This window comes from Mya arenaria, chromosome 11 (assembly GCF_026914265.1).
Source record: "Mya arenaria isolate MELC-2E11 chromosome 11, ASM2691426v1".
Classification (NCBI taxonomy): domain Eukaryota; kingdom Metazoa; phylum Mollusca; class Bivalvia; order Myida; family Myidae; genus Mya; species Mya arenaria.
The window spans coordinates 54,079,391-54,223,569 of record NC_069132.1 but is presented as its reverse complement, the minus strand read 5'-3'; the positions used below and the strand labels follow the sequence as shown (position 1 = coordinate 54,223,569).

Below are 144,179 nucleotides of genomic sequence, written 5' to 3'. Positions count from 1 at the left end.
GGAATTAGCACTAGTGCGACAGCAAAACAAACTAGTATATTTTCTCTTGGGCTAGCGAAAATCCTCAAAGTACTAGCCCGAAGTGACAAAAATCCTTATTTCACTTTTGTACCAGCCAAACCATAATGTTAATGTACTGGTTAATACTTTCACTGTGGTTGACTTACAATCCGGCCTAAACCGCTTATATCAATGTGATGCTTCCCAATATCCAATGGTGATCGTTGTTTATAAATACTATTTGCGATTGAGATCACAATGCACAATTTATTTGATTCTTAAATTTCGGAGAAAAGTCATCCTTTTTTCAACAGGTGGATATGGTGATATTCATTTTGATGATATTAAATGCCAAGGAATTAATAAGTGCCACCTCAAAATTGCACCAAGATTTAAGGCTACGTCAAATAGACAAACGCATTGGAGCTGCAAGGTGTATTTCTCAAAAAAGGTTGAATTTGATCAAATGTTAATTGAATTTAAAAATGGCCACAACATTGCAAAGAAACACAAGCCCTTCTCTGCTATTGTTTACATTTTTCAATTACTTCAGTGACACATTGTGAACTCTCCAGTGACTTATCGTGACATTGTTTTAAATATGACTTTCATCTTTAATATTTTCTAAAACATATTTTGTACCTGTATATATATGTTACAGTTAGTTTTTTTTTAATGTGTTCTCTTGATGCATGTTTGGTTAATATATTAAGAAAAATATTTGGGCTTGTGAATTTTAGTTTAGGAAAGTTTAATTTTTGATTTATTGGCCCGACTAGCTGGTGACTACATACCTTTATTTCTATGACTGTAACATAACGGCATATCAAATGTTTACTTATGAGCTTACAGTGACTTTAAGTGTGCGTGGGGGTGGGGTCGGGTTGAAGCAACGATTTCCTATTGTATTTACATGTTAGGATTGTATTTATTGATAATCGACTAACATGGTTTTACCCAAAACATTTGACATTCACCAAGTTAAAAGTATGTTTGATAAGGTGTTTCAAATATTTGTTAATGATCTTAAGATGGTCAATCATATTTAAATGTTATCGTGAGGCGTGCTGACATTTAACATAGCTTGAGATGAGTTGGTTGTCGAATGCCATAGTCGAGTGTTAACATTGCCTCCTTTCACTTTCGGATACTTATAACTAAGTCATCTGTCATCTGTCATGACTCATATATTAAATATAAATTTCTATCACGAGTATTTTAGTAAATGTCGTTTTCGATTAAAATACTTCTAAAATACTAAAAAGATTAAATGTGTTTTAAAAGGCTTAATATAAGAAGTAGGTGTCAAAAAGCTTTAAGGAAACCTCTTTTGAATAAAATATATGTGCCTTCGTAGATAGACCCTTAAGTGATGGGTTCGAGAATTATATGTTCGAAACTTGTGAATCAAACTCACCAGCGGAACCACATCTACTACGAAAGACACGCATTGAGGCATATATCTGCCTTGAAAATAATATAGAACGAACACCAAATTAAACCATAGCATAACCTTATATACAAACTAACCTCATATCAAACCATAAGCTAGCACCATATCAAACCATAAGCTTTGCTCATATCAAACCATAAGCTTTGCTCATATCATGCTATAAGCTAACCTCATATCACACCATAAGCTTAGCTCATATCATGCTATAAGCTAACCTCATATCAAACCATAAGCTTTGCTCATATCAAACAATAAGCTTTGCTCATATCATGCTATAAGCTAACCTCATATCACACCATAAGGTATACTCATATCAAACCATGGTGTTATATCATATCAGACCATGAGGTAACCTCTTGTCAAACCATAAAGTTAACTCATATTTAAGTGTAAAGTAACCTCATATCAAAAATATATATCCTCATAGCAAACCATAAAGTACCCTAATACAAAACCATAAGGTAACCTTATAGCCAACCATGAAGTTACCGCAAAGCAAATCATAAGATAACTCATATCAAACCATAAGTTAACCTCATATCAAACAATAACTAACTCATATTAAACCATAAGGTAAACTTATAGCAAACCATATAGTAACTCATATCAAACCATCAGCTAACCTCATCTCAAACAATAAGGTAACCTCATATCAAACCGTAAGTTAACCTTATATCAAACCATAAAGTAACCTCATAACAAAGTCAATGTAACCTCATATCCAAAAACACGAGGTAACCTAAAATTAAACATAAGGTAACCTAATACCAAAACATAAGGATGCCTCAAAACAATAAGGTAACTCATGTCAAACCATAAGTTAGTCTTATACCAAACCATAAGGTAACACATACCAAACCATGAGCTAATCTCATATCAACCCATAAGATAACTCATATCAAACCTTATGGGAACCTTATACAAAACCTCAAGGTAACCGCATATCAAAACATGACGTTACCTAAATTTAAACCATAAGGTAACCTCATACAAAACCATTAAGTAACCTCATATCAAATCATAAGGTAACCTCATATCAAACCATTAGTAGACCTCATACAAAACAATAAGGTTATCTCATATCAAAACATGAAGTAACCTTAAACCAAACCATAAGGATGACTCAAGCGAAACCATAAGGAAACCATATACCAAACAATAAGGAAGCTCAAAAACTCATATCAAACCATAAGGTACCATGGTAATTTCATATCAAACCATTAGGATGCCTCAAACTAAACCAAAAGGTAACCTCATATCAAACCATGAGGCATTCTCATAAGCCATAAGGTAACCTCATATTAAACCTTATGGTAACCTTATATCAAAACATGAGGTAACCTAAAACCAAACCATAAGGTAGCCTCATACCAACCTCATAGGTTACCGCAAGACAACACCAATTTCAACCAGATACCTACATCAGCAACACAAGAGTTACAGACATTCATTGTAACCACTCGCGTTAAACATCACCATCCAGCCATCTCCTCCCAGTGCGGAACTCAGTTCATAAATGTTTTAACATTGGACATTGTGTAAATGTGTGTCGACATCCGGTTTTTGTCCTTGACGTTTTTCCTTTGGTAGTTATGCCTTTGGTAGTTGGCATTAAACTGATAATTTTACGTATTAAAAACTACATGTGTTGGAAGTGAAAGAATACCACTATGTAATATCAATAATTCAGAAATCTGGTCCGTCAATCTTTAAGCATATGCCTATTGTATCCAACTAACGGATTTAAAACTTTAAGCAATACATATTTTTATTTTAGAAACACGATCATCATAATCAAATAAGGAAACTTGGAACTCTCTTATATATTAAAAACAATTAAATAAGAATTATATCAAACTGTACGATTGTTAAAATCACCCTAGACTATTATCTTGCTACCATAACGCGAGGATGAGAGTGGTTCAGTTTATTGTATGCCAAATAATTGTTAATTAACCACGTCTGTAGATAAACTACCCTCTTTACATGATCCTGTATTATCATTATATCTATGTCCAGTGAGTGATGTCCAGTGTCGCGGAGCGCGTTGTGGAGTGAAGGGCGGGTCAAAAAAGACAAATGTGGTGGGTGGTGCCGGCGTAGGTGGTGTGGGCGGAGTTGGCGGTAACTTGTGGTACTGGTTCCTTGGGATAGTTGGTGTCCTGCTGGCATTGCTGGCGCTTGTTTACATCGGGGAGGGTTGCGGTTGGAAATTTTGTTTAACGTAGCTGAACATCAAAAATGTCATCGACATATTTGTTGATATTCAAAACCAGCTGGCGTTCTAATAGGCGGTTGTCCTTCGTCTGGGTATCTGGAGCAACATTTGACAGAACAATAGTTTATCAGCTTGTGCATAGATGCCGTGGTTGGGATAAGTTCCTAATCTGCTTGCTATCGACCTATTCATGCCATCAATAAACTACATTGAATTCGGATAGATATGTACTAAATTATATACTATTGTTTTAGTAAATATAGAATGATATACTCTGAAAATGTACATATTATATGTTTTTATAAATCATAATCGTTTATTTAGATGTATTTGTTTACCCATTTCGTCAATGGCCGCTACACATGTGTGGCTATACTGAACGAACACACACACACACTGAAAAGCAAATTTTTGCTAAAATGTTGTAGAACTACCGGGCCTGTTTAAATGATAAGAAAGTAAATTAAATAAATGCACAACACCTACCCAAACATACAATCGTTGACGCCCTTATAGCCTATACAACAGACTCGATCAACACATCTCTGGCATACCAGTTTAAATTGATGGGTTCAACATTTAAGTGTTCCACCGCGACCACGGGAAATGATATTTTTACACTAAAAACTATCATTTTTGCAAGACAGTGTCAAATTAGCAAAGCTCCATGCAAAACGACCAACAGTTTCTTCTCTTTCATTCAACTTTAATAAAATATTGATACTTGGACACTAGCACTTATTTTTCTGTATAAACATCCTGATCTCAACGGGAGAAGTGGCATATAAATGTGGTCTTGAGCCACCTTTTGACATGCTTATGGTTACAAAATGCATATTTTTTTTTCGAGGCGAACTTTTAGTGCATCGTATTTATCATTGAAATCATGACGAACATGTATTGCTGTACAGTTTGTTAAGAAATGCCGTGTTTTGAGTGAAAATAAAAAACAGGAACACTGATCTACCTATTGACATGCCCAGGACGAAAACGATTGGTTCGCCGCATTTTATTGAAATTCTTGCATATCATAACATGACCGGCATGAGATAGTGCCGTAACGTTTTGCAAAAAGTACCATGCTTCCAATGATAATTAACAAAAGGTACAACATTCGTCATGGTTGCATCCTTATGAATACAAAATGGTAAATATAATCTCTTCCGACGAAAGTTTGTTTCGCCTCATTCTTTATTGAAATTCGTGCAAACACATGACCAGGAAATAGTGCCATAAAGTCTGACAAAATTGCCATTTTTTTATGACAATCAAGAAAGAGGTACATTTTTCGGCAGATAAACATCCTTATAAATACAAAATGTTACAAATGATCATACCCTACAAACTATTGATTGGTTCGTCGCATTTTTCATTGACATTCGTGCATGCCGCAATATGACCAGGAGATGGTGTCGCTATGAACACAAAATGGTGCATACATTCGTTTCCAGGGGGATAAGAACAGGAAAACGTGCCGCAACGCTTCGCGAAAGATGCTTTGTTTCTAATGTCAGTTTTAAAACATTGCATCATTCTTCATATATACATCAGTATAAATACAAAATTGTAGAAATAACCGAAGTTTGGGTTCTCCGTACTTTTCATTAAAATTTGTATATGCCGCAATATGACCAGGAGATGGTGCCGTAACGTTTGACAAAAATTCCATGTTTTCTAAAACAAACAAAAAGGTAAGGCATTTTACATGTTGAAATTCTTATGAGTACAAATTTTTTCCACCAACAAATTCGCTGCATTTTCTCTGAAAATCGAGTGCCGCAATATGACCAGGAAATAGTGTTTTGTTTCTATAATGCTTCTGCTATGAAGAATGATGTTGAAAAGAATTAACTCTCCATATGAAAATTGTTTTTTAAGTCGGTTTTTCTCTCACTTATAAACCTTACATGTATATTGTTTCAGCAGCCCTTATTTTTCTGTACATTGGGTTGTACTTTACATTATTGTTCGTATTACTTATACCGTAATAACTAAAAAACATTGGCATTTCCCTATGATAATATGCAAGATATCTGGGCTGGTGATGAAACTTAGTTTAGATCTAGTTTTTGACTTTGGATCTATAAAGCAATATGCATCCTAAATGTGAAAGGTTTAGGCAACAAATTAAAACGATTTGAGAATTTGCATTGCCTTAAAATGAAAAAGTTTTATATATGCTTTTTACAAGAAACCCATCTGCGGTCAAAATAATCTAACAATTTGGAAATAGAATGGGGTGGTAAATGTTATTTTAGAGAAAATCAAGAAATTCAGTAGGAGTAGCAATATTAACAAATCCCAAGGTAACTACGTCCGTTTCTTCTCAGATAAAAGTAGTTGAAGTGTCTCTCATTGGTATAGAAAGAGTTATTGAATGTCAGGTTACCGCAGTCGTTAGCTCACTAGCTTTTCACCTAGGCGACCCGGGCTCGATTCCCGGCCTCGACGCATGTGAGTTTGCTATGTGGTCATCAAATCCATGATCCATGCCGGATACTCCACTCATACTAATTTCAAAATTTCCATCCAATCAATAATCATTTACTTCTTTACCTTAAACCTTTATTGATATCAGAGTCAGAAAAGGTGCATCATTTGTCATTTATATATTTTTATGAATAAAAAATAGTACAAATTATCGTTCTCAACGCTGGTTGGATCGCCGCATTTTTCACTTCTTTGAACATGGGCAATAAATCTTACTCAAATATGATTCACGTTATTCCCCTCATCAAGAATACTTTTATTCACTTTTTCAGTGGACATACTTACGAAGAAGTATTTAGTATATGCTTTTAAACTTTTAAAGGGACTTGACACCAGATGGTCCCAAAATCGGCAAATACAGTATTTCCTGTAAAAAAGCCCAAAATTTTCAATAATTGATAGTACATCAATTAAAATGATTAAACGAATAGTACTGCCTCAGCTGAATAAACCCGTTTAGAAAGCGCATATTGGTCTATATTTAGCTTGTCAAACTCACGTAAGTAGTACAGATACATATTCCTACGCCATTTTGAAAACTTCGATTGTATTGACATGGTAAACAATCCGAGTAATGTCGAATTATTGTAAAAATACGCAAAAACTGTGAAAGAAACATGTGCCATAAGCGAAATGATACACCAGTAAGTAAGATTCAATGCATTTTACACAACGATATCTATTTTATGTAAGTGTTTGCCACTTTCAAGTTTCTTGCATTTTTATCACATATACGTCAACATCATTCAGCACCCCCGCTGCCCTTTCGAGCTCATTTTGGCATAAGTGAAAATTAGCCAAGTCAGTCTTGATGAGACACCACCTGTATCAAGGGAACTTCCGAACAGAGAAATTAAATTTATATTTCCACAACCATTTTGTTTACAACATGATACCTCAATTGATGCCACTCGAAATATAGAGGAAATATATTTCAATGTGAGGTATCAACCACCCATGTATATATGCACGCACTGTTTGAAGATAAAGACCGAAAAATGTTTTCATTTCTTCAGGCATCTAATAATTTTCTTAGAACAGAATAAGCTGAAGATTCTTATTCATTCTACAGTTAACATAGACTCTAAGCCACCTATATACACTCATGCTTGCCGCTATGTGCCACCCATCATTTTAGCGAACAGTTATGATACTTGTGTTTACAATCCGGTTGCCCAAACCGTCTTCATGTATGTTCGCAAGTGTTGGTATTGTAGTGTCAATGATGTTTGAAAGGATCGTAGAAAGATTTGCTAATTGCTGGTAAATATTGAAAAGTTTTTACGCCTGCTACAATGTAGAGCGGGCACACACCGGTATTCGTCCAACAACAAAATTGTTTCAAATAAAAACAATACAATAAAAAACATCAGGCGATTTTTTCTCCACACACCAGGCGGCAACCTTTCCATGGCAATGACGAGTGCAGTTTTGCAGTGAAAACTTGTTAGCTTTCCGTTATCTTTCAAACAGGGGTTGATGAAATGAGATTTGAGAACCTTCAATACAACACAACATTAAAGGTGTGATGTTTTCATGCTGAACATCAGCGTTCTTTCAATAGGACTAGGAGAAATTCTCCATTCATTGTATTTGTCAAGACTATCAAAGTGTCCACCAGGAACAAGGAACAATCCACACTCCCTGACGTCTCTGAACAGTTCCAGGGTCGGCCGCGGTCGTGTAAACCACTCGTGGCATTCAAGTGGAAGTGACCTACGAAATCTGAACAGGTACAATCGAAACCGTTTAGTCTATTAGTGATCGTCTAGTTTTTCTCTATTGTAAGGTACGTTGTCATTCTTCTCCTTATCATCCAACTGTTGATCCCGATGTCGACTAAAGCCCCCGACAGGCGGAGAGAAATGGTCCCGTAAAACTGTATCCACAAGTTCCGATAAGTCGTAGAATTTCATTTTCATTTTTATATTCGCTTCCTAATGACAAAAGAATAAGTTAATGACTAATTTGCTAAATATTTTATCGTCAATATAGAAATTGTTTCCAAGAGATGCAAATAAAAGAATCCATCTTCCAATTTTATATAACGATAATCAATGACGATTTCCATCCAATACATGTACGTGTATTGGCAGGGAGGTTTCATAGTTATGAGCCTACCGTTTGTTTGCAATTAAGAATATGATTGTCTTATGTATACACTTAAATGGACGGGGAAATGCATACAGTCGAACATTAGCAATGACTCTGTTTAAATACATACCGGGACAGTGATGGAATGGTCAGGGAAAAGCCTAGTAGTTGAGCAGTAACTACTCTATTTCTTGTTATATTATCTAGTCAAAGTATGTTTATGTTCGTTTTCAATGTTTCAATGACCCAAGTGCGTAATTTGTCAAAAGTGTTATCTACTTGACGAGTTGATAAAATTGTATTATATATGTCACATTTTAAAAATCTCTGTTCTAAGGTGATTAGTGAATACGGCCATAGAGAAATTTCTGTACCAAGAATTAATTTTATAAACAAAGTTGGACTTAAGGGCTAGGCATTTTAAACAAGTTTGGCTACTGGATTTCATCCTGAATATTATGATATACTATAAGTACAAACATGTATATATGATAAGCTTCTATGAAACTATGCTGTTACTGTTGTTTTCTTTCATTCTGACCTCACTTGGAATGTCACACTGAGAGCACTGGTATGTTTGTTTTATTGTGTTGATCGAGAGGCAAGTTAGATTCCGCAAGAGTAATAGACGTGAAAAATGTCGTCCAAGAGCTAAACAAGAGCTTAGCAAAAGCGCTAGGATGCGAACACCAATGCGTTAATTGTGATTGTATTTTCATTCGGACAAGGGACATAACTTAACAATTATTTAAGCCATATGTATGGACATGTTTTCATATGGCTATCCTGGTCATCCAAAAAGGGGCATTACTCAATACTTATTAACGTCAGAGATATAGGCCTTGTAATACATTACTTTCGCCTCTGCTAACATGCGTACCAAGTTTCCTGTGCATATCTTGAATGTTTTAGTTATATACACGGTTAAAGATTTTGCTCGCCCCCGCTTACGACACAAAGGACATCATGAAAAACAGACGACCTAAAATTATGTTGTATTTTTTTAGTAATCCGGACAATGCTCTCATTCCATTAAATTAGTGATACAATAACACAATATCAAGGTAATCATGCCACAGCGACCACTACTAGACATGCCGACAGCTTGTGTTTGTTTCTGTGCATATATATCACCGAGTTAGCACCAAAAGATATAGTTGATGACTGCCGTAAGAACAAGTGAACAAATTATACATGATGGCATTGAATGGGGTCAAGCAATAATGCAGCCACTACAGGACGCGGGCAGACCTTTATAAACTCAACAACTGTCAGTGCATAGAAACATCATGACATAATGGTTCTGTTCATTATGTATTTAGAAATTATAACAAACATGCAAATTTTCTTATCTAGACAATAATTAGCTTTTGACAAAAACTGTACGAAAATCTCCCATCTTTAGATTGTTCAAGAAATGCGCTTCTTTACGAAATTCACAATACATGCTTTTTGTATATTGTTTAGAATATTTCACATTTGTGCAGGTTTTCTCTTGTCTTGATTATAAATGTGGTGGAAATGGAAAATTTTAACTTGCAAATCATCTATTCCATCGCTAATTTACTAATGTATTAATCTATTTCAAGGGATGTTATTATTTTGTCTAACTGAATGTAAGAGTCAGCCATTCCTTATATACAAAATTTGATCATTAGCAGATTGTACATTGTTGTAATCCATTAATAGACATCTTGGTTTTTTAAACTTCCATGTTGTTTATATAGCTTGACATTCCCTTTGTCTATCACTTGACTGCCACTCAATTCGTTTGCACTGCCATCATTTTAGTTTGGCTCCGCTAACGTTTTGCTTGGCAATGCCATCCTTTTGCTTGGCAAATCCGTTCTGCCAATTTAAATTTTGTGAGTTTTTTTTTTATTAGAATGTATAAGTGCCATATTTTTTATGACAGGCAGTTTAAATATTGCTTTCTTTCTTTGTCTCCCAACACCCATATCAATACTGGTCAAAGGCAAAGCTGTTCCGTTTTGGCGGGGTGGGGGGAGAGGGGTACTTATGCGTAACAAACCTAGCACCCATTGAAATTCTGGAATCGCCCTGAATATGATACTGGTACTGGTACACTTCATGTTCACAGATTCAGAATTCAGCCGGTTAAGAAATACAGGATTTATCTGTTTGACTTTTTTGTATTCTGACGTGGTTGAACATCATGATGGTTTCCATTTCCTTCTGCTAACGTTCAGAACACATGCATATTTGATTAATAAGAATCCATATGTTTAACTCGTTAACTCAAATACTACTTAAAATAACTGAGTTATGAGTGGTTTTTACTTGTACAAAAATTGGATTTCAAGTCGATTTCCGATCGTTTTACGAAATGTTTCTATAAATTTTTCATTTTTATAACTTTTTTTAAAAAATGAAAATGTTATCCCATTATAAATATTTTATCAGCAATTATAAGCACAAAAATGAAAGATATTTTTTCAAAATAAATTAATTGAACGGGTTTGACTTGTTATGTGAATTTCACGTGCAAACAACTTAATTATATATCACCCCTCACCGGGTACCAAGGGAAGCAACTACAGCACGTGTAGCAACGCGAAAGGAGCAAATCAGACTTTGTTTCGAAAAAACACGGGCTAGTTTGTTTTAAAACTTCCATCTTATGAAAATAATTTATACTTAAAGTTGGATTGTTCATCGTGATGTTATGATTATGCGTCACATATGATTCATTTCTACTTAAATACAAACGTTTGTTGTTGAAAGGGAGAATACTGCGTACAATTTTGTTGTCTGGTTCCCAGCGTACTCTGCACAACATGAGTAATGAAATGGTAAGGGCAGGTAACCCAGGCTAACAATTTTGTTGTCTGGTTCCTAGCGTACTCTGCACAACAAGACTTACCGATGACGAAATGGTAAAGGCAGGTAATCCAGGCTAACAATTTTGCTGCAAGGGCCCAGCAAATGTGTTGTCTGCTACGCTTCAACAGTCAAATCGTTGACTGTCACGGAAGAAAGCTTCTGAACAACTCAGACCAAGTAAAACTGAAAACATGATAACATCAGTTTTTGAGGCGTGAAATCAAAAGCTTTTGGATTTTTTTGTTCAAAAAGTATTATTAAGTTTAACGGAAACTAGTATCACAACTTTTTAGAGATTATTTTGCATTATTTGATAAAATAATGTCTCCTGTCAAGAGAGATATTTCGGACACTGACAATTTGGATAGACAAAATGATAAACACTTTTGTTAGGAAATATTTGAAAATGGGGATTTACGAACGAGTATCACTGCTGCTTCTTATACCAGCTAATGCACTTTATGCCATTGCAAACGTTACACATTCCTGGTTTGAACTTCCAGGAGTTGCTTGGTACGGATTATGGTGGGCCAAATTTTGCGACAATATAGGTGAATGCCATTTTGTTCCAGCATTCTTCACAAATGAGCCAGGTAATTGTATAATTATATATCATTCATTGATCATTAAAAACATATACTAAGTCTGTACCAGGTGTGTGCCAGTTTATACAAGTAACAGCCCGCTGTAAGTGGATGTGCGTTCATAATATAACATTTCGTTATAGGCGGAAGTATGTTCATAGTACATTGATGTACTTTGTTGGTAATATGCAAATTAGTATAGCCTGGACTCTTTTGGATGGAGAATTAACTATATATAAAGATCAGTGGAATCCTTCAGGGTTGAGCATGCTTTCCTCTGAAGGGATCTGTTGCATCTTTGCCATCGCATGTTACACAATGATACCTCACACACACTCTAGGGTTTAACAACTTTCCGTTTTCCTTGGCGGATTTTGGTCATCGCGGACAAGACATCCAATTAATCATAATCCTCTTTCCTCGGCGTTTTTACTCGTTCACCCACCGAGGCTGATCAGTGGACCGTATATATACAATCGCCGCGTTACTCGGAGGTAAAATCACCGCGGAACTCGGAGGAAAACTGATAAGAATCTCCCACTGTATCTAATTTTGTTTAATTTATTTGATAATTTTTACTACACCCGTAATTGTTTATAAAAATGATTTATTTCGCGTACCTAATTTTTGGACAACCAAAGGACATCAATCGTAACTTTCACACTTACCAAGTTTCACAGACGAAGATTATTGATTTTCATCTTTTATCCTGGCTAGATAACCTAAGCGTATAGTACACCACTGTGACAAGTTAATTAGTAAATACCCATCTTAAACGATGTATTGCATGTAGAAAGAGAAAGTGTGAAATATTTATTGGAGGATTAAATAAACAACAACGGCAATCAAGGGATTAAGAAAACAAAGACATGACATTTTTGTAAAACAATCTGCCAATAAACTTTAAAAATTATACCACACTTATAGACTGTATGAAGCAATTATGTACAGTTATACTTCTTGAATCATCAATAACAGTCAACACATTCAATGATATAGGTAACTAATTAATGTGATGAATTAAAGTTGGAAATGCAATACTCAAGTTACATTCGAAAACAACACTCAGACACATTAATCCTGCATAACAATATACATGCTCTCCATGAGATCCTCGTGGGTAAAACTGTGAGTTAAGTGACGTCACACCGAGTGACTGTTTGATCTAAAGCCGATAGAATGTGTTATTCATTTCAATGCATGTATAGAATGGTGTTTAATGGGATTTTAATTAACTTGATGAAGGATTTACACTTATATGCGTTATAAATAAGTTTAGAACCATTGATAAGTACGGATAAACTAATAAGTCAGGTAAAATGCAAATTAGGAAAAAAAGACCGAAAAATATTCACACTTACAAAGTTCTCAACACCTTCATTACTCCAATCTAATTTAAGTTCTCAACACCTTAATATAGTAAGAGAAAGATGACAATAACAAACACAAACGGACGCTATGTAATATCTTTCAATTACATAATATGAAAAACAACAGTTGTTAGACGATGCTGATGAAAATTGATATGGACATTTTCGATAATTGTTTTTAAAAAGAAACTTACTGTACTTTGAAAAATTAATTATCTAATTATTTAAAACTGTTTTAACAGAAGCAATGTTCTGTAGTAGCTATGCACAACACGCGGAGTTCCGCGATTAGGGCAATAAATCGATACGATCACCGGCGCTACCGGCAATAAAACCCTCCATAGAAAACGATTGACTCGGTGCAACTTGGCGAAATTTAGCGAGGAAAAGGTTGGGTACTCGGCGGAAATCCGCGATAAATTAAAAACGCCTCCGAGTCACCGAGGAAAGTGGTAGTTCCGCGTGGAGTGTACTGTATGAGGAACTATTACTTAAATATTATAAATTGGTAAAAAAAATGTTAGAAATGTAATACATTATTATTAAACATTATGTATTCAATATGTGCCACTAAATAGGAAAAGGTCAAGCAACCTCCTATAACACATAATTGAAAACCATATGTACTGTATCTTCAGCCTTATTTATTTGTTTTAAATTTATGAAGGTCTGCCCAATATTTGCCGCAATTCATGCCATTACAACTTTAAAGTACATGTAACTCGCTCATGGTTTGTAAAATGCATTTTTTTTTATTATGCCCCCGAAAGTGGGCATATTAAAATCGCACCATCCGTCCGTCCGTCCGGCTCTGTAACTTTCCCTTGTATGGACAGATTTTAAAATAACTTGCCACATGTGTTCCACATACCAAGACGAGTGCTGCATATAAGGACATAGAGTATAGGTTGTCGTGTCCGGGCTGTAACTTTCTCTTGTATGGACAGATTTTAAAATAACTTGCCACATGTGTACCACATACCAAGACGACGTGTCGCGTGCAAGACCCGTGTCCCTACCTCAAAGGTCAAGGTCACACTTAGTGTTTATTCACCATAGAGTGCTGCATATAAGCATAGAGTATAGGTTGTCGTGTCGGGCTATAACTTTCCCTTGTATGGACAGATTTTAAAATATCTTGCCACATGTGTACCACATACCAAGACGACGTGTCGCGTGCAAGACCCGTGTCCCTACCTCAAAGGTCAAGGTCACACTTAGTGTTTATTCACCATAGAGTGCTGCATATAAGCATAGAGTATAGGTTGTCGTGTCCGGGCTGTAACTTTCCCTTGTATGGACAGATTTTAAAATAACTTGCCACATGTGTACCACATACCAAGACAAGACCACGTGTCGCGTGCAAAACCCGTGTCCCTACCTCAAAGGTCAAGGTCACACTTAGTGTTTATTCACAATGGAGTGCTGCATATAAGGACATAGAGTATAGGTTGTCGTGTCCGTGCTGTAACTTTCCCTTGTATGGACAGATTTTAAAATAACTTGCCAAATGTGTTCCACATACCAAGACGACGTGTCGCGTGCAAAACCCATGTCCCTACCTCAAAGGTCATTGGTCACACTTAGTGTTTATTTACAATGGAGTGCTGCATATAGGGACATAGAGTATAGGTTGTCGTGTCCGGGCTGTTACTTTCTCTTGTATGGACAGATTTTAAAATAACTTGCCACATGTGTTCCACATACCAAGATGACGTGTCGCGTGCAAGACCCGTGTCCCTACCTCAAAGGTCAAGGTCACACTTAGTGTTTATTTACAATGGAGTGCTGCATATAAGGACATAGAGTATAGGTTGTCGTGTCCGGGCTGTAACTTTCCCTTGTATGGACAGATTTTAAAATAACTTGCCACATGTGTTCCATATACCAAGATGACGTGTCGCGTGCAAAACCCGTGTCCCTACCTCAAAGGTCAAGGTCACACTTAGTGTTTATTCACAATGGAGTGCTGCATATAAGGACATAGAGTATAGGTTGTCGTGTCCGGGCTGTTACTTTCTCTTGTATGGACAGATTTTAAAATAACTTGCCACATGTGTTCCACATACCAAGACGACGTGTCGCGTGCAAGACCCGTGTCCCTACCTCAAAGGTCAAGGTCACACATAGTGTTTATTCACAATGGAGTGCTGCATATAAGGACATAGAGTATAGGTTGTCGTGTCCGTGCTGTAACTTTCCCTTGTATGGACAGATTTTAAATAACTTGCCACATGTGTTCCACATACCAAGACGATGTGTCGCGTGCAAGACACCTGTCCCTACCTCAAAGGTCAAGGTCACACTTAGTGTTTATTTACAATGGAGTGCTGCATATAAGGACATAGAGTATAGGTTGTCGTGTCCGGGCTGTAACTTTCCCTTGTATGGACAGATTTTAAAATAACTTGCCACATGTGTTCCATATACCAAGATGACGTGTCGCGTGCAAAACCCGTGTCCCTACCTCAAAGGTCAAGGTCACACTTAGTGTTTATTCACAATGGAGTGCTGCATATAAGGACATAGAGTATAGGTTGTCGTGTCCGGGCTGTTACTTTCTCTTGTATGGACAGATTTTAAAATAACTTGCCACATGTGTTCCACATACCAAGACGACGTGTCGCGTGCAAGACCCGTGTCCCTACCTCAAAGGTCAAGGTCACACATAGTGTTTATTCACAATGGAGTGCTGCATATAAGGACATAGAGTATAGGTTGTCGTGTCCGTGCTGTAACTTTCCCTTGTATGGACAGATTTTAAAATAACTTGCCACATGTGTTCCACATACCAAGACGACGTGTCGCGTGCAAGACTCGTGTCCCTACCTCTAAGGTCAAGGTCACACTTAGTGTTTATTCACAATGGAGTGCTGCATATAATGACATAGAGTATAGGTTGTCGTGTCCGGGCTGTAACTTTCTCTTGTATGGACAGATTTTAAAATAACTTGCCACATGTGTTCCACATACCAAGACGCCGTGTCGCGTGCAAGACCCGTGTCCCTACCTCAAAGGTCAAGGTCACACATAGTGTTTATTCACAATGGAGTGCTGCATATAAGGACATAGAGTATAGGTTGTCGTGTCCGTGCTGTAACTTTCCCTTGTATGGACAGGTTTTAAAATAACTTGGCACATGTGTTCCACATACCAAGACGACGTGTCGCGTGCAAGACCCGTGTCCCTACCTCAAAGGTTAAGGTCACACTTAGTGTTTATTCACAATGGAGTGCTGCATACAAGGACATAGGGTATAGGTTGTCGTGTCCGAGCTGTAACTTTCCCTTGTAAGGACAGATTTTAAAATAACTTGCTACATGTGTTCCACATACGAAGACGACGTGTCCTGTGCAAGACCCATGTCCCTACCTCTAAGGTGAAAGATACACTAAGTGTTTATTCACAAGGGAATTCTGAATATAAGGACATAACAGTGTAGGTTGTCAAGTATGGGTGGTATTTTTTTATGTTCAGAGGAAATTTAAAATAACTTGCCATATGTATTTGACACATAAAGGCAAGATCAACTTTTCATGTACTGACCTTGTTCGTAGGTCAATGTCACATTCGGGGGCATTTGTCACATACTGTGACAGCTCTTGTTACGAAATAAAGTGTAGTAAATCATAAGAAGGGTTAAAACAAAATACCAAAAGCTGGAACCCTTCAGCAAATGTTGATATTTGCTCAAATATTGTCTTTGAAGACCACAATTTTCATTTGAAAATTAATTACGGCTGAGGTGTTGTATCAGGGCTTCCATTAAGAATTTGAAACTGGAAGTATGAACTTTCTGTCAATCAATTTGGAAAGTTTCTCACTGAAATTTGGAAGTTCAAGTCTCCCGTATACAATATCTTTTCTAACTATTTTTCAACAAGTACATAGTATGTTAAAAATCAAATAATTTGCAACTTAAACTTGCCAAATACACATACTTATATGTTACAAGTACATTTTATTGAAATACTGATTTGAATTTAAATCTTAAATTTTAATAAACCATAAAAGTAATATTGACAAAAGGTTTTGATATTTTGAACTTCCAAGCTTTCAACCGTGGAAGTTTTCTTCAACATTATGGAGGTAATTGTAATTCAAAGGAATCAATTTTGGAAGTTTTAACCCATTTTTAGGGAGTAATATATTTCCAAATTTCCTTTAAAGTAAGCCCTGTGCGTGATTGGTTGATTGACATTATCACATGATGTTATCAATGTATGCTTAGCAGGTCAACATCCACCACCTTTTTAAAGTCCCGGTGGTTGTGTGGACTAGCTGGCTGTTTTCTACTTTTTTCTTCACTTTCGAACCATACTAAGACCAAAATACATTATTATGCTGTTTTTTTTTATGCTTTTTTTATACTGTTTTTTTTTTCTTCTGCAATTTCGATATCATAGAGTAAAATAATTATAAAATAAGATGCATTAACAGGAACAGAAATGTTAACTTGTTTTTTTAAAATGCAGGAAATTGCACCATTTTGACGACTAAAATAAAAATAAAATCACCGGCGAAAGGTGACACCCTTTCCGAATTCTCCCCTCCTAAAATGCCTTATGATGTTTCTGGCAGTAACCCTAAGGAATTGAGTTGTGATCTCAAGCTCTTTTTTTTTCTTTTATGTTGGTTCTTTAACTGTTGATGGTGTGTGTCTCCCTATCTAATTTCTTCAAGTGTCGTTATCAAAATATAGCAGTTGTTCACGTGTGAAAATCAATAATTACGTAATTTTTTTGACACTCTTTACAGACTTTATTAATTGGTGAGGATTTAATTACATATTCATGATATTTGAAGTACATTTACACAGTGTGTGTATACCACGTGATAAATTACGTCATAAATGCTATGTCGGAAGGCAATATTTTGCTTCGAATGAAGACTTGAAACAAGAATAACTTCACTATTTCTTCACCATTTGCGATGAAACAAAGCGCAGTCTAAGCCTCTTAAGGAGCCCTATCTTCGGCATTAATACCAGAGTTTGATTCAGAGTTTTGTTTCTTCAAACACTACGACAAACCTTTTCACAATACGGCCGTCTGGCGGAGCACTGTCAAAACATTATTTTGGAAACAGGTTTGTCGAAGTGTTTGATTAAACTGTTTACCTTATCAAACTTCGGTAATAAAACGAAAGCGGGGCTCTTTAAGCGGCATAGACTGCCCTTTATTTTATTTAAATGGTGTAGTAAAAGAAAAGTTATCTTTGATATAAGTCTTCATTGTAAGCAAAATATTGCCTTCCGACGTAGCAAATATGACGTCATTTATCACGTGGTATACACACACTGTTTACAGATAAACAAGAGCCCTCGCACATAATTTTAGACATAGTTTGGATTTCAAAACAGCCTGGAGAAGGCACTAACTGAATTCAACTTGGGTTTAAACCAGTATGGACTACTCAAAAGACCCAGTACTACCATTTTAATGCTGAGCACCAGGCCCCAATTTCTCGAAACTTCTTAAGCTTAACAGGCTTAAGTCCCTTATTTTAATTAGCCAAAATACATACTAAAAATGGATTTTGATAAATGAAAAATGGTTTATTCTGATAATCATACAGATTATTCCTACATAATGTCTAAAAAATCTTGAAGAAGTGAATATAACACATTTTATAGAACAACAAAAATAGTGAGATTAGCTTAATCCTGTTATAAGGGACTTAAGAAGTTTCGAGAAATTGGGGCCAGGGCAGGGAGCTATAAGTACTACAGGGCTTCCATAAACAATTTGAAACTGGAAGTATGATTAACTTCCTGTCAATCAATTTTGGAAGTTTTACACTATAGTGTGGAAGTTAAAGTCTCCCGAATACAATATCTTTTTCAACTTTTTTTCAACAAGTATATTAAAATCAAATAATTTGCAACTTTTACTTGCCAAATTCACAGACTTATATAACAATAATTTAGTTTACTTAAAAACAGTTAAACTGATTGAAATTGTGAGCATAAAAGTAATATTGACAAAAGCTTTTGGATATTTTGAACTTCCAAGCTTTCAACTTTGGAAGTTTTCTTCAAAACTATGGAAGTTTTTTTACTTCCAAAGAATCAATTTTGGAAGTTTTAAGCCATATCTAGGGAGTAATAGACTTTCAAACTTCTTTTAACGGAAGCCCTGGTACGAAAACTTACTCAACTTTAATTAAAGCTATACAGGTTGCAATGTATTATAAATTATGCTTGCTAAATATTGAACCACAAAATTAAATATTCTTTTTAAACATTTTCTGTTTTGGTCCTTCAGACGACTTGCACTGTATATCTGTATGCCCTTAAATTGAAAATTTTCATATTAAACATGTATCAATGTGGATTAAATTTTTAATTTAGTGTAGCAAAATAATAGTGTAAAAGTTCAGGTGTATTGATCCAAAAAATAAATTCTATTAACTGTGAATAGAATGATTCATTTCATAGATGGTTTACAGGTTACATAAATATGTACCTGAAACAGGCGTCAGTAGGCAAACCTTAATGTGTGACTTGACTTTCCAAATACTTGTGGAGCTAAATAAAAAAAAAACCTGTGTTTAGGGCCACCCAACCCTACCAGGCAAAACCCCACTGCCCATAGAGGGTTTTTGATCCTAAATAAAAAATAATCTCGTTCTCCTATTTTTTGTTGTCGTTGAACATTTGTGTGATTACAGTTAAAAACTTGAAGTATTAAGTATCCCAAAATGTCATGTTAAGCATTTGGTAAGCATTTTGACTTGCATTGCTTTTTGACTGGGCATAAAAAAATTGTCCATACCCTACCTACATGTACCATTTTTTAGATCGTTGCCCTAAACTCAGATAAAAAAGTACGCTTGATTGAAGCAGTTCAGGTCCAGTTGACCAAAAAAATAGCTGTGCTTGATTGAGCTTGTGGACCTCTAATGGATTAAGCCAATCCTTGATGCATTTACGGGTTAAGGTTAGCTTATTTGAAAAGGCTAGGCCTCTTCCCAATTTTGGACATAGAAGACCGGGTTATTCAACAGTCTTAATAATATATACACCAAAAAAGTACAGTATACATATTATACTAAATTAATAGGAGCTTGGTTATTGATTCTTTTGTTAAAATTGATTTATAAAAATCCTAGACCAGACTAAAAAAATTTAAGAAGAGCTTTAAAAAAATATTGGTTCTGGTTACCTGACCCTACATACAAAATAGACGCCGGCCGTACCGTTTTTAAAGCTAGTTGGTATTACCAACTAAAGGATCAGATTACCAAAAACAAACAGTTTTTTTGTTAGGCCTAAGAATGTTTCCTTCAAAATTATAAATATCAATTATAAAAATTATAGTATATAAAAAATTGGCCAGAAAACATCTTTGCAAGTTTTCTAGGACTCAATTTTGTAGGTTTAAGCACCTATTTAGGTAACAATATACTTCCAAAACTTCTTTTAATGGAAGCCTTTTAACAGTCATTGAAACTTGACTTCTGTATGAACAAGCCTGAATTCTTATACTTTTGCTTGGCATTACATTTTTGAACAAGCCCTGCTATATAAAATTCAGAATTTGAGCAAGCCTGGAAGACATTTTACCAGTGCAGGGCTTGCTGGTTTGTGTTAATTTTGACCACTGCTTTAAATCATCAGCATTTAATGATTATTTTTTTTCCTTTCTTTTTCAGCATTCTATCACCTACTTCAACTGCTGTGTTTACTGAGCTGGGCAGGACTAGCTCTACCAATATACCTACTTCTGTGTGACAGGGAGTTTATGGTCCTTAAGAGAAACAGACTTCATTCCATCGCCATTATTTGCGTAGTTTCAGGTAATAGCTTGTCTTCATTTTATGGCCATTATCTTTGTAGTGTCAGGTAGTAGCTTGTCTTCATTTTATGGCCATTATCTTTGTAGTGTCAGGTAATAGCTTGTTTTCATTTTATGGCCATTATCTTTGTGTTGTCAGGTAGTAGCTTGTCTTCATTTTATGGCCATTATGTGTGTACTGTCATGTAACAGCTTATCTTCATTTTACTGCCATTATCTGTGTAGTTTTGGGTAACAGCTTGTCTTAATTTTACTGCCATTATCTGTGTAGTTTCAGGTAGCAGCTTGTCTTCGTTTTACCACCACATGTAGATTGTCTTCATTTTATGGCCATTATCTGTGTAGTGTCAGATAGTAGCTTGTCTTCATTTTATGGCCATTATCTGTGTAGTGTCAGATAGTAGCTTGTTTTCATTTTATGGCCATTATCTGTGTAGTGTCAGATAGTACCTTGTTTTCATTTTTTGACCATTATCTGTGTGGTGTCAGATAACAGCTGGTCTTCATTTCATGGCCATTATCTGTGAAGTGTCAGGTAGTAGCTTGTCTTCATTTTATGGCCATTATCTGTGTGGTGTCAGGTAGTAGCTTGTCTTAATTTTATGACCGTTATCTGTGTAGTGTCAGGTAACAGCTTGTCTTCATTTTATGATCATTATCTGTGTAGTGTTAGGTAGTAGCTTGTCTTCATTTTATGGCCATTATGTGTGTACTGTCAGGTAACAGCTTGTCTTCATTTTGATGCCACTATCTGTGTAGTTTCGGGTAACAGCTTGTCTTAATTGTACTGCCATTATCTGTGTAGTTTCAGGTAGCAGCTTGTCTTCGTTTTACCACCACATGTAGATTGTCTTCATTTTATGGCCATTATCTGTGTAGTGTCAGATAGTAGCTTGTTTTTGTTTTATGGCCATTATCTGTGTAGTGTCAGATAGTAGATTGTCTTAATTTTATGGCCATTATCTCTGTAGTGTCAGATAGTAGCTTGTTTTCATTTTTGACCATTATCTGTGTGGTGTCAGGTAGTAGCTTGTCTTCATTTTATGGCCATTATCTGTGTAATGTCAGGTAGTAGCTTGTCTTCATTTTATGGCCATTATCAGTGTAATGTCAGATAGTAGCTTGTCTTCATTTTATGGCAATTATCTGTGTAGTGTCAGATAGTAGCTTGTCTTCATTTTATGGCCATTATCTGTGTGGTGTCAGGAAGTAGCTTGTCTTCATTTTATGGCCATTATCTGTGTAGTGTCAGATCTATAGTAGCTTGTCTTCATATTATGGCCATTATCTGTGTGGTGTCAGATGGTAGCTTGTCTTCATTTTTTACCAATATCTGTGAAGTGTCAGATAGTAGCTTGTCTTCATTTTATGACCATTATCGGTGTAGTGTCAGACAGTATCTTGTCTTCATTTAATGGCCATTATCTGTGTAGTGTCAGATAGTAGCTTGTCTTCATTTTATGACCATTATCTGTGTGGTGTCAGGAAGTAGCTTGTCTTCATTTTATGGCCATTATCTGTGTAGTGTCAGATCTATAGTAGCTTGTCTTCATATTATGGCCATTATCTGTGTAGTGTCAGATAGTAGCTTGTCTTCATTTTATGGCCATTATCTGTGTAGTTTCAGATAGTAGCTTGTCTTCATTTTATGGCCATTATCTGTGTAGTGTCAGATCTATAGTAGCTTGTCTTCATATTATGGCCATTATCTGTGTGGTGTCAGGAAGTAGCTTGTCTTCATTTTATGACCATTATCTGTGTAGTGTCAGATCTATAGTAGCTTGTCTTCATTTTATAACCATTATCTGTGTAGTGTCAGATAGTAGCTTGTCTTCATTTTATGGCAATTATCTGTGTAGCATCAGATCTATAGTAGCTTGTCTTCATATTATGGCCATTATCTGTGTGGTGTCAGGAAATAGCTTGTCTTCATTTTATGACCATTATCTGTGTAGTGTCAGATCTATAGTAGCTTGTCTTCATATTATGGCCATTATCTGTATGGTGTCAGGAAGTAGCTTGTCTTCATTTTATGGCCATTATCTGTGTAGTGTCAGATCTATTGTAGCTTGTCTTCATTTTATGGCCATTATCTGTGTAGTGTCAGATCTATAGTAGCTTGTCTTCATATTATGGCCATTATCTGTGTGGTGTCAGATAGTAGCTTGTCTTCATTTTTTTACCATTATCTGTGAAGTGTCAGATAGTAGCTTGTCTTCATTTTATGACCATTATCTGTGTAGTGTCAGACAGTAGCTTGTCTTTATTTAATGGCCATTATCTGTGTAGTGTCAGATAGTAGCTTGTCTTCATTTTATGACCATTATCTGTGTAGTGTCAGATAGTAGCTTGTCTTCATTTTATGACCATTATCTGTGTAGTGTCAGATAAAAGCTTGTCTTCATTTTATGACCATTATCTGTGTAGTATCAGGTGCAAAGCTCATGTTACAACCTTGCTTCAATGTCTTGGTCATTCAATTTCAGTGTGTGTATGCCACGTGATAAATTGCGTCATAAAGCTACGTCGGAACGCAATATTTTGCTTCGATTGAAGACTTAAATCAATGAATACTTTGCATTTTGTTTACCATTTTAAATGAAAAATAGCGCAGTCTTATGGAGCTCCGCCTTCGGTCTTTTACCAAATTTTGATTGAGCGTTTAGTTTCTTATAACACTTCGACAAACCTTTTCACGATACGGCCGTCTGACAGAGCACTGTCAAAACATTGTTTGGGAAACAGATTTGTCGAAGTGTTTGATGAATCTAATCACCATTTCTAACTCCGGTTATATAACAAATGCGGGGCTCTTTAAGTTGTATAGACTGGCCTTTGTTTCATTTAAAATGGTGAAGTTGGCAAAAAGTTATCTTTGATTTAAGTCTTTATTTTAAGCAAAATATTGCCTTCCGACGTAGCATATATGATGTAATTTATCACGTGGTATACATACACTGATTTTGTGTCTGCTCCATATCTCTTGAAACAATTGATTTGTATTTTGAAATAGATAGCCTTAAATGTTCACAATATTGGATCAATATTCAGAGTGTATGAAACAAACCGCTCAGTTCAAGGTCAAGATCTCACTTAAAGGTCAGAGGTCATATGACATCATTTCCTGTCCGCTCCACAGCCTTGTTGGATACATGTTTTTTAAACCAAACTTGACATGTAGAGGACATCAGAAAAGCCTAAAATGAAATCCTATATTGAAATCCTCTCTATATATATCATACTACAGAAATAAATATATCATGACATTACAGACATACATTATGTAGAAAGTGTACATGTAACACCAAGATTGAAAACTTTTTCCAGTCAAAACCAATGCACAAGAATGACTTGTAAGGCAAAAAAGAAAGATTTTTCTTCTTTCTTTACCAATGACTTGTAAGGCAAAAAAGAAAGATTTTTCTTCTTTCTTTACCATCTATAAAAATGGTAGGGTCAGCACCTATTTGGTAGGTAGGATAGGGTAGCCAGAACCAAATTTATTTTTTTAGGCCTTATCATTAATTTTCAGTAGATGTGTAGAAAACTTATAATCAGTGTGCACAAACAAAAGCCCGTCCCCTTCCACACCTCCACCCCAGGGGAATTTTGTAAAGTGTAATTTTCTTAAAAGTACATATCAAACCCTTTCATTTCCTGTTTTATGCCCTTTTGTGATTCAGGCTGGAATAACAGGCTATTATTGAATGCACTCTTCTACAAGTAGTCTTATTTCTTCATGTTTAAACTGGATTGCCATTAAACCTCAAAATGTAACATTTTGATCAAAATATTAAATGTCCTCACATTTAAGACCCATAATTTTCCTCATTTTTATACCAAGTCCTTTAATTTACAATGAATGTTTGTCATTTCACCTGACCATGAACATCGTTTTCTACTTACAGCTTTTATTTTGAACGGAAGCCTCTTCCTATTCTACCATATGCTGAATAACTTTCCAAGAGAAATCGACAAACTGCCCAAGATGAACTGGGCAGGGGGATTTGCAGGCATATCTTGTGGGCTGCAGTTTATTGCGGGACTACTTTTACTGCAGACCTGAGCACAGCATTCTTATTACTCATGCTGAAGTAGACCCTTTTTCACCAGTGTTAATTGGTGGTAATAATGAAATCTCAAGACAACATTCACAGTGTTAATGCAGATATTAACCATTTCCACAGATGTTTACCATATTTTGGTTGTTGAACTGACTTAAACTTAATCTCTTGACAGTTGTACTGTATTACTACGCATATTTAAATATACCCTATAAGGGTTTTAGCCAGGTTTTAAAAAAGATAGTGTGCTACAAACTACTAAAAAGAGACAGGGTGCTGAGGGACTAAAGGGGATGTTGAATTTCATAGAAAATGTTCGACAATTGAAGTAATATTCAGTTTCAGATACCAAATACGTAAAGTTTGTTTGAATTCATATTAATCATTTTTCAAGTTTTAATCATAACAATAGATGAATTTGATTATAAATCCTAAGCATTTAATTCTTTGAAGGCAGGAGGATGCACATTCTGGTCTCCATTAGGGTAGAAGGGTGCTTTCAAATCAGCACAGGGAACTGCTCCCTCCCATAACCCTCTAGCTCAAAACCCTACCTATTCAAGTTGTACTTGTGTTAAAATGTCAGTTACTGGACCATTTTCTCATCACATTTGGCTCTTGCTGTGGGCAATTATAACAGTTTCACATGCATAGAGACAAAAAGCAACAGATCCTGATACAATTCAACTTTGAGTGGGTTGTGAACGAGTTATGTTTACTTTAATACTTGTAAAACTTCAAACCAGGATACACACGTTACTCAAATGGGAATAGGACATGCTCAATCTGTTTGTTATCTTGTGACATTGTTCTTGATGGATGAAAAGACATCTACACAAAGAAAATAAATCCTAAATGTGACCCTTGAGAAAGAGAAGTTCAAACAACTTTATACTCAAAACTGACGCATTGTACAACTGTAGATATCATAGATGGTTCCACATAAATCATTTAAAATGTACAAAATATGCATTGAAAATTATTTATGTTCATACTTCATTAAGGTAAGTCATCTATCATTAGGATGCAAACATGTGTTTGGGCATTAGGGTAATGCACCAGTCAATTGTAACCACGGCCCTCCCAGGTCTGGGAAATAGGGGGGACTTCGACTTTCCGTCCAGCCCGGTTAAAATCCCCACCCTGCGGAAAGGAACTGCTGGTAAAATCCCCGCCAAATGCCCCCGCACCCCAGGAACCCTAAGTAAGGCCCATTCCCCGCTATTTTCGGTGCAAAGACAAAACCACCGCATTCACCCGGCACTGCGGGGCCACCTGGAAGATAAAACCACGGCCCATTTCCCCGGCCATCCCCAGTATATCCCGGGACCTGGGGGGCAATGGTTATAATTGACTGGTGCATAACTTATCCATCATTAAAATGCAAAGATGTATTATAAAAGGGCATTGGGGTAAGTCATCCATCATAAGGATGCAAAAATGTTTTGGATCTAACAATATATTACTATTATAAAGCAGTTTAATTAACCTGTTTCTTAAATAATCTAATATCTACTATAAGAAAGGCTCTCATTGAAAACAAAAAAAGAAATGAATGTATTCAAACTTAACAATTTGTTACTTTAAACTTTAACTTTAGCAAGTATTTGTATTAATTGTGGATGGATTGCCTTAAAGCCTGGCTTAATATATCATTGGATACCCACAATACACTTCTACATTTTACTTTGTTGTGTATCAAACATGTATATGAAATGAAACAGAAAATGTACTGTAGTTGATGACAATGCGTTTAATATTGTCAATGATTTTGTCAATACGAAACCATAGTTTTATTGTTTTTCTAGTCTTAAGATGTTAATGTTATGTGATGCATATATATTTCTTATTTACCACATGCCAAATGATCAATAGACTAAAGTCATGTGGAATTCTTGGATTGTATTATCCGACCATGAACTTTATATAAAATGTATATACATAATCCTTTTATTTGTTTAATTAAGTAAGTAATAAGTGGTCAACATAATATTTTGTCCTTTGATAAGGTTTCCTACACATTTGTTTAAGTAAATCAGTAGTCAGCCATCAATGATTTTAATCAGGTGAAGTGGTAGATATAAACGGTGGCTGGTCTAGTAAGTGGGTAGTTTACAAAATATTATACAGACCACTAAGAAAATTATAGATTCTATGCTCTGACTTACTTAAATAAAATGGTTACGGCTGCATCGCATTATGCTATTTATTTATATTTATATAAGTACATACCAACAATCTTTAAATATAACTACATGTAGATGATTGACTATTTTAACTTAAGTGTTATTTTTGTGATTGCTCATGCATGATGTTAAAATCCAGCCGAGTGTAGCATTTTATCTCTACCCATCAGTGAACTTAAGGTTTTTTTTGCCATGCATAATTTATTTATTAAAATTTGTTATGTTAATTATTAAACTATTATATTGTGATACTAAATTAAAAAAAAAAAACAGTTTATAAAGAACAATGTTTTGAAATAGCAACTATGTTTCTTTTTGCACAAAAATACTTTTTTCAATATATTTTATTTGTGTTATATTCAATTTTGCCCGAGTATGACTTATATCAGATTTAAGCTATGTTCTCAATTGAGCTAGAATCACATGCTTTTAGATAGAGTTTTTGACCCTACAAAAGTATTTTTAAATATGTCTCATGATTATCAATGGTCATCAAATGTAAAGAAAAAGGAAATAGATACTTGTCAGAAAGATTGAAAGTGTTTAAGTTGTTGACAAACATGTATATATATCAAGTCATGTGTTTGGAATGTATTTTGTTTATTTATTTCTAATGCTATAAATATGAAATGAAATAATGATAATTTGCTTGTTATTTATAAACAATAGTGTATGCATTTGCAGATGAACAAAATAATTGCTAGATTTTCATCTTCGTCCGCTCCCACTTTTTCCTCCACTTCTTCAATTTTATTAACTCAAATAACGATGTTGAAATAGGGTTCCAGAAACCTACAGTGTTGATGTGTTACGAGCGTGTTTGTGGGTTGTCATAAACACGAATATACAGGAGTCAAAAGTCAAGGTCAGAGTGACCTTGAATGCAAACTACAATTCCTAGACCTATGGTCATCAAACTTGACATGAAGGTTGGGCTTGACCAGTAAATGACCCCTACTGATTTTAGGGGTCAAAGGTCAAGGTCACAGTGACCTTAAATGCAAACTCTACAAATTCTGGACCTATGGTCATCAAACTTGACATGGAGGTTGGGCCTGACCAGTGTATGACCCCTATTGTTTTTAGGGGTCAATGGTCAAGGTCACAGTGACCTTGAATGCAAACTCAACAATTCCTGGACATATGGTCAACTATCTAACTAATTTGACATGCAATAAGAAAGAGCATGAACACATATTCAACCGTAAAATGGTCATCATAAAAAAAAAAAAATGTCACCCCACGCCCTTATTTAAAAATAATTTGGATGAAAATCTAGCAATTGATTTATATTGGCCTTTAAGGGGCTGGTTCAGATATTTCATTGTGGCATCTTTCAAATTCTAAACTTTGTGAAATTCAGTTAAGAGACTTATTAACAACGATGAACTGTATATGTTCAAGTAAACAATAAATGTCCTGTTCTGTTTCGGTATTAATATTATAAACACCAAACAGTATTTGGCATATACTCGATTAAACAGAATTTTGAAAATGAAAAATATAATGAAAACAACAGGGACAAGCCTAGTTGTCTACAATTCTAAAATACACCTGTTTAAGAGGCACACACAACAAAAAACAACACATACACAAATACAAACATCACAAATTGTCCAAACATACTTAAAAAAGCTTTATCAATAAATGATTTACTTGATAATCAAGCATAAAAATATTAAGGTCTCCATTGCATTTGTGACTAACTCAGTTAGTGAAATAAAATGCTAATTTGAATTGTTGATGTTTTATCATTGGAACAAACATTTTTTTCACATCTCATAGATTTTTTTTTGTTGAAGTCAGACCACAAATATGCAAACAAGTCCGATTAATTGATATCACATCATTATTATTATAAATACTCTTTTTCTTGATGAATACATATGTGTATGTTCTATCATATAAATATTTATTCTATTTTAAAGCTTTGCCCAAACTGTATTTCATTTTACAAGCTTGGCTGATTTTTTTAGAAAAAGTTTTAAGTAATGTGATGGACAATCCATTGTCATGCAAATATTAAATGATTGGTGAGTGCTTAAAGATTAACAGTGATCAACTATCGTCTCATAATATAGAAATACTGTGTTTTCTGCACCTTTCTTTCAAATTAAACACTGTATCCTTCATAGGACCATTGTGATATTTATTCAGCCTTTTCGGTAAATTAAAACAATTGTATTAATTGTGGTACATCCTATTTGGGAGTAAGAGTGAATCTTTCAAATAAAAGTTGGTATACATTTTGTCAGTGACATAGCAAATACTTCAGACATGTATATCCCATTTACGACCCCCCCCCCCCCCTCCCCTCGAAAAATAATAAAATAAATAAAAATAAATAAATGAGAACACCAATTTTGAAGATATTTAAATGAAACTTGGTACACATGTTGCCAGTAACAGAATGCAAAATATGGCAAGGCCCGTAACTCTGACTAAAATATTTATACAGTTATGCTCCTTTTTCGATAAAAAGCAACCCAGACAAGCATGTTGTGTTTGTTCCTTGGCCCTCTTGTTGTTTATCCAGACAAGCATGTTGTGTTTGTTCCTTGGCCCTCTTGTTGTTTATCCAGACAAGCATGTTGTGTTTGTTCCTTGGCCCTCTTGTTGTTTATCCAGACAAGCATGTTGTGTTTGTTCCTTGGCCCTCTTGTTGTTTATCCAGACAAGCATGTTGTGTTTGTTCCTTGGCCCTCTTGTTGTTTATCCAGACAAGCATGTTGTGTTTGTTCCTTGGCCCTCTTGTTGTTTATCCAGACAAGCATGTTGTGTTTGTTCCTTGGCCCTCTTGTTGTTTATCCAGACAAGCATGTTGTGTTTGTTCCTTGGCCCTCTTGTAGAAATAAATATCCAATGTAATCCATTTTAATTCAAGTAATATTTTGATTAATTCACCCAGCCCCAATTTTTCAAAACTTCTTAAGCTTAACGGGCGTAAGTCGCTTAACGGGCATAAGTCGCTTATTTAAATTAGCCAAAATGCATACTAAAATTGGATATTGATCAATGAAAAATGGTTTCTTCAAATTACCATAGAGATTTTTTTTATACAATTTCTAAAAAATCTTAAAGAAGTAAATATAACGCATACTATAGAACAACAAAAATAGTGAGTTTAGCTTAATCCTGTTATAAGGGACTTAAGAAGTTTCGAGAAATTGGGCCTGATAATCACATAACAGCAATGAAGTAGCAATTGTCCTTAATATGTTGAGTTCCATGGCATTTTTGCCATAATTATCATTTATGTAACCTATAATGGAATTGTTGACAAAGTTGCAATGGATGTTTTTAAGGGGCTATACACCGTATTGTGAAATAGCGAAAAAAAGGAGGAAAATTGTCGAAAACTGACATGAACTTGGTATCGATGTGTAAAATGCATTGAAACTTTTAAACTAACTGAAGTAACACATAGTTTACAATCGATTAGTTTTTTTTCCGTATTTTTCCATTAAAAAAGATTGCTAGGTATGTATACCTAGCAGAATTCATTCTTAGGCGTGATTTGCTAGTCGATGTTATCACGGGATATTACCAGGTTAATTAGGTATATAGCTTAAATATTCCAAGTGTTTAGAGTAAACCTTCGTAGCACAGTGGATACAACACTGGTCTGCAATTTTGGCAACACCTGTTGAACCCGGTCTCCAACTCGATTTTTAGGTCAACTATTCAAAGAATAAGTAGAGCTATACTACTTGCCCAAGCGTCGGCGTCACACCTTGGTTAAGGTTTTGCATGTAAGCACCTTTAAGTCATTATCTCAGTAAATACACCATGTATTGCATTGAAACTTTAGATATCTAACCTACTAAATTAATGTAAGATAACACTTATTTGTATTTAATGCAAATAATGGGCCTTTAATAGTTGACTTAGAAATTCTGGTTAAGGTTTTGCATCTTAGCACACATAGGTTAATATCTCAGCAACTACTTGATGTATTGCATTGCAAAATAATACACTGGCACATATCCAATCTACTTAAATAACCAAGTCAAATTTTGGCCCTTTTTTTATTTGACAGAAATTCGAATACATCATGTATTGCATTGAAACTTTATACGCAGGCTCCCAACCATTCAAGCTTTTTAATCAATCAGGAAAGATAACTCTATCTTTTATATTTTATCATTTTTGCCCCTTTATTATGTGACTTAGAAATTCTGGTAAGGTTTTACATGTTAGCACACAAAGGTTAATATCTCAGCAACCACTTCTTTGAGACTTTATACAATGGTACTCAACCACCCAACCTACTTGAATAACCAAGTTAGATAACTGTATTTTGCAAATAATGGCCCTTTATTATTGGACTTAGAAATTCTGGTTAATTTTTTTCATGTAACCACATTCATGTTAATATCTCAGCAAATACATCACGTATTGCATTGAAATCTTATCGAATTTTACAGTGATTCATGTTTCGTCAAAACTTTTCAATCCTAACACTGAAAAGGGTAATAGTCAAGCTGTGACAGCTCTTGTTTTTGGTACTTTTTGCAATTATGATATCAAAAAGTAAAACATTTTATTAATTTAATTGTTCTGAGATTCATCAAAGAAAAAAGCTTTTTTTGTGCCAATCTGGTGTATAGTCCCTTTAAACTGGAGCCTATTTAATATTCAAGTTACCTGTAGCTAGTTTGGGTCAGTTTGTAAAGTACTCTGTGCAGTCACAAGAAATGTAATGTCATTCCATTAAAAGTATGTGAACTTGTGTGTTTTGCCAAGGTTGATTTTCTGGTATTTTGTTGTTGTACATTTTAAATTGTATATAATGAATGCATTAAATTGAAATTTGCAGACACATTTAACTACACACAAAATCTCAATTTTAAAAAATTGGTACGTCGTGAATTGAAGTGTTGTAAAGTAATGACTGCAATGTTATAAATTTGTATTTAATTATTTGCATTTCGTTCTAAATGTGTGAATGCTTTGTCAATTACAGCATTTTGATAGTTATTGCATAAAATGCATGAGTTATTTAAAGTAAACAAAATGTGCAACAAATGTAATTTCAATCAGGTGGATTGGATGGAGTAACTGTTTATTATCATATTGACGAGCTCACCATGCCATAAGTGTTATGGGCGTATATGAAGATTGTTATTTATCAGCACACCACTTATTGCATGGTAACAGTTTACAAATACTTATTGCATTTGTAACAGCTCACAAATACTTATTGCATGGATACAGTTTACAAAAACTCATTGCATGGTAACAGTTTACAAATACTTATTGCATGGTAACAGTTTACACATACTTATTGCATGGATACAGTTTACAAATACTCATTGCATGGTAACAGTTTACAAATACTTATTGCATGGTAACAGTTTACAAATACTCATTGCATGGTAACAGTTTACAAATACTTATTGCATGGTAACAGTTTACAAATACTCATTGCATGATAACAGTTTACAAATACTTATTGCATTGGTAACAGTTTACATATACTCATTGCATGGTAACAGTTTACAAATACTCATTGCATGGTAACAGTTTAGAAATACTCATTGCATGGTAACAATTTACAAATACTCATTGCATGGTAACAGTTTACAAATACTTATTGCATGGTAACAGTTTACAAATACTCATTGCATGATAACAGTTTACAAATACTTATTGCATTGGTAACAGTTTACAAATACTTATTGCATGGTAACAGTTTACATATACTCATTGCATGGTAACAGTTTACAAATACTTATTGCATGGTAACAGTTTACAAATACTTATTGCATTGGTAACAGTTTACAAATACTTATTGCATGGTAACAGTTTACAAATACTTATTGCATGGTAACAGTTTACAAATACTCATTGCATGGTAACAGTTTACAAATACTTATTGCATTGGTAACAGTTTACAAATACTTATTGCATTGGTAACAGTTTACAAATACTTATTGCATGGTAACAGTTTACAAATACTTATTGCATGGTAACAGTTTACAAATACTTATTGCATTGGTAACAGTTTACAAATACTTATTGCATTGGTAACAGTTTACAAATACTTATTGCATGGTAACAGTTTACAAATACTTATTGCATGGTAACAGTTTACAAATACTTATTGCATGGTAACAGTTTACAAATACTCATTGCATGGTAACAGTTTACAAATACTTATTGCATGGTAACAGTTTACAAATACTTATTGCATGGTAACAGTTTACAAATACTTATTGCATAGATACAGTTTACAGATACTTATTGCATAGATACAGTGTACAAATACCTATTGCACTCTTAAAGTTTACAAATACTTATTTCATGTTAAGAGTTCATTTAGCATACTTGCTGATATCAGAATCGATGCATTTATATATACAAACAAAAAACAAAGAAAACCACTTTAAAATATTGAATAACAAATACTTTCTCTCTCAATATATACACAGTGTAATTTATTCAAAGTGTATATTCCTCTTGCAGGCATTCATTTAAATATCTTAATTTTGCGATTGTGCTTGTAAATATTCAGAGGGATATATTTGCATAATATTAATGTATGATATACATGTTAACTACGAGTGGTTAATTCATTCCTTTACTTGTTTCAATCACAGAAAAGGGGAATAAAAACATATTTATGAAATGATTCAGTAGTCTTTCAGCATGAATATTTTGTTCTACAACAATGCAATATCACGTCATATTTGCAGGTGACGCCGTTCAAAAAAGGTTTAAGCTGAAAAGCTGATGTTGTTATGTCTCATTTATTCATCTTTTTTGGAATAATAAAACAATATTATTAATAGTAGTAGATCTTATTTGGGAGTAAGAGTGCATCTTTGAAAAAAAATCAAGTTTGTTGATAAAGCAGGATATTAATACTCGGGTTGTTATGCACTTCATTTAGTGTGGGGAATTATCTCTAAATAGCTTACTTCGTTTAAATTTTGAATGAACTCGCGCTCCGTCACAACCCAGTTGTTTGCATAGTTCAAATGAATATTTTTTGAGACTAGGTCAGGCGAATTCATTGGCATCTGAGTGAGACAAATTTGGCGAATACGCTTCAACGGATCTCTATTTGTATGCATCTGATTAAGTCTTGTTAGTTTTATTTATACAGCAAATCTTAAATCTGCACCCTCACAGATTTACCAATTTTACAAAAAAAAAAAAAAAAATTGTCTTGGAAAGACCAATGTTTTGCATAAATATCTGCTAACCAATGATAAAAGATTGCTGACAAAAAAATCCGATCGCAGATTTTCATATTAAACTAACGGTTTAAGAAAAAATGCATAAAACATCAAAATGCATAAAACATCATTTTTTGAACTTAATTATTAAAAACTGCGATCAAATTTTTTGTCAGCAGTCTTATATAACTTGGTTTCCATGGAAATTCGCAAAAATTGGCACGTTCCAAGACAAAAAATTAAAAAGTTGTCAAAACGTTCAATCTGTGAGAGTGCAGCTTTAAGGCGTTTTTGTTGATAACAACCTAGATTTAATTTTGGTGTCAAAAGTTTCGGCGGTTTGGAAATATGTTTTAAAAGTTTTGCTTGAAGTAACAAATGCATGGTTTTGTGTACAGCTTCTACATTATGGTTGAGCTTGCATGTAACCATTACTTCTTAATTTCTTCAAATAAAGCCATTACTTCTTATTTTCTTCAAATAAAGCCATTTCTTCTTAATTTCTTCAAATATAGCCATTACTTCTTAATTTCTTCAAATATAGCCATTTCTTCTTATTTTCTTCAAATAAAGCCATTACTTCTTATTTTCTTCAAATATAGCCATTACTTCTTATTTTCTTCAAATATAGCCATTACTTCTTAATTTCTTCAAATATAGCCATTTCTTCTTATTTTCTTCAAATAAAGCCATTACTTCTTAATTTCTTCAAATATAGCCATTACTTCTTAATTTCTTCAAATATAGCCATTACTTCTTATTTTCTTCAAATAAAGCCATTTCTTCTTAATTTCTTCAAATATAGCCATTACTTCTTAATTTCTTCAAATATAGCCATTTCTTCTTAATTTCTTCAAATATAGCCATTACTTCTTAATTTCTTCAAATATAGCCATTACTTCTTAATTTCTTCAAATGTAGCCATTACTTCTTTATTTCTTCAAAACAATGATTCTCTAGATAGTCGTTTTCCTGTTTTGAATAAATTGCGTTTCAACACACCCGTTGGATCACAGTCCGACATGTTGATTTTTCAAAGTGAGCTTGTTTTCGTAAGGACAAAGCCGCCTCCGGAAAGGGTTTCGATGCTTACAAAAAATAACGATAAAACTGATTTTCATTTTATTTCAAACTGTCACAACAAACACGCAGTTTGTGAAACCGATATAAAACCAAAACCGCCCTAAGATTCATGTTAGTTAAGTTAGTCCCACGTATATGGCCTCAGTATATCATCGAATGTGTCGGGCCTCCTGATCACCTTGACCTCTTTGCCGTCCACCATGACCTCCGCGGGTCGGGGCCGCATGTTGTAGTTGGAGGCCATGGAGCCGCAGTACGCCCCCACATCAAACACTGCCATCAAACAGCCAGTGTGTGGCGTCCTCAGGGACCGGGCCTAGAAGGAAAGGGGAATGGTGGTATACTAGCATGTACAGGGTGAAGAATCACGTGACTTAAAGGGGTTCTCATATGGATCACCACGGGTCACAACCGATGTAAACAAACAAGTAAGTTACGTTAAATTCTAAATAACAATGTAAGAAAAGATATGAACATAACTAGTTCTTAGCATACACGTGTAAAATATTTTAGATTTGCTTGTATTTTCATGATGCAATCCTTGGCAATAATTTCAAGTTGAAGGAATTTTGTAGAACGCTGCAAAGCTGAAATTTGGTCGTTGAAAACTTAATTAATAGTAATAAAGTGCAGCCAAATTAGACAGCGTTTTAGCTTCAATTAGTCTTACATGTCCAAGGAAATCTCCGCTTTCACAGACCGGCCCTACCACCTCGTACGTCTGTCTGCCCGAGCCCCACCCTTCATTTACTTCGTCCGACCGTCCGTCAGTTGGTGTCCTTTTCCCGAGCTCAGCTGGGTTTTCCTTCCCCGATGTAAAAGAAAACGGGTTTTCGGTTTGTCCGTCCGTTTTGGTCATTTGACGATGTTGAGCAGTTATATATTGTGTATCGGATGTTGTCACATGGCTGCGGTCGTTCGTATGTGTATCAGCGTTTGTCACGTGGCTCGGCTGGGCGAGATCAATATGGTGGTAGGCGCCGTAGAGGGCCGGTCGAACCACCTCCGTCATAGAGCCGTCCACCACGATATAGCTGCGGAGATAATGCAATGATTATGAACTTAAGAATAAGGTCGCTTAAGGGTGAAAATAATTAAATAAGGGAAAGTATTTGAGGGGTAGGTTATTAAAAGAGCAGTCTTACTTCATGTGGTGGCCGTGTTTGACACCGATCACTTCCGTCAGTAGAATAACAGCGTTCCCTATCAGTGAGCGGCCGGGCTCCAGTATAAGGCTGACGTCATCATCTTTAAACACTGAGTCAATCACGCTGATGACCTCAGACGGGGTAGGTATTCCGCGTTTGGCATTATCGATGGCCGATTTTTCATTGGCGCAGGGATTCTGCGTCGAAGAAGACTATAAACAGACTTGACATAAGCATGTGGTTATTTGTGGCGGATCCGTGATCCAGTGGTAACACACTTGACACTCAATCCAAGGGTCGCTGGTTCCTATAAACACTAATCATCTTCCGGGAGGGGCGTTAATTTGGTGGAGGGGGTCCCTTTGCCAGTGCTAAACACTGATGTACGTTACATAACCAGGGTAGCTCTAACCAGGGCTACATTCTGTGTGTGCACTTTGCTCCAAAACCCTTATATGACTATCAATCTTATAGGATACTGGTAAAATGGGCCTTGTCCAAGTTCGAGTATGAATTAACTTACACACCGTGTGCATAATTCAGACGACGTAGTCAATGTTGCGTTTCAATGTTTAAGCTGCACTCATGGATTGGCCGCATTGACAACATTTATTTTGTCTTGGAATGAGCTTTTTTGAGCAAATGTCTCGAATTGCTTTAACAAGACTGCGGACAAAAGATCAGATCGCAGTTTTTCATATTTACGTTCGAAAAGTATAGTTTTTTTGCCTTAACGCGTTGCTAATGAAAAATGAAGTGTTCCAAATAATTGAGATCTGTTTTATTAGGAATTGTCTTACATAACTAAATTAAAGGCATTGATACCAGCTAAATCTTAAACAAAAAACTACAGAAAATGACAAATTGTCAATCCGCGAGAATGCAGCTTTAAACTCCAGTTTTATTTTCAGTTGTAAACCAGACATGACATATACATGCGTATAATGCAGACGCGAGTGTCGTGTGTTCATGCATAAAATATAATCTTAGATCCATAGTTTCATTATCTTGTTACATATCTGAGTGAATTGAACTAAAGCCTATGGTGGCATATAACTGCCGTAAGATAACCTGTTAACGTTCGAGAATTGTTTTATGTTAACCACTTTATTTTCGCAAAACATATTTGGAAATATAAATATTATAAGACTAAACAAGAGGGCCATGATGGCCCTAAAACGCTCACCTAAGCATCGGACCACAACTCTGTGATAAAGCATTAATAAAAATGTTGCAATTTAAACATATCTTTACTGATGACGATGCCTTGTTTTATTTTTGTAAAGGTCATGCAATGAAGGTACCTGTAAAGTTTCATTAAATTTGGTTTGGTAGTTTCAGAGATGTGTTTAAAAGCAAAACAGTAAGTCGGCCATTCTGTTGTTGTTGTTGTTGTTGATCAATCTCAATGAATTGTTGTATTTTTGTAGAAGGTCATGCAATGAAGCTTCCTGTAAAGTTTCAGTGAATTTGGCCTGGTAGTTTCAGAGGAGATGCTTTTTAAAGCAAAACAGGAAGTTGGCCAGATTGTTGTTGTTGTTGATCAATCGCAACCCCTTGTTGTATTTTTGTAGAAGGTTACACTAGAAAGCTTCCTGTAAAGTTTCATTGAATTTGGACCAGTAGTTTTAGAGGAGATGTTTTTTAAAAGCAAAACAGGAAGCTGGCCATTTTGTTGTTGTTGTTGTTGTTGATCAATCGTGACCCCTTGTTCTATATTTGTAGAAGGTCACACAAAAAACTTCATGTAAAGTTGCCTTGAATTTGGAGAGGTAGTTTCAGAGAAAATGTTTTTTTTTAAAGCAAAACAGTAAGTCAGCCATTTTTGTTGTTGTTGCTGCTGTTGTTGTTGTTGTTGTTGTTAATCAGTCGTGAAAACTTGTTTTTTTGCAGAGGGTCACAAAAGAAACCTTTCTGTAAAGTTTCATTAAATTTGGACAGATAGTTTCAGAGGAGATGCTTTTTAAAGTAAAACAGGAAGTCGGCCATTTTGTTGTTGTTGTTGTTGTTGTTGTTGTTATTGATCAATCGTAACCCCTGGTTGAATTTTGTAGAGGGTCACTAAAGGAAGCTTCCTGTAAAGTTTCATTAAATTTGGAGAGGTAGTTTCAGAGGAGATGTGTATTTAAAGCAAAACAGGAAGTCAGCCATTTTGTTGTTGTTGCTGTTGTTGATAAATTGTGACACCATGTTGTATTTTTGTAGAGGGTCACCCAAGAAAGCTTCCTGTAAAGTGTCATTGAATTTAGAGTGGTAGTTTCAGAGGATATGTGTTTTTAAAGCAAAACAGGAAGTCAGCCATTTTGTTGTTGTTGTTGTTGCTGTTGTTGTTGTTGTTGTTGATCAATCGTGACCCCTTGCTGTATTTTTGTAGAGGGTCACCCAAGAAAGCTTCCTGTAAAGTTTCATTGTATTTGGACTGGTAGTTTCAGAGGAGATGTTTTAAAAGCAAAACAGGAAGTCGGCCATTTTGTTGTTGTTGTTGTTGATCAATCGTGACCCCTTGTTGTATTTTTGTAGAGGGTCACCCAAGGAAACTTCCTGTAAAGTTTCATTGAATTTTGCCAGGTAGTTTCAGAGGAGATGGGTTTTTTGAGAAATTGTTGACGGACAGACTGACGGACGGACGACGAACAAAGACCGATCACAATAGCTCACCTTGAGCACTTCGTGCTCTGGTGAGCTAAAAAAAGGGTTGAAGGTGCCCATAACTACCACTTATTACCCTTTTTAGCTATACAGCACTACCATATAAGCCAATATTAATAAAAGTAAACACGAAGTTTAATAGAGGAAATAAACAAAAAAAGTTGTGTTGCCATTTGTTAACCGTATACAGATTGAAGATTATTTTAGATATGACTAAAATAATATAATTATACAATGGAAATTACCATACGGAACTCCTCGGCCATTTTTCATCGAAAACAACCTCGGATGTTTATGGACTGTTAACAATGTCAGACTTCTTTACATTTAACTACGCTGGAAGTAGATCGTGTAGTAATTTCAATATAGCAGTTTAACTGAATGACTATACTCTTGGGAATCTTAATTATTTATTAAATAATGCACTTAACTGGCAATCAATTTAAACTTGGATATACAAAAAACACACAATAAAACACTACAATTAATTAATACTCTTATTTAAAACTACTTCTACTGACGTACATCCATACATCCGGGGTGGTTTTCGATGGAAAATGACCGAGGTGTTCCGAATGTGAAAATTACAGGGACAAGCACATTTAGCGAATGCTCTTTAATAGACACAATGTAAGAGCCTTGCAGGTTATAGACCATTAAATACGTCCCGTTGTATTCGAATGTCAATTGACCAATAATATTGGCACACAAGATAACACTGATTTCTCGTGTTTCACGACCCCAACACCATATATGGGGAGAAAGCGCCTCTTGTGTAATAGACATTAAACAACGTTAGAAAAAGTTACGTTTCCCATAAAAAATAAAATTGGTTGAACGTAACCACTGTCTATTCGGTAAAATTCCCATATCCGGTGTACGAGTACAAATAATGAGGTGAACATGTAAACAAAAAAGAAGATCAAGTAGATCCAGCGTGTTCGGTCTTTTTTTTTTTAAATCACAAACCACTCAGCTTTAAAACCTATAATTATGGAAGGTAGCCAATGGTCCGCGATGGTATAACCATGCTTTGGTTGGCTGTCCTGTGTGATAAAAGAAAAAAGGCATGTAACAATAGGTGGGCACTTCCGAATGGTGTAATTTTCCCTTCGCAAGGTAAAAACCTGACATATATTATAGACCAGTAAGTAATTGCCCTTTACATTTGATAATGCACTGACCCTTTTGCACACAATATAACACTAAGTTCTAGTTTCTCTCGACCCCAAGATCATATATGGTAAGGAAGACACGATAAGACAACATTTGGGACAAAGTAACATGTCTTATCAGAATGATACAATATACTGAACGTAGAACTACTATGCATACGACCACCTCTGGCGTAGAAGTACAAATAATGCGGTAAAAATGAAAACCGAAAAGGGGTTTGTCCAGCATACATGAACAGCAAGATATCAAAATTACAAAAAAAAAACATCAGATAACAGAAGCCTGGTCTGATATTGTACAACCATACTTTGATACATATAGCCATGTGTTAACACATGTAAGGCCATACCAAATCGTTTCTTTGTTTAGTGTCCGTGGACGGGCTTAAGGCTTCTCGATCCAAATAAACACATATTATATGATCAATGATCATGTCGATTAAATTCAATTTCCTTTTACTGTAGTTCCGATTACAATACACAGGTGAAATCAACGTCCTTCATACTTTACAATAGTATTCTTGGTATTTGATAATCGAAAATGATGCATTCTGTGTCATTCCCATGATCAAAACACGTACATACAAGTTTTACTAGAACTCATTTTGCAGTGGAAATATATCTTACAATTGAGAATGGTCCAGATGGACTAAGGAGGCCCTTGTGTCTATATTCTACATAAGCTGTCACTCATTTAGTATTCCTTTTTTTCCTGGGCTTGTTTCTTTTTCAAGATAGATAGATAGGTTTTTGAGAAGTCACAGCCGAATAGGTGTAATTTGCCCTAACAGACCATGAACAAGAGGCCTCGGATGATGATGGACGGTTTACAATGTCCAGAATCTATACAATTTAACAACGCTGCAAGTAGATCGCGTAGTAATTTCAATTTAGCAGTTATCATTTATGACTTTATTCATAGGAATCTTAATTATTAATGCAATTATACACCTCACTGTAAATCAAATTAAACATAGTAATACAAAATATACGTTAAAACAATTCACTCAATTAATATTATCATTTGAAATTTTACGAACTACTTCTACTGATCTACCGGCATACATCCGAGGTTGTTTTGATGAAAAATGGCCGAGAAGTTCCGAATGACATAAGTGCTGAATGCCGAGGGTACTTGGGTGAGGGTGAGGTAAACTACGTGCAGTTTGGGGGCACCCAACCTCATACTTGTCAAACATTTGTAACCAAAGTGTCTGAGATTATGTGGGTACAAACGATGACGCTTCAAACGGGAACCATATAATACATTCGGAACTCCTCGGCCCTTTTTATCGAAAATAACCTTGGATGTATTTGGACATACTCAAAAAATGGTAAGTTTAAGTCCGCTGCAAGTAGCTCGCGTAGTAATTTTATTCAGCAGTTAAACTTCATGACTTAACAATTGGGAATTTTAATTATGTTTGCAATAATACACTTCACTGGCAATCAATTTAAACTTAGATCAATAAATATAACTAAAACACTACATTTAATAAATGATATAATTAAAAAAATACGGACTACTTCAACTGATGTACCAGCATACATCCGAGGTTGTTTTCGATAAAAATGGCAGAGGAGTTCCGAATGCATTTAATAAACATTAACGAAACAAGCTGTCTATTAATACATCTTGTGTTACCGTCCTGGAACGCTTAATCCAAGCACTATAATATGAAATTCACTTGGGGTATTTAGCATATTATAATAATATATATTATATTTTTAAATGAGAGCAAAATTAAAGATGTAAGAATAATAAGACGCAACTCATGAAGATACCCACGCGTTTAGTGTAGTCAATCCCGAGGCCCCCTCCAAGGTTGATGACCCGGATGTTGGGGAAGTCGTGCTTCCTCAACTCCCTGATGTCGGCCAACATCGCCTCGGCTGCGCACCTGCAAAAGTTAGAAACTTATTTTTAGTATATAATTACGTATGTTTAAGAAATCTTAAGAACGACTTTTTGAATGTTCACGCACTAGTGGCTTTTTCCGGTTTTCGTTTTGCATAATTGTTATATGTACTACGTACATTTATTATATTTAAAACCTGCAACTACATGTATGGGGAACTATTTTGAAACAAAAATGGAAAATAGTCATAACTCAAGATGGTCATAGCACGTGGTTTGTGACGTCACATTTGGATTTTGGGTAAAATGAATAAAAAAAGTTTGTATACAATACAATACACTTGGTTCTTGAGGTACATGTTTTCAACTGAAGAGGGTTTTTGTTCCCTAAAAATTGTGGGCAAATGCTAAGATTTAATTAATAAAAAAAACAATTACATATTTCTATATTAACTTAGTCGGATTTCTAATTTCTTTTAATTCCCTGTTGATAAACATGATATCTGAAGCTTTCGGTTGTAAAAACACTGTTTATGTGATTGTAATCCTCTTTTGTAAATGGAAAGAGGTTTGCTTTCGAATAAAACTATTTTTATGCATTTTAAGCTGTTGCCCACTATTTTTGGGAGCCCTTATGCAATGCATAATATTTATCCCAATAACTGAGTGATAAGTGTACATATATTCCTCTATATTTACACCTCAACTTCCATTCCTTAAATGAACTGCCTTCCGGCAATTGCGTTTATCAATCGATGAACGCAACATATTCGGATATGTTCGGGTCGCAATTCATCGCATAACAATTTACATGAAAACTATTGATCTTGTTATTGTTTGTATTGTGTCAGCAGATCCCGTAAAATATAAATCAACATTTTAGAAAGTGTTAAATTATGATATGTTAAATGTATCGTTGCCATAAGTGTTTTAATTTTACGTTTATAAGTGATTTCAAGAGTTTGATCTTTTCCCGCGATATCGTGACGTCATTTGATAAAACGTTTCCTGTTACAGTCGGGTCGTTCTATTTACAGAATGGGTAAGAAAGGATTACTGAAAAGTTTTCTTAAATGAAATAAAGTTTTTTTTTAACAATTCTTGAATGCAATGATGCACTATTGGTGTAAAAATGAGTAATGAATTGCGGGCTTGATGTAATTATCAGGGATATGAACCCAATTTGGCTGGTCAAAGAATGCGTGGAGTCCTGCGTGTCGTTTCGATAAAGCTGATAAGTCAATAAAAAAACTTTCATTTTGAATCTGGTCACTTTCTTAAGGCGGTATCGAAACGTGACGTCACAAACCATGTGGTAAGACCACACTCATAACCATTTCATTGAACAGAGTGCTGAATAATGAATTAAGCAATAAGGCATTTGGAGCTCCTCGTCCATTTATATCGAAAACAACATCGGATGTATATTGATGGTTCACAATGTCAGAAATCGGATCTTTTTAAGTTCGCTGCAAGTAGATCGCGTAGTAATTTAATTAAGCAGTTATATTAATGACTTAACTAGTGCGAATCTTAATTATGTTTGCAATAAAACACTTCACTGGCAAGTAATTTAATCTTAGATCATCAAATACAAGCTGAAACACTACAAATAATTAATGATATAATTCAAAATTTTACGAACTACTTCTACTGATGTACCGGCATGCATCCGCGGTTGTTTTTTGATAAAAATGGCCGAGGTGTTCCGAATGGCAACAATGTATATTTTAGATTCAGTTAAAACGTCTCGCCTGAACACTCGGATGTCTGTGATGGTGGAACCCAGATGACAGTGGAGGCCTTGTAGTTCCAGTAACGGCTCTCTGCAAACCACTTCCGCCATCGCCGCCAGCTCCCGCCGCTCAATACCGAATTTGGACCCATGTACGCCCGTCCTGTTATACTGGTGAACGCCCTGGGAATAAGCAATACTCGTGAAGTTCCGGACATACTGGATTATAAACGAATTTGTTTACATTTTTTGTCGAAGTCGCTATTATCGAAAAAGATGTGTTCACGACCTAATCTGAATAAAAATATATTGAAATTGACCAGACAGTTTGGTAAAGAAATCTAAAAAAAAAATTTTTAGACTTGTGAATATAAACAGCCAAATATGTAAGAAAAAAGAGAGCCTTTAAAATTTCACTACGCTTTCAATAAAATCAAATTTGAAAACGAAGATAGTAGCAAACGACTTTAATAACATATCATGTAATATTGTGTGTTTACTTACATCATCTAGCGGTATATTTGGGTTCACGCGCAACAAAACACGGGCTTTCGTTCCAAGTCGTCTGCAAACCTCTATCGTCTGCTCCAGGTTAAACATGCCGTCAATATTCAAAAGACAGCCATGTTTTACTGCCAATTCTATTTCCCACTTCTGTTTTCCGTTTCCGTTCAAAATCATAGTCCTCAAATCGAACCCGACCTTCAGAGCCAGGGCCAGTTCGTTTCCGCTTACCAGTGTCACAGAACAGCCCAAGTCTTTCATTATTTTCAGAACCGTCGGGTTCATATTTGCTTTCATGGCATAGTTTAAGACTGCATTAATTTCAAGCTTCTTCATCGCTAGTTTGTATGCATTGACGTTTGAAACGATCTGATTTTTGCTATATACAAAAACAGGTGACACTGTTTTAAAACTTTGCTTCTGTAGAAAATCTTTGATACTGCTAACACTGACACTTTCACAAAATAACTCGCCATTTGTATATTCAAAAAAGTTCTCCATTCTTGGTGATGTTTTGGCAAAATCGATCTATTAAGTTAGAGTTGCCAAGTTTTAGATGACATATTAAGATTGAAGTCAATATATGGAACCTTTATCAGTTAATTAATGAAAACCTTTATTAGTCACGATAGACCAAAGTAAATTATTCTTTGCGGAATTTTAAGTGAGGGACATGTTTAATGCGGAACAAAATGGTGGATTCTTTGATTATTTTTGTATTTTCGAGGGAAATTGGGAAATTTTGCCCTCTGAAGTAGGTTTAAATCACTGCTATCGAAATATGAATACGCCTACCTGGAGGCAAGACGCTAAGGTGATCATAGCTTGGACACTTTAATATGGCCCTTCAGTCCCTTGATATTGTTTAAAAACTAATAGAATGACATTTCAATCAATACAATCCAAAGATTTTAACTTGAAATTAATATAATTATATATGTATGTATATATATATATATATAGAGAGAGAGAGAGAGAGAGAAGTTGGAATAGGTTTGGATAAAAAAATAACTATCAAAATGCAATAAACGTATTTCTTAGACCGTTATTTCAAACATTTGGACACATTCATTGGGTATTAAATAACTGGTCCCTATACTCGTAGGCTAAGGGTTATTCATTGCTTGGTTAACGAACTTTTGGACCCGATTCATCAAAAAGTTTTGGAAGATGCTTCGCTTCTCTAAAATATTCTGATTTTTAATAAGTGGGTTAAAAAAAAAAAATCAATGACAATTCATAAAAAAACAGTATGAATGATATAAATATGAACCGTGCGTAACCCAACTTTAATTTGCAATAAGCATGGCTGTGTCATTGTATTATTACCTCCATTTCTTCAAATGAGTATAATTTAGATTACTACCTTTATCTTAAGCCAATGAAATGAATAATGAGATAGGCAATGATTAAGTACTAGGCTTGATCATTAAGAATCTCACCTTTCGCGGGTGTTTAAAGGTCCACCTACTACCACTCATCCGATACACACTCCCAGTGTCAGATTTTGCGTCGTCAATGTATCAGCCAATAAGGCTGTATTTTAAGTCAGTTAGATGGCTTGAAGTAATGTCCTAATGATTTAGAAGGGTTCGTTCGCTACGGTCACTTTGCCCATTCTTATTCATTAAGAATTTACTAAAAGTTATCTAACTATTACTTAGCTTTCAATCAAAATATCTTATGAAAATAACAGAGTAAGTATGATTATTTTCTTTAAACAAATATTGAAACGAATAACTTCTTAGTCATAATATAAAAACTGTTTATATATAAAGCAAAAAGGCAATATGGTACAACAGCATTAGGAAAGTCACGTGATATGCAAATTTCGTAGTAACGTGTAGAGCGCTAAATTTATACTATACTTTCGATTTGTTATTGCATTTTTCTTATCAAACTAGGGGCTACAAATGATAAAAGGGTTAAGAGAAGTCATTTAAATAAACATACAGTTCATTACTTGAAGACACTGGGACTGGGATTTTAAACATATAGGATTTTAATGTATGGTTAAATTTAGATAAATATAATAACACTAATTCATTATGCTTAAGAAGTTCCTGAAGGTCTAATATGATTTTGGAAATACACCATTTTTATATAATTAATTGAAAATATTAAAATTTACTTAAGATGCTTTTGTGAAACTGGCCCTGTTGTATTTCTGACATTCCTCTCAATGCAGTACCGTTTGTTGGATTCTTGGTAGTTGTTGGATATACAATAATGTCAATGTTATTTAATTATCATAACTGCTCTTTTTGATAATTAATATCATGAATGTTATACTTTGAATTCCTTTTCTCCTATATGCCCCAGGTCTGGTATTTATAAAACATCTTAAGTCCTTTCCTCACTTAAGTCATTTTCTTAGGTTAAATTTATCACTTGTCATATGATATAATAACTTATTTATATCTAAAATACTTTTTTCATTAAATTTATGTAAACACATAATTCTATAATAAAAAACGTGCATCTTTTTCATTATTTGACCATGAGGATTTTAGGTAATCGACTTAATTTAAGAAATGGCTTAAGCTGTTTTATGAATACCAGCTCAGTTTTTATTATCATACCCCTTATGAACTGGAAGAGTATATAATTTCCATTTTTCATACAAAGCTTGTGACACACTTAACTCACTAAAAACATTAAACCCTAAGTTTTTAATCTTTTGTATAACAACACCTAAAATGTTCATGCCCCAAAGCGTGGCATAGTGTTATCTGATCGTCTGTCCGTCCATCCGTCCGTCCCAACGGTTTCCGATCAATACCTGAAGAACGCTACGGTCCAGGGTTCTTAGATTTAGTAGGCAGGTTGGTTATGACCAGCAGATAAAGCCTTTTGATTTTGAGGTCAGTTGATAAAAGGTCAATGTAGAATTGACCTTAAGATAACCTTTAGCTGAAAATCGGCTTCTGATCAATATATGAAAAACAAGGTCGTTGTGACCGTAAGCTGAAAATACGTAGTTTCCTATCAATAATTTAACAAAAAAAACGCATGGGCCCCGAGACCTCGAACTTGGTAGACGTTACTCAAACGTGACCAGCACTCTGATTATTTAAATATCAGTTGGTCAAAAGTCAAAAACAAGTGTTTTTGTAGTAAGTCAAAAAAATATGAAACATCTTTGGTTAATGTGACATCTGTCAAAGTACAGAATCACGATCTTATCAATTTTATGTCGAAAATAATTCATTTTATGGGAAGGTCGTGACCAAGATATGAACCCTATTGATTTTAGGGTCAGTGGAACAAAATTCATGGCTCGTTCCATGACAAAAACATATAAAAGTTTTCAAAACGTTCAATCTGTTAGAGTGCAGCTTTAAGCCATAAAACATCAATTTTCGAACGGAAATATGAATATCTGCGATCTGATTTTTTGTCAGCAGTCTTTTATCATTGGTTTGCAGATATTTGCGCAAAAAATGCTCTTTCCAAGACAAAAAATAAAAAAAGTTGTAAAAATGGTAAATCTGTGAGAGTGCAGCTTTAATTAAATGGTAGAAAGTTGTGCGTTACAGGGATACATAAGAAATGTAAAAAAAGGATCCCTGGTCGCTCATTATTGTAGCTAATGTAAAAGCTCCTCTCGGTTTGTTTACCTTTGTTTCTTGAGGCCTTAACACAAAAGTAATTGAATGTATAAGCTGAACACAAGGCGAAAACAGATATTGCTATTCCATATATACACCAATCTCATTAAAATCAGATCCCCAATACACGCTTCACGACGTTAAGCTATGTGGATCGTAATGAAATGAAGTGAACGTCACGATATGATTTTAATGTTTTGTATATACACGACACGTCCATTATCAGTTGCGTTTTTTTTTCCACTCAAGATACCAGCGCTAAGTATATCTAGCAATCGGAACTCCTCGGCTAGTATCAAGATAATGTCTATCTCGAAGCTTACCGGAGATGGCCGAGTTGTTACGATTGTATGTATATCTAACTGAAAGATATTATACCGCGTTAATCTGCCGGACCCGGGACCTGGGACTAACATTTGATATCGGATTTATCTGTCAGAGTTGGTACAAATGATTTGAAATGGAAAATTTCTTTGAATAAACAATATATATATATTGTTAACACACCCATGATTTATCTACATATGTCATTAGAACACATGAAACAGATGCATTTCAAGTGTTTATGAATTCAATAAACACTAGATATTTAATGTTAAATAGTATTTGTCTTTTCATTGAAACATGTTCAGTTAATATTAAATAATGTAATTAAACATACCAGAAATTCGAAAACTATTACAGACAACGATCCTAGACTAGTGTTGTGTCGATGATCGATTATAATCGACAATTGATCGGAAAGGCCTACGTCGGCGACAATCGATAGTGAAATTTGAACAATCAAATATAGAAACAAGGGACGTAACCGCTACCGACTAATTTTCTTTTTCTGGTTAATTAATGCTAGTTTATGTTGAAACGTTAAGGTGTTACTATGTTAAGTTATTTAGTCATAGTTCAGTTAAATATTATAATTATTGATGTGTTTGCATATGTTCTTCCCTATAACTTGCACTCAATTAAATGTTTAATTTCTACAGGATGACAGATAAGAATTGTTTTTACTGAAAAAGAAAACAACAATGTTTGTGATAATGATTTAGCTTAAGTACACAATAACCTTTAGTGTAGATACATCAAACACAGCTGCATCATGCTGGGAACCTGGCCATCTGGCTACAATGTCAGTGAATCTGTAAATATTTGCAATCTATAATTAATGTATTACTAATTGAATTTTTATAGATGATTTTATTGTGATAAAGAAGAAATGAATTAAGATATTGTTATTCATACCAATGCAAGTCTTTTATTCCAATTGTAATATGACTGTTTCATATTCTAGTAATTTGTTATGTTTTGTTTATGATGTTTCAAATATAAATTAGATATATACAACATTATTTACATTGACATGATTTAAGTTACATTTGCAGTGACTAGCACACCTAAGGAATTTGCTTAATTTATTTGAAAGTAATAGATGTCCAATTGAAATTCAATGCAATAAAAACAATGTCTATTTATTTTGGGCCATTCACTCATAAATTGATGTGTATACATTGACAAACTGTACTATATTAAGCAATCACTCCATATTACTCATGAAATGTACCACGCAATTACAAAAAATCCCATAACATTTCATTATATTTTTCTAAGGCAAGGATAAGATATTATCATATCATTTCATGTTTTTTTCCTTTTCACAGTATTTGTACTTATTTATTTAAATTACCTCATTTCATGGTCACATACAGCCATGACATTGATGGCATGGTAACCCTTCCTGCATATGAAGGCAACCCCATTGTCCTTAGGAGCAAGAATAGGGACCAATGTTCCATCCACTGCTCCTGTAACAATACACTTTGTTGTTGTATGACTAAGAAATGTTTTTAAAGTATTTGTTGCATTATTTTTAGTGTACTTATAGTGTTATTTAATGTTTCTTGTTTGATGTATGTCTGCAGTAAACATTGAGGATAATTATTATCTTCATGTAAAAATTTCATCCATTGTATGTTTCGAATATTTTATACAATGCCTTAAAGCTGCAATCTTACAGACAATTTGATTTCTGGAAACTAGTGATACAATACTAGTGATATATTCAAACATATATGTTATTTGGTTTTAAATTACCTATGATGTTGGGTATCCTGCACTTCCTGAAAAATCCCACTTTTGTCCTTAATACCTCATCTCTTGTGGATGGTAACCTGTTAAATATTTTTGAAATGTATCTATACATGTACAACATTATGACCATATTCATGTAAGTAATTTGGAAAACTGTAATTGTTACTTTGTTTAAAGCTGCACTCTTGCAGATTGCCAGTTTGGTAATGTTTGTTCTAATGTTTTGTTCCAGAACCAGCTGATTTTGGCATCAGTGCATTTAATTCAGTCATAGGCAAAGCAATCACGATAGAGTAGATCTGATTTGTTGGGAAAACTGCTTAAAATTCGTAGAGCTAGTAATTAATGCTTTTAGCTGTAAAAAAACACAGTTTCCAACGTTAGTATGGAAAACTGCGCCCTGATCATTTGTCCGCAGAATTATATCACTAGAATTTGCACAAAAATTGGCTCATTTGAAGACAAGAAAATAAAACATTTTTGAAAATATAATATACTTTTTTAAAAATGATCTGTGACAGTGCAGCTTTAAAGTGTCTCAATCAGATAGTTTATGGTGACTGCAATGTATAAGATTTTAGTTTCATTTTGTTTTAGACAATTTTCTAACAAAATATGGTACCAATTTATAGCCTATTTACTATTTGTAGCAATGAAATAAAACCTTTTTTCGAAAATCCATGTCTAAAACATTTTACAACCATTATGAATAACAATAGAAATTCAAATAACTGTATCCTAACAAATATTTATCAATGTTATTGATAAACACTAGTGTTGATGATGTTTTGTCTCTGAACAGATAAACCTTTAAATGTGGCAGTGGTTACTTTCTGTTATTATATGTTCAATCCATTCCTTATGTTATAGACTGCATTAGCTTCAATGAAAATGTCAATATTACAAAATTACAATTACAGAAGAGATTCTCATATTCTTTGAACTAATAGAGTGTATATATAATATACAGCTTGGTCAGAAGTTCCTGATTTCAATATCCATTTGAAGATTTGTAATATATTCATGGTTTTCCTAAATTTTAACCCATATATTACCTTACATTTCCAATGTTTCTGATAACTGCATCCAGAAAATCATTAAACACCCTTCCAGCTGTAGCTTTTGATATGCCATGAATGTCGGCAGACTCTGACAAAAAGTTTCCTTTTGAGAGCATCCTCAGCCCTACAAGGACCTGAAAACTCCAAACATATTACATATGTATTTGACGGTTAATTTTAGTATTTTAATAATGGTCAACATGCCATATTTAATAGCTAGATTGAGCTGATAGGTAAAGAAATGTAATTCAATACAATAAATATTTTTGCAAATAAAGTAATACTGTCAGTCTGTGAGAGTGCAACTTTAACCAAGTGCAATGTAAAGACAATGAAATGAAGAAATATAAAGATAATTATATAGCACCTGCTCAGAAATTACAAACATTTACACAATTGTACGCACGCACGCACGCACGCACGCACACACACACACACACACACACACAGCCGACTTCAAACAAAATAAACAAAATCAATCTTATTTAATTCTACAGTACATTTAGTACTATTGATATCATGAAAATACTATATGGTTATGCACCAGTCAATTGTAACCACGCACCGCCCCCCCAGGTCCGACGAATAGCAAGGACTTTGACTTTTGGTCCAGCCAACCCGGCTAAAAACAGAGGGACAAACAGATGGTAAAATTCCCCCCAAATGCCCCTGCACCCCAGGGACACTAGGTAAGGCCCATTCCCCGCTATATTTAAAGCGAATACAAACTACCGCATTCACCCGGCACTGCGGGGCCACCTGAAAGGTAAAAACACGGTTCATTTCCCCGATGTATACCCCGGACCTGGGGGGGGGGGGGGGGGGGGGCGTGGTTACAATTGACTGGTAAATTACTTTAATTGAAAACAGTTATCACTTTCCTTTCTGTTATGACATAGTTTTATGTTCCATCTGTAGTACATGCATAACCATGAGAAATCATGTTCATAGTAAAACATGTTTTTTCGTGGAAAAGCTTTTAGATCTACTCCACAGAATTTCCACTTTCAGCATAGTATTTTGTTCAATAACGCCATTTTTTCCTGTGTTTGCCTCCATCTTGGTGTCATGATATGTCCATTAGATAAATGCATAGGCGTTTATCAATATCCATCAAACACATACACTTAATAATTATCAGAATATTCGACCAAGAATATTTAACAGTGTTTAATATTAAACTTTCATGTTTCAACTCTTGATCTGAAGACAGTGAACTGTGACATATTGACTCAAACGTATGTTACTGTAGTAAATTTTTAGTACGATGACAAGAAATATTTTAATTCCTTCTTGAATAAGCACATCATTTCAGGTATAAACATATTTAATGTTAAACCGCCCAACGCTAAACTAGTTGAACTTGTGATGTTTACTTTCTTTTCACTGACAAGTTAGGTCAAGGTCACTGGATGGTACAGTAAAAAGATAAAAAGGTTACATTATACTTTTACATAATAATATAACGGAGAGATACCACTATATACAGTTGGAAGACCCGTTTGTTAAAAAACAAACAATTTTTAATTTATAATATACCTTCGTCATTGATGACACTGACATAGTTCTATTCGTGGAAGGCTCCAAATCAGCGTGCAGTGCTGCCTCCAGCCGTAAAATGGCGTCTTTCGTCAACCTGTAACGCCCAACGCATTCCCAATCGGGCACATCGGCGATAGCGACCACCCTTTCCTTAAAAACTCGCGGTCGTCGGGCATTTTGTCTCCTCGCAACGAACAGGGCGGCCATTTTTAATATACTTACGACAAGGCTAACCCAATCGTAAAGTTACAATCGCAAGTTACGAAAACGTAACGTTACTATTACTTACGATTCTTAGTAAGACGCTCGGAAAATCGTAACATGGTGTTACGATGCGTTTACGATTACGATTTACGCTACGACCGTTGATAAGACGCTCCCACACTTATCAAGTCAGTATGTCACTACAGTATCTTATTACAAATTTTCTTTGTAATTTAACTGCTAAAGGATTGGTTCTCAACTTCTCATGTTTGTGTTTAAAAGTAATTTTTAAAATATGTTCCCGTTTACTTTTTACAATGTAAGAATTTAGTTTTTTCAGTTTTCTGAAAGAATATGTTCTTGTAAAATATATAGAATAATCAACTGCTTGTTGTACTTGTTACTGACTGATTATTAAAAACAAATTGATATTTGTTATTATTTTACACATGTATACAATACTAAATGCAAGACAAAAATTAGAGCCTGTGGTCTTACGTCCTGTAAGATTAGCTTGTAAACACTATAGGACATATAGTTGATAATATCCAGAATGTAAACACTGCAACGACATCCAGGTTAGCTGATTGTGAAGCATTTTGCCAGTCTTTTAGTGATGTCACTGACGATTACACGCAAAACAAACGTAAAACAAGTGAACAACTCTCCGATTTGAAAACACAAAGCAATGTTTTATCTTATAATGTTGAAATATATAAGCAAGAAAACGCTGATCTAAAATCCGAATGTCTACACTTGAGAACACGCCTCATGGAAAACGACCTTATTTTCTTTGGTGTGGATGAGGTCCGTCCGGACTCCACCAATGGTCAGGGAAATCGAACTCCCCAAGAAAAGACTGAGAGCGAACTCATGGGAATGTTGCAATCATCTTTAGAGGAAAATTCAGTTGTATCCGACCAAATCAGCACCGATATAAAAGGTATATTATTCAGCAAGGTGTACAGGGTGGGTAGACCGAACGCACAGCCTAGAAATAATAGACCTAGGCCGATAGTCGCAACTTTCGAACGCTATGTGCAAAGGGAACAAATTCGCAAAGCAGGCCTCATCCTTAACAAATCCCAGAGAAAACATCAGATTTATGAACATTTCCCAAGAGAAGTAGAGGAAAAGTGTTATATCCACTAGCTCGACAATACGGTGAAACTGGGAACAAGGTCTCGATTGTTAGGGACCGGCTGTATGTAAACAGTTGGCTGTATGACCCCTAAACAAAGAGTTTCTCACGCTCATGCCACCAGTTGTCTGCACCGGGCATTCGCGATCAGCCAACATTGCGACCGACAAACCAAGGACCACGGTCCGCGCCCCAGTCCCACCTCGGGCACCATTTCATGGACAAGGGATGCCGCAGATCCCCAGACCCCCGCCTATGCATAATACCTACTACACGCCACAAACCAAAACCCACCCATCGGGCCAACGAGTGCATGGGGCCCCTCCCAGCTATTACGACCCACAGACGCTGTCCCAGGTACATGAATGTGTTATTAAGCGCTCGGACAACTCAGCGTCTCCGATAAGCTGCACTGAGCCGCCAATAAATAGTGTCCATGACAATCACATATCATCTGCGCAACCTATGGATACCCCCGAGGAACCTCCGTCCATCGAAGAGTCCCGTTTATAGGACAGTCACGGGGAGTCATGCTTGATCTCTGACCCAATAAACAGTGGTGACTTAGCTCTTCGGTCTGTTGACCACACGGCAAATTGTTAACAATCATGGTGAATATTTAGTAATGATGAATGTTTGGAACCTTTTGTTCATAAATATGTGTGCCTACTTATCATACTGTAATAACTATTATGCACATTATTTACATTATTTACATTATAGTTATAATTCCCGTTATTATACAAATAGCCATACTGCATGTAATATTTTGAAACCACCTATTAACGGTACTCGTAAATTTGATGCAAATGATAAACTATCTAACGGTTTTCACGAAGGTGATAACGGAAATTTGCGTCTTTTATCTTTAAATGTCTGTGGACTGAAATCAAAGCTTATGTGTCCTGAATTTAACGATATTTTGAACAATCATGATATTATCGGCTTGCAAGAAACAAAATTAGATGACATTGATTGTATTGATATTGATGATTTTGTGGTTTTCACAAAGAACAGACGAAGTGTCGTATTAAATACCCGAAAGTCGGGTGGCCTAGCTCTTTTAGTTAAAGAAAGTATTTCTAAGTATGTACATGTTATCGACACTGATTGTAAAATGGTTTTATGGTTTAGCATTGACAAAGAGTATGTAAATTCTGAGTCAGATATTTTATGTGGAATTGTATATGTCCCCCCTGAATATTCTTTATACTCTGTTGAAGACCCTTTTAATGATATTCAATTAGAGCTAAATGAATTGATCTCTAAACATAAGCTTATATGTATATTTGGGGATAACAATAGTAGAACTAAAAATATATACGATATTATCCCAGTTGACAAAGATTTGTCTAAAGTAAACCATTTCGAAGAAATATATGATGAATATATACATGAGATAAATCAATTTGAGTGCGCCAAAAATGTAGAGTTAAACAGAGAAAGTTGTGACAAATCTGCTAATAATTATGGAAACCGATTTATTTAGTTCCTCCAGTTAAATAATTTATATATTCTAAACGGTAGAACAAAGGGTGATATTCCAGGTAAAGCAACATGTAAAGGAGTCAGTACTGTGGACTATTTCCTGTGCAACGCTAACATGTTTAAGTATGTATTATCTTTAAATATACAAGAATTTTGTTCTCTTTATTCGGATGCACATAATCCTATATCGTTGACGTGTAATTTCAATTTGTCTAAATACAAACAGAACCAAGAAACGATAGAGCAAACATTAAAATTATGGGATAACACAAAACAAAATGAGTTCATAGAAAATGTTAAATCGCATAAATTAAATGATATATTAAAACAACTTGATACTCATAATCAATCAAAATCATTCACGCAAGAGGATGCTAATCTAATTGTAAATAATATTTCCGACATTTTTGTAAATGCTTGCAAACCGACATTTGGCTTCAAAACGTTTCGAAATAGCACTGATTGCAAAACTACACGGGGATGGTTTGGTCCAAAATGCAATAAGCCTAGAAACAATTTCCATAGAGCAAGATATCTTTATAAAATCAGAAAAACCGAAACAAATAGAATTAACTTAAACGAAAAAAGTAAAATGTATAAAAATACAATGAGAACTTTTCATAATAAACATAAAAATAATGACATATTAAAGTTAAGAAATCTTAAGGTCACAGAACCTCGTAAATATTGGAAAATATTAAATAACAAAAGTAAGAGCGAAAGTGAAGCAGGACTTGAAGACCTGTCTAATTTCTTTAAAAGCGTTAACTATAAGGATATCCAATCCACAAGTAACCAGTCTGGTGAACTTAATGTAAACGTGGTAACTAATGATGAAATTAATATTCCAATTATATTGGAAGAAATTGACAAAGCTGCAAAATCATTAAAAAATAACAAAGCAAGTGGACTAGATAAAATAACAAATGAACATATTAAAACTACTTTTGACGCTCTTAAGAACATATATGTCAAATTATTTAACTTAATTTTTGAATACGGTGTTATACCTCAATCTTGGACTGTTGGAGTTATTAATCCTATTTTCAAAAATAAGGGTGACCCTACACAACCTGAAAACTATCGACCTATTACTCTACTTAGTTGTATGGGGAAATTGTTTACTTGCTTAATAAATAATAGGCTAAAACATTACATCGAATCTAATAATATCATACATGAATGTCAGGAAGGTTTTAGAGCTGGTTTTTCGACATCAGATCACATGTTTGCCATAAACCACATAATTCAATATTTGAACAGTAACAAAAAAAAACTCTTATTAAAAATGTGTACAACAACATCAAATCGTGTGTCACAGTTAACTCAGAATTGTCAAATTATTTCCCAAGTAATATAGGTGTCAGACAGGGGGGAAAGCTGTCTCCACTTCTGTTTTCCATGTTTCTAAACGATTTACACGAGTATTTTGTAAGTAACAATATAGACAGCAGTGTACAATTACCAAATCCGAACCATTTTCAAAATTTGCAAAATTTCATAAAAATATTCATACTTCTATATGCTGATGATACAGTTATAATGTCTGAAACTCCAACAGGTTTACAAAATGCACTCGATGCCTACGCACAATACTGTGATTCATGGAAACTAACAGTTAATATTGCAAAGTCTAAAATACTAGTATTTGGAAAGGGAAGACCGGTTACATTTAATTTCTCATTTCAAGCAAGCCAACTCGATATAGTTAATGAATATAAATACCTCGGTATATACTTTAGTAGAACTGGTTCTTTTCAAAAATGCAAAGTACATATTGCAAATCAGGCTACAAGAGCAATGTACAGTTTATTACGGAACGCAAATCGCCTTTCTTTACCAATAGACTTACAAATTGAAATTTTTGATAAAACTGTGAAACCAATACTTCTTTATGGAGCTGAAATTTGGGGCTATGGAAAAAAAACGATGTTTTAGAGAGAGTTCAACTTCGATTCCTTAAGTATATTTTAAAGCTAAAACGATCTACTCCAAATTATATGGTCTATGGTGAAACCGGGGTAATGCCGCTTTCGGTTGATATTGAAGATAAAATGATTGCCTTCTGGACAAAATTATTAACAAATACTGATAACAATATTACGAAACTCTCGTCTTTGATATATAAGAGTATTTATAATTACTCAATCAACTAAAGTGAGCAAGTATTAAAAAGAAAATTTCCATGGATCTACCATCTAAAATGTATTTTAAGTAAATGTGGTTTAATTAATATATGGGAAGGCCAAAACTTTATTAATCAAAAGTGGTTGAAGGCAACGGTTAAGCAAAAGTTAAAAGAACTCTTTATTAATGAATGGTTTAGTGCTACTGAAACATTCAATAAAGCAACGTTTTACAGAATATTTAAAACAAAATTCGGCATTGAGCCATATATTTTAGATCAACCGACTAAAAACTTATATTTTATAGTTAAATTCAGAACAAAAAACCATAGACTCCCAATTGAAACTGGTAGCTGGAACAGAACGCCTCTAAATGAAAGAGTGTGTACACGTTGCGATAAATTAGGCGATGAATTTCATTATCTTTTAGAATGTGGAATTTTTGATGAAGAACAAAAAAACATATTTGAAACCCTACTTTTATAGACACGCGAATATTTTTAAACTAGAGAAACTTATAATTACCCGGAATAAAACGCAGACTTAATAATGTTTATTAAAGCAATTTCATTGAAATCATTATAGTTGTAGGACATGCCTGTTGACATATACAGAATTTGAGCTATTTTGTTTCTAATTGCTACGATATTTTATTGACTCTCCATTTATTTATTTATTTATCCACTAATGTATGTGACAATAACTAGATTGATTACACTGGTAATTTACTATATATAATCATCATTGTCAAACGTTTGTAATATAAGAAAACAAACCTTTAAATGTACCCATTTCACTCGTTTGCCTTTGTGACATTTATCATTTGATATTACCTCATTTATCCATGTTTGTATTGGAATGAGTGAAATAAAGGAAACTTGACTTGACTTGAGAACAGTTGCGTTCTGAATAAATAATGTAATGTATACAAAGAAATGTACAAACAATATTGTAAGGGAACATTGGTGCTTAAAACTGGTGCATGTACTATATCTGCATGCCTTAATTATAAATGACCAAATATAATTAAATGACAATTAAATCAATTAATAATCGATCATTGATCGGTTTCATAAACCGATTATCGATAGTAATTTTTCTGTCCGAGAAAAATGTATTTTTTGTATTCTTAAGAAATAGTATTATAGTATTGTAATTATGTTCGGCTTCAAAACGTGGCGCGTCTGCATAATGATAATTTAACCATGATAATCTATAAAAACGCCTTGACTGATAACTGCCGGGATAATAAGACCGGTGTGGCCGGAACCTTCGCTGTCAGATAAACTGATCGGATCAATTAAACTGCCGGGATCGATTATTGAGAAAAGCTACGACTGTTGTGGCCGAGACATTAGCTGTTAGCTACCGGAATGGCTTGTTTATAAAAGCCGGAACCGCTATAACTATTACTGCTTATGGTGTTGTTGTTGTTGTTGTTGTTGTTGTTGTGGTGGTTGTTGTTTGTTTTGTTTTGTTTCATTCCGGCCGGCATCTTAACTTATTCCCTATGCCCGCGGTTAAATGTATTGAAAAATGCCGGTAACACAGATTCGTGTCAATGTTCTATTCCTCATTGTAAACAAGCAATCGTTCAGCTTATTCATTCAATATCTTTTTGGGCTAAATGGGTTAAAAAACAACAGAGAAACTTATACGTCTGGTCTCCTGGTATGCGTTTTCATAATAGGAGAACAGTGACATAAACCTACTTATCAGTGGTAAAAACATCCTTCGAAAATATAAAAAATACCCAAAGAATCCGCCAATTTGTTCCGCACTGACCATGTCCCTCACTTAAAACTTCGCAAAATTAACTTACGTTGGACCCCCTGAGTTCGAGTGGTGAAATGTTTACATTGTTCCGCATGCAAAGGAATAGATTGGTTATCTTTTGATAACAGATTGTTTAATTATCTTTCAATATTTGCTTGGGCTCGTGCCAACATATTTAAGCGAAGTTATTCAATTTACAAGCAATACAAATACTCATTATAGCCCACTAACCACAAAAATATCACTTTGTTACAAAACAATATAGTAAGAAATCTGTTTCTTTCCTATCCAAAGATGTATGGAACACTATTCCAGTTCAAATTCGACTAGCAATTACATTAAATACTTTAAAGCTTTCCATCAAACATACTGTAATGTAATTGGCTATGCATATTTGCCAAACTCTTCTTACATTTTATAATATTCAACATGATTTATCCAGTTAGTATATTAAAATACTGCCTGCGTTTGTTATCAACAGTAACTTTCATTGGCCGCGAAAATACATTACTTTTCCCCCTACCTGCAATAATAGTTGTGTTGCATACACCGGTCAGTGGCTTTACAATAGCTCATGGTTATAGTTTAATGTACTTACGTTAAACTCTCTTAATTATGTCATTCCATTTAGTAATTTCACGTTGTAATTGAAACACGGAAGTAAAAAACAGTTTGTTTTGGGGCGGCCTCTTTTACTGGAATAATCTCTATTCGTAAAACATGCTTTATAGGTAAAATGCTATACCTCTGTAATACAAGGTTACGTTAAACCATTACTTTAAGTTGTTAACGTCACGGTGGATCACGCTTACGTGACCGGAGTACGTATCATAGGGATTTCGTCCGGATTCCGTACATGGCACTAGAATTGATGTGGCGGAGGACTACAATCTACGGATTTTCCGCACGGCTGCTGATTGGATGAGATTGGCCATTTTGGATTTTCCGGGTTTCTGATTGGTTTGGGGGCAAATGATTGCCATGTCCTCATCACCAAGTATCAAGGCGCGGGAAAGTATAAATACAAGACCGCGCAGCAGACGCGAGCTTTCACAACTTTTCGGCCATATTGGAAACTTTAAAAACTTAACTTTCAAATCTTTTCATACAAGTTTATTTAACAAGAAAGAGAGCCACCCTGCAGCAATGTAAATATTATATTATATCATTATAGATAATAGATAAAAAGGAACGTTATCATTAAAAGAACATTTACTCTTTAATCAAAGTAATATTATTACAGTATCATATTTGTTTGCAAGGATTGATATTTATTTATGAGTAAATAAAAGTTATTACACATGTCACGATCGTTGGTCCTGTATCTAGTAAATTTAAATGTCAACTGGAGCATCTGCTGTCCGTTTCGCATGAAATAAGGTAAACAACAAATCGAACGTATAAATTGAGTCGTCTACGTAAGGGTTCACGTTACAATACCTTATTAAAGATCAATAATTGAATAATGAATACTACCAGTTTTATTCTAAATGTATTTTGAATTATGAGAATTGCTGATTATTGTTTGTATAATTTGTGTTTGACATTGATCAAAGGGCGCCTTAAAAATCTAGAGTCCATTCAGAATAGATCCATACGATATATTACTGTTCATATAGGTGGTAAAAAGTGAAACGCCGAACCGAACCATTATAGTGCAATCACAATGTCTTCAACTTTATATACTTAGTTGAATGTGTTTTACTAGAACGCTGTTAAGAAAATGTTTCATTGACGACCGGAAAGCTTTTGAGCGGGTGTGGCCAGTCAACTTTTTTTTATAAATTGTTGAATTTGAATAGGCATATGTCTCAAAGGGCTTCAGACCATGTATTCTGGCGCTACAAGTCATGTGTTGTACCGAGAATTGTACTCAGAGGAACTTCCGATACACCAGGAACCCGCCAGGGAGGCATGAGCTCGCCTATTCTCTACTAAATATACATTGATGGCTTGATAGATAAACTTGAAGATAATGAAAATGGACAGTGCATTCATAATTTTAACATATGCGCACCTACTGTTACTGACGATATGGTGCTTGTATCATAATGGAAAACAGGGATGGAAAGATTACGGCATACAATATTCGAACACAATAAAGTAGTAAATCCGGGCGTATTAAAGAAAACGCTATATACCTCAGAGAATGGAAGGGATTTTCGGTATTTACGGGGATTTTCGGGTTTTCGGTAATTCCACCGACCGGGATGGAAAATATGTTCAGAAAGTGCTCGGATTACTAAAAAAGTGGGGATTTCTATATAATTCAAGCTACTGTTCTTCTTTTGTGCTAAACAGACCATGTTTATTTGTTCGGAACATCTCGGCAGTTTTCCATCAAAAACAGCCTCGGATGTATATGAACGGTTCATAGAAACAGAAATCTTTATATTTAACTAAGCTGCATGTAAATTGCGTAGTAATTTCATTATATTGGTTAAACTTAATGACTTTACTCTTGGGATTCTGAATTATTTATGCAATGATACACTTCATTTAAAATAATTTTAAACTACGTTATATAGAATATACGTTAAAACACTACAGTTAATTAATTCCATATTTTTTCTCGAACTACTTCACCAGCTGTATAGGCATACGTCCGAGGTTGTTTTCCATGGAAATTAGCCGAGATGATCCGAATGGTTATGTGAGTTGTCCTAATATTGACAGAAAAAAATATATCTTTCACCTGAATTTTTATTCTCTCAACGAAAAAATATTCATATTCTAGACAATAGTGATGTATCAAGCGGCTATCGCTGCTCATTGCTACACGTTGGCATTTCCAGCCATTTATGTGTCAATATAAGGGACATGGGGAGGCGCTTTTTACAGTTGACTTCCAGAATGGCGTTCACCAAGCTCTGGCATTCCTCGGAGACCTTCTTGTGCTTTGAAAACGCCACTTTCTTCTCCGTCTGGTCTTTGACCATTTTTTTGATGTTGGAGTCGTCGTACGGCATGGAGCCGCATACCTGTTGGGCAATAGATTCAGTATGTTTACGTAGATATACATACATGTATATAATTAAAGGAGCACACTTAGGGGGACTGTACACCAGATTGGCACCAACAGAAGTTTTTTTTTCTGTAACGTCTGACTTATCTCAGGACAATTATTGAATACAATGTTTAACCCGTTGATATCATAATTGTAAAAATACCAAAATTAAAAAAAAAATGTGTCGAAGACCGGGTTCGAACCGGTGTTGCCAAAATTGCAGTCCAGCGTTGAATCCACTGAGCTACGAAGGCTTACTCTAAACGGGTGATATAAATAAGCTTTACACCTAACTCGGTAATATCACGTGATAACATCGACTAGCCAAACACGCATAAGGAATGAATTCTACTAGGTAGACATACCCAGTAATCTTTTTTAATGGAAAAATACGAAAACACTGCGAAAAATAAATTAATTGTAACTATGTGGTACTTCAGTTAGTAAGTTTCAATGCATTGTACACATCGATTCCAAGATTATGTCAGTTTTCGACAATTTTCTTTTTTTCTCTCGCTATTTCATAATATGGAGTACAGTCCCTTTAAGGTTGATACAAAAATTAAATGTTCTAATTTTAATGCATTATCATGTTAAACTTATTTGACTCTAAAGATAAAAAAGCATATCATTTAGGTACAGATAAAATTGTAGCCTTTATTTGTGCGTTTTATTTGTAAATAGCTACTTGGCCACAAATCCCCTAGTTAAAATACCGTACCGTTGTTTGGTTCCTTAATCATCATAAAAATAATTAGAATAATGCACCAGTCAATTGTGACCGCGGCCCTCCCAGGTCCGGGGGTATACCGGGTATAGCTGGGGGAAAGGGCCGTGTTTTTTACCTTCCCGGTGGCCCCGCAATGCCGGTGAATGCGGTGGTTTTGTCTTCGCGTAAAATATAGCGGGGAATGGGCCTTATCTACGGTCCCTTGGGTGCGGGAGCATTTGGCGGGGATTTGACCAACAGTTCGTTCCCGCAGGGCGGGGATTTTTCCCGGGGTTGGCTGGACCGAAAGTCACAGTCCCCGCTATTCCTCGGACCTGGGGGGGGGGGGGTGGCGGGTGTGGTTACAATTGACTAGTGCATAAGGAACAGATAAAAAACATCATTAAAACCAAATGGGTTTAACACGAAAATGCATTAAAATTTAAAAAGTTGTTTTTTCATCGACCTAGAACGTGCGCCTTGAAAGCTACACTCTCACAGATTGAACGTTTTGACATATTTTTGTCTTGGAACGAGCCAATTTATGCGAAAATACATTGAAACCAGTGATATAAGACTGCTTACAAAAAATCAGATTGCAGATTTTTATATTTCAGTTCAAAAATTGATGTTTTATGCATTTTCCTTAAACCGTTTGTAACGCTTTTAGCCATAAAACATTAACATTCGAACGGAAATATGAAACTCTGCGATCTGATCTTTTGTCAGCAGTCTTATATGATTGGTTTGCTGATATTTACGCAAAAAATGGCTCATTCCAAGACAGAGCTCCTCTGCCATCTTTATCGAAACAATCTCGGATGTATGCCGGTACATCAGTAGAAGTAGTTCGTATTTTTTTAATAATATAATTAATAAAATATTATGTTTTGCTTGTATAAATTTGTTGATCTAAGTTTAAATTGATTTCCTGGGAAGCGTATTATTGCAAACGTAATTAAGATTCCCAAAGTCAGTAAAGTCATTGAGTTTAACTGCTAATTACTACGCGATCTACTTGCAGCGGAATTAAAAAGACCCGATTATTGACATTGTAAACCGTCCATATAAACATTCGAGGTTGTTTTCGACAAAAATGGCCGAGGAGTTCCGAGTGGACAAAAAAAATAAAATACAAAGTTGTCAAAACGGTAAATCTGTGAGAGTGCAGCTTTAACAGAAATCTATTTTAAATCTTTATAACTTATAGCTGTAGTTGACCGTGATGTCAAGAATATTGAGATTTATTTAATGCTTATACCCTATATTAGCTTCAATAAACACAAATCATATAGTACCGAGTACTGAAACGCAACACAGTTGTAAATCCATATAGAAAGGAGATGTATACGCCTGATTTTCACTAACCCTCCGATAGACTTCAAAAACAGCAAATTTCAATGATAGTATACATGTGTGAATCCGATACCCATGTTGGGTATTGTATTCTAGATTTAAACATGTATCTGCCGCCATGTCATTGATGTTCATTGTATATACCTCATTTGCCATATATTATGGTATGAGAGAATAAACGTTGTTTGACTTGACTTGAATTTTATACTTGTGTTTAACATAATCAATATGTTTAAGTATTCATTTATGCTTTAAATAGCACTGTAATTATGCATAATGTGTTACCTTCTTAAAATAAAGATGTTATTATTATTATATATTATTATTATTATTATTATTATTATTATTATTATTATTATTATTATTTATTAATTTTAATATTATTAATAATAATATTATTATTAAGAAAAGATTTGCATATAACAGATCTTTAAAATATGTTGCTTTGAACGCGAATAACTATTAAAAATATCATATCCTAAGACAGCTGGGCCAATATTCAATATCGATCCTATCCTGATCTTTTGACATGCCTCAGTGATTTCACTCAGCCTATTGGTCAGCTTAATAGATATACGGGCCAATCAAAACACTAAGATTCTAATCTTGAATTTAAGTTAAATCTAAGTTGGTAACTGAATACGGTCCCAGGTCAATAGTAATCAAAATCCTCACCATAATATACAGGATGACTCCCATGGCCCAGACGTCATGCAGCGGCATGTTGTACGGCTTCCCCTGGAGGATTTCCGGCGCCGCGTACGCCGCGCTTCCGCAGAATGTCTTGCTGATGTCACCCGCCATAAAATTGCGCGCGAATCCGAAGTCCGTGACCTTGACATTGCCCTGGTTGTCCAGTAGTAAGTTCTCGCACTTAAGGTCTCTAGAAAAAGTGCATAATCATCAGTAAAAGACTGCACAAGTCGCTTCGTTTATATGGTTGGGATCGAACTCTCGACCAGACGGCTCTACCGCGACGCTATACAAGAAGGTCTTGAATGAGAAAATATTAATTAATTTCTACCTAAATCACATGCACATTGATTAAAAAAAATATCAATGAAGTCAAATGAGTTATACAATAATGCATTTAAATAAATTGAAATGCACCAATCTATAGTATGCATAATCGGAATAATATAAATAGCAGATCGCAAAGAATAGGGAATACACGTGCCCCATACCTGTGGACGATGCTGATGTTATGGAGGTAGCTGATGGCGCTGGCCACCTGTCTGAACATCTGTTTAGCCCTCTCGTCCGGGATGGCGCCACGTAACTTGATGTACTCGAGCAAGTCCCCGTGGCCCGCGTGCTCCATAGCTATGTACACCTGCAGAGATCGTTTTGAAATAACTTCAAATAAGCAAAATGGTAAAAAATCAATAGCGGATTCATGGTTGGAGGACGCACCCGGCCAAATTCTTTTAACATGCGCCCCTCCCTCAGAACTAAACTTTGGTGTAAAATATTGAGGTGAGTTTTAGGGTACTCCCAAAAAGATTTTTTAATTCACGCTCACTCCGCCCATGCTTAATTAATAGTAATTTTAATATGTCATCTAACTATTACTTGGAGTTGTGTTTGGCAATGATATTTCTGTTAATTCTCTTGAAAATGACGATTAAGTAAGGAATGTGAAAAGTACGTTCAAGTTCTTGTACAGACAAAGGTCATACCTAGCAATCGAAAAAAGTTACAAACTCCTCAGAACAAAGTCAATTAATTTAAACATGAATAAGAAAGTAGATATCATTTGAAATCATTATATTCTAATAAAATTGGATGGTGTGATATTGAAAATAGCCGGGGCGGATCCAGGTTCATAAACAAGCATGAAGTATATATGCTCTGTGAACGCATGTATACACAAAAAATGGCGGAGTTTGGAGAAGATGAAAATATCCGATACATAATTATGGATTTCTCTGTCAGTTTACTATCATTGGTACATGAAGTTAAGTCACATGCTAGATTTATTATTTTGCTATGTGATTTTTATGTACTGATATGGTAATTTGCTGCAAGATTTGAATTTGAAATGGATTTAGTGAACATCCCATGGTAAATATCTCGGTGTGAAAATATCCGGAATTAGCATGGACCGGGTTACACAAAACTAGGACCACGCATGGTAAGGGTTATACAACTCAAATCTAGGTCTAGTTTGGTTTTTAGTTTTTCATGAATTGTTTTCACAATATTAAAGCTCAAATGTCTTCATAAAATGTTACTTCTTATTTACAAAATTGGTAATTATTTCACTTTATTGACATTTTTCAATATTGAAATAACTGAAACAATGTTTAGAAAATGTAATGTATTGTTTTAATACAGTGCAATTTTTGTGTATTTTAATGCGTAAAATTCGCCTTCTCTTTTTTTTTTCAATTTAATATTGGTCAGTTTTTAAGTGTTCTGCATTCACTTCTGCTTTAGCATACCCTTAAAGCTAAACAAATGTCTTGCTGAGTGATATCCAATGTATCTTGATAAAAAGTGTAGTTTATACATGTAAACATGTTTTATAGTCAATTTCATTGATGTTTTATATGCACAGAATGTAAGATCTAAACTGTGTGTTTTATGTATTAGAACTTTGAAACTTTGTGTGTATTAAAACATGCATTAATAGCAGTTTAAAAATTTAAAATGTCAAGTAAATGATATAATTTTTCAATGTTTTTATGTTGTTTTCTGATTTTCACCTTTTAAGAGTATATTTTGTAACCTTTTTCCTTTTTTTTTTTAGACCACCCGGTGGACATTTTTTTCCAAAAATTCTTGTAAACCAAAAAATAAAAAAGGAGTGGCCTAAGTGGAACTAGAAAATAAACTTGAACGATTTAAGCGAGGGGTCGCGCTCCGGGTGGTCCGCTAGTGAATTGACTAAGGCAACTAAGACTCAACCATGTGTATACAATTGTGAACAAAATAGTCCATCCTAAATGCATGGTATTGTGCAATTGCATGAGGCTTAGATGGTAACTTGTATGTCACCACTTTACGGTGATGCAAAGAAAAAGAGCTGTCGACACTGTCGTGGTGGAGCTGTGCCCTATGTAGACATGGACAAACGTGAGTATGATTTATATTTTATTTGATTATTTCATTTAACGGACATATTTCGAAAATCGGAGAATGTGGTACCGTGTAAGAACACTTCTACTGTAGGCTGGTTACTATTTCATTTCAATATTGTGCAAACTGTGATGCCAGGAGCTTTTCTCCCGAATCAGACTTGTGCATATTTTGAGATCTGATTGCATAGCAATTACATTTCAGTGCTTACACACCCCGTAAGAACATTCTCATGCATGCAAACATAACTGTTATGTAAAGTACCTATGCCGGAACACAACAAAATTAATAAGCACTTCTTAAAAAGGAAAAATGCACATATTTATAAAAGTGGTGGCGCTGTTGCCCTAGTGGTGGCGCTGTCGAGTAGTGGTGGCGCTATCGAGTATGTTTTGTGCATGAAGTAATATAAAAAGTTAACGCTGGAGGTTTTACCCGGGCTTGGCTGAACCAAAAGTCAAAGTCCCAGCTATTTCCCGGACCTGGAGAGGCCGTGGTTGCAAATGACTAGTGCATTACATGTGCAGCTAAATGTAGAAAATACTTCACATTGCTTTAAAAAAAGACAATTTTTTAACATCCAGAATAAACATGTTTTCATTAAGTCCATGCAACAGGTCAGACAGAAATATTGTAGGCATCCGATCAAATCTGGACCAGGTTAAATCTTGCCTGACAAGTTGTAACCCTAAAAGTTTAAAGATGCGCTGTTACTACCAAATAAGATGTACCACAATTAATGCAATTGTTTTTTTTTTACCGAAAAGGATGAATAAATATGATGGTTCTTATGAAAGATACCGTGTTTAATTTGAAAGAACGGTATATCTACCTAATGAGACGATAGTTGATCACTGTAAATCTTTTAGGACCCTCCAGTCACTTAATTTGTATGCGTTTTCAGCTATTAATTACACAGTTACAATATTGTTATCAGTAATTAAAAGTTTCGTTACGAGGGTCTTTTTAGATTTAAATATACATAATAGTAAAAAAAAATTGTATTTCTCCAAAAACAAACCTTGTTATGGAACTCCATGAGCTCGTACATCTTAATAACGTTCTTGTGCTCAACAGCAGCGAATATTTTCAATTCTCTCGGCAAAAACTTCTCTCTAAAATCTCTTGGGACCTTTTTCCTGTTGATTATTTTGATAGCGACCCTTAACTGAAGTTTTTCACTGAAGGCACTCTTAACTTTTGCGTATGACCCTTCTCCAAGCGTAGTTCCAAGGGCGTACCCGCGCTTTTTCAGCTCTGATTCTTCGTCGGAGATTACAACTGTATCTTTTCCGCTCATTTTAGTATTTTTTCATGTAAAAATATTACATATTAAGGAAAATATTGTGAAAATAATGCGGGAAATGATTGTCTTGCGTTCAACGTCGTTCTCTGTCGCGCTGTTTCGATTGTGACGTCATTGTACCGGAACCAATATGGCGTTTGTTTATTTGACGTCGCTATGATAACGTCGCATGTTTTTGATCACATGATACACAAGAACCTCACTTTGAAGTTGCTTGGATTCCAAAATTCAAAATGGTGGACAGAATAGTAAAGTAGTTGAAAAGTTTATTGTATCTGTATTGGCGTTGTATGTATAGATGTTGCCGTCAAAACGACCAAAGATTGAGTCCAGTGAGGAGTCGTCTTCCTGGGAACTGGCCTTGAAAAATGACCTCGAAACAATGAAAGGTGAAGTTGAACCTATTGATGTGAAGAAGTCGTCAACAACCAAGATGGAAACAGTCACATACAGACCAACCTACCGCGCTGTTCTCGCCAAGAAAGGCCTTCTTGTTAAGCAGACGCTGGGGAGCGGAAGTTATTCCAAGGTGAAATTCGCCTACTGTCTGGATAATTATGATTACCAAAAAGCTGCCGTTAAGATCATCGATAGGAACAAAGCCCCAAGAGATTTTCAGACACGATTTCTGCCCCGCGAGCTTTCAATTTGGCCTCGAATGATACATCCAAACATAGCTCGAATGTATGAAATGTTTGAAGACAACATTCGTGTCTATATGATCCTTGAATTCGCTGAAAATGGCGATGTATTGCGTTACATTCAAAAATCTGGCGCAATTAAGGATCACCTTGCAAGAATCTGGATACGGCAAGTAGGTGACGCCGTGAAGTATCTCCATGACCAGGATATAACACACAGAGACTTAAAACTAGAAAACCTCTTGCTAGACTGCGTCTTTAATATCAAGATCTGCGATTTCGGGTTTGTGAAGAGCCATTCCATGAAAGAGCTAAGCAAGACCTACTGCGGTTCCAAGTCGTACGCGTCACCGGAAATTCTCCGCGGGGAGCCGTACGACCCGAAGAAAGCAGATATGTGGGCCATGGGAGTGATCCTATACATCTTCATCACCGGGAAAATGCCTTTTGATGAGAGCAAAGGTAAGTGAAAAAACTTGCTTTAAAAAATAGCCGTTTAAATTTTATTTCAAAGTAAAAGAAAGTTATACAGATAAATTTCTGCATGAGTTTAATGAGATTTTCAGATTTGCTAATATAATGTTAATGTTTATAATCAACATTTTCTCTTGCGTAACAATAATCCGCTTGTATTATTATGGCCTTTTAAAAAAAAAACGGGCATATATGTTTTGAAATGTATATAGTTCGGATGGTTGGTTGGGCGGTCTGTCGATCGGTCAGTCGGTCGGTCGGTCTATTGACCGAACCTTAAGTGAAATATTGCCCTTGACCAGTAGATGACCCTTTATATTGTTTTAATATTAGTAGATCGAAGGCCAACGTAACGGTCAACAGTCTTAAACAAACTTGGTCCGTACGATAACTCGTCAACGGTCTAGCCCATGATCATCAAACTTCAGTGGTATATTGCCGTTGACCAGTTTATGACCCCTATAGTTTTCGAGGGTAATAGGTCATGGTCAAAGTCATTAGTCTTATGAAAGCTTTGTCTGCATAGGAAAAATAGAGAACTATTTGACCTAGGACCATGAAATTGAATTGGTAGGTTTCCCTAGACCAGGTGATTACCCGTGTTGTGTTTTATGTGAGTAGGTCAAAGGTCGAGGTCACGATCAACCGTCTTGTAAAATGTTTGTCCGCAGTTCAAAAGTCGAAATGTTTGTATTAATATTCATAAACACGTTTTAATACTTAGATTCTATTAGTAATCATCGCTCTTATTAAAACGTGCACTTGTTTCTAACATAGCGGCGCTCAGGGGAAATAATTTATGAATAATTAATAATCAGCGTCCTTATAACGTGCACTTGTTTCTAACAGCGGCGCTCAGGGAACACTATGCTTGACAAATATCTCTTGTGCTTTAAGGAACGGCCTGTCAGTTTTCCGTGGTATACGCTTCCTATCAGATTTCGCGTACCGAAAAGCTATCATACCGTCAATGTCATATTATGTTCGCCCTTCCGTGTTTAGATATAATTCACTATTAAAATATGTTAATAGATCTGAGCTTATTAAGCTCTGTAAATACGTTAAGGAATCACTATATATCCGTAACTGTATTCTAAACAATGATACATAATTTTGTTCATTCTCTTTACAACCTGTTTATTAAGCTGTTACACTACTACGTTTACATATGTATACCTTATATTAGTTAATTATAATTGAATAACGCTCCTGTAACACAAATATTTATTCAAATTTAAAACTTTACTTGTACATACACATGACATATTTAAGTGAATAATTATGTGATTAGACGATGTACATTAGTATAAGTCTTTATAAAATATATGTTCTGTTCTGTTCTGTTCTGTTCTGTTCTGTTCATATCGGCCGGTGCCCACGGTCGTTCGTTTAATCTACAATGTACGATGCCGTTATTTTTTATTCCCCCTGTATATTGCTAGGAAATACTGGCGTTCTAGAAGAACAACGGAAGTTGAACTTTCCCTGGCAAAAGTTCAGATACGTCACACCGGAAGTGAAGGCCATCATTCTAACCTTGTTCAAGAGCAGCTACACGGAGCGTCCCGGGATAGATGACGTGATGGATCTCACTTGGATTTCCGCCGACCTGATCCCTGGGGACGGCACCGAGCGCCAGGGCAACCGGAAGTCCCATCACTCCTCCATCCAAAACCAGGACAAACCGGATATTCAACGGGAGTTTGCCATCGCACTTCAAAGCAGAACCAAGTCTAAATGATAGAAGGGGGAAAACATTGACATCAGATTTGATTTTTTGGAAAATAACTTGATAAAATCATGACCTTGTAATGTACTTACGACAAACTTAAAATTACGTTGCTTGTAAGAAAATTTCAAATCGTGAACTTGTATAAATTTGATTTTTTTTTCTAGAATGGATTTTTATTAGCCCAACCAGATATACTTATCTTCCATACGCATGTGGGTTTTCTTCTGTTTTTGTTCTCTTTCCCATTCTTGAATTTGTCAATGTTGGTAATGGGGTTACAGAATCACTCGTTTAAGCATTGGGAACCCATCGGCCATTTTTCATCGAAAAACAACCTCGGATGTATATGGACGATTTACGCTGTTAGAAATATTTACATTTAACTACACAGCAAGTAGATAGCGTAGTAATTTCAATTAAGCAGTTAGACTTAATGGCTTTACTCGTGGGAATCTAAAGTGTTCATACAATTAAACACTTCACTTGCAATCATTTTAAACTTAGATATACAAAATAAACGTTAAAACACAATTAATTAAAAAAAGTATTTAAAATTTTACGAACTACTTTTTTCAATGTACCGACATACATCCGAGGTTGTATTCGATAGTAAATGGCCGAGGTGTTTCCGAATGCCGTTTAAGGTATTGCATGTACATATGAGCTTGTCACTGTATCGAGCTATTGTCAGCTGTGTTGACTATGAATGCTTGATGACCCAATACATGGTGATATTACTTAAAGGGAGCTGGGCCGGTATTCATAACTCATCTTAAGTCATTTCTTAACTTAAGTAATTTTCGCATGTTTTTTTTAATTAAATATAAATAAATATATAAGTGTTTCAACATAAAATTATGTACTTCTGAATCAAGAAATGCAATAAAATAATTCAGAAATTATTAAGCCATTTTCTCATGTGATTAGAGTGATACTTAAATTAATAAAGTGACTTAAGTTAGGAAATGACTTAAAATGTTTTATGAATACGACCCCTGATTACTGGGACCTTGTTCATAAAGCTTCTTAGTGATTTTTTGGTTGTTGTTGTTGTTGTTGTGGGGGTTTTTTTGTGGGGGTTTTAGGAAAACTTAGTAAACTTAGTAAACTTTTTCGATTTTTAAGCAACAATATTTTTTAAATTTAGTTTTCAATCACTAGTTGTAATATGCCGTTAATAAATGGACCGGTTTTCTGCCTATTTTCATGTGTGTGTTTTTAATAAAAAGTTTCCACTATATTTAAATATTTAAATAAGATGCCTCATAAATATGGCCCCTGATTACTTAAAAGTATTATCAATCATTAAAATATCATTATTATTTATACATATTACAATGTGTATTTATTGTTATTTTTTAGAAATTAGAATTTAGCCCTGAAATGATTCATTCTGCAAGTACTTCAAGGTGAAAAAGAATGTTTGTGAAATGTTTTTGGGGGTACATTTTTTACATATTCTTCATCTGCATATTAAACCCTTTCAAATAACACCAAAATAATTTCGGGTCATCAGGCATTCCAATTCAGTCAAAACTCGCTATTTCGAAGTCGTTGCGACATTGGAGAATACTTCGAGATAACGAAAATACAAAATGCAAAAATTGTATAACTAGAGCCAACAGATTTTAAAAAGGTTCGACATAACCAGAACATCGAGATAACAGAGTTCGACATAACGAGTTTCTACTTTATCACATAATTGTACATGGTTTTCCTTAACTTGAAAAAAATGTAAATTTTATAGGCCATATACAAAAAGCTCTTGTCCATATAACTTTTTTACATTTGATGGTCTTATGACTATATATAATAAATAAGTGTTACCAAAGCCTATTCAACATAGATATGTTTTTTAAACAACGTATACATTATTGTATCAGTAATCAATTTTAATTTCATAAAAGATCAATAGCTACACATTCAAGCCATGTGATTAATGCTATAGGCTTAAAAAATAAAATTGTTTCTTTCCACTTACTAAACTGACTTTATTTGTTCTCCCGACCCTGCACTTTTTTGCCGTACTGCTGATTTTTTTCGCAATAGCCTTTGCATTCAACTTAAAAATAGAGATTTGTTTCACTCAGTTGAAAATTTAACCCCACTTGCTTTGTGAAGTGTCATATTCATATCGTATAATATATTTCATGTTGTATTATGTCGTATGTTGCATGATAAAATTTGTTACGATTATTTGCGTTGGAAGCAATTAAAAACTGTTAAAAATGATTTCCACCATTATTTTGTCCAGCCTTGTAAGGATCCCCCGCCTCCTTCCCTCCCCCGCCTCCCCCACCCCAATATTGTACATGTTCACTTTTACTGCCCCGTATGGGAATAACAAGTTACTGAAGTACATGTATACCTTAATTCACCAGTTCTGTTAAAGCTGCAATCACACAGATATACCGTTTTTACATTTTTTTTTATTTTTTGTCTTGGAAAAAGCAATTTTTTTGCGTAAACATCTTCAAACCAATGATAAAAGGTTGCTGACAAAAGATCAGAATGCAGATTTTTATATTTCCGTTCGAAAATTAATGTTTTATGGCTTAAACCGTTACTAACGGTTTAAGAAAAATGCATAAAACATCAATTTTTGAACTTAAATATAAAAATCTGCGATATAATTTTTTGTTAGCAGTCTTATATTACTGGTTTCTATGGTTTTTCGCATAAATTGGCTGGTTCCAAGACAAAACATAAAAAAGTTGTCAAAACGTTCAATCTGTGATGGTGCAGCTTAAAAACAGCCAATATTACTTGGATATATAATTTTGATTTACATTCGGAACTCCTCGGCCATTTTTATCGAAATCAACCTCGGTAGTATGCCGGTACATCAGTAAAAGTAGTTCGTAAAATTTTGAATGATATCATTAATGAAATGTAGTGTTTTAGCTTGTATGTGTTGATTTAAGTTTAAATTGATTGCCAGTGAAGTGTAATAATGCAAACATAACTAATATTTCCAAGAGTTCAATCATTAAGTTTAACTGCTAAATTAAATAACTTTGAGACCTACTTGCAGCGGACTTAAAAAGACCCGATTTCTGACATTGTAAACCGCCCATACACATGCGAGGTTGTTTTCAATAAAAATGGTCAAGGAGTTTCGAATGTTGGATTTGGTGGAGACATTCTCGTACACTGAAAAGTCTTTATAACACCGGAAAGCCGGTTGAGCCCTCGCCCCTGGATGTCCACATGCTCACCATACGGAGACGAAATGATGCGTTCAATACCGGTGTCTGTATGTCAAAGGTCAAGGTCTTAGTAAAGGTCATTGGTCAAACGTCATTGTATTCTGGCTTGTTCAAACTGCAACATTAATTGTTGTTGATTTCGATAATAACACACACACACATATGTGTCGAAAGACGGCGTATCCCGTGCAAGAGCTGTACATATCTAAAGGCCACTGGACATCTCACTAAACAGGGATTTGTATTACTTTATGATTGTTTTTGTTAAGTATTTATAAACCCCGTGCAACCAGCGCTACCCTGCAAAACCTGACAGGTGCACCTCTTCATACAGTTACAATTGACAAGAAATTTCTTACGGACCGAAGCTGTCTTGTTATTCTATATAAATCTGGTTTTTCGCTGTTCTGTTTTTCTTAATTTTAAAACTCACATACTTCCCATTTAATTGCCGTTTTCTTACCGACTTCGGGGTATGGCATTTCAAAAGAAGAAGAAGAAGAAGAAGAAGAAGAAGAAGAAGAAGAAGAAGAAGAGGGTTTTTGATGATGATGATGATGATGCTGTTGTTGTTGTTGTTGTTGTTGTTGTTGTTGTTGATGATGATTATGATGATGATGATGATGATGATGTTGTTGATGATGATGATGATGATGATGATGATGATGATGATGATGATGATGATGATGATGATGATGATGATGATGATTGATGATGATGATGATGATGATGATGATGATGATGATGATGATGATGATGACTTTTAGTGAAGAAGAAAATTGTTCACTGATAACGACTTTCGTATTCGTACAAGAAAATGCTGAAGGAATTAACTGCCAACAATGCAGTAGAAATTTATCTTTTTCGTTGTTAAATTACGTATTTTTGTACAAAAGTCGTCATGGATATACCGTCCAGTTATAGGCAATGTACGTTAAACATATATAATTATTGAAATATGTTTAGAAATGGTATAACTTACTCTCATACATTACTATGAAAGTTTCGGATGTATACATTTCGGACAAACGTTTGTTTATCACCGAGCATGTCCTCATAGCTTATAAGATATACACATTTATTCTTATGCAGTGCCCCAGCTAGGCCTAAAGAACAGGGTGATGTACCCTGCTGCTCTTTTCCAGCAATCTGCTGCCTTTTTACTACACCCTGCTGTGCCCTTTCGTTTGAAAGGGTCAGTTTTTGGAAAGAAGTATAAAACAATATAAATATACATATTTTTTACTCTTAAGTAAAGATAACAGCTAAGGTATTCATAACAAACTATAAGTATTGAAAGTAGTTACAACACAGTGATTTTTTTGGTGCAATTTACTGCCTTCTTAAGGCTGTTTCCCTTTGCGAAAAACTGTCCATTTTCCCCAAAATTTTATAATTATTTCCCAATTTGATAAATGCAGATTACTTTAATGAATAAATAAGCAATAAATTTCTTGAAATACAAACAAAATCTTGACAAGACTTACTCTTTCACAGCATAATGTATGCAAAAAAAGTTAAAACATCTACATTTTCCATTATATTAATATTAGCTATTTTGGCCTGATTTTGTATTTTCAACTTTTTTTCCCAATTTGCAAGGCACAGGCAGTAAAAATAATTCCAAAAAAATCACTGCAACAAATGTATACACAATATGAATTGAATTTTGACCCTTGCAAGTGCCCCATTAAGGCTCATTCAATTTCAATACGCATCAAAAGTGCCCTTTTTGACCTAGTGCCCTTTTCAAATCCTGGCTGGGGCATTGTTATGTAATACAGATTATCCCTTTGTAATGATTTTATTGATGTTCAAATTTTTAAGAATAAAGAGTCAGTTGAATGAAATCTTCAAAAGATACTTTAAAAAACTTGTAGATATTGATTTTATTGACATTGTAATTTGTATCATTGTATGTGAGTACATTTTTGACAGCGGCTGGGAAGAAAAAAGGAGGAAAAAAGGGAGGGTCAAAACCACAGTTGTTTGATGACACAAGTGTTCAGTCCCCGCCAAATCAAGGGTATGGCCCACCACAAACAGGATACATGGAACAAAACCAGGGTATAATAATAATGTTATAACTAGTGATGAAACGATTATCAAGTACAATCGATAAATTGTCGCTGACAATGCTATGTCGGCGATAATCGATAGTTGTTGTCCAAAATCGATGTTGCTAATGTTACTTCCGGTAACTATGTTATTTTTTTGTGATGTGGTAAATGTCAATTTTTCTTTCCAGTAAATTTTCGTCGAGTTCATTTTAACAAGGAAGGTCACTCTCTTAAACGAATGCGCTGAATGTAAACACTTTTGCTTTAAAACTTACACACTCTGTAGTGGGTCCTGTCTTACCTACAAGTACCAGGAATCCCGGCTCGATGCTGTTTTTGGAACCTTTTTTGGAATCTTTTGTTATGAACAAATTTACTCTTTTTAGTGGAAGTTTTATGAAATTAAGATATTTTAATGAAATCTTCAGTATTACAGGTTATTGAATATTAAGCTGGTTAACAAACATTTAATATGCTTTTACATGGATAAAATGCTAAGATAACTAACTTGATGCGGTGTGCATCATTTTGCATTTGATGTGCAATTATTAAGTAACTATGTGTTTTGTTGTTATGTTTTTTCGTTATGAAAGACAGAAAAAGGTTATGGATATTAACTTACTGTTGCAAAAAGCATGACTATATCACACGTAATGATTCCAAATTAAACCATTTAAATGATCATGATTATTCTATGTATAAAAATGTTTCCCTAAATGATATTATATACTTTCGATTATTGTCCGATAGTAAATCAAAATACCTGGTCCGATTCGATTTGATTATCGATAGCAAATGGAGTCCGATTTTCAAACACTAGTTATAACGTAACTACTGATGACTATTTGTTCAATCATTTTTTTTCATCTGGTAGATTATTTTAAAAAATACTGTAGTGAAATATTGAGCTACAACAATATATACTTGAACACTGAATAAGTGTATATTTGTAAGGTTTAATTAAAGTGACACTCTTAAATTCAAAATCATTACATTAACATGTATAACAAACATAAAATGTGTGTGATAAACCTTAAACTCCTTACTAAATAATGCATTTATGAAAAATATTAATTAATAAGAACTTGATTGTAACTTTTTATTTAACACCTGGAAACTCCAAAATATTAAATGATTGCGCATCATTGGTGAATGCTAAAAGATTTACTGTGATCTACTATAGTCTCATAAGGTAGAAATACCGTGTTTTCTGCACCTTTTTTCAAAATTAACACAGTATCCTTCATAAAACCATTGTTTTCGACATTTATTCATCCTTTTTGGTATATTGAAACATTTATTTTATTTATGGTAAATCGGGTTTGGGAGTAAGAGTGCATCTTTAACTATTGCAGTAAGCCAGTAGAAATTGGAAAATGGCCCAACTCGCATTTAGTATCAAGTGCTGAGTGGAAACCAAGTGTAATGGATAGCATAATTTATTTTCTGCTTGATCAACTTCGCTTATTCATTGGTCGAAAGGCTGTTGTTTGATATTAAAAGCATAGAATGTGAAATTTGCCACCGAAATGTGGTATTTTTGTAAACTAAGTAACACACATGGCTGACAGGATGTGACATAAACACCTACGTCTTTTAAAGAAGAATTAATGTCAGTGACATCATTTTATAAGCATTCAATGTAAATCATTTTTATAATGAGATTTTACATGTACTTAAAGCATTTAAAAATACTTTAAAACTTCTTACAGACTGATGACATTGATAAGATGTAAACATCTTGTTTAATGGACCTCAGAAAAGTGGTATTTACCTTATATAGTCCTTTTAACAGGGAATACACCTCATCAATCGATAACTGTATAGTATTAATCAATCATTGGTTTACAGGCGGTTTTGGAAATCAGCCCCAGCCCGGGGCTCCAGGGTGGGGGCAACAGTTTCCAGGACAGCAAATGTTCCAAGACCCCATGGCAAACATGGCGATGCAGTATGGCACCTCTCTCGCTGGGCAGGGCAAAGATATTGTTAACAAAAATGTAAGTAGGCATATGTGTATGTGTACCCTCAATACCACAGTCACATCATTAATTTCTAGCGAATGTTTGTAAAATCTTATTGTTAAAATGACACTCTTATTCAAAATCAATACATACACATGTATATATTATAACAAACATTAAATTTGACTGATTAACCTTTAACTTCTTACTAAATAATGCATTTATGGAAAATATTAATTACTGATAACAAGATTGTAACTGTGTATTTGATAGCAGAAAGTGCAAAAATATTAAATGATTGGTTAATGCTAAAAGATTTACTGTGGTCTACTATAGTCTCATAAGGTAGAAATACCATGCTAATTTCTTTCAAATTAAACTCGGTATCCTTCATACATGTAAGAACCATTGTTTTCGACGCTTTTTCATCCTGTATGAAATATTAACACAACATTTTTATGTGTGGTAAATCTTATTTGGGAGTAAGATTGCATCTTTAAGGATATACAAAAATGTAAGTATGCATATCTTCAATACCACTGCCAATCCATTTATTTCGATCGAATGTTCGTTAAATCTTTAAAGCGATTGGTTAAACTGGCCCCAATTTCTTGAAATATATTAAACTGAGCAAGTGATTTTCACCGCCTGTGCCTTGCAAACTTGGAATTAATTTGACTTCAGGAAAACTTCAAAAGCAGGCCAAAATAGCTAAAATGAAATGGGAAATATACATGTTTTCACTTTTTATGCATACATTATGCTGTAAAAGAGTTAGTCTTATCAAGATTTTGTTTATTTTTCAAGAAATTCATTGTTTTTTTATTTATTAACATAATCTGCATTTCTTAAATTAGGAGAAATAGCCTTTAGGAGGCAGTTAATTGCACCAAGAAAAATCACTGCTGAGGAAATGGAATATTTTTGAAAGGCAAAGAACTGTTTTAATCATGGTTTATAGAACATCTTATTTAAACATTTTCCTCTGTTTTGATTAATGGAGTGTTTTTGTCTTATTTTGTTTCAGTTTGAGAAATATGTATCAACTTCGAAGTTAAAGTATTATTTTGCTGTGGATACATCTTACGTAGGAAAGAAGTTGTTAACCTTGATCTTCCCCTTCACTAAAAAGGTGAGTTGCCTAAGATAAGACAATAAAACATATACCAAGATGGTATTCATAAAGGCTATTTTAGTGAAAAAAAAATATTGTTTAAGAGAATTATTTCAAGTTTAATTCAAAGAAAAAACAACCATTATTTTTGAACCAAAAACTGTTAAAATTTAAAGAAGATGTATGTGAGAGTATTTAAAATACTGATAGTTAAAAGGTTGAAAAAAATCACTAAGAAGCTTACCGGTAATAAAGATGTCTGCTGTTGAATAATTCGCTGTATAACGATATGTAGTTATGACAAGTTGGTGACGTCATTCATAATGTTTTTTTAAGTCTTTTAAGTCTATGTAAAAGAAACTGCTCCCTAAACCTAAGTAACTGAGATTATTCTTGAGTGCTTTCGAGAGAATGTATTATTTCATTCTCAAGGGTTGGGAGAGACTATTTTGCAGTGGTTGAAATTATCACAAGCCCACCAAATGACACCAGGGGCCGTATTCAATATACTTCTTAGTTATTTTTTAAGAAAATATCTTAGTTCACAATTTTTAACTTATGTAAGATTTTTCCCTAAATCTTGAATAAGACATAAGAAAAAACCTTAAAACTTAGGAAAAAAATGCTTATTTAAGAAATTTTATTACAAACTTAGAAATATTTTCAACTAAGAACTTCTTAGTTGAAAATATTTCTAAGTTTGTAATAAAATTTCTGAAGTATATTGAATACGGCCCCAGTACTGGTTTCTACCAGGAAAAAGACTTAATAGTGATTCTATAAGCTAACAGATTTCATCAAAAGAGAATTAAAGAAGTTTTTCGCTTGAATATTCCGTATTCCTTATTTTTATCCTATATGCCTCCTTCTTCAGGAATGGTCTATAAAATATGACCAGGACCAGCCTGTGGCTCCCAGATTTGATGACAACGCTCCTGACTTGTATATACCAGGTAAAAATCTCCAGTCTAACTTATTAGGATGTCTGTTTGTCAAAGGTAAAAAAAAATTTTTTTTGTATTTTGATTGGCTTGGTGTTGTTGTAATGCATCAGTCTAAAAAAACTATTGTAACCATGCCCCCCCCCCCCCCCCCCCCAGTCCAGTGGTATGCCAGGGAAATGAGCCCTGTTTTTGCCTTCCAGGTTGCCCCGCACCAAATAATTTTTTATGATTTATTTACACAATAAAAGATTTATATAAACATCTATATGAAAACTTTCAAAAGTAAAATTGAGCAAAATTGAGCCAAGCAAACAAAGTAAGGTTTGAAATTTTTACAAAGTACCGCGAAAGTAGCATTGAGCGTGGAGTAATGTTGACCATCAAGAAATCAAGCCATCTGATCAAATCTTATATGAATATAATATATTAAAACAAAAATGGGCCCTTTTTATCCAGATCAAGCCAACGAGAATATCAAGCCAAACAATATTGAGCCAACATAGTTTTGCCTGAATGCCTTAATTTTGCAAAGTAAATTTGAAACTTTTTTTTTAGGACAATTTATAAATAAGGTTTTTTATATTATATTTCAGTGATGGCCTTTGTGACGTATATTTTGGTGTCTGGGTTGGTTTTGGGAACACAAGAAAGGTACTTAACTCTGTATACAATGCTTGTGCGTTGTCACAAAGTCTATTGTTTCCCTTTGTTGATATCATCCTGACTTCTGATAAACATGGCACAGTAATGTATGTAGGGTATGTGTGATGTCATAGGAAAAGTACCAAGCTCCCTGGACTCTGATTAATACAAGAAAGGTAGGTAACTCTACAAGTATTTTGTGTCCTTGTCACAGGAATATTATCTCCCTTTATTGACAAGATTCTGTATGTTATAAATTATGTGTGCGTTGTTCCAGGAATATTTAATATCTGTCTTCCAGTATTGATAGGATTCTGATATTAATTATGCCTTGTTACTGGAATATTATCTCCCTTTGTGGATTTGATTCTGACTTGATAAACTTGGCGCAGAAAGGGTATGTACATGTTATGCATTTTGTGTGCATTGTCAGAGAAATAATATATATAACACCCTGTATTCATAGGATTCTGATTCATACAGGAAAGGTAAGTAACTCTGCAGGTATAATGCGGGCCTTGCTACATGAACATTATCTCACTTGATTGATCTTATTCTGACTGATGCAGGAATGGTAGGTAACTGTGCTTGTATTACATGTGCATTGCCACAGGAGTATTATCTCCCTTTATAATTAGATTCTGGCTGATACAGGAAAGGTAGGTTACTCTTCATTCATTATATGTGCCCTGTCACAGGAATATTATCTCCCTTTATAATTAGATTCTGGCTGATACAGGAAAGGTAGGTTACTCTTCATTCATTATATGTGCCCTGTCACAGGAATATTATCCTAGACAGGGTTAGGGGCCATCTTCGAAATTGGTCAAAACAGTTATTTCTGGAAATGGTGATAAATTGATTGTAGTAACGATAAGCCCTTTTTGTTTTGTTCCAATATGAATAGATGTTTGATTTTATATTTTAATTTGCACATGGTAAGCATATTTACACCAATTTAAACCCTTATCTGTAAATATGAATTAATCATCTACCCTTAACTACTATTCAACCTGTCAATTTATTTCATACAATGCAGATTTTCCCCAGAGCAGTTGGGCATGCAGGCTAGCACCGCTCTTGTTTGGCTGATTATCGAGCTGGTGGCCGTCATGATGAGCCTGTACATCATGAACATGAAATCTGAGCTCACGTACATGGACGTTCTCGCTTACAATGGCTACAAGTTTGTTGGGTAAGCCAGGAGCAGTAATTACGAACAGTTTCGAGCCTTTGTTCAGTCTCAAGGCTCAAAATAACGAATCTTCATTTCAATGTAGCTTACCCTCTAGCAAAGCATTGATAATGAACTTTGCTCAATTGCTATTTAAATATTTACTATTATTCTATTACTGCTATTTTACTTATATTGACATATATTTTTTAAACAGAAATGGGATAAAGATTAATTTTGGGTCCTTCATAAAAATGCTTTTTTGAGTCTGAGTCTAGATTCAGATTTGAGCTAAACTCAGATTTGAGTATCGGGGTATGTCTGTTATCATTTACCCAGCTCAGCTCAGTACAGTCATATACGAATATCACTTTTTGACAGAACTTGGTCATATTATTTTGCTTTGGGTACAACAGGTTTAAACAAAATGAAATATATATTTTTTAAATAGGTAAAGATCCTTCTTTTGATGCCCCTTGGGTTGGCATTTAAAAATTGCAGTGTGTCCGGCTCCATTTCTTATGTCCTCATTTAAACTTTCTCTTGTTTGGACAGATTTTAAAATATCTTGCCACATGTATTTGACATACCAATAGGGCTGTGTATCGTCACTCAACTCACGATACGATACGTATCACGATACGGAGTACGGGATTCACGATATATCACGATACGCTTATATATATTTTTTTTCATGTTGGACTTTTGTAAATGAAATTTAAAAAAGAAAATTAAATTGCATTTTTTTTAATAATTTGATTTTCATGTTTTAGTTTGAAAAATAAACACAGTGTTGATAAGTAAGATAACTAGTTGTAACGTATTTTGCTAGCTCTACCTGCTATTTGCGAGAATGTGGCTGAAGTTGCTTTCGCTGTTTCGACAGTTAAAAATAATGAAAATTAACAAATTGACCGGATCCTGCAAAGATGTTTGGAAAGTGTTTTAAGCATTCAAATCTTAAGTCGAGGTAATGAATCTACGATACGCAATACACACGATTTTTTACAATGCGATACGATACAGTATATTGTCGGGCACCGAATCGCGATTTCACGATGCACCGATGAATCGTTACAGCCCTACATACCAACATGATGTGTTGCGTGCATGACCTGTGTCCCTACCTCTAAAGTCAAGGTCACGCTTAGTGCATCCAGCTCAATTCCTTTCTCTATCCACACATTTTATTGCTTTTTTCCCCATTCCAAAGTACCTTAGTATCACACACTTGAGTACCACTTTGGGCATTTATCACTTAAAATGACAGCTCTTGTGTAGTTCCGATCACTTAAGTCAAATCAGTTCAACAAGATCATGTGTTTGATAATGCTTTTAAAAATATTACATGTATTTGCATCATACTATATTGGGTGCCTTTAAAAATGCTTCTTATATGTTTCATAAACTGGGTGTAATGTTTCAGGATGATATTCATCTTACTTGGAGGGATGCTGTTTCAAAGCTCAGGATTTTACTGCGTTCTAGCCTGGTTTAGTCTCACTATAGTTTTCTTTTTAGTAAGTATTACATCTTGGTTTTAACCAACTTATGCGCGGTGTCAGGTGTCCCTCCGAATGTGCATCTGTTAGCCATTTCTTGTTGACACAATAAAGTCTTAATGTTTGATAGTATCTTACTCAAACTTATACAGTAGTGAGATATCCATGAGAGCTTGGTTTCTTTCTTAAACCAGCCAGGTCCGCCTATGAATGACTGGATTATGGCCCTTGAAATAATTCATTCCTTGTTGAAGTATACTCTAAGGGAGACAACTTGTACAAAGAGTTTTGTGTTATTGTAGTGTTCTCTCCCTTTGCCCTTTGTTAAATATATAATTGCTTTATTGCTTCACTTTGAATGTGGATTCAGTATATTGCCTATTTGTATGTATATACTTTGGATATTGCCAAAAAGTAATTCCAATAGAGCATAGGACTACATAGGCCTCTTGTGTTTATTTTTTAAGAAATAAGATGAGGCATATTGATGGCCGTAGTACCATGTTGTTGGCGTTTATATGATTTTTTTTTAACCTTGGTCATAACTTTTGAAATGAAACTTGGTACACACGTTGCCAGACTGAGAGACAATATACTTGCATGTAGAAAGGCCAATAACTTAGGCTTTGATAGCAATGGATTTATGTTGAAAACAAACAGACTTGCATTGGCCCTTTGAGATACATGTAGTTTTAATTATGATTCTTTTTCAGGTTAGAACATTGAAAGTAAAGATCTTGCCCCACAGTCACGGGGATGAGTACCACGGGGGCGGGGCAAAACGCAGCCTTTATCTCGTCCTGTCTATCTCCCTCGTGCAGCCGCTACTTATGTGGTGGCTTACAAGACACATCGTGTTTGCTTAGTGATTGTGATCGGGCGCATAATTACTCAACAGTCGTTGCTTTGCATGAGTGATCCACATGATGACATGTGACGTCCGTCTAACATGCATGATTGACATGTGACAATAATATTTCATACTTCATTGACATGGTATGTGTGATTTGATACTATGTCTGTCTTGCATACATGTTTGACGTGGTGCGTGTGATGACACATCGTGTGTTTGTTTGGAAAGTGTAGTAAAGATGGCACACATGTGATCAATGTCATGTTGGGTTGATGTTAGGGGTGGCAGTTTCTGTATAACATGGATTTACACCCATGCTTTTGTTTTAAATGTGTTTAAAATTACATGGATTCAAAATGTTAGTAGGTACTTACAAAAATAGATAGTTTGATGTGACGCAAAGTACAATCTCAACATTTTTAGTGGTCTACATTACATTGTGTAAACTACCCGTTTAATGGGCCAGCCACTGTTCACAGATATTGCTTCACCTGATTAAAATCAGTAACAGCTGATTGCTGATTTACTGAAATAAATGTACTGAAAAAAATAAGAAATATTGCCTTCTCATTGGACAAAATATAATGTTGACCACCTTGTACAAACATGCTTTACTGCTTCATTTTTTCACTTTACTGCTTCATTTTTTCACTTTACTGCTTCATTTTTTCACTAAAATGAAAACATTAAAGTCACACCACTTCCAAAAATGTTAATCTTTCAGTGTTTTTTTCCTGTATTAGTTTGCCAAATCGAGTAAGACAAATTAATGTAATTGTTTAATGAATAATTTATAAATGAGTGCTGTTTCTAATTTGTATAATACAACATTATTATGTGTCATAAAAACAGGGTGATATGCTTATAAATTGTCATGTTGCAACATTTTCGTTAATGTTTCAAGTGATTTGGTTATATAAATCTTGTTATCAACGAGTTTCAATTCTACATTTTCAGGCTTTAATTTGTAAGTAACCTCATTTAAGAGCTTATGACAATTGTGTACAGACAACCATCTACAAATCAACACAAAAGCATACCAATTCATTTAAAATAAAGTTAAATTTGGCTAGTGCGTGGGTTCGAATTCCACAACCGCATTTCCTTACAGCCTGGTTAGCTATTTGTATGAAACTGTCCAATGCTTTGGTTTGGTTAAAGTAAGCCGAAATGTTTATGGATTGGTCAATAATATTTGAATAATTTAAATCATTAACCAATCACATTACTTACCTGTGCAAGTAGCCATAGATAGCCCATGGACTAATATTCAAAGTTGTATACATTTAACTGTAGTCTGTACCAGTTTCTAGCATAGAAACAGACTCCGACATTCGTTTTAGCATGAAAACTGCATTGCTGCCTGGAGAATGTAAACCTATAGTTAAATGTGGCTTTGTAATTTCTTTTTATTGATTTGAAGATCTACGATTGATAAGAGATCTATATCTACATCTGTGTAAACAAAACATATCCAACCAAGAAAAAGCTTTAAAAATGTTATTTTCTGACAGAACAGAACATTATTGTTAACATGAACATTTACATGTCATGTTTTTACATCACTGTAACAATGATGAACTGTAAACATGTATATTCAAGTTAACAATAAATGTTCTGTTCTGTACTGTATTAAATATGTTAAAGATGCACTATTACTCCCAAATAAGATTAACCACAATTAATACGATCGTTTTATTATACCAGAAAGGATCAATTATTGTCGAAAACAATGGTTCTTATGAAGGATAACGAGGTTAATTCGAAAGAAATACGCACAAAACACGGTATTTCTACCTTATGAGACGATAGTAGACCACAGTAAATCTTTTAGCATTCACCAATCATTTAATATTTTTTGCCTTTCTGCTATTAAACACAAGGTTACAATATTGTTATCAGAAATTTATATTTTCCATAAATGCATTATTTAGTAAGTTTTTCAAGGTTTATCAGTCAGAATGTATGTTTGTTATACATGTGTTTGTATTGATTTTGAATAAGAGTGTCACTTTAAATTGCAGACCTACGCTAATTGTGTTGTAATAACCACTTTTTCTCTAATAAATTATTACTAATACATATGATTGTTCAAATTCTATGGTGCCATTGCATCACAGAGCTTACAATATGTTCATTGATGTCCCTATAGTTTATGTAATAGTTAGATGACATGAATTAAAATCTTAATGATTAAGAATGGGTGGAGTGAGCATAGCAAACGAGCCGTTCTTAATCATTAAGAATTTAATTCAGGTCATCTATTTTAAACTGACTTTCATACAACCTCATTGGCTGACCCTTTGTCAACGCAAATCTGATGTAGGTATTGTGTGGCAGTGGGTGGACCTTTAAACACCGGCGAAAGTTGAAATTCTTATAACTAAACCTAGTATTTAATGATAGCAGATAGCCTATCTGCAATTTCATTTGCTGTAAATGTAGGTTATATTTTAATTAATTTTAAACTAAAATCATATTACAAGTTAAATATGTGCTTATACTTATTGATAACATTGCCTCAAAAGTTTGTAAATTTTCTTTTGCTCTAAAAAAATTCATGTGTTAATTTGCATGTTTCCTTGTATAGGAATTTTATGATTAGCATGGCATTCTGTTTCTAAATAAAAAAGCTGTAAAAATAGTCTTAAGTTATTGGGCTCCCAAATAAGCTAACTCCCAGGTAGCTCAATTAACATAAATATTTAAAAATATGAAGCTGGTTTCCCAATATAATTTTGTATAATTTAAAAGAAAACTGCTTATTGATAACTAAGATGTAAACTTAATGACTGAAATATCATAATAGATAACATGATTGCAATTTGTATTTTTGTTATGTATTTCAATTATATAAGACCTGAAGTGACTCATTTTACAATACTTCAAGTTGAAAAAAGCATTTTTGTAACATTTTTTTTCGTTTAAAAATCTCATATAATGTAGGTATCATTTTACAAGTATATGATTGCTGGTTACTAATATGTTAAAAAAAAGCAACCAATTATAAGCTATACATGAAAATATAATTTTGTATCTCTCTTCTTTATTTCTCCAGAATTCAGGGTAAAATGACGTTTACAGGAATCTTTGAAGGCCATAAAAAGTTCTTTGATGTAACATTTTGACAAAATATGTAAATTTTATATGTATGAACATTTTTTTTTTCAAATAATACCAAACCAATATGCGCTCACCAGTAATTCAAAATGCATGTATTTATTTCTTTTTATGCATAAAAAACGTCTTTTAAAATGATACCAAAACAAAATTATATGGGGAAACCAGTCATCCAAAATTCACATACTTGTGGATGGGTTACCTTTAAAAAAGACTTTAATATGAGTGTGTGTGCTTACTGAAAGTGTGTGAGTTGATATATTAATAATTGTATTATACATGACAAGTCATTTTAAGGTCACATGTGAACTTTTGTTTTCTTATGTACTACTCAATGTTTTGCTAAGGACCACTGGTACTAATTTTGATGTCAAATGCCTTACTATTGTTTTTTCTTGATTAAAAGTTATTAGACATGTCTTGTTGGAACAAAGTATTTCCACTCGCACTCCCTTCTCACCATGGCGACCCGGGTTCGATTCCCGGCTTGGGCGCATGTGAGTTTGGTTTGCGGTCATCAAACCGGATAAGTGGATTTTCTTCGGGTACCCCGGTTTTCCCCACAACACAAGACCACACACACTCTCGCGCAACATCGTGTCAACGAGAGTGACTTAGTATAAGTTATGTAACTTTCTTCATTATCGTTGTAAAAAATATAATGTTTACACAAAAGTAATTCCATTGTCAAAATGAAAGTATTTTGTGAACTGCAGCTGATTGTGTAAACTGGTCAAGTTTTCGTTGTGGTCACAGTTACCCGAAATGTTTTTGATTGGCCAATATTTATACCAAAAAAATAAAGCTGCATTTCACAGAAATACCTTTTTTACTTCTTGTTTTTAGCTCTACTGGCCAAAGGCCAGAAGAGCTTATGCGATGGTAATGTGTACGTAGTATGTGCATCCGTGCGTTCGTGCGTCTGTAAACAATTGCTTGTGCACATGATACAGTCTTCAGTTTTGATTGTATCTCGATGAAACTTGTACAGTATATAAATATCCATTAGAGCTCGGTTCCTTTCGAAAACCAGCCAGATCCGTCTATAAATGCCTAGATTATGGATCATGAAAGTTTTAAAGAAATGCATTCTATTTTTAGCCAGGTCTGCATGAGCGAATTCTATTTTAGCCAAGTTTACATGTACATGTAAATTCAAGTCTAGAGTTGAGGGAGACAATTTGCAAGTCTAGGATTTTGAGAGACGATTTGCTTTTTGCTTCTGCAGTTGATTTTGTGAATTACTCTGCCTTGTTCTTGTTGAAAGCCCAAAAGGCCATTTTTTAGCTTTAAGTTCTGTAGTTTGCACATTCATCTTAACAAAATTGGTTGTGAATGTTTAAGTTATGCACCTGGTGTCATTACTGGCCACACCCAGGGTTCACAGGTTTGGTAAACATAAATCTGGAAAGGTTTGAAAATCTTTTTGTGTGTTCGTGCATCCATCTCAGCACAATTGATTGTGAATGTTTGTTCAAATTGATCAATGTTGTCCTAGGATGCCCTTGACTTTGACCTTTTGACCAACTTTTTTTTAACTTTTAAAACTACAATTTTTTTTACTATGAGCACAGTTTTGAAAGCATGTTTTGTCAGATGACTTTTACATGGCACATATTAAAATAGTCATGCAACTAATCTGCTTACAATACTTTCTGGGCTCAGATGTTGAACGTGCTACGTTTTCAGGTAACCCAAACACAAAACATAAAGTATATATGTCTGTTGCCTTTTACCCATACATACATGCTCTGGATTGATATGACCACAAAAGCCATGCCAGTAGAGCATAGGCCCTTTTGGGCCTCTTGTTTTGTCTTGGAAAGAACAAATTTTTGCTTAAATATCTGCAAACGAATGATAAAAGATTGCTGACAAAAGATCAGATCGCAGATTTTCATATTTCTTTTCGAAAATTAAAATATTATTGCTTAAACCATTACTAATGGTTAAAGAAAAATGCATAAAACATCAATTTTAGAACCTGCGATCTAATTTTTTGTAAGCAGTCTTATTTCACTGGTTTCCATGCATTTTCGCAAAAAATGGCTCGTTCCAAGACAAAAAAAAATAAAATAAAAACTATGTCAAAACGTTCACTCTGTGAGAGGGCAGCTTTAACCAATCAAATCATTTAAATTTGAAAACAAAATCCGAAAGATAACCTGTCATTTTTTTTATACAATTAGCTGCCGACGTCAAAACTGACGTCAAGATAGATGTCAATATTTTTTATAATTGATAAACTACAAGTCATTAACTATAGGCCTTTCATTCAAGCTTAAAACACTAATGCGTATAACGACCACATTAACCTTTCATTAGTTTTCTTCCCGTGTTGTTAATATGTAGAATAATCCGGCACAAGATGTTGTTCAGGCGAAAAATGTAGAAAAAAGCTTCAAGGTCTTGTTCGATGCGCATGCGCAGAAAATATAATATGATATATTAGACTACAGTTAGTTTTGTTAAGAGAGTGTCACATCACCAAACAATGGTACCACTTCACTTTACTTCGAAAATAGAACTCAACTGCTAGAAACATTTCTGCCATATAGTTTTTTTTCAGAAATCTGGATTTTTAAAGGACTTTGAATAATCTTAAAGCTGCACTCTCACAGATTGTCAGTTTTGACACTTGTTAATTTTTTTGTCTCAGAACCGGCTGATTTTTGCATCAATGCCTTCAATTAAACAATTCACAGTCGATAGAATAGATCTTAATTGATTTGTTGACTTTGAAAAAAGATATTTATCATAAAGCGTTAGTAACCCTTTTATCTATAAAGCATTATTTGTTAACGTAAGTTTGATAAACTGCGATCTGACCTTTTGTCAGCAGTCTTGTATCACTGGTTTACAGACATTTTCGCAAAAATGGCTCCTTAAAAGACAACTAATAAAAAGAGTCAAAACGATCAATCTGTGAGAGTGCAGCTTTAATAGTTAAACACAACTGAAAATAAAGCTTAATCTTTGAAAGTTCATAACTACATGTAATGCATTACTCTTACTTGAATTGTGGCCTTTGTTATTGTTAAAGAAACAACACATTTTGAGTGCATGTGTTGTAAAATTTATGTAATTCTGTAAACAAATATTTTAAAATATATTTTTTAAGCTTAGATTTCGGATTAGTAGAATCAGTCCGCCATTTCTTTAAAGATCAATGCCTATTATATATAAAATATAAATATGTTAATATTAGTTTAATGTGATTCTTAGCAAATCCTGAGTTATATGCTACATGTATATGCATGCTTTCATTTAAAAAAAAAGCCCCGATTTCTCTAAACAACTTAAGTCCCTTTATTACAGGATTAAGCTGAGCTTGCTATTTTTTTTTCGTATGATTTTGTGCCTTATCTTTATTTTTAAGATTTTTTGGACTTTAAAAAGAAATGTTCTGTATGAAAATTACTGTAAACTTCATTTCATTTAGTAAAATCAAGATTAAATAAGAAAATTGTCTTAATGAAATAAGCTATTTAAGAATGCTTTTTAGCTTAAGAACTTAAGAGAAATTGAGGTTGGATGTATATACTTATTGACTTAGTGCAGTCTTGCATCTACTTGAAGAAATAAAACTTGAAACTGTGTTTCCAACTGTTAATATTTACCCTGTGTACAACATTGAACATATCTGCGAATTTTAAGATGCACTCTTACTCCCAAATAAGATTTACCACAATTAATAAATAATATTGTTTTGATATTAAAAAAGATGAATAAATGTAAAAAAACAATGGTTCTTACGACGGATACTAAGGTTAATTTGAAAGAAATGAGCATAAAACATGTTCTCTCTTATGAATCTATAGTAGACCACAGTAAATCTTTTAGCATCCACCAATCATTTAATATTTTTGAGCTTTCTGCTATTAAATTCACGGTTACAATCTTGTTATCAATAGTTAATATTTTCCATCAATGCTTTATCTAGTAAGTAGTTAAAAGTTTATCACTCAAAATTTGTTATACATGTATTTGTATTGTTTTTGAGTAAGAGTGTCACTTTAAGAATATCCAAAGAAAACAACTCCAAATAATTTTTACTTGCAAAAAGATGAGGATTTTAAGGTTGTTTCCAAATGTTATTGATTCGGATTGCATAATTCCATCGAAACCAAATGAATAATAGCGGGGACTGTTGCCATAAAGGTTTCCGTTCTCAAATGCACGTCTGTTGCCCTTTGGTTGGTTATAGATTCTTAATAGCTTAATTTAGCAACGCAGCAGACGACAGCTGATGTGTACACCGGAAGCGAGTAGAAAACATCCTCCCACGTGAAACATTACATGTTAGCTGCAAATGACGGGTTGAACGTAAAACTTGGAACAAGTCTTATTTTTTTGCATTTTTATATCACTTGCAGACAGTTAGGGATTTCTTATTCGTGCCTCATCGGTGTTAAACTTTATGTTTTTCGATTATTAACTTTAGAACGACTTGAAGAGTTTTCGAAAGTAGTATGCATATTGTTCAAGGTAAGAAGATAAACCTAATTGATTTGGGTGTCATTATGCCACAGGTCAAGGTCATAGTGACCTTCACAATAAATATATTTAGATCGCTCGCAACCGGCCACGCATACACTCGGCGGAATCATTCTAGTTTGTGGAAGCTGATTACAAAATTTTAAATGTACAGTCCTTATTTCTTTGGGGATAATTATGTCAAAGGTCAAGGCCATGGTAACCTTTACAAGTAATACAAACGACAAAACAAATTAGCGGAATAGTTTGTTTACAAATTGTTCATGATATGGTATTGTGGTAGTCCGTTGTTATCCGTGCATTGTCAACACATTGGGCTGATTGTTCAGAACGTTGTTAACGGGATCGTTGTTAACTTTTAATGGTGATCGATGTTATGATGTCCTCATATATTTAAGTTAAATAAGCATTGCTGAATGAGTTGCCTCAAATATTTGTAAAAAAAACTTCAGAGCACATGCATATCCATGAAACTTTCAACGTATTACAAAAGTTAACATCGATCCGGTTAACAACGTTGTTAACTCTAACAAACTCTGTTTGTTAATATTTGTTTCCGTATTTTCTATCTCGTCTCTCTGGTGATCTTTTATGCCGAAAAATCCTTTAAAGCTGCACTCTAACAGATTGGCCGTGTTGACAACTTTTTTATTTTGTGTCTTGGAACGAGCCTTTTTTTGCAAAAATCCATGGAAACCAGTTATATAAGTTTGCTGACAAAATTCAGATCGCAGATTTTTATATTTAAGTTCAAAAAATGAACATTAAATTTCGAACGGAAATATGAAAATCCACGATATGTTTGTTGTCAGCAATTTTAAATCATTGGTTTGCAGATATCTACCCAAATATTTGCTCTTTTCAAGACAACAAATAAAAACGTTGTTTAAATAGCCAATCTGTGAGAGTGCAACTTTAAAGCGTGTATAACGCAATTAGCCATCAAACATTATTTTTTAACGTAATAGTAAGATCTGATCTTTTATCCGCAGTCTTATATCACCAGTTGTCAGATATATACGCAAAAAATGGCTCATTCCAAGACAAAAATTTAAAAAAAAAGTTGTCAAAACGGTCAATCTGTGAAAGCGCAGCTTTACACTTAATTTATCTTGTATTTATATAACAAGATTTCGCTCGAATGAATTAAAATCTTTCAATAAATTAATGGTCGTAGACGTTCAAGGCTCAGATATACGCCGATAACTCGAATGGACGCATACAATGGTCTTAAATAATACAGTATAACTTCCACTTTAATAACTTTTTATTTCAGAAACAAATGATCTTTTAGCAAAATTTATCCATTAATAATTGTCTCTATCTACGCGTAACCCGTCTGTCCAATCAGGTGCTCGTGTCATGCGTCTGCTGTGTCCGTCAGTCCGCCTACAGGCCGTCGCTTACGCGCCTTCTTCCGCTGTTGTCGCTCCTTTTCCTCCTGCTCCTCCTTGAGCGACCTTCGGAGGTGCGTGCGCAGCGGCTGTTCCCGCATGGGATCTTTTCCACACACGATTTGTTCGTACACTTTGGAGAACTCGCTGAAAAAGCATAGGTCGCAGTGTCAGTACCAGAGAATAATAAAACCTCCCATATCTTAAAGATGTATTCTTACTTACTCCCAAATAAGATTTGCCGCAATTAATACAATTGTTTTAATATACCAAAAACAATGAATAAATGTCGAAAGCAATGGTTCTAAGTAATAGTTCGATGACATGAATGCATTCTTACTTATTAAGAATGGGCGGGGTGAGCGTAGCGAGTCCTTCTTAATCATTAAGAATTCACTTCATGTCATCTAACTGACTTAGAATACAACCTCATTGGCTGATACATTGTCACCGCAAAATCTGACGCAGGAATTGTGTATAGGATGTTTGGCAGAAGGCGGACTTTTTAACACGCGCGAAAGTTGAAATTCTTAATGATTAAGTCTACTACTCAATGGTTGCCTTTCTGCAATTTCATTGGCGTAAAATCTAGGCTGTATTCTACTGAAGGATACCGAGTTAAATTTGAAAGAAGTTAAAAAAAACTTGGTAATTCCACCATATGAGATGATACTAGATCACAGTAAATAATTTAGCACTCACCAATCATTCAGTATGTTCGTGTTTTCAGCTACGGTTACAATCTTGTTATCAGTAATTAGTATTTTCCATTCATGCATTATTTAAGTAGTTATTTAAGTAGTTAAAGGTTTATCATTTCACAATGTATGTGTGTTATACATGTGCATGAATTGATTGTGAAAACGAGTGTCGTTTTAATGTAACTGGGTGTGTTTGAGAATTATTATCGTAACCCCAAAAAATAAATAGCGTAATAAAAAGAGTTACTCGATTTTTTCATTTCAAATAATCGTAAAAGACAAACGTTGTACAGAAAACTTCAGATATCTCTACTATATAATAACTAACGACAATTTTATAAGGTACATTTAAAATCTAATGGTGTAAGGTTTTATGTCTTAACATGCTGGGAAATGTTGATGTTGTTGTTGTTGTTGTTGTTGTTGTTGTTTAGGCGTTGTTACACTTACTATATGGAGAATTTTCGTTTCTTCCCGAAAAGGAGTTTTTGTTTCAGTTTCTGTAGCTTGTCGAATTTGGCTAGCCTTCCACAACACTGAAAAAAAATTACATGCCGGTAAAGTACATTAAGTGATCAACATCATATATTGTCCAATGAGAAGGCAGTATTTCTAAGGTTTCCTCAATACATTTATTTCAATAGTCAGACGTTATTGATCTTAATCAGGTGAAGCGGTAGAAACAAACAGTGGCTGGCTCAGTAAGTGGGTAGAAAATCCCGGTCAAGTACATTTAGTGGTCAACATTATATTTAATCCAATGAAAAGGCAGTATTTTTCTAGTCTCCCAATTCATTTATTTCCGTTATTGGTCTTAATCAGGTGAAGCGATAGATACAAACAGTGGCTGGCCCAGTAAGTGGATAGTTTACATAATACAATGTAGAACTATAAGATTGTTACAAGTATGTTATTCTACTTGTAAGAACAAACTAACAACATTTTAACCATTAAGTAATGGCAAATAATGTTCTGCTAATTAATTATCACGATCATAGCCAAGTCAAGTCAAGTCAAGTCAAGTTTCCTTTATTTCACTCATTCCAATACAAACATGGATAAAGGTAATATCAAATGATAAATGTCACAAAGGCAAACGAGTGAAATGGGTACATTTAAAGGTTTGAGTTCTTATATTACAAACGTTTGATAATGAATATTATATTACCAGTGTAATCAATATGGTTATTGTCACATACAATAGTGGATGAATAAATAAATAAATAAATGCTGGTTGTGATTTAAAATGTCAACTCTTTTTTGTTTTGATCAACAGGCGTGTACCAGGGTGTAAAATATGACACCCCTGCATGTGAATGACGTATTGAAACTAATCTGCGATTCATAACAAGCCAGTTACAGCCTGTACCATCAAGTCCATCAAGACCTCCTGCTTGTCACAGACACCTTTCATAAGCACCTTCGCAAGCTTATACGATGTCATTAGCACCATTTGGCTTTATTCAAAAACCAATAATGAAATATTTGTTTGAACATAAACAAGGGCTCGTTTACTTAATAGCAATATGAAATATGCTTTGAAATAACAGTATGAATCTTGAGATCGTGTGCGCATTGGTAAACTTTCTTCAAAATGTTTTGCAGTCTCCCAAATCGATAGTTTTGACCTTCTTTTTTTCTGTCTCAGAATCAGCTGATTTTGGCATCAATGCCTTTAATTCAGTCATTGAAGATATCTAACAACAGAACAGATTTCAATTGTTTGGTAAACTGCCGAAAAGTTTATTTTTCTTAAAGCGTTAGTAACGTTCTTAGCCATACAACATCAATTTTATACGTAAATATGAAAATGGGATGTGCTCTTTTGTCAGCAGTCATATATCACAGATTTCAAAATATTTGTGCAAAATATTACTCAATCCAAGACAAAATATAAACAAGTTGTCAAAACAATAAATCTGTGAAAGTGCAGCTTTAATACAGTTAACTAGATTTATAACTGTGAGTGCCAAATATTGGTTTCATCTCGCAAGTTTTTTTACAAATTTTCTGACAATTTCTGTCAAAAATTATGTCTTCAAGTGCATTGCTCCTTTATGGACATAACTACGGTAATATAACCTATACATTGAAGTATTGAACTGCTTTAAATGGCAAACAAATATTATATATAAAATTTCAGAGAAACACACAGAATATTTCTTGATCAATACAGAAACAATACAGTAAGCCGTATTGAATAACCAACTTAGATTTTAAGAATATAATATGATTATGCTGTAGAATTACTTGGCCAAACGACTAAATGGGATCTCTAAGGCAATTTTCTATGGATAAGGATAAGACTTTTATTGGAGTCTGGCCGGGAACTATTTGTGAGTTTGGTACAGAATACCAGACACCAAGGGCGGGTCCAGGATTTGACTAAAGAGGGGGCGTAGATAAGGGGCTAAACCTTTTGACTTGCGCTATTCCCTCCTGACCGAAATATATATGGTTTAAGGTGTTGACAGGTTGGCATGTGGATACGCCATCAATATTTTAAACATTTTAATCTCGTTTAGTCCTAAATAGTGCATTTTGAGCGATTGTTATTACTTTTTTCTCCTCTAATGAAATGAAAAGTAAACTAGGACGATTTGAGGGAGGGGGTGTCCCCCTCCCCCTGCACCACTATTGAATCTAATGACAGTGATAAGAATTCTATTGGATTCTGGCCCGGAAATAGATTTTGTGTTTGATAAAAATAAGCAAGAAACAACCGGAGGACTTATACTCACCTCGATAGCGGTAAACACCTCATCGACCGTGATCATAAGCATGCAGTCCTCATCCTCATCCTCCCAGTCAGGAAACAGGTCATCCACCGCAAGACCCTCCCCTGTAGAGCAAATTATATCACGTAAACAAGAGAAGAAACTCGAAAAACAGGTCATCCACCGCACGATCCTCCCCTGTAGGGCAAAACATATAACGTTACCAAGAGGAGTAACTCGAGAAACAGGTCCTCCATCGCATGACCCTCCCCTGCAGGGAAAAATATCACTGGAACATGGGGAGTAACTCGAGACATAGGTCATCCATCGCAAGACCCTCCCCTGTATGACAAAACATATCACGTTAACAAGAGGAGAAACTCGAAAAACAGGTCCTCCACCACACGACCCTCCCCTGTAGGGCAAAACATAACGTTACCAAGAGGAGTAACTCGAGAAACAGGTCCTCCATCGCATGACCCTCCCCTGCAGGGAAAAATATCATTGGAACATGGGGAGTAACTCGAGACATAGGTCATCCATCGCAAGACCCTCCCCTGTATGGCAAAACATATCACGTTAACAAGAGGAGAAACTCGAGAAACAGGTCCTCCACCGCACGATCCTCCCCTGTAGGGCAAAACATATCACGTTAACAAGAGGAGAAACTCGAGAAACAGGTCCTCCATCGCATGACCCTCCCCTGCAGGGAAAAATATCACTGGAACATGGGGAGTAACTCGAGACATAGGTCATCCATCGCAAGACCCTCCCCTGTATGACAAAACATATCACGTTAACAAGAGGAGAAACTCGAAAAACAGGTCCTCCACCAAACGACCCTCCCCTGTAGGGCAAAACATAACGTTACCAAGAGGAGTAACTCGAGAAACAGGTCCTCCATCGCATGACCCTCCCCTGCAGGGAAAAATATCATTGGAACATGGGGAGTAACTCGAGACATAGGTCATCCATCGCAAGACCCTCCCCTGTATGGCAAAACATATCACGTTAACAAGAGGAGAAACTCGAGAAACAGGTCCTCCACCGCACGATCCTCCCCTGTAGGGCAAAACATATCACGTTAACAAGAGGAGAAACTCGAGAAAAAGGTCCTCCACCGCAAAACCCTTCCCTGTAGGGCAAAACATATCACGTTTACAAGATGAGTTACTAGAGAAACAGGTCCTCCAGCGCTAGACCTTCAAGTCAACAAGATAAATAACTCGATACAAAGGTCCTCCACCGCAAGACCCTTCCCTGTAGGGCAAAACATATCGCGTTAACAAGATGAGTTACTCGAGAAACAGGTCATCCATCGCAAGACACTCCCCTGTAGGGCAAATTATATCACGTGAACAAGAGTAGAAACTCGTGAAACAGGTCTTCCACCGCACGACCCCTCCCCTGTAGGGCAAAACATATCACGTCAAAATGGGGAGTAATTCGGGAAAAAGGTCACCCACCGCTTTACTCTCCCCTGCAGGGCAAAGCATATCACGTAAAATTGGGGAGTATTTCGGGAAACAGGTCATCCACCGCTCGACTCTCCCCTGCAGGGCAAAATATATCGCGTCAAAATGGGTAGAAGTTCGGGAAACAGTCATCCACCGCAAGACCCCCCCCCCAACCATGAGGGCAAAAAATATCATCATTTTTTATTTAGAAAAAATGGCAATACATAATACGAATACCGAAGGATAATGTAAAGGTTTTATTTAACATTTTGCATGGAAATATTGTAATAACCATTTAAATATGGCGAAACCAATCTCATTAAAGATTTTCACACGCCGGGACACGAATGTAAAAGGCACGCCCTTACACGCTTTAAGGCCAGTTTTCATGATTATTGAGATACTCTAATTAGGAAAGTGACTTTAGCTAGGAAATCACTTAAAAGGATTTATGAATACTGGCTCTGGTATGTAGTTTGTTTTGTGGAACTACAGTCGAACCCCGATGGCTCGAACTCATCGAACCTCGAAAAAATCGACCCAAGCGGAATAGTTTACTGTTCATCAGTATGAATAAATCGGTCCTTTACATCTAGCTCGAGCCAACGAGTTATTCGAGCCAAGCGAGTTCGAGCCAATGGGGTTCAACTGTATAAATAAATAATTATTAAACACAAACTAATTTTAGAACATAACATTACAATACTATTGCGACTCTGGTCTCACCTTTGTTAAGCTTAAAACGAAAACTTACGGTCCATGAACATTGCAACCTGGATAAGGTTGGAGGTGAGGACGTCTCTAGTCACGTGACGGTGGGCGGGCGGGTCCGCGAACTCCACCACGATGTTATGCACGGTCTGCAACGCTTTAACCACGCCCCGCACGTCCTCCGTCACCGGCGTCACCTGCAGGGGAGGGGTCATTGTTGTTTGGAGTGTAATTATTGAGGTGTATACTCAATTATTATATATACATACTATCAAAACCAATGATTTATACGATATACTGTCAATTGTGGAGGTTCAGTCACTGGCGTCATTTAAACAGGTGAAACAACACGCCGGTGTAATAAGGGTGTTTGTGTTGGTAATAAACTAGTTTAGGGTTTATATTTGTTTCACGAAATGTGTGTTTGTTGTGACAGTTGAATGAAAATAAAAACCAGTTTTATCGTTTTATGAAAACCCGATAGTGGTTTTTGAAACTATAGAAACCTCTCCGGAGGCGGATGTGACTTTGAGAAAACAACAACAAAAACATTGCAGACAGTGATCCAACTTCATTGAGTCAACACAGACGAACGACCATCTACGGTATCATTGTTTTGGAGAATTATGGAAATAATGGCTACTTGTAGAATCTCCATCATGCTGTTGAAGCTGTTTATTAAATCATGCATTTTTACTTCAAGCAAAATTTCGAAACGTGTTTCCAATCCCCCGAAATCCTTGAAACAAAAACTAAAACTAGTTTGGTTTCAACAAAAAAACGCAACATTTCTGCTTAATATCTAGTCCATATTAACAGCCGCTTCAGAGTCTTTGACGATTTTTGTTTTGGCGACTCTACGGGCTTAGGGAAAAAAATGAATATCAAAATGTTAAAAAAAGTTCCCTGAACGCGCATTATTGTGACTACTAAATATCTAAACCCATCTTAGGACTAAGAAAGCTTAACTCTGTAAATATCTAGTACCCAAACTAATTTCTTTACGTCTAGTATATACTTCGGTCTGACCCTCGTTCCACGTTTAATCAAAATATAACGCAGAGCAAGATAGGAGACCAACACTGCGGGAAACTCTTTACCGGGAAACATCTGCTCGATAAACCATATGTAGCCACCTGCAGACCCACGTAAACCAGAACGCCCGAAGAAGAGCCTAACCCCGTCAGGAAGTCAATGGTCGTTTTGTGAAAACCGCTTAGCCGCGAAACATCTGTAAATCAGTTGCACTCACCTGCAGTCCAATTCATCTGTAAATCAGTTGCACTCACCTGCAGACCAATCCATCTGTTTACAAATCAGTTGCACTCACTTGCAGTTAAATCCATCTGTAAATCAGTTGCACTCACCTGTAGTCCGATGTAGACCAGCGATCCCGGAGAAGAGAGCAACCCCGTCAAGAAGTCTATCGTCTGTCTAGCAGGGAACGAGTTACCAGTCAACTGGAGGGTATTATAAATAAATTATTAATATCGTTAATAATAATAATAATAATAATAATAATAATAATAATAATAATAATATCGGGATTAAGAGCGGTAGTAAATACACAATTTGTACGGGTACGTGTTCATGCTGGAGTATTTCTGTGCACTTTGTCATCAAAATATGTGTCTATGGTGGCTACTTTTATGCCATACGTCATCCAGGTGTGTGTGCATGTTTGTTACTTTTGTGCACTACATCATTCAGATATGTGTATATCGTACAAGCTACTTGTGCACTACGTCATCCAGGAGTGTACATGCTTGTTACTTTTGTGCACTACGTCATCCAGATATCCAGATATGTGTATATATAGTACAAGTTCATGTTTAAAGTGAAACGTTTAAAAATGTTAAAAAAAAATGTACTGGGCCATTTAAGGGTGTTGAATGGGCATCGTAAGATTGAAATCGAATAGATCCGATTTGAAAGGCCTGACACTTCATCCAAAAATTGAACGGCAACTGTATGAATGTTGCCGGGGGACCACGATGTATCTACTGAACCACGATACGTTACAATTTCTACTGACACATCGTAAACTTTAAACAGCGCATTTTAAACCCAATATGCGTCCTACGGCAAGGAAAGAACGCCGTGGTGCCCGTAGGATAGCTACGACATCCTTGCGGCCTTTGTGAGATTTTGCAATCTTTCCCCGAAATTTCGAGTCGTACGTGTACATCGATTCGGTGGATATATAGCCGATACATGCCAAGCCACGTTATATCATAACATAAACCAAACCTTTAACGACAAAAAATAGGAAGATAAGAAATTAATCAAGCTTCCTTAAGATTCCAGGAAGTCTGAATGTCGCCATATGTTAAAAGATAATTGGTTTCTGTTTGGTAAAAAAAAACAAAAAACGAAGCTTTATCCTTATCAGTTAACAGATACTCTGTTTTCTAAATATTTAGTGATGAAGATTTTCAGCCCACTCATTTCTGGCAGCAAGCAGTTGACTTTTTGTTATACATTCGGTCCCCGTTGGCTCGAATCGCTTAACACGAATTTCTCGTTGGCTCGAACTGGATGTATACGGACCGATTTCTTCATAATGAAGGTACACGTAAATGGCTCGAGGTATTGCCGCCAACCCTGGGTGTTCGAGCCAACGAGGTAAAACTAAAGATAAGAATTACCGCTTTGCTCGATTTTTTCGAGGCACGAGGTATTGCTGCTAGTCCCTTGGAGTTCGAGCCAACGAGGTTTAACTGAAGATAAGCATTACCGCTTGGCTCGAATTTTTCGAGGCTCGAGGTAATACTGCTAGTCCCTTGGAGTTCGAGCCAACGTGGTTTGACTGTAATTAAGTATGGTTGGTTTCTACAAATAAGACGTCACTCACGTTTAATGAACAAAGACTTTCAATATTGTCTCGAGTATGAGTGAGCGACTTGAGCACCACTTCCGTCATCCGGTTGGCGGCCAGGTCAAGCGCCTTGATGACCCCGCTCTTCCGGAACGATTGGATGACGGCCTTGCCGCCCTCGTCACCGAAGCCGTTGTGCGATGCCAGAAATATCTCCACTCCAGAGTTTCTCTGTTGGGAAAAGATACGATTATAAAGTGAGTCCAAAATTCGTAAGAATCATACCAAATCAAAAATAGTGAGTTTAGCTTAATCATGTTATAAGAGACTTAAGACGATTCAAGAATTTGGAGCAAGATACTTCAAATGCTTTTAAAAAGCCTCAACTGGCGGGCTAATTTCACACGTTCATACATGTATATATTGGTCAGTCTGGTAGACTAGAACATTCCAGGCACGTTATTGACCATTCACACTATCCGTGTAATGTTCATCAGTCAATATTTATATTATCAAGTCTATGTAAGCGGTTAATTGAAAAAATACCAATGGAAAGCCATTTTAAAAAAATACTGAAAGAAGCACATAAAGGTTAATGCCAAATTAATTTATTTTGATTTTAATGCATCATTTTGTTTTACCCATTTGCCTTTATTTAGTTAAATTCTTTAAAAACTTATCATCGGATAAAATGAAATGTAATAATTTTGGTTTAATATCTTACGCCAAATAAGCATTTCATTGTTTCTTCAATATGATCCATGTTTTTTTCGGGTTAACCCACTGGCACCGGATTTTCAAACTCAAATTATTTTTTTAAAAATTCAAAAAAAATCTTATAATTTCAAACTAATGAATATGAACGATTTACAATGTCAGAAATCCTAAAACTTTAACTACGCTGCAAGTAGACCGCGTAGTAATTTTAAATTAGTAGTTAAATTTAACTCTATTTAGTAGCTAATCAAGCTTTGCCAATACAATGGACGGCCAGACAGAGAGGCAACCGTACAGGCAGACGTACAGACGCACAGACAGACGTACAGACAGACGTACAGAAAGACCGACAGGCAGACGTACAGACAGACGTACAGACAGACAGACATATGTAGACAGACAGACAGACAGACAGAGACCGGCAGAGAGACAAACGTACAGATCGACGTACAGACTTACAGACAGACATACAGACGTACAGACAGACATACAGACGTACATACGTACAGACAGACGTACATACGTACAGGCAGACTTACAGACAGACTTACAGACAGACGTATAGGCAGACGTACAGACTTACAGACATGTGAAGTTGACATCGAAACTTGTTTATGAATATCAGAAATCGGTGAGAACCTACAAAAGATCACTGAACCTTTGCTTCAAACTTTATTTATTGTTCAACTACTGCCATGAAAGTTATATAAACTTATGCTAAGTCACTCTCGTTAGCACATTGTTGAATCTTGTAATATCGAAGAACAAACCGGAGTGCCCGGAGAAAACCAACTTGGCCTGCTTGTTGACAACCAATCAAACATATGCCCAAGCCGGGAATCAAACCACGGGACGCATTGGGGGAAAACGAGGGGGATAACCTCTGTGCTAAATCTGCGCTTAACCTTTTTAAATACGTGTATGTGTGGATTTCATTTTGTGCTCTACGTCATCCATGTATGTATACATTGTAGACATTCAGAATTACATGTACGATAACACGAGCAAATTGATTCATGATTTTACCGCTAGTCTGCAAGTACGAGTTTAAACAAAGATATCGCAAACGACCTTTTACCCATCTGCAACTTAATTTGCAAGTGTACGTGTGCGCGTGACCATCCCACTCATACCAGAGTCATCAGCTTAGATCCTCCCAGTTCTAGTAACAGATTTGTTTTCATATTGAAGTTTTCGCGGAGCACCTTGTTTTGTATGCGACTTGTGAAAGAAGACGGTAGGACTTGCCCATTATCCTGGATACTTTTAGTACCATAAACAGATGTTGTTGTTTTTTGAGTTAAGTGGCGGAGCACCTTGTTTTTTAATAAGACTTGTGAATGAAGATGGAAAGACCGCCCATCAGCCTGGAGAGTTCTATTTCTTTGCGCAGATATTTGTTTTGTTATTTTGTTTAGTGCGGAACACCTTGTTTTGTATGCGACTTATGAAAGTAGATGGAAAGACCGCTCATCAGCCTGGATCCTTCTAATTACATTAGCAGATATTTGTTTTGTTATTTAGTTTAGTGCGGAGCACCTTGTTTTGTATAAACTTTGTAGTTGCAAAGACGTTATAATGAAAGAGGATGGAAATACCGCGCATCAGCTTGTATCCTTCTAATTCTTGAAGCAGATTTATTTTGTTTGTTATAGAGAAGTACTTTGGTTCGTGTGCGACTTGGGAGAGAATATAGAAAGACAGTTTGGTTTGCGGCCTTGTGGCGCAACTTGGGAGAGCAGATAGACAAACAGTTTTGTTAGCGACCTTGTAGAACAATCCTTTGTAATATCAATAGTGCTATTATGACTTGCGTAATCATTTCATGAAAAGTTCTAGTTTAAGGATAAGGCTTTATTACTGTTCGATAGAGCAAGAAACAATGTCTTTCTGGGAATCCTGTACCCAGTTCCTCGAAACATCTTGAGCATAACGGATTTCGCCATCAAAATTGAGTGCTTATAATGTGGATTATAGAACGATATATATAATACTGGTGAAATAACTTTACAAAAAACGTGACGTTACGTAATTAATAAATAGCGCTGAAAATGGCCGTGCTTTACGGCGACTTTTTATGTATTAAGCGATTTAAACTGGCCCATAATAATAGCGTTATGCTATAAAAAGAATGCCCTATTCGTGGTCATTCAATACAAAATTTATAAAAATCAATTTCTAAAATTGCAATAAAAATGCCAGGGATGTTTTTATCCATTTTAGAAAATGAGTTTAATAAATTCAATTTTTAATAATGACCAATCCACTCATGTAAGCTTCTCTATGTAATAAATTTACTTTGCAAGAACTCGTTATGGTACTCCTTAAGAGATTATATTCAATAATAATTTGATTAGTTTATCCAGGGTTGCCCATTTTATTTCAATTTCTTTTCAAATGGTTTTGACGACAGCGTAAAATTGACATACTATTTTTTTTTTCATTTCGTTGTCACGACCAAATCGTTTCCACGACTTATGCACCAGTCAATTGTATCTACGCCCCCCCCCCCCCCCCCCCCGGTCCGGGGAATAGCGGGGACTTTGAATTTCGGTCCAGTTAAGCCCGGGTAAAATCCCCGCCCTGTGGGGACGAACAGCTGGTAATATCCCCGCCAAATGCCTCCGCACCCCAGGGACCCTAGGTAAGACCCATTTCCCGCTATTTTTGCCTCAAAGATAAAACCACTGCATTCACCCGGTACTGCGGAGCCACCTTGAAGGTAAAAACACGGCCGATTTCCCCGGCTATCCCCGGTACACCCCGGACCTGTGGGGGGCGTGGATACAATTGACTGGTGCATTAGTAGTTCGTGGCCACGACTTACAAAAAATAACTCAGTCGTGGGAACGAGATAGTAATAAGTGGCACCGACATGTTAACGAGTGGTGCAACTTTTGGCCACTTTAGGTAACTGTTCACCACCAATGTTCTGCGGGAAGGAAATATTCAATTAAAAACAGATTGTCCAAACATTTATGTTAAACCGTTCATAAACACATGTTCCGTAGATAAATACAAGATATGGGTGTACCTTCAGTCCGTCAGCCAACCTGACGGCCCCTGTAGACCGGATGTTATTCCAGCTGATGTCTAAGGCCTTCAGACACTTGTTACCCCCTGAAAAGACGAACCGAGCACGTGACAACTTAATATAAGGGTTATTTGCTAATCAAAGATGTTTAATGCATTTATTTTTAACCACGTGTAATATACATACGATTTTACATACTAAATTGGCTACTCCTGGTTAGGGTATTGAATTTGAAACTAGTATAATGTATATACAGCTGAACAAATTTAATCAAATCTTAGTTTGGGTATTGGGTTAGTCAAGTATAATGTGTATATAATTGAACAGAGTAATCCACTCTTAGTTTCGGTATTGAACCATTCTAGCGGAATGTGTATACAATTTTACAAAATTAATCCACTCTAAATGTGGGTATTGAATCACTCTAGTATATGATATGTGTACATAATTAACCCACTATTAGTTTGGATTTTAAATCACACGAGTATCTTGTGTATTCAATAAAAGAAGTGATCCACTCTTAGTTTGGGTATTTAATCACACTAGAATAATGTACATACAATTGTTCAAAGGTAATCCACTCTTAGTTTGCTATTTAAGCTTACTAGTATAATGTGGATACAATTGTACAGAATTAAATCCCTCTTAGTCTGGGTATTAAATCACACTAGCACCGTGTGTATTCAATTGAACTTATTTAATCTACTCTTATTGTGAGTATTAAGTCACACTTATTTTTTGTGTATTCAATTGAACAGAAGTAATCCACTCTTAGTTTGGGTATTAAGTCACACTTATTCATTGTGTATTCAATTGAACAGAAGTAATCCACTCTTAGTTTGGGCATTAAGTCACACTTATTCATTGTGTATTCAATTGAACAGAAGTAATCCACTCTTAGTTTGGGTATTAAGTCACACTTATTCAGTGTGTATTCAATTGAACAGAAGTAATCCACTCTTAGTTTGGGTATAACATCACGATCTTTGAAAGATCTTTGCATTTGTTAAAAAATGCTGTGTAAGCTAATATAATTGATAACGAGTTCGATTCTTGTATTTAAAGTGTTCGTTTTAAAGCTGCACTCTCACAAATTAAACGTTTTGACAACTTTATTGTTTTTGGTATTGGACCGAGTCAATTTTTGCGAAAATCCATGGAAACCAGTTATATAAAACTACTAACAAGAAAATTAGATCGCAGATTTTTATATTTAAGTTCTAAATATGAGGTTTATGCATTTTTCTTAAACCGTTAGTAAACCATAAAACCGTTTTGCTTTTTCGTTGGTTTGCAGATATTTATGCAAAAATTTGCTCTTTCAAAGACAAAAAAATAAAAAAAAAGTTGTAAAAATGTGAGAGTGCAGCTTTAAAAGGTAAAGAGAGCATACTTCTGGAGTGGTATTCAATATGCAGCTTATGTTAATCTTAGAGTCATACATCATTGACTTCATTCACTTTATTGGTCAGTTATTAATAGCGTGTGATCCGATTAGCTACATCGTTCAATTAAGACTAATATTAATTACCAGCCCAGGTGGGGTTCGAATCTACGACCGCCATGGAAGGAGGCGGACACCAAAACAAGAGACAGTGACACTCAAAACAACCAGTGTAGTTGCAAAGACGTTATAATGTTAAACCCTCTTAAAGCTACATTCACACAGATTGAACGTCTTGACAGCTTATTGTACATTATTTTTGTCTTTGAATGAGCCTTTTGCGAAAATGCAAAGACACCAGTGATATAAGACTGCTGACAAAATTCAGATCGCAGGTTTTCATTCTTATGATCAAACACGTTTTATGCATTTTTCTCAAAGCGTTAGTAACCATTTTACCATTGACAATAATTTTCGAACATAAATAATAACACCGGCGATCTGATCTTTAGTCAGCAGTCTTATATCACTGGGTTTTAGATATGTACGCAGAAATTGGCTCATTCCAAGACAAAAAAATGTATATCTGTGAGAGTGCAGCTTTCATGTAACTTCCAGCACTGACAAACACACAAACAATTTATTACCTAAAGCCTTTCCAATATAGCGAGCACCCTCATCCCCAATCCCGTTCCCGGAAATACACAGCTCCTTAATGGATGAATTTTCCTGAAAGAAAGACACTTAATAAGCTTTTGGTAAATATACGACTGCCTTTATTTATGATCATTGTTCATTTTGTTGTCACACTTGAGGCGCCATATTGAATTGTGCGATACAGGAGCCTGCATGCCTGTTTCAATATCAATCTTATTTTTTTCCCAAGCCAGATTGTAAGTATCTCTCATGGCCGAGAGTGTAAGATAGGTTCATTCAGACCCGAGCGTAGGGTGTTTTGCGGAAAGAAGGTTTACCGAGTTTCCGCAAAACAGCCTGCGCGAGGGTCAGGATGAACCTATATTACACGAGCGGCTATGGTAGATGCTTTTTCTCCCACCTCAGTTTAACAAAATTAAATAAAAATGTTTTTTTTGCTGGAACTCTTTTGTGCTTAGTGAAAATAATAGCGTATGGATATGCGATAATTCGTGGTTGTCATAGATATGCGCGCAGTGATTCAGATTATGTTAATTACTGTTACTTGGTATTTGGACAGCATTTTTGGCCAGTCGAGCTACCTGATTCGAGCGATTTGGTCCCTAGGGAGATGTCTTGGACTGAGAATCATAAAAAAATGTGTTTAAGTACTCTATGGTACACATAATAAACAAATTATCCACTTTTAGTCGTTTATTTTCACATATTTAAAAATGTCATACAATCTTGCTAAAGATTGTATGAAATTTTAAAATATTTAATATGTAAAAATATACGACATGGCCATGCTGGAATTCTTTTCTCCCATCCCAGATAAATAGATCCAAATATTTGGCCATGCTGGAATACTTTTCTCCCACCCAGATAAGTAGATCCAAATATTTGGCCATAATGGAATTCTTTTTTCCCACCCTAGATAAGTAGATCCAAATAGTTGGCCATACTGGAATTCTTTTCTCCCACCCCAGATAGGTAGATCCAAATAGTTGGTCATGATGAAATTATTTTCTCCATCCAAGATCTGTAGATCCAAATATTTGGCCATGTTGGAATACTTTTCTCCCAACCCAGATCTGTAGATCCAAATATTTGGCCATGCTGGAATTCTTTTCTCCCATCCCAGATAAATAGATCCAAATATTTTGACATGCTGGAATACTTTTCTCCCACCCAGATAAGTAGATCTAAATATTTGGCCATTCTGGAATTTCTTTTCTCCCATCCCAGATAAGTAGATCCAAATATTTGGCCATGCTGGAATTTCTTTTCTCCTACCCCAGATAAGTAGATCTAAATATTTGGCCATGCTGGAATTTCTTTTCTCTCAACCCAGATAAGTAGATCCAAATATTTGGCCATGCTGGAATTTCTTTTCTCCTACCCCAGATAAGTAGATCTAAATATTTGGCCATACTGGAATTTCTTTTCTCCTACCCCAGATAAGTAGATCTAAATATTTGGCCATGCTGGAATTTCTTTTCTCTCAACCCAGATAAGTAGATCCAAATATTTGGCCATGCTGGAATTTCTTTTCTCCTACCCCAGATAAGTAGATCTAAATATTTGGCCATGCTGGAATTTCTTTTCTCTCAACCCAGATAAGTAGATCCAAATATTTGGCCATGCTGGAATTTCTTTTCTCCCATCCCAGATAAGTAGATCTAAATATTTGGCCATTCCGGAATTTCTTTTCTCCCACCCCGGATAAGTAGATCCAAATATTTGGCCATGCTGGAATACTTTTCTCCCAACCCAGATCTGTAGATCCAAATATTTGGCAATGCTGGAATTCTTTTCTCCCATCCCAGATCTGTAGATCCAAATATTTGGTCATGCTGGAATTTCTTTTTTCCCACCCCAGATAAGTAGATCTAAATATTTGGCCATTCTGGAATTTCTTTTCCCCCACCCCAGATAAGTAGATCCAAATATTTGGCAATGCTGGAATTCTTTTCTCCCATCCCAGATCTGTAGATCCAAATATTTGGTCATGCTGGAATTTCTTTTCTCCCACCCTAGATAAGTAGATCCAAATATTTGGCCATTCTGGGTTTTCTCTTCTTTCACCCCAGATAAGTAAATTCAAATATTTGGCCATTCTGGAAATCCTTATCATGCCCACAGGCAAAGATTTAAAAGAACACGTTTTTATTAATCTTAAATACAATTTACTATATTTTCCTCGACTGAGGTGGGAGAAAAAGCATCTACCATGGCCGCTCGTAAAAGATAGGTTCACCCAAACCCTCGGTAAACCTCGTCTCCGCAAAACACCCTACGAGTTGAGATGAGCCTTTCTCAAACTAACTTAGAGTGATCCGATAAGATTGTTAGTCATTTTAAGGGTTTTGAGCATAGTGCACAAACAGAATGTAATCCTTGTTAGAGTACCCTGGTTCTTTAACATGCACCAGTGCATAGCACTGTCGCTCTGATAACGGATTATTTCACTCCGCACAAAATAGTTCCAGCGAAACAATACTATTTTTCTATATTCAAGGGCAGTGATGTCATGTGCGTCCAGGTCTCTTGGCCCCAATATCACGAAATTATTTAAGTCAAATCTCAATCTCAACTCTTTTTTCCACATTACAGTATGACATTATTAAAAATTACTAATGTTTTACTATTTTCAAAAGCACATTGTCACACGCATTATGTTTATTAACATGATTGCTCAATATTCTAAACAAAACTATTTCTACAGCACAAAATGTACTTGAGTAAACTCAAAAATAATAAATTGGTCTCAATTACTATTTTTGCTCTTATATTTTTCTATAAAATATTGACATTTTTTTATCAACATAATGAATGCGAGCATGCGATGTTAAAAGGGGTAAAACATGTACAATGTCGAATCATATGATGCTGTTATTTGATAAAAAAAAAGATAGTTGAGACTGAGATTGCGATATGACTTGAGTATTTTCTTGATATAGGGGCCTGGTTCGTTGTTTGAGTTGAAAAACGTCCTCAATTTGGTGGGTATAATCATTGTTTTCTTTTATGTTAACACGATAATATTTAGAAACAACCATGTGCACCGAATGGAGAGAAATTGCTGCTTTACGATGACTCTTGTTTCAGATGAAAAGCATGTCCGTATTAAGATATCTCGTGAAAACAATGCACGTTCTTACTAGGCTTACCGACTCACTCAAAGCACATTATTCATCAAAACAACGATTTTATACCGTTCTCTTTCGTGTAATATCTTATCCGATACCGTAATTTGGTCATTAAAGGGTATTGTTATTGTTTTCCGAGTGCAGATCGACAGTTTTCGAGATAAATCGGCACATTTAAGGAAAAGCTTACTGGTTCATTCTGGTTACTTTAAGAACCTAGGTTCATTCCAAATTCGCTTAATCTATGGCACGCTTGAATAACGATGAAAAGGCGTCGATCAGTTTTTCCTTATCCATGTATGTTTACTATAACACCTGAGAGAAGGGTCCTTCTTTAGCGAGGAAGCCGTGATTCACCTATGATAACGCATACGCCGCGATTTACCTAAGATAACGCGGAAGACGTGGTTCACCTACCATGACGTAGAAGCCGTGATTCACATGAAGACATGATTTACTTAAAAAAACGCGCAAGACGTGCTTCACCTTGGATAACGCGGAAGACATGATACGCCTGAAATAACGCACAGGCCGTGTTTTACCGACGATAATGAGGAAGCCGCGATTCACCTAAGATAACGCGGAAGACATGATTCTTTTAAAAAACGCGCAAGACGTGCTTCACCTAAGATAACGCGGAAGACATGATACACCTGAAATAACGCACAGGCCGTGTTTTACCGACGATAATGAGAAAGACGTGATTCACCTTAAATAACGCTGATGACGTCATTCATCTACGATAACGCAGAAGCCGTGATGAACATATGATAACCCGGAAGCCGTGCTTCACCTACGTGACGAGGAAGCCGCGATTCACCTATGGTTATGCGAAAGACGTGATTAATCTACGATAACACGAAAGCTGTGATTCACCTGCGATAACGCAGAAGCCGTGCTTCAACTACAATAACGTGGAACCCGTGGTTAACATACGATAACGCAGACTGAGCCGTGATTCACCTACGATAACGACGAAGCCGTGATTCAAAAACGATAACGTGGTAGCCGTGATTCACCTACGATAACGAGGTAGCCGTGATTCACCATCGATAATGCGGTAGCCATGATTCACCTACGATAACGCAGAAACTGTGATTCAACTTAGAAAACGAGGAAGCCATGATTCAACTGCGATAACGAGGTAGCCGCACTTCTCCAAAGTTGCCACCGAAGTCTTGCACGGATGGATCATCATAAAACTATTCCATGCTGGCTCAGCGAGCCTGGTTAACTTTTGTATGGTGGGATTGTATACAGGAATGGCCGGAGTTTTACACAACTAGTTTATGTTATTAAGCCGGCTAGATATGAGGATAAAAATAATAAAAATTCACAATTTTGGCTTCCAATTTCGAATCATAATGGTCTTTTTTTTTCCTTCATGTGTGTATCAATTCTTTGCCTAAAACAGTCAATACTCGATAAACGAACATTTTCATAAGGTGTTTAGGTATTCCAAATGGTGCTGTATTCGGGGCACCGTTACGCGACCTAAATGCAGTGATATGTCTGCTGCAAACTGTATGCGCCGGCGTGATGCCTCCATGTCACACTGTATACAACACTGTTTCAGAACTGTTCATATATTTTAAGAGTTCATCTATAATTTTCTGCCGGTGTATATAACTCTTATTTTATAGTCGTATTTCCATTTCATTCATAGCCATATTTTCGCACATTTCATTGTGATGGCCAAAGGCGTTACAGCATATCATTGTTATTATAATAATACACTTATTTATAGAATATTTAATAATGATATAAATAGACTGAAAAAGCAATAAACGGAAGGCATAAAAATAAAAATAAATCGCTAAAATAAGGCAATTAAATCATTTTTGCTGAATTGTAATTCCAAAATATATATCTTAAATATAATATCATAACATGTAGTCTTTTTTTCGTAACACTGCATGATTTTATACAAATAACATTTCCACGGAAATGTATAATAAATCTGCCATTTAAACCTTAAAGTTTTGTTTTATGACAAAATCCCAGGGTTTCAAATCTTGGATGAATTTGTACGGGAACTAGCGGTGCTGGTTCTCGAGCCTGGCTCTCAGAGCCACTGCTCGTACGTGTGGTCGTGCATGGTACGAGATCTGTCTCCTCTCTTCTGTCTTTCCTTCTGGCTCTTTGAGCCACCATCGAACATGTGTATGTGGTCGCACATGTTTCGAGATCTATCTTGATTACTTTCTTATCTTTGTATCCCATCCTAACACGTCCTCTTCCCTTTACAAACCCTCCCTTCTTTTCCTCTTAAATCTCAAAAACTTTCTGAAGTGCCTTCAACCTCTCAACTTCCTCACTCTTCTTCCCCTGTCACTTTACACTTTCGCCTGTAACTCCCCCTTACCTCCAACTAACCACAATCTATCTCTTTCAAATCCTTCCCAACTCAAATCTCACTCCCTATCTTTCACCCCCTCCTCTTTCTACCCCTCCTCTTTCTACCCCTCTTCATCTCCCACCTTTCTTTCTCTCCTCCCTTTCTCCACATCTTCTTTCTCCCCTATATTTCTTCCCTCTCTTCCCTCCAATCTTTCTTTCCTAACATTCTTCTCTCCAATCTTTCTTCCCTCCCTTCTCTCCAATCTTTCTCCCCTACCTTTCTTCTCTCCAATCTTTCTTCCCTCCTTTCTTCTCTCCTATTTTTCTTTTCTCCCTTCTCTCCAAACTTTCTTCCCTATCTTTCTTCTCTCCAATCTTTCTTCCCTATCTTTTTTCCCTCCAATCCTTCTTCCCTCCCTTCACTCCATTCTTTCTCCCCTATCTTCTCTCCAATATTTCTTTCCTCCTTTCTTCTCTCATTTTTTTACTTCTCTCCCTTCTCTCCAATATTTCATCCCTATCTTTCTTCTCTCCAATCTTTCTCCCCTATCTTTCTTCTCTCCAATCTTCTTCCCTCATTTCTTCTCTCCTATTTTTCTTTTCTCCCTTCTCTCCAAACTTTCTCCCCTATCTTTCTTCTCTCCAATCTTTCTTCCCTATCTTTTTTCCCTCCAATCCTTCTTCCCTCCCTTCACTCCATTCTTTCTGCCCTATCTTTCTTCTCTCCAATATTTCTTCCTTCCTTTCTTCTCTCCTTTTTTACTTCTCTCCCTTCTCTCCAATATTTCTTCCCTATATTTCTTCTCTCCAATCTTTCTCCCCTATCTTTCTTCTCTCCCTTACCTCCAATCTTTCTCCCCCTTTTCTCTCCCTTTTTATTCTCCTCTACCCCTCTCCTTTAATCCCTTTTCCCATTGCAAAATATATTTTATAAATATATATAACTATTTTTCTATAATCATATAGAATATAGGTTAATTTGCTGGAAATTGTTTTGTTTTCATACATAAAGGTGCTTTAAATCTCGCATAACTAATGAATTACAGACGTATATGGTGTAAAAGACACTTCGAATAAGGACATAATCAAGCATGTCAGATGAAGAGTTTAGATATTCTTTAGTCAAGAATGTAACGTCTTAAATGTAGTTCGTCACAACTTAAGTAAACACTATTTCAATTAAAGATTAACTGTGCCTTTTCATCGGTATTCAAGTGTGCCATAGATTGACAAAATTTGGGATGAACATGGGTTCTTAAAATTACCAGAATGAACCAGTAAGCATTTTCTTAAATGTGCCGATCTATCTCCAAAACTGGTAATCTGCACTCGGAAGACAATGATAATACCCTTCGTTGACCAAAACAAGGTATTGGATGAGATTTATACACCGGTCAGTTGTAACCACGGCCCTTCGTCCGGGGAATTGCGCGGACTTTGACTTTCGGTACAGCCAATCCCGGGTAAAATTCCCTCCCTTCGGGGACAAACTGCTGGTAAAATCCCCGCTTAATGCCCCCCGCATCCCGGGATACCTAAGTTAGACCATTCTCCAATATTTTCGGAGCGAAAACAAAACCACCTCATTCACTAGGCACTTCGGGGCCACCTGATAGGTTAAAACACGGCCCATTTCGCCCGCTATCCCCGGTATACTCCCGGACCTGGCGGCCGTGGTTACAACTGACTGGTACATTGCACCAAGAGAAAGGTATAAAATTGTTTTGAGGAATAAAGGGCCGTGCATAGTTTACACAAAATATTTCAACACAGACATGATTTTTATCTAAAAACAAGCGTCAACGTAAACAAACAAGTGCTCTTCATTCGGTGCACAAGGTCGTTTCAAATCGTTTCAGATATTTTCGCAATTTTTTTTTAATTCCAAGACAAAAAATAAAGTTGGAAAAACAGTGAATCTGTGAGAGTGCAGCTTTAATATGGAAGAAATAAGTCTGCTATTTTACATGTTTTGGTCTTCGTGATCAAACTCAATTGCGAACGTGACAAAAGCGGTAACACTATAGTTACTTTAATTTATCATTTAAAGCTGCACTCTAACAGATTTATCGTTTCTCCAACTTTTTTTATAGTTTGTCTTGGAATTAACAACTTTTGGCGTAAATGCCTGCAAACCAGTGATTAAAGACTGCTGACAAAAGATCAGATCGCAGATTTTCATATTTCCATTCCAAATTTAATGTTTTATGGCTTAAACGGTTTAAGAAAAATGCATAAAAACATTAATTTTGCAACAGAATATGAAAAACTGCGATCTGATATTTTGCAATCAGTCTGTCATGGTTTGCAGAAGTTTACGCAAAAATTTGCTCGTTCCAAGACAAACATTTAAAATGCCTGTGATCCTATTCATAACATATAGGTTACACACCACCATTGTTATTCCCTATATAATTCAATGTAAAATTGTAATTTTTAGACAACATTTAAAGGCATTTCGAGCGAATGCAGGCTATGATAACCACATATATTCCTAAAGTACAAGCTTTAAATTACATTTTAAGCCAATAAAAAAGGGGGGTCAAGTTATTCCTAAGAAAAATCACCCCACTTGATAAACAAATTCTAAAATTTGCATCGTCCGCCATGACAGTTCTTCCAAAATGACCTTTCAACTATAGGCCAGCGGTTTATGCTTTAATCTCTACTCTCAATGATAAATCAAGCAAGAATAGATACTTAAGGTTTAAAATCTTGAGGAATAATGATATTTTTGATTTACAGTGCGTTGAGCATGTGAAAACATGTCTATCAATCATAAGAACATTTTTTTATTATTGAGAATTTTCCACACAACGGAAGTACATATGACGTAATGGTGTCGTCATTCTTATAGTACCTGGGCCAATTGACTTTACAAACCTCGTGTTCGTGAATTATACGGTGTTGATATCCTGACAGTTGATTGGATGCCTAGACGATACGGAAACAGCCGAGTACTAAGTTACGGTTGGATACGAATATTCATGCATTACGAAGTTTTGCTAGCACATTGTGCCACTGTATTATTCCGATTATTTTAAAACATGAATTATATTGAGTGGGTTCTAGTTGATTGGACGGGCTAAACGAATCGATCACAAACATTTGAAATAAAACAAAGTTTTTATCTAAACTCATAAAAATACCTCAATAATCAATCCGCAATATTTCCCGCCCTTGTCTCCGAAACAATTCTCTGAAATGAAATATTGACACAAATAAGCGGGAAGTCGGCAAGTTATGGCAACCATTATCGAAATTGCTAGTAGGCGATTTAGGGATGACGTCCATTACATTATTCTCATTGCTTTCTAAATAAATACTTTGTTGTGCCACTAATAGTTTTTATGTATGCTATCTTCGTGATTAAAATAGGAAATAACTGGGGATAACAGAGAGCAGAACAGAACTGAACAGAACAGAACAGAACGGAATATAACTGAACAGAGCAGAAAAGAACGGAACAGAACATAAATATGCTTTATTTGGAATTCAACATAGCTTTTCTCATCCATACACATAGTTTTAACACACACTATTAGTAAAAAGGTTGAACGAAACATGTGTTTGATGACAATAGCTTTATCAATTTCTATAAAGGTAAGTATCTTGTATAACAGTTAGTAAGGCCTATATACTAAATCAATTGCTATATTTAAATGGGGGCGGGGGTAACAGAGGGGGCTGACTACGATGAAAATCCAGCAACTTAATCATATTTGCCAAATCATGTAACCAATGCAACGTTTTCTTGTGTTGTTAAAACAATCACATTTTAAAATAAAATGAAACTCGGTTTCAATGTCACGTATGATATCAACATGTTAAAACAACAAGTTTCGACCATTTACATATATACACTGACAACATGTCTTATATACTTAAACCTATAAACCACTAAGGTCAATAGAACAATTACATACAATCAAGACTTATATATATATATACAATAACCATCCTCCATTATGGCGGCTTACCGGAAATGTCGAGTCTGGAGAGGAAACTGTTATGGATGAGGGCCAGGCGGAGCTGCTTTGCGCCCATAGGGCTCAGTTTGTTCCGCGACAGCACCTGTAATAACCCACGGCAAGGACGGTCACAAATGTTTATATGATGTTTCACCGTCGCTTTACTATATATCTTCAAACACGATTGTAACTATATCAGGTATATATTAAAGTTACGGGGTTCGAAGGTGACCCGATATGGGATATACGGGGCAAAGGAAACCATATCGGGTAAGAGCGAAGCTCGAACCTGAATACGGTTTCCTGGGCCCCGTATATCCCCTATTGGATCACCTAATAACCCCGTAACGTATTAATCGCGTCGACAACCTTTTTACATAATTTAATGTTTCATTTTTGCATCGGAATGTTCAACGGAGTCAGAAAATAGAAGCCATTTTGGTACGATATAAATTTGGTGACCCAATATGCAAAATTATAGGGTCACCGCGTGACCAGTCCTGGACAAATGGCGTTATGCCATGTATGTTGGAGGCGTGACAATTTATCAGGGGTAACACGGAAATAAACGTATATGCTGAACAATAAATTGACCGGGTTGTCCGCTCAGCACAGTGGTTAGAGAACTTGATTCCCACAAAGACGTCCCTGGTTCGATTCTCGACATGTGCGCATGTGAGTTTGGTATGTGGTCATCAAGCTGGACAAGTGGGTGTCCACCAGTAACTCCGGTTTCTCTTACAAAAAAGACCACACACTCGCGTTATAACGTGAGAACGAGAGTGATTGATATAAATTTGCAATAACTTGTTCCACAATTGTTGTAATAAATAAGTTTAAACTAAACAATAAAACCATGTAGTATAAGAAATTGAATATGCATCAGTTTCCATATCAAGTAAGAAGCTCGTATACCATATATGCTCCTCTGATTTTTTTTTATAAATTATGAACATTGTCATTATTGACGGCTGCCATACTGGTAGTTAGCCACCGCAGCAGACAAACGCCACTTAAATCAAACATAATAACTTGTATAGTTACCCAAATATGTCATTAAAATAAATACTCATTATTGACTGCTGCCATACTGGTGGCCAAGCCACGCCAACAGACAAACGCCACGTTTATTAAAATCAGAACTTAAAAATATCTTAACTAGATCGACTGTAACCTAAATATGTCATTATAGACGGTTGCAAGCAGCCTGGTGACAAAGCCACGCCAATAAACAAACGCCAACTACATTAAAAATCATAACTTGTATAGTTCTACTGTAACCCAAATATGTCATTATCGACGGCGGCCATGGTCGTGGCCGGCCACGGCAAAAGGACAAACGCCTGCTACATCAAAACTCATAACTTCTATAGTTCGACTGTAAACCAAATATGTCATTATTGACGGCTGCCCTACTGGTGGCCATACCACGTCAACAGACAAACGCCACCTACATTTAAAATCATAGCTAGAAATCTTAACTAGTTCGACTGTAAACCAATTATGTCATTATTGACGGCTGCCATATTGGTGGCCAGTCACGCCAACAGACAAACGCCACCTACATTTAAAATCATAACTAGAAATCTTAACTAGTTCGACTGTAAACCAAATATGTCATTATTGACAGCGGCCATGGTCGTTGCCGGCCGCGGCAACAGACAAATGCAACCTTCCTCAAAAATCATAGCTTGTATAGTTCAACTGTTAACCACATATGTCATTATTGCCAGTGGCAGTGCTTGTGGCCAGCAACGCCAATGAACGACGACCACATCAAAAATCATAACTTGTATAGTTGGAATGTAAACCAAATACTTACCAGCTCCGTAAGATGTGCGTTGCCATGCAAAATAAGGCTTAGATGGCGCATCCCCTCCGGCCCAAGTCCATTGTCGTCCAGGTTGAGACAGCCAAGGGTAAGATGATTCTGGAACATGCAAACCGAACACGCCGTCACACACGAGAATTTGTATTCCCTTTGATTCGAGTTTGTAAAAAATCAATGGAAACCAGTTATGTGAGACTGCTTACAAAATAAGATCGCAGATTTTTATTTTAAAGTTAAAAAATGATCTTTTATGCATATTTCTCAAAAACGTTAGAAACGGTATAAGCCATAAAAGAATTTTCTATCGAAAATATAATAATATACGATCTGGGGGTTTTCGTCAGCAATCTTATATTATTGGTTTGCAGATATTTATGCAACAATTTGCTATTTCCAAGACAGAAAATTTAATAAATGATATAATTTAAAAAAAATGATAAATTTACGAACTAGTCCTACTAATGTACAGACGTATATCCGAGGTTGTTTTCGATAAAACGGCAAAGGAACTCCGAATGCCATTTACTCTTTCAGGTTACACACCACCATTGTTATTCCCTATATAATTCAATGTAATTTAATGTAAAATTATAATTTTTAGACAACATGTAAAGGCATTTCGAGCGAATGCAGGTTATGATAACCACATATATTCTTAAAGTACAAGCTTTAAATTACCTTTTAAGCCAATAAAAAGGGGGGTCAAGTTATTCCTAAGAAAAATCACTCCACTTGAAAAACAAACTCTAAAAATTGCACCGTCCACCATGACGGTTCTTCCAAAATGACCTTTCAACTATAGGGCAGCGGTTTATGCTTTAATCTCTACTCTAAATGATAAATCAAGCAAGAATAGATACTTAAGGTATAAAAGTTTCAGGTATAATGATATTTTTGATTTACAGTGTATTGAAGCATGTGAAAACATGTCTATCAATCATAAAAACATTTTAAAAAAATATTGAGAATTTTCCACAACGGAAGTACATATGACGTAATGGTGACGTCATTTCTTAATCGTCCTGCCAAATGGTTGTTTTAATCGAATGACCGGATACCGAACAGTAATTTTGAGATCATGGTTAACGTCTACTCACAAGTACCTTTGTACCATTGTAAATCGGAACCAAAACCATCACAAAGTGAAATTAAAAACGCACAAAATTATTTCATTTCTGAAATGGTAAAAATAGTAAAATTAAGATCCAGAGATGACGTCATCCCTCGTTAAGATTTTAACAAATGTGATAGTTAAACTGGCTGCTAGAACGAAAAAGTCTGTGTTGAAATAATCGAGCTTAATAAGAATACTTAAAAAAATAAGTATTTATGAATTTATTTTGGCACAATATGTTAAAATTAAATATTCATCTTTGCAGTACTTTTTAAGTGTGCTTTAAATGAACACATGCTGATTCACTCTTAGAGACAAGGGACAAAAGCATCCCGTAGTCAAGTTTCCTTTAATCTTTACTGTGTTACTGTATACAGTAATAATACAGGCTAGGAAAACGTAAATAGTTTGCTTCTGCCCGCTGTAGTCTTTGACTCGACTGGAGACAAGTCTAACGGAATTGGATGAATTCGTAATGGACTTTTGATAGATTCGTCAAGTTTAGCAAGGAGATATATTGTTTTATCTTGACTAGATTTGAAATTGTTTTGAAATCGACTTCGATTAAATAAAAAAACTCTACTGTAATATTGTATATAGAATAATTCAAGCTATGAAAACATAAATATAGTTTGCTTCTGTCCGTTGTAGTCTTTACAATTGGAGAAATTCATAATGTTATATAGTTTAAAGTTTAATGAGGAAATTTTATGTTATTATTAATTAGGGGATTTCATATTGCAGTGTGTGTATACCACGTGATAAATTGCCCCATAAATGCCGTCGGAAGGCAATACTTTGCTACTAATGTAGACTTTAAACAGGGATAACTTTACTATTTCTTCACCATTTTAAATGAAACGCCGCTTACGGAGCCACACCTTCGGTCTTTTACCAGAGTTTGATTGAGAGTTTAGTTTCTTAAAACACTTCGACAAACCTGTCCACGATACGGCCGTCTGACGGAGCACTGTCAAAACATTATTTTGGAAACAGGTTTGTTGAAGTGTATGATGAAACTTATCACCTTATCAAATAAAACGAAGGCGGGGCTCTTTAAGCGACATAGACTGGCATTTGTTTCATTGAAAATGGTATAGTAAAGGAAAAGTAATCTTGATTTAAGTCTTTATTTTAAGCAGATTGTGGCCTTCCGACGTAGCATATATGACGTAATTTATCACATGGTATACACCTACTGATATTGGCCGATTTATGTGAAGGAGGTTAGCTGTATTTGCCTGAACTCGAAAGGGCGAAGGCAAACAAATCTGACCGAGGACAAAAAACTCGGCCAATATGAAATCACCGATTTAATAAGTATTTTATTAATTAACTATTACATATGGTACGACATGTTGGTTAAAAACATTCAATTAACTTGCCTTAAGTTCACATTGAAGCCGTAGTTATTCGTTTCTCATTCATGGTGTCTGATTTTCCAGACCTGCATATGCTGATTTTGACAGGCATCCTAAGTGGCATAGCACATACTTATGAATGAAGCAGTGTGCAGTCTAAGGAAGCATGCCTTTACGTCTTAGTTTCGTAAATATTTTGCCAAAACGTCAAATGTTTTCATCTACGTCGTCCGTTTTGTCGGTGTACCAAAACATAATAGTGGTAAAATCCACCAACGGGTTAAATACAACTGTAATATCAAACCGTACGCAAAGTGGTTGAAGACTTCCAAAAAGGTTATAACGAAACACAAACTTTTCAAAACTGTCGGTAAAGCGGAAAACAAAATGGCTACATTTTAAAATAATTTCCAGCATATTTCTCATATAATATGAGTTTCGACAGCCAATCAAATGGTCCATTTCTCAAATCCGATATTTGACGAGTTTTGTAGCCAATCAAAACGGAGGAAACTCATATTGGCCGAATTTGGTTGATATTGGCCGAATTTGGTTTTGGCAATATATTGTCTTCATTTGTCTGGTATTGGTGCCGCGATTGTCCCCGTATCGCGTCAAATACATGATAGTTGATTAACAAATAAATAATATTGTTTTACCTTGACTAGATTTGAAATTGTTTTGGAATCTCCTTCGTTTAGATATCTGTGTTTCATGGAAACCTCGTCGTCCAAGCCATGCCGCATCAAGTACGAATTCGGATTACTTTTGTACTTCCGGCATTCTTGCTTGTATTCCGGAAACATGCCCTCTTGAATGATTTCTCGTGATTTTTCGTCTGCAATTAGCGCAAATCCTGAAAAAAGAACAATATACGTTGAGAACTTTGTTAACGTTAACAACGTGATTAACGACATCGTTGTTAACTTTCTAACGTGACCTATTTAATGAAGAGCTCTCATATTTATAAATAAGCAAGTACATCTTAAAACCGCTGTGTATCAACTTTTGTTAGAAATACAGTAAATTTAGAGTTAAAGCTGCACTTTCACAGATTTGCCGTTTTTACAACTGTTTTATTTTTCGACTTCGTGAACACCAAAAGTGAATATTTCACTTGTGGCTACCTTTAAGTGCTCATTCCGTTAAATAAACGATCTTACACAGACACAAAAAATATAATCTATATTTAACTGCTGTTATATTCATCGTTGATATTTTCACTCCTGGTACAGTTTAAAGTTCCCGTGTTACTTCATAATGACGGGGACAGATTGTTTGAAACGATATCGCAAAATGGTATTGTATTTTCCCTCGCAATTTTCCAATTTACGCCAATGAAATTTATTTTTCATACATTTTTGAATTAAGAACTAAAATGTTCAATTTCGATGTGAGAACTGCTTAGCCTGCTCGACATTCAATGTAAAATGTCGCACTCGACAGTCCATGATGAATGTGTAATATCGAGCTGGACTGACATTCAATATAAATGTAGTTTGTTGAGCCAGCTCGACATTGTTGAATGTCGTATGTCGAGCTCGATATGCAAAATTGAATGTCGTTTTCCGAGACAACTCGACATTCATTGTCGTATGTCAATACAGGTCGGCATTCAATGCCGAGAGTCGTTTATTGCGCTTATTTCACACGTAACATATACAAGCTAACTCTTAAAATATATGAACAATTACTTTTGGCGTAATCCAAGTTTCTTTAAGTTTATGCAATTGATAAATAGTGAAAGTTCAGTCAAATTAAAAAATCTTGCCACATTTACTTTAAAGGCTTTTGAAATAAGACGCCATTTAGTATATGACTGACATGCTTTTACCTAATATAAATTGAATCGAACACATGTTGTCTCTCCCGACATGATTTTTTTTCCTTCAAGTATATAAGTTTCATATTGCTATTTTGAATATATTATGTAAACTTATTATGCCAGATGACATCTTGCTGTACCAGTATATTACTATTATACTTTGTTGTTAATTTTGCTATGCTATGGATCTTGTCAGATTTGTTTGCATAATAAAGTCTTCTTCTTTAATTCGTTCCCTTATATGCGCTTTGAGACCCAATTGCTCACCTATGTGTGTGTCGAGGTCGGTGTCGTAGTCATCGTCGTCGCTGTCAGGCACCTGCTCCCACCACGGAACCTCCTCCCGGAAGTAGCGCCTCATCTGGCCGCTGAACTTCCCGCTGCCCTCCAGGAGCCGCCGCTTTGCCTCCTGGTAGCGGACGTCCGTGATCGGTGGTGCATTCCAGGCCGTCGTGAGCCGAATTTTCGGTATGGACCTTACCGACATCCGGCGTTTTGTGCTACCACTTCCGGGATGGTTGTGCTTATGAGGGCTGGTGCACGCGTAAGCCCCCGCATCCGATGCCGATTTTCCTGCAACGCCATGTTTTGCAAAATTTGTAGCCGGCATCGTCAGCTCGCGGACGATTGACTTTCGACTTAACATGAGTTTTTCGTTCGGATCTTGTCCGTTCTCCTGTGGTTTTATATTTGTGATATCATGTTCCCTTGAACATCCACAATTTGTCGTTTTCCTATTTACAAATGGATCATCGCCCCGCCTGGCTGAACTGGTTTTCACGTGACAAAAGCTTCCTTTGTCGGACCCAGATGCAAGCGTCTGTCTAGCACGCATGGCGCTCATGTAATCACTTCCCGGAGTGTCGTATCCAGCGTCTATAGGGGGCAGATGAGGCGTGCTTCCCCGCGACATATCCACGCCAGGAGCGCTCATTTTAATCGTTCGTCTGTAAGAGATGAATATGAATGAAAGAAAACAATAAGATCATCATCATCATCATCATCATCACCATCACCATCACCACCACAATCATCATCATCATCATCATCATCATCATCATCAACATCAACATCATTATCATCATCAATACCAATAAAAATAAAGAAATAATTATGATATTTATTATAACAACGTTAGTGTATGAAGTTGCTTCGAAAGTGATCTTCAACTAGGACGAACTAAAGATTATACATGGGTTTAACAATCTAAAAAAAACACATCAACTAAATACATGCAATCATTATGCAAAACAAGCCGTGATCATATCGATGATGGAATATTAATTACAGTATGGACCCAACAGTCCATGTGTTGATCGTAATTAAGAAACCTACTTGCATCACCCTAGCTGCAGTATGAAAATCGATTGACAATTTCAGAGTTTTATTGCGCTATAGAAGCAAACTTAAAACAATGACAAATAACAATTATAGAACATGCTTTTGCTTTGATGTCACCCTTAATGAACAGGTTTGACAATCAACTAATGAAGACTACAATTGTAACATTAACCGTGATCAATGTTCTATAGTAAAAGCATACCTTTATTTAGCATGGCATCAATCCTATAATTCCTCAAACTAGATTGTGTCTTTTACAGTCATTGCGAAGCATATCACAATAGTTCAAAATGTCCACGCTATTAACCTGTTATTTTTCAACAATTTTGCAGTTTATGTTTATAAATGGGATTAAAACCCAACTCCAAAATACGCTGTGGCTTAAGTTATCGGGTCTCTAAAACCGTATTACCATAATCCAAATAAATTTGAATTTCATATTGGACAGCAGTCTTTTCATTCACTATAAAATCAAATAAATACTTAATTACGCGTCAGACCATGCAATTAACATTGAAGACCAAAATTTTAATGATACAATATGTCAATATGGAGAAAATTGCTTCAAAATCTCGTTTTTATTGTCAATTATATCATTATCGTACAATCTAGCCTTCGATTGAGAAATTGTTTTTAAAGCGGCACTCTCTTTTTTGAGGGGCATATATGTTTATATTTATGCACCAGGTCCGGCGTATCCCTGGGATAGCGGGAGGAAATGGGCCGCATTTTACCATCAAGGTGGCCGCGCAGTGCCGATTAAATGTTGTGGTTTTGTTTACGCGCCGAAAATAGCAGGGAATGGGCCTTACCTGTCCCCGAGGAGAGGGGGATGTTGCGGGGATTTTCACCAGCAGTTTGTCCCCGCAGGGCGGAGATTTTACCTGGGATTAGCTGGACCGAAAGTCAAAGTCCTCTCTTTTCTCCGGATTAGGGGGTCGTGGTTAAAATTGACTGTTGCATTACGATTTTTTTTGTTTTGTTAAAAATGCCAACTTGTACATGAACGTTTGGTTCAGGTCTCTGTATTAAGTTTTTACACTGCAGACACTTTTTTCCAGTGTTTCTTAAAATGATCATACTGGCGCCATTTTAGATTTCTTTGTTGAAACATGTATTTGTATAACTTCAACAAGCATATCCAAATGCTGCAGACACTAAAGGTAATTTTGATATATAGAACATTTTCACCATTTTTCAAAAACAGTTTTATATTTGAAAACATCAAACCTACAACCTTTAACGAAATGTTATAGCGAGGATTATTAGCCAATTAATTTCGATTTAATCCTGACAACTATAATCTTCCATAATTAGAAATCGATGACTTTCTTTGTTGCAAATTCTCTTGTGCCATATATTTCACATTAAAAAAACCAGAGCAAGTGATTCATATTGAATTGTTTATGTGTTTACTTTAAATGATAATTCGATATAAAGAAAAGAAACATGAAACGTTCTCATAGTTCGGTTTGCGGGTTTATTTAATTGTAATTCCTGGGCTGGTATTCAATATCGGTCTTTATTAGATCTAAGAACGATTTAGCTAATCGGATTACTTGTTATTGATAACTGACCAAAAGAGTCAATGAAGTCAATGATGTATGACCTTAAAAGCCTAGTTTAAGATATGTTTGGCATCATAATCTCATGCTGTGTATCTTGCTGATTGAATTGGTGTCACAGTAGGGGCCAATTTCCTGTGTATTTGTTTATTGGCTCAGGGTCATTTGGGGTCCATTTCTATGATAAAAATGCACAGCAGGATACTCAGATCTGAGATCTGATAAGAGGGCACAAGACAAGTAGATTAAGATCAATACACAGAGGTTGTGTACTTAACACATATTTTTGGGGGGAGGCAGGTCACTTATGGAAGGCTTAAACTAAGCCTTTATGGTTTACTTAAGATAAATATTGAAAACCACACCTAAGATCTTACTTTCTACGATGGAAGTCTGAAAAAATGGCCATTACGTATACAGTGGACCGATTCTTCGCTTGTTGATAACTTATATGTCAAGGAAATGTCAAACAGTACATCATACATAAAGTAAGCTTACACTTTAATGGTTGCGCTTAAAGCTGCACTCTCGCAGATTTACCGTTTTTACAAATATTTTTTGTCTTGGAAAGAGCAAATTTTTGCGTAAATATCTGCAAACCTCTGATAAAAGACTGCTGCCCAAAGATCAGATCGCAGACTTTCATATTTTCGTTCAAACATTGATTTTTTTATGGCTAAACGCGTTACTAAAGGTTTAAGAAAAAAATATAAAACATAAATTTTTGAACTTGAATTAAAAATCTGCGATCGTATTTTGCCAGCAGTCTAATATAACTGGTTTCCATGCATTTTCGCATAAATTGCCTTGTTCGAAGACAAAATTTACAAAAGTCGTCAAAATGTTCAATCTGTGCAGCTTTAAGGAACTAGACACCAGACGGTCCAAAAATCGGCATACACGGTGTTCCCCCAAAACAAGTGTCAATGCGGGCCGATAATACATCGGTTTAAAAGATTGAAAGAATAAACGCAATAATAATGTTGCTCTCTCATCTGAGTTTCCCCGCTAAACATACCAGTTTAAATCATATCTGTTTATGGGCGATGTGTGTATACCACGTGATAAATTGCGTCATAAATGCTATATCGGAAGGCAATATTTAGCTTCAAATAAAGATTTTAAACAAATATTACTTTACCATTTCTTCACCATTTTAAATGAAACAAAGCGCAGTCTACGCCGCTTACAGAGCCCCGCCTTCGGTCTTTATCAGAGTTCGATTGAGAGTGTAGTTTCTTAAACCCCTTCGACAAACCTTTTCACAAATACGACCGTCTGACGGAGCACTGTGAAAACATTATTTTGGAAACAGGTTTGTCGAAGTGTTTGATGAAACTAATCACCATATCAAACTTCGTTTATAAAACGAATGTGGGGCTCTTTAAGTGGCATAGACTGCCCTTTGTTTTATGTAAAATTCTGTAGTAAAAGAAAAGTTATCTTTGATTTAAGTCTCCATTTTAAGCAAAAGGTTGCCTTCCGACGTAGCATTTATGACGTAATTTATCACGTGGTATACACACACTGATGAGTATAGAAAAATAAACCGACTATAATTTACTGGAATTTAATTGGCTGATGTACATTGCACGACTTTTCAAAACGGTCACCAAAATATATTCCGAAAAGAAAATTGCCAAAACGTTTAAAATTCAGATATTCATTCATGACTCAGACTGTAAAACGAAATGTCCGTTAAACATGTTTATTGACGTCTCATGGTTATATTGGTAAAATTATATTAAGAGCTGGCAACAAACCGTGAAAATTATACTCCCTAAATCCAAAAGGAGCGCTGAGCTGTGATAACTTGTTTACGTTTTTCTCGTAATATTTAAGGAGGATACATATCAATGTATTAAAAAGAAACTGCCCTTGAAATAAACAAAATGCAGTGTTTTATTGGTGTTTCAATATTTTTTCTGTTGATTCTATTAAAAAGAAACGCAAGATTTTAAGCGAAAATAAAAGCGATATTATGGCGCCTTTTCAACTATTAATTGAAAAAGAACATTTATAAAGTTTAATATTTTAAATCCGTACCTAAATCATATATATGCTTTTTTTCATTTCACTGATAATTTTATATAAATTACTGGATATTATTTAATAGAAATAAACTGTATTATTGGTGTAATTTTGCAACGATCATGTTGATGGTACATCTTTAATTTAGTGGTCAAAATCTCATATAACAAAAAACAACAACGCTGAATTGCCTTTCTTTACATATGATAACAATTTGATCAGTCTGTCTGTCTGTCTGTCTGTCTGTCTGTCTGTCTGTCTGTCTGTTTGTCTTTCTGTATCTGTCTGTCTGACTGTCTGTATCTGTCTGTATCTGTCTGTATGTCAGGAACTAGAAGTCTCCAGGCTGATGGGCGGTCTTTCCATCTTCTTCCACAACTCTTATTCAAAACAAGGTGTTCCGCCACTAAACAAAATAACAAAACAAATATCTACTTAAAGAAATAGAACTCTCCAGGCTGATGGGCGATCTTTCAATCTACATTCACAAGTCTTACACAAAACATGGTGCTCCGCACTAAACTAAATAACAAAACAAATATCTACTTAAAGAAATAGAACTCTCCAGGCTGATGGGCGATCTTTCAATCTACATTCACAATTCTTACACAAAACAAGGTGCTCCGCACTAAACTAAATAACAAAACAAATATCTACTTATGGAACTAGAAGTCTCCAGGCTGATGGGCAATCTTTCCATCTTCACTCAAAAGTCATGAAAGAACAAGGTGTTCCGCCACTTAACTCAATAACAAAACAAACATCTGCTTATGGTACTTAAAGTGCTCAGGTTGATGGGCAAGTCCTACCGTCTTCTTTCACAAGTCGCATACAAAACAAGGTGCTTCGCGAAAAGCTCAATATCAAAACAAATCTGTTACTAGAACTGGGAGGATCTAGGCTGATGACTCTGGTATGAGTGGGATGGTCATGCGTACACGTACACTTGCAAATTAAGTTGCAGATGGGTAAAAGGCCTGCAAATGAAATATTGCACTTTTAAAGAGAAACAGTATATATATTGTAATATATAGTAAATGTACTCATATATTTAAAAGAAACAAGTACATCTGAAAAAGTCTTCACAAACTTTGTAACAAATACAGCAGACCACAAGCATATAAATTACACACGTCCTGAGCAGTAACGATTTGACAAAACAAGTTAACAACAGTGACGTTTACAACATTTTGAACTTAAACTAAGTTATGAATAGTCGGCCCAGTGAATCTGTAGTCACTTCTATAACTCTTAGCACCCACTATGCTGTTTTTTTCATTAACAAAGCTCGGTTGACATCGACACACCTACATTGGTCGAGATGAAATTAGATAAAGTATTCCTATTACAGCGATTTAAAAAAGAGGCTTTTAGAAGATTCTTGAATTTAGAATAAATAGAAAGCTGTCTGCACTACATATTCAATTACAGTAATGAAAAACTATCCAGTTATTGGAACCAACAGAAGCTTTATATAGCTAACATATTTGACGCCGTGTCCTGTTACAGAGGAAAGAATTTTCAGCCGGTATTGAACTTGCAGGTTTGTCTATATTCCACAATTATTATTGTTTCTATGGTAACCGATTTCTGATAAATTCATAACTATCTAAATAAGAGAAAAACACGATGTATAACAAGTTCTGATTGATAAAGGTAAACTACATTACTTATATAAGTAAGCAGGTGGAAACTAGAAACGTCTACACTATATACGGTAAGTCTATCTTCTTTAAATTCGCTTTACACATTTAATGAACAAATTCTTACGGTTTAATTGTACCATTTACGCAATTGTTTCATACGTCAGGGTGAAGGCAACTTCTCAGTTATACGTCTGTGTGAAGGCAACTTTTCAGATACAAGTCATTTTGAAGGCAACTTCTCAGATACACGTCATCTTGAAGGCAACTTCTCAGATAAACGTCAATGTGAAGGCAACTTCTCAGATATACGTCAGGGTGAAGGCAACTTCTCAGATATACGTCAGGGTGAAGGAAACTTCTCAGATACACGTCATTTAAAGGCAACTTCTCAGATACACGTCAATGTGAAGGCAACTTCTCAGATACACGTCAATGTAAAGGCAACTTCTCAGATAAACGTCAATGTGAAGGCAACTTCTCAGATAAACGTCAATGTGAAGGCAACTTCTCAGATATACGTCAATGTGAAGGAAACTTCTCAGATAAACGTCAATGTGAAGGCAACTTTTCAGATAAACGTCAATGTGAAGGCAACTTCTCAGATACACGTCAGTGTGAAGACAACTTCTCAGATATACGTCAATGTGAAGGCAACTTCTCAGATAAACGTCAATGTAAAGGCAACTTCTCAGATATACGTCAATGTGAAAGCAACTTCTCAGATATACGTCAATGTGAAGGCAACTTCTCAGATACACGTCAATGTAAAGGCAACTTCTCAGATAAACGTCAATGTTAAGGCAACTTCTCAGATAAACGTCAGGGTGAAGGGAACTTCTCAGATATACGTCAGGGTGAAGGCAACTTCTCAGATACACGTCATTTAAAGGCAACTTTTCAGATATACGTCAATGTGAAGGCAATTTCTCAGATATACGTCAAAGCGAACGCAACTTCTCAGGTATACATCAATGTGAAGGCAACTTCTCAGATATACGTCAGGATGAAAGCAACTTCTCAGATATACGCAAGGGTGACGGCAAATTCTCAGATATACGCAAGGGTGAAGGCAACTTCTCATATATACGTCAGGGTGAGGGCAACTTCTCAGATATACGTCAGGGTGAAGGCAACGTCTCAGATATACGTCAGGGTGAGGGCAACTTCTCAGATATACGTCAGGGTGAATGCAACGTCTCAGATATACGTCAGGGTGAATGCAACGTCTCAGATATACGTCAGGATGAAGGCAACGTCTCAGATATACGTTAGGATGAAGGCAACTTCACAGATATAAGTCAGGGTGAAGGCAACTTTTCAGATATACGTCAGGATGAAGGCTACTTCTCCGATATACGTCAAGATGAAGGCAACTTTTCAGATACACGTCATTTAAAGGCAACTTTTCAGATATACGTCAATGTGAAGGCAATTTCTCAGATATACGTCAAAGCGAACGCAGCTTCTCAGGTATACATCAATGTGAAGGCAACTTCTCAGATATACGTCAGGATGAAAGCAACTTCTCAGATATACGCAAGGGTGACGGCAAATTCTCAGATATACGCAAGGGTGAAGGCAACTTCTCATATATACGTCAGGGTGAGGGCAACGTCTCAGATATACGTCAGGGTGAAGGCGACTTCTCAGTTATACGTCAGGGTGAAGTCAACTTCTCAAATATACGTCAGGGTGAATGCAACGTCTCAGATATACGTCAGGATGAAGGCAACGTCTCAGATATACGTCAGGGTGAAGGCAACGTCTCAGATATACGTCAGGATGAAGGCAACTTCACAGATATACGTCAGGGTGAAGGAAACTTTTCAGATATACGTCAGGATGAAGGCTACTTCTCCGATATACGTCAGGATGAAGGCAACTTTTCAGATATACGTCAGGATGAAGGCAACTTTTCAGATATACGTCAGGATGAAGGCAACTTCTAAGATAAACATCAGGGTGAAGGCGACTTCTCAGTTATACGTCAGGGTGAAGGCAACTTCTCAAATATACGTCAGGGTGAAGGCAACTTTTCAGATACACGTCATTTGAAGAAAACTTCTCAGATATACGTCAGGGTGGAGGCAACTTCTTATGTATACGTCGGGAGAAGGCAGCTTATCAGAAATGCATCGGGGTAAAGGCAATTCTAAGATATACGTCGGGTGAAGGCAACTTCTAAGATATACGTCAGGGTGAAAGAACCTTCTAAGATAAACGTCAAGGTGAAGCAATTTCTAAGATATACGTCGGGGCGAAGGCAATTTCTCAGATATACGTCGGGGTGAAGGAATCCTCTAATATATAATTCGAAGTGAAGGCATTTCTCAGATATACTTCGGGGTGAAGGCAACTTCTTAGATATACGTCAGGGTGAAGGCAAGTTCTCAGATATACGTCGGGTTGAAGCAATTTCTAAGATATTCGTCGGGGTGAAGGCAACTTCTATCAGGTGTAACCTATAGTGTGCCCCTATCTATCAGGTGTATCCTATAGTGTGTACTTATCTATCAGGTGTAACCTGTAGTGTGTCCTTATCTATCAGGTGTAACCTATAGTGTGCCCCTATTTATCAGGTGTAGCCTATAGTGTGCCCCTGTCTATCAAGTGTAACCTATAATGTGCCCCTACCTATCAAGTGTAACATATAGTGTGTCCCTTTCTATCAAGTGTGACCTATAGTGTGTCCTTATCTATCAAGTTTAACCTATAGTGTGCCCTTATCTATCAGGTGTATCCTATAGTGTGCCCCTATCTATCAAGTGTAACCTATAGTGTGCCCCTATCTATCAAGTGTAACCTATAGTGTGCCCCTATCTATCAGGTGTAACCTATAGTGTGCCCCTATATATCAGGTGTAACCTATAGTGTGCCCCTATCTATCAAGTGTAACCTATAGTGTGCCCCTATCTATCAGGTGTAACCTATAGTGTGTCCTTATCTATCAGGTGCAACCTATTGTGTGCCCTTATCTATCAGGTGTAGCCTATAGTGTGCCCCTATCTATCAAGTGTAACCTATAGTGTGCCCCTATCTATCAGGTATTACCTATAGTGTGCCCCTATCTATCAGGTGTAGCCCATAGTGTGCCCCTATCTATCAGGTGTAACCTAAAGTGTGCCCCTTTCTATCAGGTGTGACCTATAGTGTGTCCTTATCTATCCAGTGTTACCTATAGTGTGCCCCTATCTATCAAGTGTAACCTATAGTGTGCCCCTATCTATCAAGTGTAACCTATAGTGTGCCCCTATCTATCAGGTGTAACCTATAGTGTGCCCCTATCTATCAGGTGTAACCTATAGTGTGCCCCTATCTATCAAGTGTAACCTATAGTGTGCCCCTATCTATCAGGTGTAACCTATAGTGTGCCCCTATCTATCAAATGTAACCTATAGTGTGTCCTTATCTATCAGGTGTAACCTATAGTGTGCCCCTATCTATCAAATGTAACCTATAGTGTGTCCTTATCTATCAGGTGTAACCTATAGTGTGCCCCTATCTATCAGGTGTAACCTATAGTGTGCCCCTATCTATCAAGTGTAACCTATAGTGTGCCCCTATCTATCAGGTGTAACCTATAGTGTGCCCCTATCTATCAAGTGTAACCTATAGTGTGTCCTTATCTATCAGGTGTAACCTATTGTGTGCCCCTATCTATCAGGTGTAGCCTATAGTGTACCCCTATCTATCAAGTGTAACCTATAGTGTGCCCCTATCTGTCAGGTGTAACCTATAGTGTGCCCCTATCTATCAAATGTTACCTATAGTGTGCCCATATCTATCAGGTGTAACCCATAGTGTGCCCCTATCATTCAAGTGTTACCTTTAGTGTGCCCCTATCTATCAAGTGTAACCCATAGTGTGCCCCTATCTGTCAAGTGTAACCTATAGTGTGCCCCTATCTATCAGGTGTAACCCATAGTGTGCCCCTATCTGTCAAGTGTAACCTATAGTGTGCCCCTATCTATCAAGTGTAACCTATAGTGTGTCCTTATCTATCAGGTGTAACCTATAGTGTGCCCCTATCTATCAGGTGTAACCTATAGTGTGCCCCTATCTATCAAGTGTAACCTATAGTGTGCCCCTATCTGTCAGGTGTAACCTATAGTGTGCCCCTATCTATCAAATGTTACCTATAGTGTGCCCATATCTATCAGGTGTAACCCATAGTGTGCCCCTATCATTCAAGTGTTACCTTTAGTGTGCCCCTATCTATCAAGTGTAACCCATAGTGTGCCCCTATCTGTCAAGTGTAACCTATAGTGTGCCCCTATCTATCAAGTGTAACCCATAGTGTGCCCCTATCTGTCAAGTGTAACCTATAGTGTGCCCCTATCTATCAAATGTTACCTATAGTGTGCCCATATCTATCAGGTGTAACCCATAGTGTGCCCCTATCATTCAAGTGTTACCTTTAGTGTGTCCATATCTATCAGGTGTAACCCATAGTGTGCCCCTATCTATCAAGTGTTACCTATAGTGTGCACCTATCTATCAAGTGTAACCCATAGTGTGCCCCTATCTATCAAATGTTACCTATAGTGTGCCCATATCTATCAGGTGTAACCCATAGTGTGCCCCTATCTATCAAGTGTTACCTTTAGTGTGCCCCTATCTATCAAGTGTAACCCATAGTGTGCCCCTATCTATCAAATGTTACCTATAGTGTGCCCATATCTATCAGGTGTAACCCATTGTGTGCCCCTATCTATCAAATGTAACCTATAGTGTGTCCTTATCTATCAGGTGTAACCTATAGTGTGCCCCTATCTATCAGGTGTAACCTATAGTGTGCCCCTATCTATCAAGTGTAACCTATAGTGTGCCCCTATCTATCAGGTGTAACCTATAGTGTGCCCCTATCTATCAAGTGTAACCTATAGTGTGTCCTTATCTATCAGGTGTAACCTATTGTGTGCCCCTATCTATCAGGTGTAGCCTATAGTGTACCCCTATCTATCAAGTGTAACCTATAGTGTGTCCTTATCTATCAGGTGTAACCTATAGTGTGCCCCTATCTATCAGGTGTAACCTATAGTGTGCCCCTATCTATCAAGTGTAACCTATAGTGTGCCCCTATCTGTCAAGTGTAACCTATAGTGTGTCCTTATCTATCAGGTGTAACCTATAGTGTGCCCCTGTCTATCAGGTGTAACCTATAGTGTGCCCCTATCTATCAAATGTTACCTATAGTGTGCCCATATCTATCAGGTGTAACCCATAGTGTGCCCCTATCATTCAAGTGTTACCTTTAGTGTGCCCCTATCTATCAAATGTTACCCATAGTGTGCCCCTATCTATCAAGTGTAACCCATAGTGTGCCCCTATCTATCAAATGTTACCTATAGTGTGCTCCTATCTATCAAGTGTAACCCATAGTGTGCTCTTATCTATCAAATGTTACCTATAGTGTGCCCCTATTTATCAAGGGTAACCTATATATTGTGCCCCTTTCTATCAAGTGTTACCAATATTGTGCCCCTATCTTCCAAGTGTTACTTAATATTAACCCCTATCTATCAAGTGTGTACCATCATTTTGCTCCTGTTTATGAAGTGTAAACCTATAGTGCGCCCGGTCTATTAAGTGTTACCTGTATTGTGTCCCTTTAAGCGTCGTCTCCTCATATATATTGTAACTACAAACAATGTTGACCTTAATAGTAATCAACAGCGCAACTACAGCGCAATCAACAGCGCAACCACAGCGCAACCACGGCGCAACCAACAACGCAACCACAGCGCAACTAACAGCGCAATCAACATCGCAACCACAGCGCAACTAACAGCGCAACCAACAACGCAACCACAGCGCAATCAACATTGAATATTACTGTTTATGCCTTATTTCCATTATGGCAAAGTGGAAACCGTCTCGTTCATGACAACTAAAAACACTTTCCTAATGCTAATGTTCTTGTAATTGTTTCCCCGCCGGACAATTTTGGAACGCTGTACTGCTCTTCGAAAACAGGGATGCATGGTTTAACCAAAACAATCTTCGTACAAAATCATGTTCTCAATATTGAAAACAACAAATACTAGAAACCACTGCATTGCAGTGGTGTTTGTGGCGGCTAGTATTTTCAGTCGTAGACGTCATTGATTGTAGAACCCGATATTGGTTTCTCAGGCCTTATTCTGCCTTTATATAGAGTGGTTTGTTTCCAGTTTCCACACATTTCAGAGTTATTGGATGTGCAGTGTCTAATAATGAAGGGATTTGTTAATAAGGTTAAAACTCTGTTTAATAAAAAGGAAGATAATTCGCGCGAAAGTTGGTTATTTACAAAGGCTGGATTTATAGGTACGGGTATATTTTTATCGTCTATGTTAGCTTAAGGACGAGAACAATAAGTTACACCGTTTTCAGGTAGGGACGAGTTTTGGTAAAGACTTTTTTGATAGTCGGTTGGTTATGGACACACCTATCGAACAACAGCACTCATAGCGAGAGGTGCGTGATGAAATACACCAATATCAACAACAAAAACAACATCATCATCAACAACAACATGAACATCATCATCAACAACAACATGAACATCATCATCAACAACAACATGAACATCATCATCAACAACAACAACAACTACTACTTCAAAAACTACAACAACAGAAATAACAACATCAACAACACTACAATTAATTAATTATTTTATCATTATATTCATTATTTTTGTTATTATTATTATTATTATTATTATTATTATTATTATTATTATTATTATTATTATTATTATTAATATCATTATTATAATAATTTATTTTTATCACTATAATTCTTATTATTAATATTGATATTATTCTTATTATTCTTATTATTTTTATTATTATTATTATTATTATTATTATTATTATTATTATTATTATTATTATTATTATTATTATTAATAATGTTACGAACTATTTCTACTGATGAACAGGCAAACATTCGAGGTTGTTTTCGATGAAAAATGGCTGAGGTGTTTCCTTTGCAACTATTATAACGAAAAGCTACATGTACATACACGTGGTGCTACGCAACCTGTATTGGCAAGAAATAAAAATACAAAGCAAATGTTCATCTCCTGGAAGCTCGGAATATATAATAAATCTTTGGATAATAATAGCCGAGTGTTTTCCGATTGGAACGCTGTCATGACCAGTTTACATATGCACAGTAAAGCCTCCTTGTTTTGTACTAAAAAACACCTCTTATATATGGGTAATGATCTAAAATGTGAACGATACAGACCTTATTAGACTGTTAAGAATAAATTGTTACGAAATTAATGAACTCATGTTTAAATACTGGATTAATGTATTTGTTTACTCTATTTATTTTTTTCTTTACAGACACCAAAGTAAAGATGGCGTCCATAGCCACCCGTGACGCCCGGCGCCTGCCTTCGGTGCCCGGCAAAACGCGCGGCCAGCGAATCTTGGTCCCAACATACCGACACGCCGTCAACTGGTTCAACAAAAACAGGGAAACGCTGGACCTAATCACCGGGCTGCTTGAGGTGCATCCATCCCTCATCTACCAGGAACCCTGCACCAAACTGAGGAACTTCCTGTCTGCAGTGCACACGGACACTTCCACGCGCATCTCCGATGTGTTTCGTCACAGCGATATTAATGATCAGCATCAAGTGAATTCCAGTATTTTGAACGGTTCCGAAACTCAGAAATCGATGTCGGTATCGAATGTTCCGGAGATACTCGTGTCTAAACCCGAAGACGAAAACAGTAGTTTGTCGGATCCGTGCTCAACCCAAAGGGGTGATTGCCAGTGTGTGTGTATATGTGGTGACGTGGACAACGAAAAATGGCACCGCCTAGTGGTCAACTTGACATGCAGGTTCCAGGTCCGCTGTCACCCTGCGGAGGTTGATACCCATGGGGTGGAGCTGGGAACCGGATTGGATATGCATGCAGTGGGGACGTTTGTGTATTTACTAGACAGCAAATCGTTCTTAAATGAAAGATGTCGCGACGCACTAAGGAAAGCCATTAATTTGAATATTCCGCTGGTTTTTGTTCGAGACATGGAATTCAATATGGATCACGTTAGAAATGAGCAAACTTTTCAAGAACGGGAAGACTTTATCGATGAAACTCTTTTAAACGCAGGCGCAAATTCTCCGCTCATGTTTTCACGGAAGTCTCGCATAAATGATTTGTGTATCCATAGGCCCATTCGCTACCATCACTTGTCCAGCCGTTCGGTAGATTCCGGGTTTGATCCACAGTCGCCGGTACCGGGTAAGCAGTCTCCGGTTTCGGGTAAGCAGTCTCCGGTTTCGGGTAAGCAGCCCTGTAGCTCGTACGACCACAGTAATGATGACGACATTGACCGGTTGATCAGTGATGAGTTCGGTCTAGCATTGACCTATCACCATCTTTACCATTCCTCATGCATCAACCGAATTGTTAACGTCATTGCAGACAAACGTCACAATCGTGACGTCATCAGACCTTCTTCCGGTCTACCATTTTCAACTTACACGTTCACTGATCCTGCGATCAGGTGCCAGCGCAAATCCACATCATTCTCGCAAATGGAATCGGAACACCGCTACGAAGGACCGGAAATTGAGCGGCGGGGAAGCCGTGCATCTGTCGGAAGCCATTCTCTGGACAGCATAGAGTCAACCTCATCAGAGACTATGTTTATCGTGTCACGGCCGCTTGACTCTCAGACACCGGTAGTGGTTCGGTGGCCCAGGGAAGTGGAGGCAGGGGAAGCTCCTATCTCAAACTCGCCCTCTATTGACTCGTTCGGGTTTCAAGACATAGACTTGAGTAAAAGTGTCAATGAACTAGACTGGTTTGACGAGTCAGAGTAAATTAAACGAGTTGTTCCTATTTTCTGCTAATCCTATGCTCAGCTTACCCTAATGCTCGATTGCGTACATTTACATTCGGAACTCTCAGCCATTTTCCACCAAAAACAACCTCGGTTGTACATGGCCGGTTTACAATGTCAGAAATCTTTACATTTAAAGACGCTGCAAATAGATCGCGTAGTTATTTCAATTTAGCTTTTAAACTTAATGAATTTACTCTTTGGAATCTTCATCTGCAATAAACCCTTCCCCATCAACCAGTTTGAATTTAGTAATACAAAATACACTGTTAAAAACTGCATTTAGCTTTTAACTAATACTATTATATCTTAAGATTTTACGAAAATCTTCTACTGATGTACCGGCAAACATCGAGGTTGTTTTCGATGAAAATCATCATCATCATCATCATCATCATCATCATCATCATCATCACCACCACCACCACACCATCATCGCCACCATCATCATCATCATCATCATCATCATCATCATCATCATCATCATCACCACCACCATCACCACCACACCATCATCGCCACCATCATCATCATCATCATCATCATCATCATCATCATCATCATCATCATCATCATCATCATCATCATCATCATCATCACCACCACCACCATCATCATCATCATCATCATCATCATCATCATCATCATCATCATCATCATCACCACCACCACCACCACCACCATCATCATCATCATCACCACCACCACCACCACCACCACCACCACCATCATCATCATCATCATCATCATCATCATCATGAATCCTTATTAAACCATACATTTATGTATGGCTAAGTTGGTGTACAACTGTTGGAACATGTATAACTTACCATGTTGTACCACTAACGAAGGCTTATTGATGTGTGTCAAGGTAAAAAAATATTTGCATTAAAAATATTTATTGTCATTGCTCAGAAATAAATATATATAAACATATACAAAATGTCATAACTTAATCCACCGCCCGAAGTATAAGCCTTATACTAACCGAAATATAAATGCCGCCTGGGCGGTAGCCATAAAATTTCTTAAATTAAGTGAATATCCATAAGTTTACATAATCAAATTTAAAAGAAAGTGTGATATTTTTTTAACTTTTAAGTATGTATTTTTGATAAAATTTTGAAAATAATGTATTGAAAATAGTATCAAGAAAATTACTTATAAATGCACTCTTACTCCTAAATAGGATTTACCACAATTAACACAATTGTTTAGATATGCCAAATCGGATGAATAATGCCAAAAGCAATGGTTCTTATGATGGATACCGAGTTTATTTTGAAATAAATGTGCAGAAAACACGGTATTTCTACCCTATGAGACGAAAGTTAATCACAGTATATATTTTAGCATTCACCAATCATTTAACATTTGTACGTTTTCAGCTATTAAATACACGGTTACAATCTTGTTATCAGTAATTAATATTTTCCATAAATACATTATTTAGTAAGTAGTAAAAGGTTTATCACTCAAATTTAGGTTTGTTATGCATGTGTATGTATTGATTTTCAATAAAAGTGTCACTTAAGAATGTTTTATAAATATCGGCCCAGAAGTATAATGTGCAGTTAATAAATAACGTTAATATATGGTATAGCGTTTTGCAACGTCGATGAACGTCCACGTATTCAGTATGGTGAACTTCAACCACAGTCGAACCCCGTTGGGTCAAACTCGTATGGCTCGATGACATCGTTGGCTCGAAATGACTAAATAGGACCGATATCTTTATAAGAAAGTAAACATTCCTGCTTGGCTCGAATTTCCCGAGGCTCGAGGTATTTTCGCCGGTCCCTGGGAGTTCGGATCATCGGCTGTTTAGTAAAATTGTAATAAAGTATGAAGCTTTCAATAGAAATAGGTAATTTTAATGTACAAACGTCCTGGGTGCTGCAAGCATGGATCCTCTCCTATTCATCCAAACTCAAGCGGCACATTTTTGGCTAATCTCCACAGAAATGAGCTTGCAGGAGATGGCCGAGTAGTTCCGATTGAATCCAAACTAAAATCCTCTAGCTAAGCCCCTGTCCGTTGATACCAGTACCACAGTCAAGGTCATGGGCTGTATTCATGTACATTTTCTCAAGACTCTATCTCAATCTCAGACTCAGCCTGCGACTCAGGGGCAGGTACATGATTTTACGTTAGAAGGGGGGGGGGGTAGCTTACGGGCGTAACCTTTTGCATTTTTTTTCTCAACCGTTCGTTATGGTTTATGCCATCAAACCTTAACTTTGGAATGGAAATATGAAAATATGCGATCTGATCTTTTTTCAGTAGTCCTCCATTACTGGTTTGCTGAATTTTACCCAAAAATTTGCCCTTTCCAGGACAAAAAAATAGTTGTAAAACGGTAAATCAGCGAGAGTGCAGCTTTAAAATCCAATCAAACACATTGAGTGGTTGATGGTATATGATTTTTTTCTTTAACAGACATCGTTTGTCAAACAAGGGCCATGACTTGCATTATATGTAGTGATGACTTGCCTAACTGCAAAGATTTGTACAACTTATCAATGAAAACATTATATGGCCACTTGAGTTGTCTAACTTGATTGTTTTAGCAGGTGTGGCGTCTTGGAAGCCTTGTACGAAGTATCAGTTCAATATATCAAAGGGTTTCTAAAATATAATGGACTTGTAACCAACGACGACGACGCCAGGATGAGTAGCTATCCTTATTATTAGAATAATCTTGCTATAATTATTAACATTTATACTATGATGTCGCTTTCTTGCAAACCCATAATGATAGGATTGTTCGAAGTCAGTAGAAAATAACTATATGCTTTCCAGCTTCTAGCCAACTGATATGTTGTTGTTCGTGGACATTGATTTTACATTGGCAGTGTCCTTCGGCTTCTTAATTTGACTTGGTAGTCTGCAACAATCGCTATTCATTTCCGCGGCTATTCATTAAAAATCCAGCCACCTTGCATTAAATAGTCTGGTGCAACATTTACAGTCTAATAAACAGATCAGCCATCTTTATGTCAAATGCGAAAAGGGAATAGGTTCTACAGAATAATAGCAACGTTGTTTGGCAGTTTGATTTCGTTCGAAAGAATATGACGTGTTTTTTCACGTTTTGACACAATTTCCTGGACATTTGAAGCCGTCCAATCACTACCTTTAAATGCCGAACGCCAGGCAAGGGAGCTACTTGTACCAAATGTTAACGTCTACCGGTATAACGCGGCCCGGGACCGAACCCACGACCCCCGCTCCGTAGGCGGACGCCTTAACCACAAGGCCACGGAGACGGTCAAAATTTTATCATGTGTATTAAACGTGTTAAGTTTTCGGTTTGGTCCAAGTTATTCAAAATGTTTATGGATAGGTCAATCTCTATCTGGGCTATCGTCATATACGATAGATATTCTACCTTCATAAAGTCTTCATGATACTTGTAGAAAACCGTCCTCCCACCCTGTAGCCATTACGATGTTAAGCCGATCCGGGGTGCGTTTCAGAGACGATCGTTTAGGCGATCGTTAGCTGATTTTGGTAGTACGACCAAAATTACCGATCCACACCGTTTCAGAGACGCAACATGCACCTGCTTTATCGTTAATTTTGATTGCAATACCCACCCCACGGTGGTGGCTACAGGAATTCATAACTGGGGTGAACACAACCGTAAAAAACGCCAATTATGTTTGTGTGTGTGTGTATATATATTTATATAGAGAGATTGTCATTCAGTTTGAATCGTTACATTACTAGTAATTTATTCGCACTGTTTTGAAGTTTTATTATTATTCTTGTTATTAATATTATTATTATTATTATTATTATTATTAATATTATTATTATTATTATTATTATTATTATTATTATAATGCGCTCACCAGGTAATATGACGTGACGTCATTTTACTTCAGACTGTGTCACTCGCTTTAACGCTGTACTTGATCGTTATATTTTACGAACGACCGGAGAGTTTACGATACGTTTATGATTATCGTTTAGTTGGTCGTTATTATGATCGTAAATTTACGACAATGGCAGAACGTAAAATCTATCGGAAACAGACCCCAGGTCTTTCACCATCTTCGATTGGTGTTCTGCCATTCCTAAAGTCAAGACACTTTAAACCTGCACTCTCACAGATTGAACGATTTGACAACTTTTTTTTATATTTTGTCTTTAAACATTTTTTAACAATTTTTGCTGATAGAAAATCAGGGGTGCGTTTCAGATAGATTTTACGATCTGCCATTATCGTAAATTTGCGATCGTAATAACGACCAACTTAACGATAATCATAAAGGCGTTTCAGAAACGTCTCGTAAACTCTCCGGTCGTACGTAAAAAATAACGATAAAGCACAGCGTTAAAGCGAGTGACCCAGTCTGAAGTTAAATGACGTTACGTCACTTTGACCTGGTGAGCGCACCTGTCTTTTTTATTAATGATAGTTATAGTAATAATAGTAATAATAATAATAATATAATAATAATAATAATGATAACCTCTTGAAGGGAATCAATTAATGTAACTCTCATTATAAATTTTTATAATGATTTGCACAAATGATACAAACTCGCGGTCTCTATTCTGCTATTAATGTTACATTTGTATCTTAAGTACATCTTCATCAGGGTTTTCTGTGATGGAGGCGGTGGCGGGTTCCGACGCTCATTTTAAAATTTGTGTGATTATAATGAAAATTGGACAACAACAAAATACATTGTTTTTTCAGGCTGGTGATTTT

At 35.8% G+C, this 144,179-nt stretch overlaps 8 protein-coding genes across 21 annotated transcripts; 4 read left to right on the top strand and 4 right to left on the bottom strand.

Annotated features, from left to right (window-relative positions):
- Positions 1 to 35,396: 35,396 nt before the first annotated feature.
- Positions 35,397 to 60,354, bottom strand: LOC128208963 (uncharacterized). Of its 14 annotated transcripts, none has more exons than XM_052912725.1 (7): positions 60,218 to 60,354; positions 44,439 to 44,966; positions 43,954 to 44,153; positions 42,131 to 42,242; positions 36,515 to 36,729; positions 36,040 to 36,403; positions 35,397 to 35,685 (listed from the first exon to the last, which is right to left on the bottom strand). In XM_052912725.1, exons 2-7 carry the CDS (start codon positions 44,937 to 44,939, stop codon positions 35,491 to 35,493), a joined length of 1,587 nt encoding a protein of 528 aa, XP_052768685.1. In that variant the 5' UTR covers positions 44,940 to 44,966; positions 60,218 to 60,354; the 3' UTR covers positions 35,397 to 35,490. The 14 variants fall into 14 exon arrangements, with proteins under 14 accessions (XP_052768685.1, XP_052768682.1, XP_052768677.1 ...); XM_052912722.1 differs by having other exon boundaries at positions 44,439 to 45,028; positions 60,218 to 60,239; XM_052912717.1 differs by lacking the exon at positions 60,218 to 60,354 and adding an exon at positions 60,071 to 60,205 and having other exon boundaries at positions 44,439 to 45,028.
- Positions 48,906 to 51,442, bottom strand: LOC128208964 (putative nuclease HARBI1). The gene is made up of 4 exons (XM_052912730.1): positions 51,190 to 51,442; positions 50,138 to 50,214; positions 49,731 to 49,848; positions 48,906 to 49,185 (listed from the first exon to the last, which is right to left on the bottom strand). The coding sequence occupies exons 1-4, from the start codon at positions 51,309 to 51,311 to the stop codon at positions 49,092 to 49,094; spliced, it is 411 nt and encodes a 136-aa protein (XP_052768690.1). The 5' UTR covers positions 51,312 to 51,442; the 3' UTR covers positions 48,906 to 49,091.
- A 1,877-nt stretch (positions 60,355 to 62,231) lies between the features above and the next one.
- Positions 62,232 to 68,925, bottom strand: LOC128208625 (testis-specific serine/threonine-protein kinase 1-like). Its single transcript, XM_052912175.1, has 4 exons — positions 68,647 to 68,925; positions 65,729 to 65,877; positions 65,220 to 65,427; positions 62,232 to 62,453 (listed from the first exon to the last, which is right to left on the bottom strand). Exons 1-4 carry the CDS (start codon positions 68,923 to 68,925, stop codon positions 62,232 to 62,234), a joined length of 858 nt encoding a protein of 285 aa, XP_052768135.1.
- A 304-nt stretch (positions 68,926 to 69,229) lies between these two features.
- On the top strand, positions 69,230 to 71,787 carry LOC128208624 (testis-specific serine/threonine-protein kinase 2-like). Its single transcript, XM_052912174.1, has 2 exons — positions 69,230 to 70,034; positions 71,489 to 71,787. The coding sequence occupies exons 1-2, from the start codon at positions 69,230 to 69,232 to the stop codon at positions 71,785 to 71,787; spliced, it is 1,104 nt and encodes a 367-aa protein (XP_052768134.1).
- A 3,997-nt stretch (positions 71,788 to 75,784) lies between these two features.
- On the top strand, positions 75,785 to 91,959 carry LOC128209302 (protein YIF1B-A-like). The gene is made up of 9 exons (XM_052913282.1): positions 75,785 to 75,916; positions 76,926 to 77,054; positions 78,899 to 79,047; positions 80,039 to 80,143; positions 81,000 to 81,078; positions 81,663 to 81,720; positions 82,751 to 82,906; positions 84,312 to 84,405; positions 85,101 to 91,959. Exons 1-9 carry the CDS (start codon positions 75,889 to 75,891, stop codon positions 85,251 to 85,253), a joined length of 951 nt encoding a protein of 316 aa, XP_052769242.1. The 5' UTR covers positions 75,785 to 75,888; the 3' UTR covers positions 85,254 to 91,959.
- A 2,159-nt stretch (positions 91,960 to 94,118) lies between these two features.
- On the bottom strand, positions 94,119 to 125,690 carry LOC128209913 (leucine-rich repeat-containing protein 74A-like). The gene is made up of 14 exons (XM_052914182.1): positions 125,564 to 125,690; positions 124,288 to 124,967; positions 122,855 to 123,051; positions 119,712 to 119,819; positions 117,899 to 117,992; positions 117,068 to 117,117; positions 108,438 to 108,519; positions 106,407 to 106,492; positions 102,692 to 102,886; positions 101,205 to 101,297; positions 99,881 to 100,034; positions 97,694 to 97,794; positions 95,403 to 95,488; positions 94,119 to 94,398 (listed from the first exon to the last, which is right to left on the bottom strand). The coding sequence occupies exons 2-14, from the start codon at positions 124,952 to 124,954 to the stop codon at positions 94,218 to 94,220; spliced, it is 2,094 nt and encodes a 697-aa protein (XP_052770142.1). The 5' UTR covers positions 124,955 to 124,967; positions 125,564 to 125,690; the 3' UTR covers positions 94,119 to 94,217.
- Positions 125,691 to 129,861: 4,171 nt separating this feature from the next.
- LOC128208623 (ribosome-binding protein 1-like) lies at positions 129,862 to 132,552 on the top strand. Its single transcript, XM_052912172.1, has 4 exons — positions 129,862 to 129,870; positions 130,768 to 131,457; positions 131,606 to 131,870; positions 132,104 to 132,552. Exons 1-4 carry the CDS (start codon positions 129,862 to 129,864, stop codon positions 132,550 to 132,552), a joined length of 1,413 nt encoding a protein of 470 aa, XP_052768132.1.
- A 4,267-nt stretch (positions 132,553 to 136,819) lies between these two features.
- On the top strand, positions 136,820 to 139,675 carry LOC128207261 (uncharacterized). The gene is made up of 2 exons (XM_052910087.1): positions 136,820 to 136,912; positions 137,944 to 139,675. The coding sequence occupies exon 2, from the start codon at positions 137,958 to 137,960 to the stop codon at positions 139,434 to 139,436; it is 1,479 nt and encodes a 492-aa protein (XP_052766047.1). The 5' UTR covers positions 136,820 to 136,912; positions 137,944 to 137,957; the 3' UTR covers positions 139,437 to 139,675.
- Positions 139,676 to 144,179: the final 4,504 nt, after the last annotated feature.

Excerpts from the sequence above, each read along its gene's own strand:
- LOC128208963 (XM_052912725.1), bottom strand. The coding sequence starts at position 44,939 with ATGGAGAACTTTTTTGAATATACAAATGGCGAGTTATTTTGTGAAAGT. Across the intron at positions 44,154-44,438 it reads CAAATATACCGCTAGATGAT|TATGTCCGGAACTTCACGAG; the intron begins GTAAGTAAACAC and ends TTTATAATCCAG. Across the intron at positions 42,243-43,953 it reads ACAGACATCCGAGTGTTCAG|GTGCGCAGCCGAGGCGATGT; the intron begins GCGAGACGTTTT and ends TAACTTTTGCAG.
- LOC128208964 (XM_052912730.1), bottom strand. The coding sequence starts at position 51,311 with ATGCTCTCAAAAGGAAACTTTTTGTCAGAGTCTGCCGACATTCATGGC. Across the intron at positions 49,849-50,137 it reads CAGGATACCCAACATCATAG|GAGCAGTGGATGGAACATTG; the intron begins GTAATTTAAAAC and ends GTATTGTTACAG. Across the intron at positions 49,186-49,730 it reads GTATGTGACCATGAAATGAG|ATTCACTGACATTGTAGCCA; the intron begins GTAATTTAAATA and ends AAATATTTACAG.
- LOC128208625 (XM_052912175.1), bottom strand. The coding sequence starts at position 68,925 with ATGAGCGGAAAAGATACAGTTGTAATCTCCGACGAAGAATCAGAGCTG. Across the intron at positions 65,878-68,646 it reads TCATGGAGTTCCATAACAAG|GTGTACATAGCTATGGAGCA; the intron begins GTTTGTTTTTGG and ends CGATCTCTGCAG. Across the intron at positions 65,428-65,728 it reads AACATCAGCATCGTCCACAG|AGACCTTAAGTGCGAGAACT; the intron begins GTATGGGGCACG and ends CACTTTTTCTAG.
- LOC128208624 (XM_052912174.1), top strand. The coding sequence starts at position 69,230 with ATGTTGCCGTCAAAACGACCAAAGATTGAGTCCAGTGAGGAGTCGTCT. Across the intron at positions 70,035-71,488 it reads GCCTTTTGATGAGAGCAAAG|GAAATACTGGCGTTCTAGAA; the intron begins GTAAGTGAAAAA and ends GTATATTGCTAG.
- LOC128209302 (XM_052913282.1), top strand. The coding sequence starts at position 75,889 with ATGGATATACCGTCCAGTTATAGGCAAT. Across the intron at positions 81,079-81,662 it reads TCCTGACTTGTATATACCAG|TGATGGCCTTTGTGACGTAT; the intron begins GTAAAAATCTCC and ends ATTATATTTCAG. Across the intron at positions 81,721-82,750 it reads GTTTTGGGAACACAAGAAAG|ATTTTCCCCAGAGCAGTTGG; the intron begins GTACTTAACTCT and ends CATACAATGCAG.
- LOC128209913 (XM_052914182.1), bottom strand. The coding sequence starts at position 124,954 with ATGAGCGCTCCTGGCGTGGATATGTCGCGGGGAAGCACGCCTCATCTG. Across the intron at positions 119,820-122,854 it reads CAATTTCAAATCTAGTCAAG|AATCATCTTACCCTTGGCTG; the intron begins GTAAAACAATAT and ends TGCATGTTCCAG. Across the intron at positions 108,520-117,067 it reads ATTGCGGATTGATTATTGAG|GAAAATTCATCCATTAAGGA; the intron begins GTATTTTTATGA and ends TCTTTCTTTCAG.
- LOC128208623 (XM_052912172.1), top strand. Across the intron at positions 131,458-131,605 it reads CTTCTCAGATATACGTCAGG|GATGAAAGCAACTTCTCAGA; the intron begins GTGAAGGCAACT and ends GATATACGTCAG. Across the intron at positions 131,871-132,103 it reads AGGCAACGTCTCAGATATAC|ATATACGTCAGGATGAAAGC; the intron begins GTTAGGATGAAG and ends GCAACTTCTCAG.
- LOC128207261 (XM_052910087.1), top strand. The coding sequence starts at position 137,958 with ATGGCGTCCATAGCCACCCGTGACGCCCGGCGCCTGCCTTCGGTGCCC.